The sequence below is a fragment of the Pagrus pagrus genome, assembly GCF_965226575.1.
Source record: "Pagrus pagrus genome assembly, chromosome: 12".
Taxonomy (NCBI): domain Eukaryota; kingdom Metazoa; phylum Chordata; class Actinopteri; order Spariformes; family Sparidae; genus Pagrus; species Pagrus pagrus.
Window position 1 is genome coordinate 11,776,762 of NC_140196.1, and position 107,067 is coordinate 11,883,828.

The window sequence follows — 107,067 nt, forward strand, 5'->3', positions numbered from 1 at the left end:
TTTCAGCTGATACCGATGACTGATAATTTCACATTTTTTTATATTTTAAAAAGAAGCTCCTAACCTGTAGTTTATGCAGAACTGAGTGTAAGAAAGGATAACATATAGAGAGCAAAGATAGATGTAAAAATACAATTTCTTGTGTGTTTTTCCCTCCTCTCAGAACCTTTAAGGAGCTTTTATTGCAAACTGCATTTGTGTTGTCGTCCTCTGAAACTGTAAAAATACGTTCAGAGCCAATGTAGCACATATTTATTTCCTAAATGTAATATAAATATAAACTATCCACTATAGAGATGCATTCGATGTTTTTCAAACCAACTTTGTAACAGTTTTATAACATTTCCATCATTCAAAAAATATAAAGAAATAAATATAAAGAAAAGAACAGCAGTTAAACAAAGATCTGTCGGAAAGTGAATTATTTTTTTCATTCACAAAAGATTTACTGAAATAATTTATTCCATGACGTCATCTTCCCAAAGCTGCAACAACAGCAAGTGAACGCATCTTTGCGTGACCTCCTCTGTGAACATATGCGAGTAAACCTGCCGTTTCTCTCTCTCTCTCTCTCCTTTGTTTTCCTCCTCTCGTATCAAAACTTTAACATTTTGCAGCCGAAGCACGCTGACGCAAGTGAAGAGATTCCGCATTACGTCATCGCAAAGGCCACATACAGGAGGCGAACGCTGCCTTGTGAGCTCTGCTCGGCTCGGCTCGGCTCGGCTCAGCCAGTACGCTGCCCGAAAAATTTCCACTACACGAGCTTTGCGGGAGAGCGGCGGCGGCGGCGGCGGCACCAACGACGGCCGCTTCGTGCAGTGATGCAGCAGCCTACACCAAAGAAACCCTGATCGCACCGCGGGACACGACCGGCTGTCGGCTTCCTGGATGGAAAACAGTGATGTTGCATGACATGCCTCGAAATAAACACTGGTAAGTCTCGTGCAAGTGCTGCAGCTGCTGGAGGAGCGACCTTAACCTACTTTGTCACTCTGGGTGAGATGAGTTTGTCGATCAACTTTGCAGCGATAGACAAACAAAAAAAAAGGAGGATGTGCGAGGAGAGAAACATCAGAAATGCAGTCGCATGTGCAGGGAGACATTTGTGTAACAATGAGACCTTTTGTCTCTCGGACACACAGGTGTCTCTGGTGTGACAGGTGATGCCTGAGCTGAGTGTTTACCATAAGGAGCCTGTTGCCTTTTCTTTCAGCCCCTTTTTCCTGCCTTGTACAATATTCCTGTGGTGGAATTTTTGTCTTTCTTCATATCTTGAACTCAATTCAAGCTTGTGATTGAAATGCAAAATCTGTGTTGGCTATGACATCACACATTTACACAGGCAAACACACTGTACTATTGTGAGCAAAGAACTCCAGAACAGCACCAGCACCAGCAAAGCCGTAAATGTGTAGCTGCGCTCTCAGGGTCCCCAAAGTTTTGGCCTTTTTGTAGCTGAAACCATGGTGATCATCAGCACAGGGACCAGAGAGCAGACATCACCGGCTGGTACTAGAGAGGAAGGGGAAAACTGTTAAAGCACAACATCTCTGGCTACGCCGAGCTCCTGCTGATTAACCTTAAGTCAGCGCCGCAGCGTTTTTTTTTTTATCCGTCAGGGGATGGGACTTGGATGCCAGTGTAGTTTATAGTCCGTGATGTAAAAATAACTCTGGCCAATCAGTGGTAACAGCTGCGATGTACTGTACTGAGCCGGCCAAACACAGATTGCTCTCCAACTTCAAGTTAGTGCTTGTGTTTGGAAATGTTGCATGATAATCTGTTCCAAGTACATCAAGCAGGACATGAATTTACAGCACAGTCCGCTCTGTTTTATGGAGCTGCTACAGAAATAGCCTAATAATGTAAATAATTGACTAATAAGGCTTTTCTTTTTTGTTGCTGGCCTGACATGCACTTGAACGCTCGGCCAACAGAAGCCCGTGCAGCATTCAAAGACAGAGTGAGTCATTACCGCGAGACCCTTATTTTGCTTTTGGCAGTGCCTAGCCCCACCAGTCTCTCTGTAATGTTAATGGCATACGATGATTTTCTCTTTTAAGAGCAGTTATTTTCTCATGTGACAGTGCCACAGAGGAAGAGTGATGTTTGCTGGGCACATGCCAGGAATGAGGTTTGGGGTCTGCAACTAGAGAGCCAGTAAAGCTGGACAAGAATGTGAAGCCTTCTCATTTGTAGTTAAAGATAGAGGCAGCACACGCTGTATCCTAGCTGACAGTTTCTAATTTCAGATATGTTCAGTGTGCCCCGTACATTTGGGCTGCTTTTGTTGTAATGTTTCCGTGTTAGAGGGGAGTTTGTGTTTCTTGAACTTGGCTTTGTAATCACTCATCTCAGGCGAGTGTAAGGAGTACGACCATGGTGCTTTATGAGAGGTATGTTGATCATCTTGTTGCCTTCACCGTCCTACAGCCTGTATTTGGCTGTGCTGGTTTAATATCAGCTCTCGCAATAGATTGTATCAATCTCAGTTATTTCTGAGGCTGGAAACAGACCGCAGAAGGTCACGTCGCTGGGACTCAGGATGTGTTTACTTGCAATGTGGAAAGGATATCAATGTTAATCTATAAAATGGTGTATATTTGTACACTTCTACATTTATTCACTCTGTAAGTGATGAATGGGCTTGCATATCCATTACTATGAAGAGGACATTGGGACTACTGGCTGCCTGACACTGCTGTATACATCCATACCTGCTGTTTACTGCTGGTGCATTCATCATCGCCTTATAACTGGTGAAATACTCATTTATTATATTTGTTTTTACAGGCTTCTCATTTATAAAGGTGCATTTTGTCGATTGGGGAGGAAATTGTAATCAGAGGAGAATGCCTAAACAAACTATACAAACAAACTCTTAGTTTTCATAGAACAGAAACAAATAAACTGAGCTTAAAGGACAACACAGTTTCATACTGTTTTACTTTGGCGGACCCTGCCACCTTCAGAAAGTGTTCTGGGGACAAGGAACAGCATGTTTTATTACATTTAGGAAATATTAAATATTTCTATGTTTACATTATTGACTCATTAATACTGTAAATATTGAATTTCAGAGTTTGAATTTCTTCTCCAAAACTGCATAGTGCCCCTTTAAAACCTGTGAAGATGACTGAATGTTCTGTCTAGTCATGAAAATATATAAGCAGTTTTTTATATATATATATATTGCTCATACTGCTCTGCTGTGAGGTAATTTTCTCAAATACTCCACGATTGATTCTGTAATTCCAGGTTAATTTATTAGCTTAATCTAAAATCCCTCTTAAACTGGATTTCAAAGATTCCTAGAGCTCCATAATCGACCAGCCTGTGCCGACTGGAAATCAGAGCAGCAGGAAGGAGAGCAAAAAGAGGGAAACGTATGCCATTGTTTGCTTTTAAACACTAGGTGAATTCTAATTTCCACACCGTGGGTCTCGACAGCGTAACATTTGGGTCTCCCAATTACTGTCAAAGTAATTTGAAATACCATGCCTGAATGACCGTCTCTTGCAGAAAAAGTGTTTTTGAACCACTCGCCCAAGAAGTGCCACCGTGCTCTCAGCTATCATCCCATCCAGCGATATATCACAAAAGATATTAACTCGTGAGAAAAAGTTTTTCTCGACAAACTTTGCCCGTCTGCAGTGGGAGGTGTAGTGTGTGAGTGTGTGTGTGTGTGTGTGTGTGTGTGTGTGTTGGGGGGTGACTAGCACTATGTTTTTACGAACCGAGCGGCTGGGATCTTTGCTGCCATGGCAACAAACCACATGACTAGGTGTATTAGATTGCCTCGGACAGAGTGCAGTGAGGCATGGTGTGAGCATTCTCTCTGCTGCTCTGCCCCTTTGAAAGTCTTGTCCTTGTCTTACTTAAGTTTTTCTGTACCCCCCCTCACATTTCTGATAAGTACTGTAGTGTGCTACATTCAATTTGCAAATGTATTAGAAAGAACTGAAAAAGTGAGGTCAGTGTGTATTTACCAGGGCCGGAGGAACCTGCTATGGGGCCCCGGGGGTAAAATGAGCTGTGGTCTCCCCCCCCCCCACCACCACCACCAATATTAGTATTTAATAATTATGTTTTGGTAAGTTAATCAAGCACACATTGATTGAGGGAATGCACACGACAAGCTCAATATGACGTGAAATAATAAAGGTCTTACCATTTCAAGATAAATTTGAACTGAAGGCCCCTCTATGAGACGGATACTAATTCCTGTGTTGCCCTTAGGCCCCCTATAATTTCTGTCTACACTGTGCTTCATTTATTGACTGTTCGCTAGACCCCCTCTCCCAAACAGCGATTGTCCGATCACAGCTTTGCAACCATAACTCGGCACAGCTGGCCTGTCAAGCTCTGGATTCCTCCACATGTTGAAGTGGTGTGCACAGGGCTGCAATAAGAACATTTTATGTTTTAGTTTGAAGGGTGGGGTCCTAAATTTAGCCTTTCCAAAACCACAAAATCCCAACAGCAGAAGTGAATGCATTAATTAGTGTGTTTATCTGCTCTGTCTTGAACTGCAATCGTTAGCATTTCCCCGCGATCTCGCCTACATAAAGTTGTATCAGTCATACTTCCAAAGCCAGAGCATATCATTAGCTGGCTCCATTCATTTGTTCAATTATAAGTAACATTAAAAAAAGCGGCTTTCACAACTAGAACATCTAGTTTATAGCATGTCTTAGTTGTGTTGATGCTGCTCCTGGATGCTATCAGAGTTCAAGCTAACGTTAGCAGCTCTGTCCCGCTCTTTAGGTAGGTTCACACTCCAGCAACTTCAGGCTGAGGATGCTTACTCTTTGCCTGGATCATGCAGCGTTAGCTTCAGTCTCTTAGCACAATATAATGTTTGTCACCATCAAGTAGATATTTTAAGGTGCAATATGTAAGAATTTTAGTTTCAAACATTGAAAAATCAACTAAAACGATCGACAGACTGTGAAGAAATATCAGTTTTGATGTTATGATCAGGCACCTGCCTGGAGACCTCCTCCTGGCAGTCCAAAGCTCCTTCTCTAAGGGTTTAAACCAAACCAACACTCCCCCAGCGCTTTGAACTTCCAGTCTGGACCGCTAGCTGCACGGCTAACTGAGCTAACAGCAGCTACAGTTGATACCAGTTAGCGTTTATCCTGGTGATATGCTGCCCCCTTTTTGTTTAGAGCATGTATTTGACAGGCTGCCAATTCTCACATATTGCATCTTTAAGACCCTCATTTATAGCGCTGTCATTCTCAGAATAGTTAGCTTGAGACTTTAAAAAGTCAGTCAGAGTTTTCAGATAACTCATGGAGCTCACGTTAGCTTAATTAATTAGCTACAACTGATAAAAATCTGCCAGCTGTCACATCAGCCAAAAAAATTAGACATGGGGAGCTGATTTTGTCTGCTTCTTACTGAAATCATGAACCCATTATTTAAAAAATTCCAATAAATCTTGAGGGATAAATCTGCCGCTGGTATTGTAAAATGCATACAGCTAAGGAGGATCAGTGCCCAGTCAATCGCCACACAGTGAACCTGGAAGCTTTGCGTGGTTGGAAATCTGGCATCAGTAATTGCCTCTAGAACATCATGTACTGTAATTATAAACTGAACATTATATACTGTAATGGTCAAGATTATTTAAAGTGAAATTAACACACGTTATTGTAATGTAATGTAATTATTACACAAGTGGTGATTGTTTTAAAGACTCATTATGCACAGTAGTTTAATAAATGCTTCTAAAAACTCACTTCAATAGGAATAGGAAGGAATCGGAAGAGCACGGTGATTAAACAACACCTTAATCTGAACTGTGTCTGTTAAAAGCAGGGATACGCAGCCTCTGACATTGCTTTCTCTCCTCTTGATCAGAATGATTGAAGACTACGGGCAGAGCGGTGACAACATGGCAGATAGAAGGCAACTGTTTGTCGAGATGAGTAAGTGCTCGTAGCCTCAGCCCATCGTGATCTATGTCAGACTGTTCTACTCACTGACCATAAAAATGGCAAATTCTTCTCTGCAACTTTCATGTAAATCAAATATCATGAAGATCAAGTGTACCCGCTAGTGTCACCCAGACTGATTACTCGAGAGACACCAGTGTGACCTCATTTTTTTTTTTTACACCATGTGGAGGCACACATCTATGGAGATGCAAAGTACACAACATAATATAACCTTGAATTTTTTAGATAGTACAATTCTTTTTAAGATTCAGTGCTTTTCATCGTAATTCTTCTTCAGTGTAGTTCATTTTTATTTTAAAATATCCTTTGTATATAGTCTGTTTTTATTGCACATCACCATGTTTCCGAGTGACTATTTTATTTCACAATGCCAAGGCTTAACCTGTGTCAAAGGTCCATACAACATATGAATTTAAAGCAGGTTATAATCATTTCTTGTGCTTATACTAAGTGAAATAATGATTAAGGTCAACAGTCCCCTTTATCTGCATGAAATTGTGCACACTCATAGATACCAGCCACCTAAATACGTCAGATATTTTTCATCGAGATCCATGCATTATTAGTCGTCCCTGAGAAATTTGTGAGACAATGTTATAGAAAGTGAGAAAAAATGTCTCATTATCCGGATCAGCCAATAAATTGTATTAAAAAGAACTCATAATGTTGACCTGAGTTATAGATTTATGTGGTTATTTCACAAAATGATGTTCATAGTGATCGTATGATGTCTTATTTCATAGTGTCATTTGCTATTCTAATGTTGTACACTTCACCCTCCAGACTTCCACATTATCTGTGAACTAGCAGTGACATTTCCAGTGTGATTTGATTATGAGTAACTCTTCCTCAGGGGCTCAAGAGTTGGATTCCATACGATTATCGACATACAGAACAGCCTGCAAACTCAGATTTGTGCAGAAGAAATGCAATCGTGAGTATGATGCAGTGTACATTTAACTACATCACTACGCTCATAGCAGTTGTTTATATTCAGTCTTCCTCTTTGCTCTCCAGTGCATTTGGTTGACATTTGGAATGTCATCGAGGCTTTCCGAGAGAACGGCATCAACACCATGGACCTCAACGCTGACCTCTCTGTGGCTCGTCTAGAAGTGGTGCTGTCCACCATTTTTTACCAGCTGAACAAGCGCATGCCCACCACCCACCAGATCATCGTGGAGCACTCCATCAGCCTGCTGCTCAACTTCCTGCTGGCAGCCTATGACCCGTGAGTAACACGTCACATGACAGGCGGCGGCCGCTTGGGCGCTTTCACGTCTTGGGTTCTGACGTGAGCTAATGTGGTGTGAAATGTGACTCGGAAGTGTCTGCCAAAATGGAGTGAAAATACAGACTATTTACCTTCGTCGTGTCACAACATGTTCGTGAAGAGTGCGAGAGGTGCTAAAAGCCAAGCTAAACATTTTTTAAGACCATGATCACTGTGATTCAAGTTTGCCTTTAAAGGTCGTGCTTTTCTTTTGGCCTTGACAGCTCCTTTTAAAAGAATCTATGACCTTAATGTAACATTTCTATGCTCCTTTTAGGGAGGGCCATGGCAAGATATCTGTCTTTGTTGCGAAGATGGCCCTGGCAACCATGTGTGGAGGGAAAATTCTGGATAAATTAAGATGTAAGCAACACAACAAATCCTTATTTTACTTTTAATTGTGAAAAATGAAATGAAAAACACCCATTTTACCTGTAATAAATCAGCTAATTGTCTCTGTAAAGTTCACACAGTTTCGAGTCTGAGTGCTGCTTCGGAAATTATAATACAAGCTTATTAGTGTCTGTATTATCTATATCTCTGTCTGCTCTTAGTCTATTGTTCCTAAAAGCAGAAGCAGTACTGGCCCAGCTCTTCATGGCTGGAAGAAGTCATTATTCATTATCTGAAGGATAGAGTTTATTACATAATGTACAAAATCCGTGGGAGCAGTTGCAAAGGCTCGTGAAATGGGGGGGGGAGTGCTGGTTTGCTGATGTATTATAACAATTGATTTGAATAACTGCTTCACTTTGATTTGTTTTCACAAATAAGTGGGATAATTGTATTGTGTAAAACTGTAATTAGCTGACTGTGGTGGCAACTGACAATTAGTTTGATTCATTTGTGTAATGTCTGCTCGCGTTGTTCCCAGATATTTTTTCACAGATATCAGATTCTGCTGGAATAATGGCGTACCCGCAGTTTGACCAATTTCTGAGGGAGGTGCTCAAATTACCTATGGCGGTTTTTGAGGGACCTTCTTTTGGTTATACTGAGCAAGCTTCCAGAACGTGCTTTGCGCAGCAGGTGAGGGCTCATTAACCACCGAGTGTAATAATAGTGAATCTGTGAATGGTTTTGCGTCGACGCTGTGGAGGATTGTTTCCTGTTGAATCTCGCCTCTCCTCTGCAGAAAAAGGTCTCCCTCAATACATTCCTGGATACGTTGATGTCAGACCCGCCCCCTCAGTGTCTGGTGTGGTTACCACTCATGCATCGGCTCGCCAACGTGGAGAACGGTAAGACACCACAAGGAATATTTAGAAACGGGAGAGCTAGCAGGGGCCGGGAGGATGTAAAGTTCAGCCTTGCATCGTAATCTTGACTCACCATGCGCACAAGCAGCCAAGCAGACATGTACAAGGAAACACACACACACACACACACCTCCAGTGATGATGACCCATGGGGACCTTACACCCTGCGTATGAGTGTGTGTGCTTGTGCGTATTTGTGATGCAGTCATCATCACAAGTCACCTCCAAGTGAGCAGGAGAAACACATCCACAGCACGCTGGAGTGGTGCTGCTTTGCGCTGTTGAAATGAGATGAATGTCGCTGTCAGAGTGGACTCGATCGCACATCTGTCCTTAAATTAATTGGAAATTAATCCTCTGCTAGTTGTTATGTGCAAAATATCTGGTTTTACTATCACATCTGTCTGTGTGCATGTGTTTGTCCATCTGCGTGCCTGTGTGTGTCTGACCCCTTCTCCTCTCCTGCCTGCAGTCTTTCACCCGGTCGAGTGCTCCTACTGCCATACTGAGAGTATGATGGGCTTCCGCTACCGCTGCCAGCAATGTCATAATTACCAGCTCTGTCAGGACTGCTTCTGGAGGGGGCATGCCAGCGGTTCCCATAGCAACCAGCACCAAATGAAGGAGTATACGTCATGGGTAAGGAGAGGAGAGGGGAGGAGGAGGAGGAGGAGAGGGGCGGGCTGAGGGAGGTGTGTCTGCACTAGACCAGTCGTAGCGGCTATTTTTTGCTTCGCTTCACCACAATGTGAGGATGCTGAATGCTCGATGCAGGTGGTGGTGTTGCTACAATGATGAAAAGAAATGAGTGTCCACACGTCCTCAGAATTGGCCCCTCGCTCCTTTGTTTCTCTCCAGAAATCCCCTGCTAAGAAGTTATCCCATGCCCTCAGTAAGTCACTGAGCTGTGCATCGAGCAGAGAGCCTCTTCACCCCATGTTTCCTGAAATGCCAGAGAAACCTCTCAACCTAGCTCATATTGTGTAAGTTCATCTTCTTGCTTTTTTTTTCTTTATAACACTGAAACAATCCAGTTCTGTATTCCTGCAGTCAGAGAGCTGTGTTTATTTCAGAGCCTCCTGCTCCACGTTTTAAAATGTTTGAGTCCATCCCTCAGCTGATAATTATCTTGTTGCTGCCTCGAAGTCTGAAGTGATTCCAGTCAATCTCCTGGGTCAACTGATCAATGAGGCTTAATTATAGCCTTGGGAATGATTGTAATCTGCAACACTGCAGCTACCTTTTCCTCGACTTGACTGATGGTTGTGTTGTTTAATGAATAATGAAACAAAACCACAGACTTTGTAGCAAGCTGAGGCTCCTTATTAAGGCTAAATCAGATATAGGAACACAAGGCTGCTTCAGGTGCAAAATATAGTTTGTTCTTTTACCTTCAAATCAAAGGTAAAAATTGAAATTCTTCCCTTTACGTGTTTTATAACCCTTAAAAAAGCAAATTATTCCAATTAAGGCAGCCAGTTTTGTCAGACTACAACTGAATGTTGATTGTAGAGACTGAACAATACTGGATTTTTGAAGTCCATGATGATATCAGTATTTAAGGATTAAAACATCTGCTGATACGTATCAGTCTATGTAGTTTTTTTTGCATAAACAGAAACAATTGTTGATAAGGATCCATTAAAAGATTTAGAATTAAAGGTCCTATATTGTAGAAAGTGAGATATTTGATAATGAATCAGGTCTAACTATTTCATACAAAAATACTGTTAGAGTATCAAAACGCTCCATCCACAAAAAAATGCAAACATATTCAGAATTCCTGTAAGTTTGTGATGTCACAGTTATACAGTCAGTGTCCGAAGCCTCAACCCAGCATGGCCGTGTTTTGCGAAAACACTGGCAGAGCTGATGCAGAAACACAGTGAGCAACGTCTGCTCAGACTTGTGAGAACTGACCAATCAGCGCAAACTAGGCTTTTTGGGAGGGGCGCCTTAAAGAGACAGGTGCTATAATGGAGCATTCAGACAGAGGGTGGATAGAGGTGCTGCAGTAATGGACAATATGTGAATAGATAACCAAAAGAAATGTACCTTTCTGTAAACCACAGATATTGTTGATACTTTAGATTTTTTGTTTGTTGGAGCGCATCTGAATCATGTGGCCGATACATTAATTATTTTTCAATTTCGTTGACGTCGCTAGATAGTGAATTTGGTCTTGGCATAATAAATACCATCTTAAAGTCCAGATGATGGTAAATGGAAGTAAAGTTCAAAAATTACAAAACGTAATTATAAGAAACTGTAGAAATATAATGACTTTATACTAGAATCCACATTTGCAGGTACCCGTAATCCACATGTAGTTTGCTAAGCTTCATACAGAAAGTAGTCGTTAACACTCAGAACTGTGGTTTCATGGTAAAACTGGTACAATTGTAACATCATCACAATAGTAATAAAGCTTTTCTCAAACTAAGGTCTGGCTATTGAAATGTAAATACACACATATCATGCAACTATACTCCAAATGTGAACTGTCTGCAATAAACTACACTCAATGTTTGTCAGACTACGTCAATTGTTTGTTACTTATTGGCTGATACCAAAATCTGTTATAAGATGATATCTTGTTTTTTTTCTTCTTAAAATGACATTTAGTGTAGTCTTTGCTGGGCTGATTGTAATAAATTATTTTCATTCCTTTTCTTGTTCTGTATATTCCTCAAGAGATACGTGGTGAGTTTAACTTTGATTATTTAACACATCTCAAAATGTGTCTTTGTACACTTTTGTTAATGTAGGTTTGAATCCTTTGTACTGTCCTAATCATATACAGTGTTGTCAAGTCCTATCCACCCTAGTTACTGACAGTCACTATTGTTCATTTCTTTTGAAACACTTGCTGTGTTTGTCGATCATTCCCTCCCCCTCATTGCATGTTTTCATTGTGTACCACACCCTACGCGACTAATTATATCTGACTTTGTTGCAACATCCTACATCAGTTCATCTACAGTAATTACCGAAATTCAGAGATTATAAATTTGGAGGAAAACCGGAAAGATTGAAAGAATGAAAGACGAACAAAGAAGAAAAGAATATGTGCCGTCTCTGTAGCATAAAGAAACAGATTAAAAAACAAACTTTTGTTTCCCATCCAGGCCACCAAGACCAGTGAACATCACCAATGACTACTCACTCTCCCACTCCATGCCGACATCAGGGAACCCTTACTCCACCAAAAAGTGAGTGCAACAGCTGAACAATGGATGTCCTGGATTTTACTGCAGATCCTTTCAGTTTGCCATGCTCCCTAAAGGCCCCTTGCCCTGTAGACTCTGTGACCCACACTGTCTTTATTTTCTTCTCCTTTATTTCCCAAACTGTGGTGTGTATGTGTGTGTGGGTGTGTGTGTATGTGTGCGTGAACATTTGTGTGTCACCGTGGTTCTTCTTTTCTTTGTGGTTTCTTCTGCTGAATGTAAATAGCTTGCCTTACAGCAAGAGTAATGATGTTGAGCAAAGAAAGCCCTTGACTGGGCCTGCTCCACATCTGTTGAAAGGGAGAGGGTAAGTGACACAGGTGTGCGTATGAGAATGCCTTTGTAGCTCAAATGCATGTGTGATCTAATATAGATAATAATCATGGGGCATAAACCGGTGTGCTTATCGTCCTAAGGAAACTAATAGAGAACCAGTTTTCTTATGGAGGGGTTTACATTGTTGTACTCGAGGGGCTATTTCCGAGACGCTACATGAAGCATGCATCATAAAGATCATTGGCAATTATTTTCGAGGGTGTCTATTACAATCTTTTTCATTCACATAGAAATGGGAAATACTGTTTCTAATGTGAGCAGCTTTGAATGATACTCTCAATCGCCTCTTTGTTGAAGCTGTAGCAGTTAAATTGTAGACATTCCCAGGCTCATTGTTTATGATTTATGTGAACAAGTTCAGATGAAATGGGATTAACTTTTTTTTTTAATTCGCTATACGTATTTGCCGTACAGTTTGATCCTGATTTCTTTAGTAAAAGGCTGCTGAGCTCCTATGCACCTGCGCTTGCAGAAGAAGGTGCTTCTTTAGGGAACACTACTCCCTTTCATAGGTCGGGCTGAGTGACAACCTTCTTTAGGTTGTTCTTGATGTTCATATAGCATTCATAGCACCTGACTGGTTATTGTTCAAACAGGCTGAAACACCATATAATACAGTGCTTTGACTGAGGTTGACTGAATGACTTTTGCCCTGATTTTGTTACCAACCAGCTGGAATATACACTTAAAGGCAATGGCTGTAGTGATGGGTTGGTATTGCACTTTCATAAAGACATATATCCTCATCCTTAGTCCTTTATGTTATTCAAGCTACCCGACATTTCTCATGATGCAACACAATAAACTTCCTGGTAAATGGCCACCTCTTTCAAATGTCATACCCCCAGGTTGTAATGCAAGCTGCACTTACCAATATTTTTATATTGACAATGGATTTAATGACTGTGTGTAATGTGAAAGGGGGTTGCTCATAGAGGCAGATTATTATTGGTAGGTCCCCTCAGCTCAGCTAATTGTTTCGGTTTTATGGCCCACGACTTGATTGTTCTATTACTTTTCTCACGCAGCAAAAACCTCTGATAAACTATTATCCGCCCAGCACCAAATACCTGTACTATAATACCAGATCTAGTGCCTCCTGTGCAAGAGCTTTTTGCAGCATTGAGGAGAAAGGCAATGTACGCCTAAGAGATGATGACTATCCTACTGTAACAATATGCCTATAGAGACGCAAGCTACTAGCTATCCATTAGCTTAAGTTGCTCACAACCAGCTTAATCTTTTCTGTGTTGTATTATTTCTGCTAATTCACCCATCAGTCCACAGTTGCTACGTTAGCGTAGCAAGGACTGCCATTTCAACAATGATGCACCGAATTTCTTTTATATTCTAGTTATTTTGAACATTTAACTACCACTAGTTAAAACTGCATACGCTACTGACCTTGTAATGTTGTTGTTAACGTGTTAACAACAAGCAAATACGGTTTAGCGAATCCATTTTTGTGTTTCTCTGCTAAACATTAGCTTGTGGCTAGCGTGCATTGTAGCCATCATTATGAGGTCAGCATGCAGTAGCTGGTGGTTTTTGTAGCTCCTTTGCTAAATTAGCTTGGTGGTTTCTGAGCTAATGAATGTAACCAGCGAACCAAGTCAGCCTGCTGGTTAAAAAAACAAAATGCCAGTTCTTCAGGTTCACCGACTCACTTATTTCTTTTACCTTTTAAATGACTTTCTTATTGGATTGACGGTGTGTTTCTTTGTTGTTGCTTTTGTGAGACATTTCTGCATCGCCCCTCCATAGCAGTAGGTTGCTATAGGGGCTTGTGATGCAGGTGGTTAGCCTCCATAAATAAAGGAGCTGTACATCAAAAAGACTGCATGCTTGACATGTCTTGAGGGTAGATTTTTTGACTCAAAAATAATGACTTTCAATAGTTTTAATAATAGAGCACTGAGTGATTGATGCTTGTAGAATGTAAACAGTGCACGTAGCTTTTAGAGTCTTCCTTTTTTTTTTCTGGGCATGTCCTTAATCGTGCTCCTAGCCTTCATCAGTGTCTCTCCCAAACATAATATGGCCTTGTGTCTCTCTAGTCACCCATGAATGGCTGCTTTTCAGCCTCTCTCCTCCTCTTCTCTTTTGTTGCTTTCTTTCCTTCTCTCCCCCGGCCTCCTCCCCTCTCTCACCCCCTGTCCCTCTATTGTCACCTGTGTAATGTAATGTTTTATGCTTTGTGAAACCCTGCACTGTTCCAGGTTGAACTACAACCTCGATGTTGCCGATAGACTTGCTGACGAACATGCTCTGATAGGCCTCTATGTGAATCTGCTCCAAAACAACCCCAAAACATGGTTAGTTGGTGTGGTGCTGTGTTTGCCAAACACCGGTGGAAACTATTTGCTCTGCTGAACTGCCACCTCGCAATCCTTCCCCTAATCTAACCTTATTCTGAGTGTGTTACAGCCCTAACGCTGCATGCTGTCAGTTTTACAGACTAGTCTTCTCAGCTTTAGTGTTTTAGTCAGCAGCAATAGTTGTTCCTGCCTGGTTTATGCTCAAAATGGTGCCAGAGTTTATTTCTACCGAGACAGAGGTATAAATTAGATGTGATTCTTTGCTCATCTTTCATATTTGAGTTCTTAAAGGCCCAGTGTGTAGGATTTAGAAATAATGCTCCTTATTATGTTTTCATTAGTGTATAATCACCTGAAACCAAGAATCGTTCTGTTTCTGTAAATTAGAATCAGCCTTGCGGGTTATTATGGATCCCACCAGTTTTCTTGGAAGACCCTCTCTTCTCTGATTGATACAGTGGTTTGTGAACGCTAGTTTCCCCGGTAAATACACTGACCTCTTCAGCTGTTGTAGCTGCAGTGTCGTCGGCAGCCCACCGTGCAGTCACCTGGCCTGTCCACTCTGCTTAGCCCAGAGACACACTGGGAGCAAAGAGCTGCTCCAGAGGATGAGTGTCTCCGAGAGGAGCTGCAGAAGACTGGGAAGAATGCCAAGGTCGAGAGGTCAGTTTGTTTACCGGGGAAGCTACAGCTCATAAACCACTGTATCGATCTCCGTCTCTTCTCTCTTGTTGTCCTGCAGACAACCAGCCAAGAAAATCTCCGTCAGAAACTTGTTGGATGTGTTTAGCACAGAGTACGAGGAGTACGGAGCTGTCAAGGCTAGTTACTTATATAGGTAAATCAGAAATACTTTATTGATCTCCGAGGGTAAATTGGCAAATAGTTTCATATTTGTCATGTTAAAACTCTTATTTTCCAAATGCTTAGTGCAGATTAGTTCAATAATTGGTACCTAAAACTTGAAAACCACTTTTAGGTAGTGTTTTCCTGAGACTTGACTGCGTCCTTATAAGGTAATAACTCAAATGAGTTTGGTGTGTTTGGTCCAGTAACTCTCATGTAAATTTTTGAAAAGCAAAACTGATGTGTACGCTGACTGGTTTTTATTGTATAACTGGGAATATGGCTTATTCTCTCCTCATCCCATGAATATTGGGATGCCTGTATTTTACTGTGTGTGTGAGTGCACTAAAATGCTTGTGTGTGTGTGTGTGTGTGTGTGTGTGTCATTTGTGCTGGTTGCTATATCATCCATCATTCTGTCTCTCTGTATTATATTAGCAGCTCTGTAGATCCCCTCCATGTCCATCTGTTTGAGTGGATTTGAGTGCTTTTACTGTATGTGTGCTTGCAAGTACATAAACATGTTTTTTCATCAGACTGTACAATAACCCCTCTGGTCTTTAAATACAAGTGAACAATTACTCCCCCCCCCCTTTTATATAATAACCCAACTTCATTTCTGCTTTTGTGGTTTTACATAAGTAGCTTAGCATGATTACGCGAGCCTCTGTTGTAAAACTTATGAAGCTTTCCTGCCAAAGAACTAATCTGACTCTTTAATAGCTAAACTTTCTTGGATTTTTTTTCCCTTGCATTTCTTTCCTGAATCTGCTGTAGCTTGTAGTAACCGTTTCATGTTGTGACCTCCATCTCTATTTTCCTCTTGGTCAGTTTGCTGGAGAGCAGTAACCATCAAGATGAAGAGCACAGTCTCATCGCCCGCTATGCTGCTAGACTGGCTGCTGATGCTGCGGTGAGATACTGTGTATATGTGATATTTATTGCGCACAATACCATCTGTGTCCCCTGCCAAAGACCTGTCATTGATGAGAAGAAAGTACCTTTGGGATTTCAGGCCTTCTTATTGTTAACATGATGAAGGGATTTACAGGTGGTGATCATTTCAAACCTGACTCGTGTGCCTGTTTATGCTCTGATCAGGTCTCGATGGATGGCTGGTGACTTGACTGTTTTGTTCCCCCTTCCCTGTGAGATATGAGATAAGGTAGTGGATGACATCATCCAGAGGTAAAGCCAGCTCACGTGACTGTCTCTTGCTTGGTTTCACCGACAGGCTCAACAGCAGAGGGTCCCCACAGACCTGCCCTGCTCTCTGGATGCCAACAAACAGCAGCGGCAGCTCATCGCCGAGCTCGAGAGCAAAAACAGGTTAGGGATGACTGCCTCAGTGAGACTGTTCAGATCTCTTCTGTTTGTCTCTTCTCTTCTTTTTTCACCTCCGCAATAAGAAATTCACCTGGAGAATAAAGGGAGTCCTAGTCTGACACAACAAACGCATTGATCACTGAAAGCTGCCATTGTTAAGATTATGAGCTTTCATTATTAGCCAAGGTATGATATTTCTTTACTGGATATTAACATTTTTAAAAAGGGGAACTAACTTTTTATATGCTGTATAAGATATATGTCATGCAAGGCAAGTAAAGGCAATTTATTTCTAGAGCTTATTTCATACAAAGGCAAATTCAAATTTAGGCTCCATACCATACCTGTGCTTTTCTTACGATGACACGTCACAAATACCTGTTGTGAAGGCCCATAGTGTCTTTCACCTCATGCTTTGGGGTTTTCTGCATGTAACTTTACAGTTTTAGTCCACTCCCACCACTTTCATACTTGCCCTTCCAGCACCAAATGGAGGTTATTGACTAGCTGGTTACCAAAATGGAGCATTTATCGGTGCGTCTGCAGGTCCTAAAAAAATCTAAAATTGTGTTAAATTCATATTTTTCAAACGTTTTTGGGTTGTCCGTCCATGTCCATCTGTTTAATTCTCGTGAATGTGATATCTCAAGAATGCCTTCAGGGAATTTCTTCAAATTTGGCACAAATGTCCGCTTGGACCCAAACGATGAACTGATTAGTTTTTGGCGGTCAAAGGTGAAAGATCGAAGTCACTGTGTCCTCACAAAAAACATTTTTAGCCAGTACTCAACCATTCATGTGATCATTATGACAAGATTTTACAATAATGTCTTATCATATGAAATGATGACATTTTATATCCAAAAGGTCTCACCTCACTGGTGCGTAGACGCATACAACCATGAGGCAGTATTTCATTTTGTAAGTCAATGAGTCGAGCTTTTCTGCGTTAAAGTCCATATTTCAGATGTGACAAATCTTTAAACCTACCACTGAGCCGAATACTGTCCTCTTGCTTTATACTTGCTCTTATCCGTTGGCAAAATGTAGATTAACTCAACTCCCTCTGATAATAATGTTCCTACATACAAACAACTCCCCACAGGAGCAAATATGTATATACTACATACCTTTATACTTAACTGCAATTCATGAATAAGAAAAAATGATGATTCGTCAAAAAAAAACTGTCTTAAATGTGGTTGAAAATGATCTTTAAAAGGTCCTAAAAAGCCTTACAGTGTCTGATACCTGCAGACATGATGATTTAGCAGCTAAAGAGTCAAATATTTCCCTCAGGAGTTGGTAGAGACCAAAAACAGCTGAAAGAGAGTGAATATTTGACTTACATTTATCAAACTAATGTTGCTCCATTTCTGCTTGTCGTGTAAATAACAGAGGTGATGAATGTTCACAGTTTGTTTCTGCTGCCCCCAAGTGGACAAAAAAAATCAGTCATTGCAGGTTTAAGTTGAGATGTAAACATGGTCAGATTTGGACAGTGCTTACATACACTATATATACACGTATATGCCGTTTCCACATATTCTCTTTTGACTTAAGATCTTACAGACAAACCAATGTCTGCAATGTAACCTGGTTTTGTAATTTTATACATTCGTGCCTGTCACAGAGAAATCCTGCAGGAAATCCAGCGGCTGCGCCTTCAGCATGAGGAGGCCTCCCAGCCTCCACCTGACAGGGGTCAGCAGAACCCCACTCTGCTGGCCGAGCTACGACTTCTCAGGTAACTCCTTGTGTTTATAACAGACGTTTTTGCTTTGGCTGCAATTCGGCATACATGTTGTAACTGCTTACCTTTTTTTCCTTGACAAATTGAACAGCATATGTTAGAGTCTACAAATGCTCGTACACTGTTTTTTTTACCGACATTGCCGTTGACGTGACATTCTGGTATCATGACATTGTACAACTTGTTTCCTCTGTTAGGCAACGCAAAGATGAGCTTGAACAAAGAATGTCTACTCTGCAGGAGAGTCGCAGGGAACTCATGGTGCAGCTGGAGCAGCTAATGATGCTTCTCAAGGTACCACAGACGAGCCTTTCATCTCTCTGACTTCGCAGTGCTCGAATGCAGCGTACGGTTAGGATTGCCTTCATGATTACTGAACGAGCCCATTCTGTTTCCTGTGGGTAACAGTGAGGCTGTGCGTCTGTTTCAAGTTTGCTCCTTAGACAGGATCAGTTCTGTCGCAGCTGTATATTGTATTCATTCATTCAAACATTCATTCATACTCAAGAGATCATTGAGGGGACACCCTCATTCACAGTAGCTGTGGTTCCATTGACAATGTTTGCTGGATCTGATCAGTCTCATCTGATTAAGGTGGTTACATGAGGCATTTTAATTCTGATTGGACTATTAGGGTCCATGTAAACACAGCTAATGACATCGAGTCAATTACAGGAACAAGAAAGTGAAAAAACAAAGCAACAATGAAGAGAAACAGTAACAGAGAAAGGCAATACCATTATCAAAATCATTTTAAAAAAGCATTAAAAACCATTCGATCAGTGAAAATAATTTAATAGATGAAAATACAATTATGTAAAAAGTGGTACAATTTTGCAATTAGGTTAGATAATTGTTTTGGTGAATTAATACATTTAAAATATTGATCGAAGTTGGGAGGTTTAAGATCTTTAAGGATTTCTTAAATGTCCAAAAGGTATAAGTAAGTACATTGATTTTTTTAGGAGGTGCTGTATTTTGTTCCAGGAATCAGGTAAATTAAAAGCAGCTTTTCCAAATTTAAGCCAAACTCATGAAGAAACATGAAGGAAGAGCCAGTCAGCAAAGCATGTCTGATAAAACCCATCTGAGTGGCAAAGCAGTTCCGAAAGGTAATATGGTAATTTTCCAGTAAGGGTTTTATAGATTAAAAGAAACCAGTGAGTATTCAGTCTCTCCTGAAGAGAAGACCACCCAGCCTTATCATATAAAATAAAGTAATTGTGTACTATAAACGTCATTGGTAATAAATCTTGAGGCAGGTGAAAGACAGAGTCCAGAAGATTTGAAGAGGACGCGTGAACGTAAATCACATCAGCGTAGTAAAGACTGACATGAAAACTTGTGGTTTTTGTGTCGGTGGTAAGCAATATGGCCGGATGATGAATTCCCCTTTTGTTGCAATTCCTCCCAGCTGTGGGTGATCACTCCAGCTAATGTAAAGCGAATACTGCACTCTGCAGAGAAGGGAACATATGAGAAATGACCCAACATTTCCATTAGAGGGCGCACATCTTTAATAGTCAAAAACTGCTGAGGCCTAATTTGTAATTCTTTAACTTTAAAAATTACAGGATATTCACATATATTTTGAGTTATAGATGAAATATCTGCTTTTGTGTGTTTCTCTTCTGACCAAATATAACACGTATGATGTAAACACACCTTTAACGGCATTTTACAAAAAGTATTATCAAGTTGTTAGTCCTGTTCAAAGACCTGCCAGTGGATTTTTAGGTGACACCTTGCTCAATTGCCGTGTCAAAAGGATAAGTCCGTACAAAATTGAACATTCAGTCATTATCTACTCACGTCTGGTGAAGACATTTCTGTAGCATTCTCTGAAAGTAGATGGGGACTTGTTTTGAAACGTAAAAAAACAAACAAACATGAAATGGCTCCATACAGCTCTCCTGATGTAATCCAAGTCTTCGGAAGCCCTAAGAGCTCAAACAGATTTGAAAGGACATTATTTACACCCTCTTTTTAAACCAAAATCGTCACTGTAGCGTTAGCACGCAGCTCGTTGGAAACGGGTGCACGTATGCCCTTCACTAGCCATGTAAAGGTATTTCAAGCTGCCAGACAACAACACCAGACAGACAAGTTAAGAACAGGATATTGAGTCTGGGATTATGCTCCATCACACTTTACAAGCCAACGTGTCTTCCCCCCCGTCGAAGAAGGCTAACCTTTGGTGTGAGGATCTTTTCTGCAGCCAACAGGACAGGAGTTCCTCAAAGCCTGCTTAAACTGCTTACCGCACTGGCTTAAGTGGGCAGGATATCAATCTAATTAGCCTGAAAGGATCAATGTTAATCCATTAAACTTGCATGAGGAAGCCACATGATTGTCGCCTCCTGGAGGAAATACTGATTGGTATTTTTTTTATTTTATTTTTTTTGTAGAAGTACTCAATGCAGTGTGGTTGTTGTTTCATGAGCCATGAAATATTGTTTTTCAGCTGGAGGAGGAACGGAAACAAGCTGTAAGTGTGAAAACTGTGAAGCAAAAAGAGACTGAAGCTACACTTGGATTCAGATTTACTGCATGTTTGGAATAAATACTCAGCTGTTGTTGAGTGAAAACTTTTGTCTCTCCACTGCTCTGTGATTCTTCATTTTAATCTGAAATGTGGAGACACATGGTGTTCACCAGACAGCATGAACTTGTTTGGTTTGGTCTGTGGGAATAATTAGAACGGCTCTTTCGAGAGAAAAAAAACAGTTTTAACAGCATGTCGACTAAACGCAGCTTAATGACCCCACATACCATACATTTCTAGCATGTGTGTAATGTTTGATACTCATGAATCTATTAGGACAAATGAGCTTCCCTGCTGACCCAAAAAACTGTTGACCTCATTTGTTTGGAACTGCTTTTTTAAAGGGACAGTTCACCCCCAAAAAAAATCAAAATACACATTTTTCCTCTTACCTGTAGTGCTATTTATTTATCTGGATTATTTTGGTGTGATATGTTGCTCATAGAGATGTCTGCCTTCTCTCTAATATAATGGAACTGGACGGCACATAATCCAAAAAATCATATTTATCTTCCCTCTACCAAGCTACACCAGCCAAACCATTATCGCGCAGAAGGAAACGTGCATCTCCTCATGGATGAGAAGCTTGGATGTAAACATTAATGCCATCCTCCTCGGCTGAGCTGTAATGTTGGCTAGCCTTTCGTCAATGAGTAGATGATGCATGCTTCCCTCTGCACAGTGATGCAGTTGACAGGTGACTTGCATCAAAAGAGTCTAGATGGATATGTCTAATATGTTTTTGATTTTGGGGTGAACAGTCACCTTTGCTGTGATTTGAGCGCTGAAAGTGACAAGTTAGTTGTTGCATTACTCATAAAGGTTTTCTATATTATATTCTTCTTACAGTCGTGCCATAACAGCATGTATTTCCCTCTTTAAAATGCCAACAGTGTCACTAGTTGCAGTGATGGAATGCATCTAAGTACATTTACTGTGGTTAGGTACCAATTTGAGGTACAACTACAGTACTTTTCCTGAGTATTTCCATTTTTTTTGCTAATTTATACTTCTACTCCACTACATTTTGGAGGCAAATATTGCACTTTTTACTCCTCGACATGTGTTTGATAACTTCAGTTACTAGTTACAGTACATTGCAGATTACAGGCTTTATGATCGCCAAAGTAGCATTTTAATATTAATTTATTTTATTAAAAATCGCATACAAGCATACAGTGTATATACATACATGTAAATATATGTATAATTTATTTTTACTCGTACTTTTTGATTGACTTGACTTCACTGTACTTTTACATTCATTGCCAGAAAATTACCTTTGATACAAGTAGATATAATATCATCAAAATATCATTGGTATGGGTGACTTTTCACTTTTACCAAAGTAATATTTTAACACGATATCTGTACTTTTACTCAACTATTAACTAGTTTAAACAACAATGACTAGTTGACACTGAAATCACCTGTATGTGTTGCAGACTCAGGGTCCTGGCTCTCCACGCTCTTCCCCCAGCCACACCATCAGCCGGCCGATCCCCACACCGATCCACTCGGACTCTGCCGGCACGACCCCGACTCACACACCTCAGGACTCACTCATGGGCGTGGGAGGGGATGTTCAGGAGGCCTTCGCTCAGGGTAACACAGAAGCATTCGTTTGTGGATATGATGTCCAAAGTGTGGTTAGAAGCTGTGTCTGATCCCATTTTAAAACTATTTCAAAGGTCCAAGGAGAAATTTGAGAAATGACCTACTCATTGCTGCTGACTCCATCACCAACACAATGTCATCGCTGGTTAAAGAACTCAATTCAGGTAAAAATAAGTCAATAAAAAGCTACTTTTTTGCTTTTTTTATACATACAGCAGCTGAAAAAAAATGGTTTTTTTCCCCACAGAGGGTGGAAGTGAGACTGAGAGCACTGTGGATTCAGACTTTGGACGTGGTGACCTATTGGCCTCTTCAGACCCCTTATTCACATATAAACCAAGGTACATACTCTTCCACAGCTTATCGATTACTGCAGCTTAACCCGGCAAACTTCTTTGGCTGTGTCCTACCGACAGTTGATTTGCTTTTCAGGTTTATTTCAGATCTTGTGTCTTGTTTTCTGTCAAAGGAGTTCCAGCGCTGCAGAGGAGGAGAGCTTTGAGAACGATCTGGAGCAGCAGCTGGAGGACGAGCTCAAGTTAGAGGAGCTAATGAAGCACAGGCAGGAACCAGACAAGACATGCATGGTGAGACTGGGATGGAAGGAGAAGGAGGCATATTGTGTGTTTTGAATTATTAAATTAATCCTTGTTGATACTTGTCCTAACCTGCTGTGTGTGTTTTGGCGATGTGCTGTATGTGTTGGTTCAGGTGACGCTGCAGCAGTGACCGTGTTAGTTCAGGTGACTGGTGAGTATCCAAAAGTGTCAGTCTTTGACTTTTTACATGAACACTTATACTAACACTAATATGAAGCATACAAAAATCAAACTGTAATAGCACCAGTTGTGTATATACAGTCCATTTATGACTACATACACAAACAGTGCTCATGCTCAGCTGCACTTTGCATTTAGCACTAATTAGCTAATCTTAATGTAAATGTTGGTGACTAGCATTGTGTCTTAATGAGGAAGCCCAAGCGAGGATAACTTTGGAAGCGATCTCTGTTCATTCTGTCCCATGGTGTAGTGCATTAAAACCCAGAAGACATACTCTGGAAAATAGGTGAATAAAAAAAACCCTTTCGGTCAATTATGATAATAAACTCAAGCTCCTACACAAATTAAATGAAACAGGAATATGTTAGCTACTACACAATAAGATTAGGCTAGAAAGCAAACTTATAAATGTAACTGCAGGGCAAAACACAGATATGTCTAAAAACGATGTTGCTTACCTCTCGCTTTGAGTACAATAGCAAAAGGGGAGAGGCAAAGGCGGGAGACATCATATGTAAGGGGACCCACAAAAGTCAAAGTCTCACACCTTCCACATCAATCAGTAGCCCACATTACAGAGAGCAGTTAGAAAATATTAAATATTATAATAAATTGCTTACATGCCACAGTATTACGGTTTCTACCTATTTTGGTTTCTCAAACCAGGATAAAGCTGAAACAGAGATATGATACTCAGAGCTGTCAAAATCCATTGTTGTGTACACATCGGCCAACAAAGCCGATTCTGAATCCGATATGTTCTTTGCTTTATACGTTGAGCATTTCCATTTCATCGAGCTGTTCGTAACTTGTTCCGTATTCTTTACAGGTGAGCAATATGAAAAGCAACAATAGTAGACGACACTGGACGAGACAACACTGGGCCGACACTACAGAGCACTGAAGATATGAAGAATTTAAGTTGAAGAAATGGCTGAATCCAACCATAGAATACATTTATGTAAAGATATATTTTTTAACCAACCACATATTTAAGGTAAAACTGTGAGCTGATGTAAAGAGATTAATTAGTGAGCTGTCTATGATACCACAGGTGCCATAAAAAACACATGACTTTTGGGGAATTATTGCTTAATTTGTATCGTTTTTATATGATTTGTCAAACAAATGTACAACAACACTGTTAGTACAGGGTGGCAAACGCGATTCTTTCAAATTCTCATGTTTCTGAAAAACAGTCAACCAGGTTTAAGTGTTTGTTTGTCATCTGATTTAAAATATAAACTCGAAATTAGGTCAGAGTTGCAGTTATGGATGATAACAGTTTGCAATATTTTGTAAATGTATAACTCCGACAGGTTTTACCACTATTCCATAGATTTCTTACTGTTGCTGTCGAGTGGCTTTTGTATTGTTTTTGTTTTTGGAGCAGGCCAATCAGATATGTTTATTTTATTTGATACATGAGTTATAATAATGCACACTGCCTTAGCTGATTGGATGACCTCTCAGAGGAGCTCATTCAAACTGTCAACGCAGCATGTAGCTAACAACAAAACAGACATGTTCAGCAGCAACGCTAGCTGGACAAATGAGGCTAAACTCATTAAATCTGATGCTGGGATGTGATTTTGTCTACTGAGGGACTTAGTTTGCAAATATGTACACTGTCTACATATAAATTGTCAGTTAAATATAAGATATAGGAGGATTGGTTCTAGTATCTTGGTTTAAAATACACTGAAAAAGATGTAACATAGAGACTTCCAAATCACTCAAATTCAAAGGTTTACACTGGCAAGGGCATTGAACAAATTGTGTTTACTACCAATGGTTTATGAGTTAAGGTTCGACCATAGATCATTCGCCATTGTTTCATTTATTAGCTCTCACACACAAATCTCTCTGTGTGACTTGCACCCCGACATACACACTCCTGATGTATTTCCTGAGCGTGCGTGAAACTTAACTCAGTCACTTTGGGAAAAAGGTGGCAAGCCAATCTAAAATCATAAATGTGTGAAATATGTCTAGTTTGATTTTTGAGCAAGTTCATAGCAGTGATTTTGCATGGTGGTGATGCATAATAAAGTGTTGACACAATATCACAATTTTTGCCTATGAACTCCTTTTTCTCTTTCTTTTTCCATTCCAGAACGGCACACTTCAATTGGCTTGGTTTGGCAGTGCACATTTATTATCTGTCATAAATGCACTGTTGGCTGCCCTCAACCTATTGTCTATAATTCATCACATAGAGCCACCATCTGAGGTAACATAAAAGCAGCCATCCAGCACTGAACCTCATTCATGTGAAAATTAGGACGGAGAATCTTGCTCTCAAGCTCATGCAATATTACCAGCGTATGAATTAACTCATATTAGTCTTTATTAGTAGTATTACTATTAGTACTCCATAGAAACATGAACACAGGCCCTTGCGTTCACTGCTCAAGGACAGTGTTTACAGCATCCATAATGATAGATAATTATCACAATCTAGTCAAATTAAGTGTTCATGCAATTTGTCTTTTCTGTATCTTGTCTTTATTGTGATTACTCTATCAGCTTAGTTAGCAACGCGGCTATAATAACCAAGCAATTTCAGGATATCTTTTGTCTTGTCTCGATACATGACTGCACCCTGGTGTTAAAACATGGGGAATGCAGTTGTGTCAGCGGCTAGACGTCTGATTTACTGAGTCACGTATGCAAACGTTGTCTCCTGTATTCCCCTCTGTGAAAAATAGTGTTAGATATATAATTTGGTGAGTAGAAATATTAATAAAAAACATTATTTCTCAATGAATCTTAATGTTAAAGGCTCAGCAGGGTGATTGAGATTCATTTTTTCACATAGAAAAATGAAGAATAACATTTACTATTAATTCCATTAAGGATTTAGTATAGGAAATGCCCATGAATGAATAAATAATAGTGTGAATGGTGATCACAAATTGACAACAGCCCAAGATGACCTCTTCAAATGTCTCCTTGTTGTCCGACCAATAGTCCAAAAATGTCTTTTTTATTTGATTCAATGGTTCTAATAGCTCTAGAACATTGCAACTCACAATATAGTGTTGTCTAATATCATGTACTAAAAAGAATAATGGCAGGTATTCAGAATTATTATCTTTTATTTTATTATGATTTAGGCTATTATGTGCCTATGTACTCAGTACAGTATTTGTTTTTAATAATAGCTCTACATGTGATATTTTATTAATTTTAGATGATGGTGGATTGAGTCAACGTTGCGTTGAATTAATATTTATTAGATTTGGACAAATTATTGCGTTTCTCTGTGGGAAAGCTGATGTGACACAGAGCGACAGGACGGAAAGCTGTCTGCTGTTCTGAATTATCAACGCATCAAAACGCGATTGGCCAAAATCACGACAGATGCCACTGGCGGACCAATCCGCTGCAACACCGATGACGCGCCGTCCAATCAGCTTCCCTCTTTCAACTCCTCGTTTACTAGGCGTTTTGAGGGTGGGGTGACTCAGCCGGAAAACAGCAAATTTTAACACCTTGTAACCTGCGGATTGGAGTTCACTGGTGAGTCACATTTGCTTTGCCGGACAATTCCCGGTCTGTTATTTGGTTTTAAACGTACAGTATGGTGTGTAAGCGAGAAAAACCGGATCGTTTTGACGTGTTTCGGCGGCTCGTACGGTGATGTTACCCCGGGGTCAGCGCATATGTCTGCTGTCACTATTCTGACAAAGTGTCGGCAGGAACAAAATTAGCTTACTGTAACTCGGCGGTTAGCTGAACAACATGTACTATCGTCACCATAAGTAACGTCTGGCTTCATAAAACACTCTTTCTTTGCTTTGGCATAGTTTGACAGTGTAGTAGCTTGCTTACCATTTAGCTGTCATTTCTAACACGACGCCGAGTTAGCTTCATCAACGAGATTTACTAGCTAGCTGCTTCGTTGCGGACTTGCTTTAAAAAATCGCAGATTTAGCAAGACTGCGTCGTGTTATCCCCCTCATCAGTTACGACAGCTATTTCTGATCAGTGATGTGCACCGGGGACAGACGAGAAGAAGAAGAAGGGACCTCTTTTGTCCTGGCCGCCAAATTTCCCCTGTCAAGTCGCAAATGAGAGCTTTTCTTCCCACACATGTGATATCTAAAGGGATGTCTTAAAAGATACTCATTTAGGATGTGAGGCTAGCAGCGCTCCCTCCTCTCTGGTCCTGGCCCTCCATGCTCTCATTTTGGTTAAATATGAGGTTCCCCTCAAAGTGTTTGCTACTTAAAAAAACCCCTCCTCTTTGCCATTGTGCAACCTCAAATAACTAGCAAACCCTTTAAGCTATCCCACATGCAATCCAGATAAGGATGACCTCCTTGCTATTTTTTGAATATGGAGGGCTGGGTCTGTTGGGTGGAGCCGCCACCCCTCACCCACCCACTTGATCACCCAGCTTGGTGAGATATGGATGGAGAGAGCAAGCACAGCTCTTACACACAAGAGCACAGTGATTGATTGTAGCCTGCATATAGCATTAACAGAGACTGCTTCCCCAAGCTGTGCATTACCAACATCTTACTCCACCCTCACAAAATGGAAAGCAACATGTACATAAAAGCAGCTGGTTAGAGCTAGATGATCTTGCTTGCATGCTGTGTGTCTGGATAGCTACTAAACCCACTCAGTGCCAACAAATACATAATTAAAATACAAAACATAACATTTGTGGTCATTGTTTCCCAAACATACAACACTGAACTTGATACATAATTTGACTGCAGTCTCATTTTTTTCCATTCTTAACCCCTTTTAAGTAGGCCTACTGCATATTTTATATCTAACTCACCAGTCTTGGCATATTTTGAGAAGAAGAAGGAGAATCATAATCACATACAATCACACAATGTACAATGAGTTAAACTCGTTCTCTGCATTTAACCCATCCCGAGGGAGCAGTGGGCAGCCAACATACAGCACCCGGCGGGAACCAAATCCAGATTCTAAGCCAGACTGGAGAATTAACCCAATGTGCATGTTAAGATGGTGGTGGAGACCGGAGTATCTGAGGGAAAACCCACGCAAGCGCAGGGAGGACATGCAAACTCCACACAGAGAGGCCCTAACCCCAGCGGGATTCAAACCCTGGAGCTTTTTGCTGTGATTTTTTTTTTACTGCATTTAAAATGTAAAAGAAAAAAGCAGCACCCTGATTCCTTTCAGATGCAGAGGTTGTCCGGCAAGAAAAGTTGAACCCCAGTCAACACAGGGCAGCATTTTCTGGCAATGCACTGCACTGGCCAATGAAACTACAGGTCGACCGACAGTGTATTTTTAAAGGCCGATATACTATCATAATTTCAAGCAGGAAAAAGCTGATAACAGAAATATCTGCTGATATTATCAGTGGTTAATCACATGCACATGGCCCTCAAATGATCAATTATGGCCATTGCTCCTATGGCTGTAGCCAATGACCATTGCTTGCTAGCGAAACAGGGACAGCATGCTTTTGGCAGAGCAGCAGCAATCTTTAGTCTAATGTATTAAAAATACCATTCTATAACCAAAAACCTTTATCACGCTCAAAATGTATAAATAAAGCTGTCTTATATTAAGATAACTTTGTTTTAGACATAAATGATCTCAGGCACACAATGACATTACTTGGACTTTGAGAGGCTCAGTGTAAAACGGTTTTGTAAATCCCTGCGTGAGTGGTGAAGCCAAATTCAGCCAGTAATTATAGTTTGTTAAACGTCCTTGTAGTGCTGATTAATTGGTCGACCTTTAGTTTAAACTTGTCTCACCGGTACCTGACACTATAACACTATGCTGTTTTTTGTTTGAAAGCCTAGTAATACATTGACAGACTGCTTTCTCACATCAGTCTTTCTTTTCAAAATGTTGTTGAGGAGATGCTCAAACTTCTGTGCTTTTGTTGCAATGTAACTGCAGCTATGTCTTTGATTTTTCATTTTTTGGACATAAATGCTAGCCTTTTGTCAGGAGCACCAAGGAGGACAACGCCTCTACAGGTGATGGCGTAAGCAAAAAACGACCCAAAGGGCACTCGTCTCTTTTCTTATGGCCTAATATTCATGTATTTAATTCTCAAGCTTCACAGTTGAATCATTTATTTTAGAGAGGACATGCATGCTTCACCTGTGTGGTGACACTGTAAGGCCTGTCAGACTGGGAAGTGACAAGTTCATTTCAATGACAGCCTGGTGATAGCTTTGCCACCCAAGCGGCACATTATGGGGGGTGCTATTGCTGTCCATGTCAACGAGCACATCCCGCATCACCCTGAAGTTTCACCATGGAGCACTTTTGCCTCTGTGCTCGATGTCATGATTGTGATGAGACGAATATGCTGCACTTTCCAGTCTGAGAGGGCCTTAGCATTTCTGTAGTAGAAATGTAGCATTGCATGCTTTTTGTTCCTGGTAGAGACATTTTTAGTGTCCACAGTTCGGTCATTTAATGGCATTAGTGCTTGGTTATGCCTTGTGCTTGGCTCTGCAGGAATTTGTGTAAAGACTAGAGAGTACTTTTGACCTAGTAGAGGCTGAATATTTATCCTTTAAGAACACACTAGAGATGGATATCCTGCCTTAATGTCACTGCCTTGATTTATTTCTAATATTTTCACAACGTTGAAAAGAATGGCTTTAATGCACTTTCAGTACAATTGTGAATTATTGCAGTCAAATGTGGAATCCGTAGCACATACATCCGCTTTGCTGACATGTGACTTTTTAAAGCACCAGCATGATTAGTTTAAGCTGAATGAATGAGAGTGAGGACGTAAAATATGGCCACAATTTCACAGTGAAACACAGATGGAATTGGGAACATGTGTTGTAACGTCTTCAAAGCATAGCTTTACTGGAAATCCTGTATCATTTAACAGAAGGCAACCTCATCTAGCTGTTGCTGTGCATACAGAGAATGAAAATCCTGTTCAGTAACCATGAGTGTTGTGAAAATTGGATTAACTTACATAACAAGATAAAACTCAAAATGGAGGTCAATACTGTTGGGTAAAATTAATCAGACTTCATGTCTTTATGTCTGTGAGATTTATCAGAGATCTATTTAATAGACCTCAACTTTCGCCTGATGGTGGCACTAGAGGAACAATTTTAAGTGAGCACACAGATCAAGTGTGAGTATTTCACATGCCTTACCCAATTTCAAAGCATTGAATGACAGTTCAATATATTTCTTTGCCATTTTGACAGCAAAAGGGATTGCTAGTTCTGCAGCTGGAGGTAGAAAGGTACACTGGAAGATTAAATTTCTGTTGAAAAGTCGTGTTAAGGGCTAATAAAAGATGCTTCTATGGTCGGGCTTCAATGAGCTTTTACCAGAAGAGGCACAAAAGGTGTGTTGGACAAAACATTGTGCCTTGTGACCTGGCTGACATTTACAAAACTACCTGTTGAACTCGTCTTGACTTCAGAAACGATAGTGTTGACTCACAAAAAAGCTGACCTTTGGACTCATGGTGGAGCTGGATGGATTATTGTATTGATCTCAAAATCTCTATGACTGACTGAAAAACTAAAGAGACTGCCGAAAGGGAAAATGTGGCCTTTTTTAAAAAAAAATTAAGCAAGACAAGGTGAAGGCAACTCGCACACCACTTGCTTTGGGGATTAAATCCTCCCAAAATCAATTCTAGCTATAAAAGAAACAAATTCCTGCACACACTTTTCACCACTGCATTGATTAATATATTAAAAAAAGGTTGATGCGTTAGTCACAGAGACCTTTTGTCTTGTGGAAGTGTGTGCAGGAATTTACTCTTTTTTGCTGGAATGAGACTTTTTAAATGAAGCAACAAAACAACGACACAAATAAGTACATTTTTGGTATAATAATAAAACTGCAGGAAAAAAATCAAGGCAGTAAAACAGCTTTACAGCTTCATAGAAGTGCTGTATGTTTGCCCTGAGGCCTTTGCTGTCAGGGTCCTGACAGCAAAGGTTAAGCTCCATTAGTAGAGTTAGAAGCCGTATTAATGGCTGGGCTTCTTGCATAAAATTCCTGCATAAAACATTGTAGCTGTGTTGTATTAGCTTGTGGTGCAGCGCTTTGTCAGTTTCCCATCATGCCTGTTATACCTGCTGGTCCACATACAGTAGCTATATATCACTGATTACTAACCATGCTCGTAAAAGGCTGGACTGAGTTGGCGTAATGATTCACTGGACATGTGGATATGTTGTCATTCCCACAATTTGGCAAATTTAGATTTCGGCAAAAAGAAGTTTTAGTTGCCAATGTATCTTTTTTTAATGTAGTAATAGACTTCAATGGATCAGTGTAGTTTCCTCTGACCCATTCAGTGCGGTTTGTTCAGCCGAATATACAACACAAAACAACAGATGTGGAAACACAAACAAGAGATAGTTCAGCAACCACAGGACTGCATTGTTCAGATTTTTAAAAAAACATTTGTACTAAATTAAGATCCTTGTAAGAATAAGGCTTATTGTTACCCCCAAACTGGATATTTGTAAATTCATACATACACATTGTGGAGCTAAAGGATTAGTTGAATGATTTATTAGATGAGTGTTCCTGCATGCTTTAGCTATTCCCCTGCAACAACACACCTGATAAAAATAATCAGCTCATCATCAAGCTCTGCTGAAGCCTGACATCGACTCATTCATTTGAATCAGGTGTGTTGGGGCAGGGAAACTTCAATGAGCTGGTCGACAGAAAATTATGGTTTCAGCTTCTCAAATATAATTATTAGCTGGCTTTCAAAATAATCTGTGATGGTAAATTGCATTAGGGCTAAGTGATCTGGCTTTAAAATAATATAATATTTTTAGGCTATATTGCGATAAATGATCTACTGGTATATCTTAATATTATGAAAGCTCCTCGAAAAGCACATTATAAATGCTAGAACTGAGTGACAAAAGCAAATTTGATATTGTTGACCACATATCTCGGTGTCAATATTGTGACATGACTATTGGTAATTTCATTAAAGATTACCAATAATAGATTTTTGATAATCAGTTATGTGGATATAATGATTAAGTGGCGTAAAGATAAGTATTAGCTGAGGTAGAAGAGTCTGGTAAGCTCAGAAAACTACATCCTTTTACTGTAATACAGCTTTTAAAACCAGGAAAAAAACACTTATGCCACGTCACGATATCACGATATCCAAAACGATATCATAAGTATACTATAGCAATATATTACCCAGCCCTTAATTGAATATATTTGAGTTTTGTAATGTTGGTGAGACCATACAAGAAGTGTGCATGATATTTTATAATTTAAAAAACAATATGTAGATAAAAATAAGGATTACTTTCATCATCTATTAGTCTACCTGTTATTTTCTTAAAATAAAAATAAAAAATCCCAAGCACTCAGAGCTTAAGGTGATGTATTTAAATGTTGCTCTGTAAACTTAACTTTAAGAATTATAAATCACCCCAAGCAGCTTTTTCTGCATTATTCCCTGTAAAACCAAAAAGTTTAAAATAAGCTGATATCGGATAACACTGATACCAATTTTCGGTAATAGGCCAATATTGGCGGATAATATCGGCCAGCCACTATATCGGTCGGGCCCAGCAAACGAAAAGTACTCACATTTGAAAGGCTTGAATCAGAGAATTTGTGCTTAGAAAGACTTCGCATAATTAATGGGTTATCAGAATGGTTGCTGATGAAATTTCTGTCAATTTGCCTAATTGATCAATCAACAAATCGTTCTGCAACTATTATTTAAATGACAGTACAGCTGGAGCAGTTTAAGTGAAGTAGTTTAATACTTTGATTGATTCAAATGGTTAGTAATCAAAACATTTTACTACCTCATACCATTATGCTACCATCATTGTCACCACTTTGATCTATTAGGATCTGCTTGCTTTTTCCTTCGTCTTTTGCACCCACATCTGTTGGATGTCGTAGTGCTGAGAAACAAATAATAATGTTCAGATGTGAAGGTGAAACTGGGTGGGCTGCATTTTCCTTTCAGTCAAATCAGTACTTTCCAGTTGATTGGGTATTGTCTCTGGTCATTTTGACGAGTGCCATTAAGTCGATCTGCACCTCAAAAGCGACAGGCATAAAGCATTGATCTGACCAATAATGGTGCTTTTTAGCACAAGTGATCAATGTAATTTGGTGGACTGAAATAGCCCACCATAAGGAACAGGCAGCCAGCCCCATCAGTCACGTGGTACACGGTGCAGCAACGTCATTAGGGCAGAGATTTGTGAAGAATAAGCAGACAGAGGGAAAGAGCCCCGGAGGTGCGGCACTTTCTTAGCATTTGCATCGTTCCTGTTGTTTTCTTTTCCCGACCAGAGAGAGAACAGAGTATCTGTTCAACATTTTAGAGACCCAAATGCCCGGTCCCACCCAAGCCCTTTCCCCAAATGGAGAGAATAACAACGACATCGTCCCGGACAACGGATCCAACATCATTCCTTACAGGAAAAATACAGTGCGGGGAGAGCGCGCCTACAGGTAAATCAGTGTAACGTCGCATTTGCTTTGATGTACGAAAAAAAAAAAAGCCCATATAAAAGACAAAACACTGCTGCAGACAAGAAACCTGCACTGGCCTTGGTCCTCCTCCTCGTCGTGTGCTGGTTTTGCTTTGCACCCATCCGCTCCTCTTCTCCCTGTTGTCTCTCCTGTCATGTTAGCTCTCTGTACGTGTCTCACACCATGGCGTAAATCGCTCCCAAGTTAGCTTAAAGCCTCGCTCCTGCTGGTGTGCAACCACCCACGATTTATTGCCAGCACTCGGATACATGCTGTCATGTTTCGGTGTGCAGTAGTGTAAAGGATTTCATGTGGAGGAGCGGATCTAAAAAAAGGGGGTCCAGCTTTTTAAATGACAGGCAGACAGCCGCCCCTGCTCCCGCCGCTCCTGCTGCTAGAATATTCCTATCGTGACATGACACTTCGCAGCTACCTTGTAATCCCTAAAATCAGGATGTGTGCTGTGTTTGGGTTGATGTTTTCTTGTGTGGGTCACCTCACGAGCTGCTACACGAGTCCGATTCCCACCCACCCACCCCCCTGTTTGAAATCAGCCCAGCCCTGGTGTCGGCTGGCCGGCTTGCTGGCTAATATCCCTGCCCGGCTAACAAAGCATGCTAGCAGCTCATACATCCGCTTTGTTGACATGAGATCGGCTGGCCCAGTTTCCTTCCTCCTTCCCAGAGAATCAGTCAACCGAGGCTCTGTCCTGCAGTGATGTGATAGTCCAACTTTAATGCTGAAGGGTTATTATTATCCTGCATACCCTGGTGTCGGTTAGCTGGGTGATAGTGATGGTGGTGATGATTTAGCATGGTTTTAATAGCATATCAGAGGCTGCTATAACAGGGCTGTATCAATGCAGATGTCCTGGTCTCTATCAATGAAGTAGGCTCAAATGTTTATGCTGCAGGACTGCACATGTTATAATTATACAAATATAAGTAAGTATTACTGTGTTACTCATCTCAATGTTAGGACTAGGGATTGACTGACATGCCTTTTTCAGGGCTGGTAAGAACACTGATTATTAGTAATCAAGGAGACTGATGAAAATATTGTGAACTGATGTAGTAAAAGTAAAAATCTCAGAGTCAGAATTTAGAATAACCAGTGAGGAAATGTACCTGACAACTACTGTACTTAGGTTCAATTTTGAGATGTTTTACTTGAGCATTTCCGTTTTCTGCTACTTTATACTTCGTCTCCACGACATTTATTTGATGACTTAAGCCACTAGAAGCTTGTGATGAAGGGCTATTATGATGTGTAACCAGTCAGATAGTGTTGTGGGTGTGGTGTTGAGTACGACCACAGAGAGCTAACTACAGATAGAAGAAGGATGCTGCATCAGAGCCAAAGTATTGCATTTGTAAAATAATTTACTTTATTGGCAATCAGACACAAAAACAAAGATACTGATGGTCAGAAATGCTGAATATCGGCCCTGATAATCGGCCAAGCAGATAATCAGTCGATCCCTAATTTTAAACTCTATAGTATCTAATCAGTTACTGAGCAAACATACCCTTTTTTTGACTGGCAGTTAAAAAACACGACACACATGTTGACAGGCAACCTGGAGACAAGATGTTGCGTTTGTAGAACTGATAGTAAGATTTCTCTCTGCATGATCAATTGAATTGTTTTGTTGCAAGAAAGGGTTTAAATGTACTTGGGCAGGCTTGAATATACTTGTCCTGGCTGTTCAGGTATATCCAGTGTGTGGGAAAACACTGTGAACGAAGCTGCTTAAGAGTTAACAAATAAAATTGTAAGCATTTATTAATTGTGTTGTGGCTGTGCTGTGTAACTGCTTAATCTGTAGTTTGAAAAAGGTTGAGTTCTTGATGCATTTTTATGGCACTTGATACGCTTTTGGTTTGGTATACTGTAGACCTGAATATCCTCAGTACAAATCGGGCAGGTGCTCTGGGGCCTCTGTTTTGCAAGCAGGTAAAATAACAACATCTTTCTAATTCAACCATGCAGCAGCTTCTGTTTACCATACAGGTAAAATCAAATCAAAGAAAGGCCCACAAGGCCTTCTTCAACCAAGATATTAATATAGCATAGGTGTACTGCTATAAGGTCTGTACTGTATGTTGTATACTACATTCTTTGCTCCTCAAGCAAAGCAGATTTGTGGTATGAAGTGCAAAGATATTTTGATATTTGATATACCAGAGAATTTGGGCCCTGGTTTCAACTTTTTGAATGTGAATATTTGCTTTACTAAGTGACTATCTTTGAGTTTTTGAGTTTTAGCTACTACAAAATTAACATCACAAATCAGCATTCACACACTGGTGGCGGAGGCTGCCATGCAAGGCACCACCTGCTCATCAGGAGCAACAAGCATTCATACACACCAAGAGCAATTTGGGGCTCAGTGTTTTGCTCAAATATACTTCGACATGTAGACTGCAGGGGCTGGGAAAATCGAACCACCAACCTTCACGTTATTGGACAATCCGCTCTACCGCTTGAGCTACTGCCGCCCAGTCAATGAAATTGTGTTATTTATGGAGCCATCACTACTTTGAGTCATCAGTCTAACCTTGTATGACAGAGGGCGCACTGTATTCAGGGGTCACACATTCACACATCAAAGAAGATGAGGTTAATTCACAGTGTAGAGGGAGCACGAGTACCGGTGGCATGCAGCGGCAGGGGGTCGGCTGTTGTTAATGGGCATTTGTAGATTTTTGTGCTTCTTTGGGGGTCAATCTAGCCATGTGGATACATGCTGAAGATCACATTATGATAAATAGTAAATACTGGTGCAGTCTTTGTAAGCCTGATGTGTGTTTACTGAATGTAATATTACCTGATTTGTTGCTGTTACTTAATAAACATCAGAACAATACGAATGGTCTGGTCGAACTGTTCCAATCGTTATTAATTGGTCTTTTGAGAGGATACGTATGTGTTACATTTATGTCTTTTATTTTATGAGTGCTTTTATGGGCTTGTTCTAAAATGCACATGAAATGGCTGCTATATTCGTTCATCATGTTTTGAAATCCGAAACTGACGCATGAGGAAACGGCACCTTTTCACTCTGGATGCATTGCTTTTGTTTTGAAGTGTTGTTGTTTTTCTGTTGCAGTTGGGGGATGGCGGTCAACGTATATTCTACCTCAATAACCCAGGAGACTATGAGCAGGCATGACATCACTGCCTGGGTTAACGATATCCTCTGCCTAAACTATACGAAAGTGGAGCAGCTCTCCTCAGGTGAGAACAGAATGAAAAACTTTGTCCCTCTATTCACCTTGTCCTCTTCCTTCTGCTCTCGTTAAAGAAGAAGTTTGAGACTACACCTTCACCGGTAAAGCACAGGGTTCAAATCATTTTCTTTGTAAGCTAGCAGTTAAAGCAACCTGTGGAAATGTCCTCACCTCTCCCTGGCCGAGAGTCGTCTGTCTAAAAATAAACGTATAGCCTCCCACGTTCTCCTGCTGTGACCAAGTAATCCAATTTCAGTCACTCTACTCTACAGTCACGCCTACAGAAACACCCTCCACCCCCCTTTTCTTAAGGTGTAGGCTGCTTGTTTGATGTAGATTACTACTTAGGTGCTCTGTAGTTGGGTTTATGCGAGTTTTATCTAATACCTGACCTACTGCCAGGCTCTGCTAGTGCCCTGTTTTTCAATTGGATAAAGGTCTAAGTTAATATTAGCCATGTTTCTGAGAATGTGCATTAATAGTTTTCTTTTTAAGGAAACGGGGGCAGTGATCTGGGTACAGACAAAGCTCCCAAACCCTTTAAAAAAGAAATTCTATCAGGCTTGATAAATCTCAGCTTGTATTTTTATTGTAGCCTTCTCATTTTTGAGCAGTGGCGTGCATACTCAACTAACATTTTATTCTGTCTTCAGGAGCTGCCTATTGCCAGTTCATGGATCTGCTCTTCCCTGGCTGCATCAGTCTTAAAAAGGTCAAGTTTCAAGCTAAGCTGGAGCACGAGTACATTCACAATTTCAAACTGTTACAAGCGTCCTTCAAAAGGATGAATGTGGACAAGGTGTGTTTTCTTATTTTATACTTTGCACTGTATGTACTTGAAAGAAAAAACTGTGCGTTTTTACATTTTGATTCTCTCTCCCTCCTCTTCCTTGATTCAGATAATTCCTGTGGAGAAACTGGTCAAAGGCAGATTTCAGGACAATCTTGATTTCATCCAGTGGTTTAAGAAATTCTTTGATGCCAATTATGACGGTAAAGAGTATGACCCGGTGGCAGCCAGACAGGGTCAGGATGCCATTCCCCCACCTGACCCTGGTGAGCAGATCTTCAACCTGCCAAAGAAGTCCCACCATGCAGCCAGCTCCCCTACTGCAGGTAAGCATCATCTGTTCTTTTGATATCCAAGTGTAGGTGAAGTGTTTGCAGTCACTGGCATGTTTTCATATTTATATACCTGGCCTTATGTACCTGTTCTCTGTTTATTATACAGTAATTTCCAAACACAGAGGACTTGTGAAATTTCCTGTGAGAGAGAAACTGAGTTATAATTACTTTGTCAGTCATCCATCCCTGAGTAATAAACCCTTTTTCTGGCTGCAGGAGCGTCAAGGTCGAGCTCAACAACCCCCAAGTCCTCAACACCAACATCTAGACCCTCGTCAGCCAAAAAGATCCCTGTACCATTGGCTCCTGCCAAAGGAGAGAAAGAACTGGAAGCACAGGTCACACAACTTACCGAGCAGGTGTGTGCATGCAAATTCTGGTGTCTGCACGTCAAATTTGACTGTTATTCTGAAACCAACTGTCAATAATGAGACATTCAGTTTAATATGCAGGACAAAGAGAAGTTTCAAATTCTCACTTTTGAGAAGCTGGAACCAGGGAATATTTTGCTTGAAAAATGAGACAATTACTTGATTATAGGAGTTGTTGTCAATTACTTTTCTGCTGACTGATTGCTCTAGATGGCAGTGATACTGTAGAGAGGCAGTGTGCTTTTACAGAAGAGACTAGAGAAGTGCTAGAATCAGAGCTGGTGTGTAACACAAACCATCAAATGGTGCTACTTGTTAATATATTATTAATCTTTCTGTAGCCAGTTTATTAATCTCCTATACTAAAAACTACTTCCTCTTTATAAGCTACCCCTTCACTAAAACGACAAGCTTGACCCACATACAACAGTAGCTGGTCTAAAAAATATGGTACAGTTTGGCTTTTTTTTGACGGGATTAATGATGTGTTGCCTGATCTTGACCTAATTCAGTATACCGTATATCCACATTAGACGGCTTTATCAAACATGGAACCCTTCCATACTTGGCATCTTTAAAGCACCACAGCTGATCATCAGGAGCACAGCTGGTGCAGAGACAGACAACAACCCACATCCATTAACTAACTGTTTGGTGTTTTCTGTGACTGCTGTTCTTTAAACAGTGGAAGAAATGCAATGTAAATATGTCATCTGCCCGTCAGAAATGGTGCATTGGCACCATCTTTGCTCAGACTATATCATCTTGATAGTGTTCATGTCCTACAGACCTCAATCCTATTTTGAATTTGTGGCAAAACCTAAATACTCAGTCACTCATGGTTTTAAAAGAGCTCGAGCAGGTTGGGGAAAAAAATAATGGTGGAAAAGAAAGACGTGGAATCAAGGTTGCTCAAACGCATCGAGGGAGATTGCTGCAGAGACGATTTTCATTAGGTTGTGTGTCTCTGCTTTGGATAGATGACTTGTCATGGCAGTTTTAATTTAGGTCTGAGGGCTGAACCTTTCCTCTGTGGCCACACTGCAGACTGGAATTACCAGCAACACTCAAACCAGAGTTTTGAAGTTGGGGAACATTTGTCAAAATGATGGACGGCCTTCAGATTTTTCCATTGTGTTGGAAAATAGTCCTAACATTTGTGAAGCAGCAACCTGCAAGTGTATGGTAGTTTTACTTGACAAATGTCAAAACGGATCAGTAGATTATTTTAGCAATAGTAAGATAGAGACTGAATGTTAGTCCATAGAATAATCAATTAGGCAGCTCACTCTGGACCTCTCTGATTACAGGAGATCTGTGCACTTTAGACTACTTCTCAGATAATCAATTGTCTTTAACCAGGATCCACATTGTTTTGTGTGTTGATATGGATGGTAAAAATAATGTTGTGGATTCTTCTTTTGTAGGTGAACACACTAAAGTTGGCACTGGAAGGAGTGGAGAAGGAGCGGGACTACTACTTCAGCAAGCTGCGAGAGGTGGAGCTGCTGTGCCAGGAGCAGGGTGAAGAAAACGCCCCTTTTGTTGATCGGCTAATGGAGGTCCTTTACGCCTCAGACGAACAGGTCAGCGACCTCAGATTGATCTAAACTGGGTTCAGGACAGTCAGACGCTGTTTTTATCCTGAGTTAGATCCGTTTTTGAAGCAGTGAACACTAGTGAAATGTCTTTGTGCCATTTTTCCTGGTGGTGAAGTCATGTGAAAGCTATAGTGCGGTTATAACAGATAAGAACAGCAGTCTGTGTGTCATCACATGTTTGCCTCGGAGCAAAATGCAGTAGCATTTTTATTAAGCTGTTTCTGCCCCCTGTTTTTAGGAAGGAGCGGAGCTGGCTGAGGGCGATGGACAGGAAGCAGACCAGCAAGGCCACGAGGAGGCAACAGATGATCAGCAGGAGGAGCAGGATGAATACTGACTGCCTTCATCCTTCACCGCAGTCACACCCTTCTTTTTAATATGTGAGAACTGTTAAAGGATTTTTATTTTTCCTCATGGTTTAATTTTTTTGTCCTCTCCAAGACTGAGCACATGAAGCAACCTCCTGAATAGAAGCACCATCACAGTTTTTTATTTTTTGTATCCCTCCGCTCACTGTTCGATGTTTTTTGTGACTTTTGGTGAACTGCTGTGGCAGACGAGCTCAGACCATCACAGAAGTTTTCCGAGGACTGTGTGGGTGGAAAAATCAATTCAAAAGCTACAGTAGATGTGATGAAATGCTGAAGTTTAGACAGGTCACTGTTATCTGTCAGTGCAAGTGTTAACTTCCCGGCTTCTGTCCTTTTTTATTTTCATTTTATTTTTTTTGTTTTATTTTGCATATCAACAATATTAACCACAAGAATGCAATAAGCAAAGCCCTGAAAGGGCTCGTAGTAGCTCTTATTTAACCTCCTTCCATATGTTGCACTGACATTTGACTCTGTACTGGACAATCTGTCCATAGACCCTCACCATATTTATTATTATTATTAAGCCTTAGAAATAGTGCGAGATTCTGCATTGCATCCTCGTGAAGGAGGACGATACATTCAGTGAATTGTGAATAAAAATGTAGTATAATGCCAATTTATGACTGTTTGACATCCTCACAAATTACAAGATTTCAGATAATCAGTGTGCTCAACAATGTGTTACTCACGCCATACAAGGTGCTTTGGTGATATAGTTTACTTGGTATACCATTATCATAGGGAAGGAAGAGACATTATTGTGAACTAGTCTTATTATGATGCAGCGTTTTAAGTTTTAAACCTCAGCTGGAACTTGTGGTCTGTTCAGATTTCAGAGTTTTTTTGTTTTTTAAACCACAGGTGTTAGGGAGACGAGTCAGTTCACTGAGTAATTTGCCATGCTATATTCCAGTAAGTACATTGTATACCCTTTCTTAATATTGCATTTACTAATATTGAACCGGGCAGTGCACCATAATGCTTTAGTCATATATAATTGTGTAAATGAAAAGGAATGTAAACATGTACTGTCAATAATTAATGAATGGTAAATGTTTTTTTTTCATGTCCCACTCATGATGCATTCCCCAAAAAACGTGTTGCATGTTTGCATTTTATTTGTGAATAACTTGACCTGCTTTTTACATATTTAATAAAAAACAAGTATGTTAAGTGAGCTTTTTGTATGGTTAACCTGCAATTTGAAAGTTGTTGAGATTCGGATGGATTTGCTGTAATAAAAATGCGTTTTGAGTCCACGGGAGTGTTGTCCTGTCACTCCAGCAGCAGCAACTAGACCTGGTCATAGTTAAGAAATTAAGTTATCTGCTGTAACTATCAAATATATATAAATTGTTGTGTTTTAGTATTTCAATAGATGATCATTTACCATACCTGTTTTTGTATGCTGATGATAGTCCATACAAGCAAGCAGTGTTTGAAGAGGTACCCCTTTTTACTTGGCTAAACCAACAGTTTTCACCCAAGAAAGACACAACAGAGCTGCACAAAATTGAAATAATTTCCAAATCGCAGGAGCTGCAATTTTTTGATAAAGGTCAACTGTAGACAAAACAGCATTATAATGAAGTGCTGTTGAGATGCATCTTGATTTTAACTTTTTTTTTGGTGAAAATGGAAAGAGTGCAGCAAAACTAATCCCTCCTACTAATCGTGAATCATATCGCAACCGCAATAAATGACAAAAATAATCGCAATGTCACCTTTTTGACTCGTGCAGCCTTAGTACAAAATTATTAAAATAGACTTCTGTGAGCAGCATTTTAATGTTGTGCTTGGAGGTGGAGCTGACATGAAGTAGTTTATATATTGCCTACTATTGACATATATTTTCTCATTTGTTTTAAGTGTAACATTTTAATCTGAAAGGTACAAATAACTATAATGGGAACATTTACTCGAGCCAGGATGATATATTGGCCTATCACAGATATATCTGTATCGGTGTTTATGTTGTAGATCTTTTTTTAGAGATTACACTACTCAAAATTAGTTTGGGATATTTTAGTGTTTAACTTAAACTTTTTTATTATTCTGTGACATATCAGAACTTTTATTTTGTGTTTTGTGAATATATTTGGTCCCCAAAAATAATGCAACACATTGCATTTGACTTTTATTGCATATGCACATGCACATATGCAACTGTATCCCAATGTCCCTAAATCTGAGTAGTGTATACTGCATTTATTCATTTATTTATCATGTCAAGCAAAGTACAGGTAACTCAAACTTCTACCTGATTAAACAGTACTTGACTAACATGTTACTTTCAGTCATTGTGAGCAGGCCATCGTGTTGCAGAGAGGCTGACAGGCTGGCTGCCTCCGGTCCACGCTGTTGAGTAATCAAACACACCCCTCCTGTGGTTAAGCAACAGTCAAGTCACTTAGCGTTAGCTTCGTCTGCACACTGGAGAGGTAGTTAGCAGCCACCGGCAAACTTCAACTGCACCACGATGGGTTAATGAAAAAGACTTCATCAGACAACGTTTTGTGGACACGCAGATAAACTACCACAGTGGCGTAAACGTGTTTTATTTTGTCGCCATGTCTTTCAGAAAGGTAAGAAACCTGCTACCTTGCTGGCTAGCTAACTTGCTATCCACTTTGAGCTAACTTTAAGCTAGCTGGGTTGTCTGCCTCGGCCCGCCCACAGCTCAGTGAGTTGAACTGTCAACTCGTGTTTTAACTTGTTTAGATTTTTTTTACTGTCACAACTAACACACAGCTGCTCTTTATTTAAGCTAAACCCAGGTAAAAAAAAAGAAAAGAAAACGAGACTCAACGAGAAGCAGGGCTGAATGAGCTGTCGAACCAGTTGTTTCATTAAGTGATGTAAAACGTGTTTGACCACCGTTTGTCCCTTTGTTCATGTTGTGCAGCGTAAAAGACACTACAAGGACATAAAGTGTGTTTTCTTTCCGGATGATGTGGAAAATGGTGTCCAAAAAGTGGGCAGAGAGCCAGCATCACTTTCATCTGCGTCTTCTGCCAAGAGCTGGAAGAAGTGTGGGGACAGTTTTCTGGACAGTCCAGTGATGAAGGTTGATAAAGACATGATTGATATAATACTCACAACTTAACCCCAAACCACAGCTCTATGTTTTTAACATTGTTGATGCCTTTGTTGTTTTTGTTGCAGAACCTGAAGTCATCTGGAAGGAAACTGTCAGCCATCAGAAAGTTGGCACAGTCACCTGCTTTAGGTAATTTGTACTTCAGTCTAATTAAACTGCCTAACACACAAAGTGCCTGTGCAATATATTGATGTTTTATCACAGCTGCAATCACTTTGTAGACCTTCTCACTAGCCTCATTTAAGATCTACATCTACATTTTTATTTACATTATATCAAACCTAATGTTTGTTTTAATAAAAATGTCCCACAGTTGATCACAAAATAGTAAAGTTGTTTTCCTATTCTTCAATCTGACCTTAAAGGACCAACACACTTTCATGCTGTTTTACTTTGTATTTATGTGGCGGACCCTGCCACCTTTCTAGCTTCAAACAGTGTTCTGGGGACCGCCCAAAAATATTTATCTCTTCCATAACTGAATAAACAAGCTGTTTAATAAACAAGCTGTTTATTCAGTTATGGAAGAGATAAATATTTTTGGGCTATATTTTTAAACCACGCAGTGCCTATTTAACAGTCAATTATTGGTTAACCATTAATAATATAAAAAAATATGTTGGATGTTTCTTCCACCAGAAAACTGTTTTAACCACTGACTTTATCCATGTTCTAGGAGTTAAAAGAACAGATCAAGTAATAGCGAAGTTATTTGAATGATAATGATTTAAAATTGACCAAATAATTACTTCATTTTAATTGCGAGCTCCTGTCTGACGCTATTTAACATCTGGCCTGATAAAATTCAACCCATGTTGAGGCTGCTGAATGGCTTAAATGTAAGAATATCTGTTTGTATGTGGTGTGTTTTTGTATTTTTTTAACTTACAAATAAGTTGTATTTTAATAAAATAAATTTACTTCATTTGACACCCACCGCCATTTTCTTCTCTTAATGTAGACAGTAGAGAGGACTTGGTGAACATTGCGTGGAGCTCCAGCGGCAGTGAACAGTCTGATAATGAGACCCAGGAGCAACATCTGTCCAGAGGTGTGGTTCAGCAGCAACAACGTCCTCGGAGACCGTCGAGACCCACAGCTCCCATCCAGTCTTACACAAGAGCGCTGCGCATGCTCAGAACTGATAAAGGTGAATGAATGTTGTGAGCCGCTGAGTCAGAGCTGGGAAATATGACATTGTTCTTAATGGATAGTTCAGCTTTTCAAGAGCCGACCTTTGTTAATTACTGAGTTTTAGGTAGGCTAGTAGGTTAACTCCTTGACCACTGGACAGAGCCAGCTTGGCTGTTTTCCTTGTTTCCAGTCTTTGTGCTAAGCTAAACTAAGCTAAGCTGCCATCTGACTTGTGGCAAGACAGTGAATACGCGTATTTTCCAAAATGTCAAACCTTTCATTTAACTCAGTCCACTTGCTAGTTTTTTTCCAGAGTTTTCTCAGTTGTCATGGCGTTGACTCAGTTGTCATCCTGTGACCTAGGTAAGAGGTTTTAGTCACTTGATGAGATCTGAGCATCCTCCAGAAAAACCTTGTAAACAGACCTTGAATTAGATTATTTTGTGAAAAATGTGTGTGTGTAAAAGTGTGTTGTTTTTTCCCCTTCTTTCTTTTAGATGATCTTCCTGTTATTGACACAGACAGTGATGTGGATGAGTCCGAGGAAGATGTTGAAAAGGACAGTGGGCAACAAATCTCTGACTGCGAGTCAGAGTCCTTTGATGAAAAACCGGAAGACTTGCCTCTTAAATCTACAAATGTGAGTACTTACAACCATTAATGCACTTCTCATGAACTGCATTAGAGTGTGAATCAGGTGCATTAGACAGGTACAATAACTATGTTTACATGCAAACTGATGATCCATGATTATTCTAAATATGACAATTATCAGAATTTTATATGGGTCATATAAACAGCATTTTATCCAGGTTTTAAGACCAATCCTTTGTGGGTATTTACCGTAGCTTGCAAAACACAACCTCATGCCTGTTTCAACTCTGTGCTTGCCAAGCCAACAGCTTTCAGGGTTCAGAGAGATCTGATCAGATGGAGGGACACACCTACTTTTACACATTACGAAAGACTTTGATATCAACAGGTTTTTGGATATGCACAGATATTGCAATGTCGTTTTCTAAAATTTTGTTTGCGGGAATGAAAAGACAGAGGCTATGTTTGTTAGCTGTAATATGCATGGCTGCTTGTAACAGGGCTATTAGGGGGAATATTCATTTTCATTATCCATGTAAACGGCTCAGTAGGAACATTGTCTTTTTTGTAATTAGGGCAAAAACTGGAATATTTTGTGTACGTAAACGTCGACACTGATGGACTGTGGTTTGCTCTTTTCTCAAGGGTGTTATGTGCTTTAATGAACACTAGGTGGGGCCACACAACCTCTAAAATTCTATATAGCTGTTTGAGTCCAGTGTATGTTTCTAATTTAAAAGTATCGGCTCACTTCCAGTGTATGCAGTGTTCCTAGAAGTAGTAACACGAGTGTCAGTACTTTTCCTAAAGTACAGAGACTCCAGATGTGTTTCTGATCACTGTGTGTGTGTAAAACCTGATGGCATGGACGCAAATTTGACAGTGTAACGTAAAATAACACTAATGATATGGTGTTTTATTTTAAGTCTTTATGTTTTATAGCTGTTTTGATTTTTTTTTTTTGGTTTTATGTTTTAGTTATCACACTAGCAGGTGGAGTATTGCAGTCAACATGTCCTTAAAGGGCCTCACAGGCTTTAACCAACATTTCATGATGAACCTTCTAGATTCAGGGTTTGCTCCAAAGTGTCAAAGTTCACGGGCTGAGGTAGCAATAAAACACTGACAGAGTGTGGAGGGAAAGCTGCCAGATAATCATTGATCCAAAGCTGATATTAACAGTTAGTAGTACACTATGAACTTTTCCATGTTAAGAAAAACATTAGTTGCTCCCTCTGAAATGCTGATATGTAAAGAAATAAATGGGTTTTATTAGTGTTATTTTCTGTAAATCAACTCACTGTAGAGCTACAACGCAGTGTATGAATCGATTGACAGAAAATGTTTGGGCTTTTATTGACTACTGTGTCATTTTTCCATCAAAAATGCTAAATTTTTGATGGTTCCAGCTTCTTAAATGTGGAGATTTACTGTTTTTTGTGTAATATTACCGTAAATCAAAGTTTTTTATGTTTTCAAGACACAGCAAGTCATTCGATGATGTCAACGTCAATGAGTAATTGCGGTGGGTATTTCAGTGTTCTCTGAAATTGTAGACTAAATAATCAGCAGATCAATCGAAAATGAAAATAACCGCTAAAATATGATGCATGCACAGAACACACTTCTCTTGCCACTTCATATGACAAATATCTGCGTTATCACTGAAGTCAATCTTTTGTGTGCCCTCCTGTATGCCGTGGAGACTTGGATTGACTGTTCCTTCTCTGAAGTTATTCAGACACAGTGTTTGTCCAAGGCAGGGCTGGCGTAGAGAGAATGTATAAGGAGTGGTGAAGGTTGAGCACTTGGGTTCAAGACCAGACACACAGCGTTTAATCATGGCAGAACACATTACAACATGCAATTGATCAGCTAGCTGTGTCCAACTTATGAGGCGATGCGGTCATCTTGATAGCGGTTTTATGAAGATGTCCTTGAACAAGCAATCAACTGAGTCAGCACGGTGCTGTACAGTGCCGTGCCCACTAATTAAACATATTCATACTGCAAAACACATGGTGAATTCAAGCAACCAGGGTGTCGTGATGACGCTCCAAGTTTGCAGGCTGTGTGCTGAGAGGAAGCCTGTACACAGATTAACATCACTGCCGCAGACCCAGCTACTTCCTCTTGTCACACTTTAATTTGCTGCTATCAGCTCTCTGGGGTCAAACAAGATTTAAGATCACCTAAAAGGAGGCTTGTGGTCAGAGCTCTATAAGGGTCCTAGTTTTCATATACGGTCGCACTGAAGTGTATGCACAGTTTGATTGTTCAGCGCTCAATGCATATTCAGTATTGGTAATAGCATTTTGGTATTGAACACATATTATAGTAGTTCTGCTTTATACATCTGTAAACATGCACTCAATTTTCATTTAATTAGAACAGCAAGATGTAACCTAGTCTGAATTTTTGTGCTGCCCGGAAAGCATGCTTGCATACAGCCAATTGTAAATCAAACTGGATCTAACAGGATACAGTGGAGACGATCCCAGACCCAGTCAAAGTTTATTACTCCAGATAAATGTACGGCTGACTCACTTGCAGAACATCTGCCAGATTTCTGTGTTATTGTACTAGCGCTGTAAGTGGACAGGCGGAGCTGTGAGGGTCGACTCCGCGTTTCAAGGCCAAAGAGGACGGCCACTTCCCAGATGAAGCGTGTTCGCTCCCTCACTCGAAGGGGTCAACGACCTCCACTGCATCAGGGCAACGCTAGATCAGGGCCGTGTCAACAGAGCAGGACTATAAACATCTTTTTTACTACTGTTTGTTCAGGAAAACATGCGAGTGAATCAGGCTGCTCAGAGCTGTGTACTTACAATGCTTTCAGTGCCGGGTGAAAACATTTTTGAGCTGGGGCCAGGAACATAGTGTTCCTTATTCTCTGTAGCTGGTTAGAGTGTGACGTCTGCTGGCACTCGGCCTAGCAGGGTCAAGTTGATTCAAATAAGAGAGCTCGTTGGCTGACGGGGCCTGGTATGCTGGTCTTGTCTGCACATGACAGGAACTCAGGTTTCTTCTGGATTTTTCCATGAGAACTGATTCCCTCAGGTGTAGTGAGCGGTGAGACAGCAAAAAAGATTGTTTTGTTACCTTATCTCGTGAATAAATCAGCCTGACAGTATATCAGTGTACCATATCCACCCACTTTATTACTGAGGTTATTGATATTTTTTTGATCTTTAATAACTTGTGATTAATTTAATGAAGGCCTTTATAAATACCTAATATCCCCCTGACATAAAGTGGTATTTTATCTGTGATGTAACATTTATTAAAGTTCATTCAAACATGACACATTTCAAAATCAGGGAAAGTATACACTTTTTAAAAAAAATTAATCAGTCATTATCATTTTATCCACAGATGACAGAGCTAGAAATCTCAGGCTATGTATCTGACGGCGAGAGTATTGGCCACACGATGACGTCGAGCAGGCTGGACTCTGAGAGCTGTCCTCTCCAAACTGGTGAGGGCAGCAAAAGGTCAGTCAGTGACTGGGTCAGATCTGCTCAGGCGATGCTGCAGACGCCTCAGAAATCGTTCACCAGGCAGTCCAAGACCCCTGAAGACTCTGCCAAAAAGAGAAGGAAATTTCAAAGGTTTGAAATACTGTTCTTGTGTTCAAAAGTCACATTAAGGAAGCAACAATTCAGCTTTTTCTCAATGCCTGAACACAGATCATTACAATGTAGAAACTATACTTATTAGGGCTGCAACTAATGATTGTTTTCATGGTTGAATAGTCGATGAATCTGTTGATTATTTTCTCAATTAAACGTTACGTTGTTTGGTCTATAAAATATTAGACAATGGTGAATATTGTCGATGAGTGTTTCCCAAAAGCCGAAGATGACGTCCTCAAATGTCTTGTTTTATCCACAACCCAAATAGATTCAGGATTTCAGGAAGTCAGTCATATTTATGAACCTGGAATCAAAGAATTTTGACTTTGACTTTCTTTTTTTATTTCTCAAGTTGATTAATCGATTATCAAAATAGTTGACTCATCAGTGCAGCTTTAGTGTATATTGTGTTGCTGACAACTGATCTTAATAAGGTCAGTACTGGCCCAATACACATCTGGTATATCTATTGCCTCATAAGGAGAGCAAACAAAGCAACCAGGCATGTTTCTTGCTGCCAGATGACACTCAAACTTTGGCGGCAATGTTTCCACGGCAGAACTGATGATGAAAGGGACACCTGGTGTCATGATGTGGGTGCTAAATGTCATCGCCATCTCCAAGCCCACCAAATCTGACAGATGGCTATCTGAAGTCTTTGACAGCTTGTTTTGTTGCATCAGAAAATCTTTGAAATACACATTTTTGCACGTGTTTTTGTTCAAGTGTGCGTGTGCTTTGTGAATTTATCAAGTAACATCATCTATTTATCATCTATCATCTGTGTCTGTGTGCACAGCGGAGGTCTTGCTGAGAGGCTGAATCGACTCCAGAGCAGACAAAGGTCAGCTGTTAGCTTCTGGAGGCACCAGTCCATCTCTGACGCCTCAACGGCAACAGGTGATCCACACAAACCCACACTATTATCCACAGCAATACTAATGATGTTGCTCTCATTCACACTCTTAATCATCTATCACGTTAAACAATGTACTTTGATTTTGTGAGTGGGATGAAGTCAGTCTGTGAGCAGGCGTGATTGTACGTAGAGGCCACGCTGAGGAAGCGCCGGCTGTACGTTGATCACCGTGGCTCTGAACTGTGAACTCAATATGTAGGTTACAGGAAACTGCTTGCCTAGGTTTGTTTTTTTTTTCTTGTCTTTTTTCCTTTCCGTGGTGAACCAAACCACTTATGCTCTCTCGTTAAGTATCTCCTTGTAATAGGACAGTGACTGTAAGGTGGCAGTTGATTGTGGAAAAGCACCCACCTGATCCAACTTTGAGATCAGTCAAGGGTTTGATTAGAGTGATGTGTAAAGGGTTAAATTCAGGGTTAAATTGTGGAGGTTTGGTATTTTTAAAGTCAAATCAATATGTGCTGTTTCTCTTTTGAAGACACCTGCTTCTGTTTATTCGAAATCAGATGGTCCTCATCAGGTTTTTCTTAAACATTAACACATGTTTAATTATTTCCCAATTAGAAGTTATTTGTTGCCGGGCAAATTGTGAACATTAAAAACACTGTTACCGGACTCGATCGCGCTGTTATATGACACCTGTTTATCATTGTTGAAGTCATTTTGTGTGTTATGTAAATGTGCACGTACATGCACGTGTGACCGTGACTTGTTTCCTGACATAATACGACTTATCAGATCGTTTTAGGTCAGGAGGAAGAATCAAGTACAATCTGAGTTTTGGCTTGCGGTGGTTATTCTGATGATTTTGTAATCTGAGACGTGAATCCACACGTGATGCACCTAGCAGAAAAAAGTAACTCTCACTTAGAATAAACACTAACTGGCTGTGTAGACAGTCTACAGTTTTCTATGGATTATGTTGTCAGCGTGTAGCAGGGTTTTATGTACATCTTGCACATTTGCCATGCATGTCTGTGTGTGTGTGCGTTTGCTAGGCCGCGCCCTGTACTGTTCCCACATTCCTTGCACGTGAATGAGAGAAGTCGTGACACAGCACATCCTTAAAACACAGTTCTATTCATTTTTAGTTGGCTATTGATTTTTTTTTTTTTTGATGCTGCTGTGACTGTTTGTAGCTCTGAAAGACCCAGCCCAGGCCCAATATCATCGGGGGAGGAAACCGTTCCACCTGTCTCCTGGTCATAAGATGCCTTATCCGCAGTTTTTTATCTGCTAATGTTTTTTCTAATGGTAGGCAGTTTGAGGAGAGGAAGAAGGAGTTAGACGGTGCCAGTGCACGGACGGGAGAGGCAACCCGTAACTGGATTGCCATAGTTTATAAAAGGTAATAAGTCAGAAGAGAGGGGCTGGGCTTAGAAAGTTTTTCTGTGGCTCCCTGATAGCTGACCTGGTTGAGCATGCACCATATGTACAGAGGCTGAGTCCTTGATACCAAACTGTGGCCCTTTGCTGCATGTCTTCCCATCTCTCACCCCCCTTTCCTGTCTGACTCTCCGAGCTGACCTATCAAAGAAATACAGGCTAAAAACCCAAGAAATAATCTTAAAACAAAAATGTCCCTAGTGTAGAGCCAGCTCTATAGTGTATACTTTTAACATTAAGTCTAAACTTCTATATCAATTCATGTTTTTTGATAATGCCCCGATAATAAACATCAGCACTGTGTAACTTGTAACACTGAGTAACCTGTGTAACTAAACCATTGAGGTTATTGCAATTTCTTGTTGCATGTGCTATGATCTAAATGAACAAAAATATTTCTCTGCACCTTTATTCCTGTTTACCATCAATAAAATGTAGTGTGACAAAATAAAAAATGTATTATTTAGTGCAACCAGTGTGAAAAGTAAGTCTGCATCCCTACTTAACATTCATGTTTGGACAAATGCATGTGCAGATGCAAGCTCTCTAGCGATCCCTTTGATATGATTTACTATAATCATATTAAAATCCTCCCTCTGGCCACCTTCAGGCATCGTTAACTACACAGACACTGAGCTGCACTAACTGTGTGCACTCATTCTGCATTTTTCACAATGCAGTGCAATCAACTTTACACACAGAATCCACATGCAGCCAAGTTGCTCTCTTATCTCAGCGTGATTTATAGCTCCGGGGCATTGTCTTGATTTGCTCTTCATAATCATCTCTTGACTTTATTGTTCAGGCCAAGAGCACAGTCAGTGCTGTGGTAAAATTCCAAACATTTGCACACTCACCCAGTGGGATTGACTGTGTTTCATGTCCAACTCAGCCTGAGTCAGTAACAGCTTTTACAGTTATGCAGTGCGAATTGTTCTGATGCTACAAGTGAATTGCTCTCATAACACATAATGAGTCCCAAAGAAAGCGAGAGTCCGTGAGAGCGTGTGTGTGCTGTGTGTGCATAAACACAGAGGCACGCACACTGAAACATACACACACACACGACAACACACTCAACATCTGTGTTGTTGTTGCTGTGCTCCCCAGTGGACAGGCCTGGCGTACTGGTGCTGGAGGTGCTGGAGGTTCAGGAGGAGTGCAGCATGCAACTGGCGCTCTGCGAGCACCAATGGCCCCCCGGAGAGGGTCACCACCACGAGAGCCCTGTCTCTGAGGAGAGAGGTCGCATGCTGGTGTTATTCAACAGAGAGACTGCAGCCCAGCTGCTCCCTGCACCCAGAGATATCATCCACATATACCCACCATGGTGAGAGGATGCAATACATAACGCACTTTAAAGTTCCCATCTGATTATTGTTACTTCACCATGACGTTTGACCTCCACTGTGCAGAGTGATGAATGTGCAGAGTCTGACACTGGAAGACTGGTTTCACTTTAATCTGCTAAAGGAGGAAAGCTTTTTTGTGCAGACCTTGAAGTTTAATACATGAACATAAGCGCATAATTCTGTGACATCACAACTAGTTTGGAAGACAATCCCGCTCCAGTACGCAGCTTACACAGGTGTGACGTAGAGACTTGAAACCTTCAGTGCACATACACAAAATAGACTTTATACAGTGATATATCAGATTTGACATTATGGCAAAGACATCTGGTATTGTGTTTTAGAGATATACACTAAAGTTAGCCCCTGCCCATCCTGTCTCATAATACCACACCGAGCTCCCTGTCTAGGCTGCTAGCTGCACGGCTAAATTAGCCAACTGATTTAACTAGCTAAAGGCACCTACAGTGAGCAGCCGTAAATGATTACTCTGGTGATATGCTGCCTGCTGACTAATCAATTAATTGTTTCAGGTGTAATAAGCATAAATGCACTTCTTGTTACAACACGTCTACAGCTATCTCTAATAGCACTGATGGTTGCACCTTTCTGTAAAAGATGAATGTGGTACTATTCAGTGAAACATTTTCTTGCATTTCCCTGCAATTTATAGCTAAACTGTGTCCTGGCAGGTGATCAAAAAAACTACCAAAAGCAAAAGGACTGTTAACAGGCAGTTACACAATACAAGACTGACTCAGTAGCTGCAGAACAGAAGAGTAACAGGATCTCACAAAATAATGCTGAGGAGGCATACTGAAAGACGGAATACTACACGTGAAGACTTTAAGTATTAAACATATAAAAATGTATGATTAAGTTTAATAACATATGCATGATTCAATACAATTATTTGGGAATTTAGTGTAAAATGTTCTCTTCTCAGCTCATAATAGTAAGCAGCAAAGACCCAGATGTGAGGAAAAGTCCCTCTCATGCAGGGCAGAGAGGATAGGAGGAGGTGGGGGCGTGTGTTTTTCGGGATTGTTTTGGAGCTGGAGCGAGGCAGCAGTTGACTCCAGCTGTTGGGAGTTTGGGTCGAGTGTGCTCTGGAATATCCAAGCTGGCGGAAGCGCAGGGGCCTCCTCAGCGCTCTGACGTCACGAACAGCTCCAGGGAATGCTTCACATTCCTCTTCCTGGCAGTGGTTAGGTCATTTCCAGCAAGCCGGGGGAAAAAACACAGTAGGATTATTTTCTGGAGCATTTGGGAGCAGAGAGTGGAGGGAGCCAAAGGACTGAGATTGAAAACACATGGCGGTTTGAGAGTATCTCTGGCTTTAGCACCTCTCCTTCCCCTGTTGATTTCTATTCCTGAAATCACAAGTAGATGAGTAGAGCTCCCCCACCAGCACCAAACACACACCCATTTACTCTTTCAAAGAATTGCTTTTTTATCCTTAAATCCTCTTTTGTTTGTGTAAATTACTTTCAGCAGCTTCAGCATTTGGTCTGTATTTTAATTTAACCAGCATGATAACTCAATAAAAAAGATTTCATATATATATGACATCAGCTCATATTCTCTCAAGAAATATTCATATTCAGCCAACTCTACAGCTCAAAGGATGGGCCATAGTGGAAAAACCCGGAATTCAGAGCACTTGTCAGACAGTTTCCGGTGTGACACTTCCAGGAGTTAGCCTCCCCCGCGATTCCTGCTGTGAGTAGGTTGGCTCCTCCCTCCCCTCACCTCCCACGCCTGAGCGGAAATACCTGCAGCTATTATTCACTTAGGAGCTGTGACGCGAGCAGCAGGGGCCACTCCTTAACCTGGCTACCTGTGTGATGATGACAGCTGCCCACTCACCTGTTCACAATGGGGCCACACTTCCTGTTTGGCTCACGTACCTGTTCTCGTGAAAAGAACGTTCTGCTCCACTAACATAACAGTAATGCTTACTTTGATTACTGATCTCTGATCAGAAGTTTGGCGTGATTACACATGCTATGAGCAAGAAAGGTGAAGGAAGTACTCGCACCAGATACTACTACTACTGTTTGAATGAGTAAGCAGCAATGATAAGCACTATGATATGACCAAACTTCAAGTAAAAGTCTTGCATTCAATGAGAACAGCATAATGAAGCAAGACTGCAATTAAAAATAGAAACATAAGATAAGATAGTGGAAGAATAGAGAATACTATATTATTGAATAGTAATGATAATATAATAATGTTAAGTTATTCATACAAAATGATGCATCAACATGCAACTCTATTGGTTAAAGAGTAGCTTATTGTCAGTGATTTACATCCCGCAAGGTAATTTAATTTATATAATAGCATCATGTGTTTTAAATTGAATATTGATCTGCAACTAATAACTAAAGCTATACTGCCACTGTCAACTATATTGTCAGATAAATGTGGAGCACGTTAGGATTAAGTGTCATGAAATGGAAATATACCTCAAAATTGTAATGTATTGTACACTACCTAAATGTACTTAAAGTGGAAACACACGACCCCCCCCCCATTTCTTCCTTTGTTTCTTTTTTTACATTCTTTTTTTTTTGTTACAACAATAAGGGCAGTATCTTGTCTTTTGCCGTCCACAGATTTTTACAATATATAGGAACTTTGTACATTTAAGGAGAGGTTAAGTGTGCACACAAAAGTAATGCAAAGGGTGTGGTGTGCAATGGGAGGTTGAAAAAGACAATAAAAATCGGTATGTCTTGCTTGAGAGGAAAAAGAGGGGAAATAAAGGGAAAACATTACAGGGTCATTCATTTAACACCTCCAGAATATCTGGTTGTAAGGACTATGCTTATCTGACATGATTTCGCCCTAGCATTTCTAAGTGGCTCCATAGTTTTCTTCTACCAGCAACATGGGACAAAACATGAGTTTATTAACTTGTTAAGTCTATAATGGAGATGTGAAAATAAGACAAAACGGTGCCGGATCGCTAGTTAGCCGTCATTTTCATAGCATAATGAAAGAGAGGTTTATAGGGAACCAATCAAAATGCTGATAACGATAAGATAATGCAAAAAACTTGTCTGTTGCCATTTAATGTAAAGACAATTTACTTTACCGCTGAAGAAGATTTAAGCGCTTTTCAAAGTGTAACCAGCAAATGTACAGCATGTCTACTTGATAAATGACTGAGATTGATGACTGTCACGGTGCAAGTGGATTAATATTCAGTTGATTGACTCATGGATGAATCATGAAAGTGTCTGATCCACCATGATAAGGCAAACAGTACGGTGCCAGGAACTGTATGTACTGTAAAATACAATTGAGGACAGTAACCTTGCAATAAAAACTGCTGCTGCAAAGATTACAATTCTCAATTTATTGCCTCAGGTGTTGATTTCACTTGACTGTGTTAGTGTTACAGATCAAGATTTACAGATGTTTGTGTAATTATGTCAGGACCTCTTTCTACTTTGTTTGCTGTTAATTTTGAATAACTTATCTCACTTTTAAATATATAATAATGTCCATAGCTAATTATTATTAATAATGCTTCAGCATCAGTCAGAATAATACTTCCCAAATGACCATATTATTGAATAAATACCACTTTTAACCCAAACTGAACTTTATAACCGTCACAGAGGTCACATTAAGCTGCGTTTAGGTTTACCTTAAACTGACATCTGAGTGTATATAATAATTTGGTCCCTGAATACTGATCTCTCCCCTTTTTGTTTTCACTGCATGTCTAAACAAATGGCTCCCTCCACTTTATCTTTGTGTTTGATTTCTCTGGTTCAGCTTTCATCACAGGTCTGAGACGAGCTGTGACATGTACTGAAGTTCCAGTCACAGAGTGCACTTGGCTCTGAGTCAGTGATAAGCCATCACCACTCTATCACCACTATTATGTGTCACATGAATTAAGTCGTAACTCAAACTTAACACAAACAACATGCCATGTAATTATTTGGCTGTTATTTACTTATTTCCATCACAGGCTCGGTCCCATTCAGGTACATGTGTCATTAAATGATCCGAAGCACACGACCTGAAATGCTTTCCTTAAGATCTTATAGAGAAGAAGCATCTCTGACTTGGCACACACTGATGAAGGTGAAATTGAAACCGGTTTAAAATTAAGCTCCAACACAGGAGTACTTCAGGTCACACATATGTAGTCTTTTCATTTGATTTGGTGTAGCTCACCAACGAGCTCTCTCACCAGTCTGTTTGATTGTGACGAGCGATGAAGTACTTTTTTCCACAGATGATGTCACATTTGGAAAGCGTTTTAATGAAGCTGTGCAGCGCTGCGTGGTGTAGCCTTTTAAGAACCTCAATTACATGGAAAAAGCATCTTTTACCTCAGTTAAAGAGGACAAATGCATCCAGTGTGTATTTATACTTCCAGGAGTTTAACTTATTTGAACTTGTACTCTGTGCAGGGTGGGTGCTACCTACTGAACAGACCTGCGGAGGTGGTTGTTACCTTATCTGACATGACATTCAGTCTCGAGTTCTCGCCCCCCTACGTTTGTGCAATAATGTATAACATTTAATGTGCTGTAAAATCTGAGTTTTTGCGTGTGCTATCTACACAATCACAAGCATTGCCCAACACCCTAAAGTGTGTTGAATTTCAGGTCCTAAATTCAGAAAGACTGCACAATCCAAGTAAAGAATGCAACTAAAAAAAAAGAACTGTACCCTGAATCTAAAACAAATTAACTTTATCTCTTTGCAGGCAAAGTCTTTCCATCGAGGGATTCAGCTGTGATATTATTCTGAACACACACTTCAGCCAGAAAGTCTACTCTGCTTCAAAGCTAGCCAACATGTCCACTCCCAGAGGCCTGTTCTCAGCAGAGAGGTGCAGTCCGTATTCTCTGTGTCAGACATTTGGACTGGAGGACGTATGTAGGACCACAGAGGAGAACGATGCCAAACAGGTGTGTATGCTTTGATTTCATTAGAAACAAGTGCATTACAAATGTACTGTATTTCACGCTGTTGTTATTGTATATTATATGTCATATAGGGCATTAAACAAACTTCTTTTAAACCCTCAATCACTTTCCATGCACGCTCAGTTACTGAAAAATGTCATTAGTCCACGAAATCAGCATATTAACACAGCTGGTGGTGGTAGCTACAGTACAATATCTCGTGTGAAGGACAGTGTTAGCCATCAGGTCGCTGTTCTCCTCATGTTTAGTTGTTTATGTGCAAAAGATAAAACAAAAGTCCAATATCACAAATTAGGAGACTCGTGTCAGTATTCATAAAATGAATATGACTTAAGCCCTCATGATTTATTTTCTTTTGAATTCATATTAAATCACAGGTGCAAGTGTGAAACATCAGTTTCACTTCTCAGTGTTTTTTGTACAAAGAATAATAAATAGTCTCGTTGGAGCGCTCAACCCACATCAGTCAGCCACAGGTGCATTCACTCTGTACAGTGAGAATACCATGAGGGGTTGGCTTACATGCATGTTTGATTTCCTCTGAATCTCCGTTGCTTTGTGCAAATACTAATAAATTAACCAATACATCGCCTGGAGACTGGGTAATGTCTGAGAAACAACACACCCTCCTTTGAAAGGAGAGCACGGCGTAAAGAAAAGTTGATCCTTATCGGAATGACTGTTCATACCCATGATTTGTACTGACAAACAACAAGCAAGTACTGTGTGATGGCATAAACAGTAGGTGAAATAACTACTGTGTTTTGTATGTTGCACAATTGTGGCTATTGACTCAAAAAAATTGGGAGAACAGGAGGAAAACCAACTGTGTCATGTTATTTTACACTGCAACTAACTAATTAATCATACTTGAGAGGTTGAAGCCAGCATTTTTTTGCTCAAGGGGGACATATTATGCTCATTTCCGGTTCATAATTTTGTTTTGGATTACTACTAGAATAGGTTTGAGCTCCGTTTTAACTCCTGTCTCTTTAACAACTCCCTTTCTAAATACCCAGTATTCTCTGATTGGTCAGCTCACACACGCCTGACCCAGCACTGGTAACAACAACAGAGCAGCTGTGCAAAATCAAGTCTTAGATGCCAAACTAGCCACTAGGCATAAATTATGCAAATGTGTGACATAATGACGTAGTGTGATGTCACAAAGTCACAGAATTAAAGGCGGGACTACTGACGAGGCGTTTCAGGAGCAGTGTTTTCTGTGGGATAAAGGAGCTTCTGTTGGTTTCAAGATCTTTTGCATGCACAGGAACCTATAAAAAATGCCAAAGGAAAGGGAAAACGCATAATAGGTCTCCTTTAAAAATTGATGAATCGCTTATCAAAATACTTGCAAATTAATTTTATGCTGATGAACTAGTTGATTAATTGACTAAATGTTTGAATGTGTAATACAAAAGCTAAGATTATGTAATTTTATTTTCCTCTCTTTTTCCATTTCAGGTTGCTGCCTTAGATGCTCTGTGCAGTTTCGGAGGTTCAGGAGGTTTGACCAGACACTGCCTCTCCCTCCTGGAAGCTATCGAGGGGCTGGGCCAGGCTGGCTCTGTGGGGCAGGACGTGGAGGTGGTGGTCCAGAGAGTTTACACCATCCCAGTGCCTGACTGTTCTCCCATGACCATCCTTAAGCCCAGAGTTCCCTCCAGGTCTTCCACAACTCCTCTGCCGGCAGAAAAAGGCAAAACCAGGTACTGTGAGACTAGCTTATAATGAGCAGCCCAGTGAGACATTTGGTTTGTCACTTGATGCCAAAAGACAATGAATCATATTTGAGCTGCTGTGAATGTTTCTCTCCCACAACATGAATTATTCTTTCTGGAAAAAAAACAAACATGCATGCTGGTCTTCTTGGTCTCAGGCCTTGCATGCTTCTCCTTGGTGGCACAATGTGAGTCTCAGTGGTGGAGCTATTGTTCACAGCGCAGCAAGCCCCCACAAAGTGCTCACGCTGTCTCCAGCCATATGGCATTGTTTGACAAAGGACACAAACATTTCTAATTGAATCCAGCCGCTCAGTGAGCGATTCAGGCCAATTCTCAGGGAAGACAACACGATGTTTTCAGTATGTCGTGCACCAGCAAGCCAGAGTTGAATCGATGCCCACTTGTACACCACTGGGTGGAACAGGTTTGCAACAGCTTTTATTACCTTAATGCTCAGAAGTAAACCACAAGTATATACGGCACTGTTTAAGTGGGTGTTAAAATGTCATTATGTCTCATTCTCAGCATTTCAAAACTGTACAGTTGGAATGGGGTCAGATTTGTTGCAGCTTTGGTTACTTTATCATAAGCTGAAACCCAAACATTGTATTAATATTCATTATAAAAGAATAACATTTATTAGAGGTGAAGTAAGTAATTGATTAGTTGAACTTCTTCGTCATACATGAAAGTAAGCTAAATATGTTTCGGCTTTTGACTGTTGGTCGACAAAACAGGACATTTTAAGATGTCACCTTGTGCTGTGGGAAATGTAGGGTTAGAGTATTTTTCACTTTATAAATTGTTATGGTGACAGTGTTGGCCTGTTTGTCAGTGTAGTCATTCAATCAGTATTCAGTATTGATTTGAGTCACTGGGTAGCTGGAAGCTATTGAAAGAATTATTTTCGTTTAAAGTATGTATGTAAAATAAATGAATCGCATATTAGCAACCAAAGTAGGTGTGCTACATGTGCTACATTTTAGACCCCTGTAGACTTTACCAATACAAGCCAATCACATAACAGGAGGATGGGACGAGGCAAAAGTTTCTTGAGGTAAAAATGACCAAAGTTGTGGACTGTAAAGCCAAAATAATGAGCTACAAGACACTAAAAAATGCAGCAGAGCTGACTGGGAACTGCATAGTCGGGTGATAATACTCTGTGGGTTTGTCACAATCACAAGACTATGCTGATGTTGTAAATTAGACCGCGACTTGTTTATGGTCACGTAAAACCAATACTTGTTGTAAATGAACTTTTTGACGTGGAGAGGAGGGAGGTGATTGCTGACCGCAAAACAAACAGGAAGTTAGCTGAAACGACGACAACACCTACAGCAGCATTTAGCCTTGCCCCGTCTTCTTCTTCTGTTGAGTTTTATGGCGGTAGGCATCCACAAGTGTCGCATTACCGTCACATGTTGGACTGTCCCTTGTTCCATTTATTCTGGCATCGCTGTGGCATGTGTGAAACAGCGAAAAGCACTAGCTGTGCCAGAAAGATTATCCCAGTAATTTACCGACAACTATGTGTGAAAGAGGCTTATGAGTGATCGATTTCAAGTCATTGTTTTTCCCATTGTTGATACAAGAATATTGACTGGTGCTTCTGTTAAATTGTCCAATCATTAGTCTTATTTCGATAAAAATAATGATAAAATGAGCATATTTTGATCCGGTGTCGTGTAGTCTGAGTCATATCAATAGTTAACTGTTGTTAGAAGACTTGCAGTGTGAGCTGTTCAGAGCTTCCTGTGTCATTGAAACGTCTCACAAGTTTACTCGAGTGGTCTTATGAAAGTTAATGAATCAGTGAATGTTCTACTTTAAGCAAATCCAGCAAGCCTGACCTTTAGTTGCCTGGCCCTCCCCAGGGCTCGTTGTTTTTGTGCTTTGCTGACTAATAAAAGAAATGTATTGGTTCCTCTGAGCGGAGCGGTCCGAGGGGCGCTCTGTGGTAAAGGGAGGAGAGCCCCGGTCAGCTGACAAGCTAACTGACTAAACGAGCAGCATCGAGTGTAATATGACACTTGTTCTTGCCATGCTGCCTCTCCTGCTGGTAAACAAACGCCGCCCTCTGACCGGAAACACTCCTGCCCTTCCCTCCGGTTCTCTAGAACTCAACCAGATTCAGCAGGCTGGGCTGGTAGTGAAAGGATGGAGGTGGGGTGGAGGTTAGGAGGTTATCAGGAGGACTTGAGTTCAGAATATCTGGGTGACCCTGATCGCTTGTTGAGAGACTTTGAACATTGGAAAGTTTTATTTTTAGTCTAAATCCTAAATTTGAATTATTTGTCCAGAATATAATAAGATACTAAAGTGCCCAACGCTTCTGTCACTTTTCAGCCTTTTTATGAGAGGTTGTGGTGTGAATTGCCGCACAGGAATAACAACTTATCGCACCATGTGTCTCTTATAGTACTTTTCCAGGATGCATGCCTGCTCGGTGGAGAGGAGGGTAGTTTACTTGGCAGCTCACTGGCCCCATTCTGAATAAAGACAAGGACAGTTTGTACCTCTCATGTTGTGTCCCCAGCCTCTATGACTCACTCCACTGGTCAGCATGCTTATTTGATCCTTTTGTTGTTTAGCCTCTGCGTTAACACACACATACACACACCCACGGGAGAAGGGCCAGTATGATATTTACGCCTGAAGAAGATGTTAAGTTCCCGTAAATTCAGAATAGAATAAACAAGAAGATTAACTGTTTGCAGGAAGTGAGGAGAGGCTAGTTGTTTTTTTTTTTTCTTCCCTCAGTGGAGAGGGAACACAATGTGCTACGAGGATCCAGTTACAACCGTGTTTATCACTCTGCCTGCACTGATTGGTGGACAACACATAGGAAGGAATCCCGCCTGTCCGCCCCCCACCAATGAGGCCTCTCTGCTGTATTCTTAATGTGTGGGTCACTTACTTAGTGTGTTGCCAAGTAATGTGCATGTGCGTGGGCTAGCATGCGCACACAGTGTGACTGTAAGTGTGTGTGTGGAGCAGCTTGTGTGTGTGTTTGCACAGGCTCAGTGGATCGTAGTTCCTGGAAGAAAACCTGAGTTGCTGAGAATTTTGTGATGGCTCACAATAACAAATTCCTGAAAGCGGCCTGTGACTGAAAGCAGCCAATGGTTGGGTTTTTTTGGGAGTAAGGGGTCGCAGTTTGAGGAAGTGGGGCTCTGAACGGCTGAAAAGAGGAACTAAGCGGGGGGAGCTGGTTGTTTATGTCAAGCTGGTACCACCAAGTCTCTCCTCTCCCTTTTCTTCTCTGTCTGTCAAGTGGCGTATCAAATTTCACTCCAGTTTTATCAAGTTCAGACAAGCTCCACTAAGTGTATATTTATCTCACCTAATGTGAGTCTTGCAGCTTTATATTGTAGGCAAATATTTATTTATTTATTTATTTAGCCCTGTAAAATCTTATAAAACGTAAGAGTCGTTATTTTAAACTCCTGGTTTCAAACATAAAGAATAACTACAGATTACAGTATGTAACAGAATTTTTTTTTTTTTGTGTATGTAATAAATAAATAATGTAAAAATAATGTAAATACTCACTAGAGCACCAAATGTATATTAATCTGCATCTATTTCCCCTGTTTGCTCCAGAGGAAGCCACATGTTATCTGATAAATTGCCTCCAGTGATGTCACTCAGTGGCTTCCATTGTGGGTAATGTAGGCACCATGTTTTGAAAAGCAATCAGCACACCTAGCATTGCACTATAACACTGTTGGAATCATTACAGTCAGTTTAAAATCCAATTATTATTGTTATGCCACGTGTTTTTCTTTCTTTTTCAAAACCTGGTGCCTACATTACCCACAATGCAACTTAGCAGCTGAGTGACATCACTCGAGGCAGGTTATCAGATTACATGTGGCTTCCTCTGGAGCCACAAAAGGTTTTACTTTACTGTTTCAAATATGCAGTAGTTGTCCCCAAGACCTGTAAACATATTTTAATGTGTAAAATTGTTGGAGTTACCCTTTAACCATTTCCTTTGGTTATACCCAGGGTGAACATTTGCGTTAATCATAATCTTGACAGACTGTAGTATCTAAAAAAAACTACGTTATATGTAAATAGCTTCTTGGTGGCTTGAAAGGATTAGTTGAAGTTGGTTGAGTCAATCATCTGAAGTTCCCAACAATTTTGACATTCAATTATTTGTTAATCATTCATCAAACACAAACATGCCAATGTGGTTATAGTGCTTAAATGTGTAAATTAGCTGCTTTTCTCTGTTTAACATCACTCTAAATTTAATGTCTGTGGGTTTTGGACTGTCGGTCAAAGTAGATAAACATTTTCCACCTTTTTTGATGTTATATAGACATCTAAAATAAGACATCTAAAATAACTGTTGAGCTGTTTTTACAGCAGGGTTCATCGTAGGACAGAAGCCTGTTACTATGATTTGTGTGTGGAAAGGAAATGGAAGTGTTTGCCAGTTAGGAATGACATTTTCCGAGGGGCATTTTCTTGTCTTACTTGACAAAGTGTTCAATGTGACCTTGCTCTGATCAATAAATAGCTTTGTCCTGAGGTCTGTTCTTTTTGCAGTCTGAACTTTGTGTTTCTATCCATAAACAACTTTTCTGTTCATAACCATGATTTATAACCATAAACACAAAGCCCACAGAAAACATTTGTCTCACCTCTGTATGTTCAACATGTTGTTTTAACAAGATATAGTTCAGGTCTGATTTTGGATTGCAAATAAAGCAAACAACTGAGAATAATCTTGGTTGAAAAGTTGGCCTTCACCACCAAAAGTCATGTCAGGAATGTTATTTAGATATCTATTTCCAGGTCTCTGAGAACAAACACAGACAGACCCCATGTTTACCAACAGAGGACATTTATAGGCCCAGTCAGGTGGTTGAAAACAGTCTCCAAACTTTCCCAATGTCTGGGATGTGCGCATGCATGCACATGCATGATGGGCAGGCTGACAGTCCTCCTCCCTCACCCCTGTTTTTCCTCCTCCTCCTCCTCCTCCTCTTCCTCCCTGGCCGTTGCTTGTCTAACCAGGGGATATGAACTCCACTGTTTACTCTCAGGGCTGGTACGGGGCTGTGTCTGGGCTTGACTTACTCAGATACTGGAGCCTATAGCAGTTCCTCCTTCTTGCTCACTGGGAGCAGCAGAGTGCAGGAATACACAGACGTTCACTGCCTTATAACTTTGTAGGTCAAAGGGCTTTGCTGTCAGCAGCAGCCGGTCAAACCAGCCAGCAGCGGCAACACTTCCAAATGTCAGCACTGAGCCTTAACTGTGTATTGTTATTGTCACACTGGGAGCAGAGGTGTTTCATTACTTAATTGTATAAATGACATGTTATTTTCTAAAAACAAAACAACAAAAAAAGGATTGAATGATATGATTAGAAAAGATTGAGAAGAAAATCTGATTATTACAGTCGTACTTTCTACGAAAAAACTTGTAGTTCAGCCATTTATTTATTACTTACTGATCTATTTAAAGTTACTCGTGAGGGTGTCTGTTATAAATAGAGACATTTGTATATTGTGCACATTCAGCCCCAGCAGGCTACACGTACAGCCAGGACAAAAGCAGCATACAAGGACAAGGAGATCAGTTTTGGCACACCAAGAATCCCCCCCAAAATGTATGAAGTAACTGACAAAAACAGCCTAATGCTCAGTTACGAAAAATCTGCAGATGTTTAAAGTTTCCATTATTTACTTTTAGTACCTCTTGTCCATATCTGTTTTCTTAAGTGAACACCGGACATTGTCCAAAGTTCCCCTTTCACACATGTAGCACACAACAAGAGATTATGCTTATCAGACACATTTTCAGCCACTGGAAATATTCTGTTTGGTTTAGATGAAGGGTGGTGCTCGGGTGGAGCACACAGGAGACGGTGGACTCATCGGTATTGATGACTCTTATTGCGTCCGTCTCGGTACTACACATATACGGTTGTATCCGCAAAGTCACAAAAGAGTCAGAAGCAAGATACAGGCAAGCGGAAAAGAATTCGAAGCAGCTACACACAGTCATCAAAGCCATCAATACACCCACTCCCTCAATCACCTCCTCTAATGACACAGTCTCAGTGAACTTAGACATTAAAAAGGGCGACGTGCCTTATAGAAATTTAAAGTCACAATGAAAGAGAAGTTGAAGTGCATTTTGCTGCGGTTATGTGATATGTTTTAACAAGGGCGGGGTTGTTGTTGTTTAAGGTGCATTTTTTATTTAAAACATTCAAAAACATAAAAGGAAATAACAGTTCTGATGTTACATCAATGTCTATGTATAGCATGCAGAGTTAGCATCCTTATCAGCTAGCCTTGGGCCTGAAAGCTTCTTTCTCCTGTGCTAGCGATGTAAACACCAACGATCCCAAGGTAGTCCGGCTAGCTGCATGGCTAGCTGAGCACAACAAGCTAAAAGTTGCTATAGGCATGGATTGATAAACAGAATACAGTTAGCAATGGTTAGCAGTTACTCTGGTGATATGCTGAACTTATTCGTTGGGAGTATGAATTGTTACATAGCTGCTGCTCTGCAAATGTAGCATAACATGGAGCCTTATGCACCTTACTCCTGCTATACCTTTTATTGCTATTTGCATTCTGTTACTGTTCTTTTGTTTTATCGCTTCAAACATTTTATTGCTTTAAGACCTTCAACTGCTGTTCAAATCTCTTCATATCTTTATTACTTATATATACTTATTTACTATGTTCTATAGTAGAGCCTCACAGCCAAAGAATTTCATACAAATGTACTTTTACAACTGGAGGGACAATAAACATCTTCAGTCTTGAATCTAAACCCCATGTTGAGGAGGAGGAGAAGGTTGAGGAGGATGTCACTTTGGCTGCTGTGACTCACATGTTTACGATCAAGTATGGTCTCCCCAGATCACAATTGATTGGAAAAGTTTATGTAACTGCCCCCCAGTTCAAGATGAGTCATTGAAAATAAACATTTCAGAGAAAAGTGAAGGATTTTGACATGTGAGCCCTTTTTGTTATTTATTTCACAAAACAGGAGTGAATAGTTTTTTGTTTCAGTCTGTCTTTAACCTAAATGAAATGTTTTGTTTTTGTGTTTTTTTCCCAGACTCTGCGTGCTTGTCCAGGACAGCTACGGGATGTTCAGCGTGGTCCAGCTCCATCTCCTGTCCCACAAGGACGACCTCCACCAGTACTGCCGCATGTGGCAGGGGAGGACATGTGTGCTGAGAGGCATTAAAGTGGTGCAGCGGGTCACTCGAGAGAGGTGAGAGCCACACACGCTCTTCTGTATGCATGTACCCATGCCTACGAGTCTGGTTAGCTTTGTACCTGAATATCAGATCACAGCCATGAGTAAACTTCAACCTGTGACCATTACTAATTTGTGATATGGATTTCTGCTCTATGAGAGGTTATCTTATCTCACTCTTTAGCCATCTGGGACGACAGCCCTGAGTAAATGCCTGTGACGGACGCGTCCTGATATGAAATGCTAGTAATAAACCCTTAGGGCCGTGTGCTATAGAGGCACTGAGCCTCAAGCTAAACCACAAAATATTTGCATATCGGCGTTAAGCGCTGTCAGTGTGAATCTCCATCATATTTTTATATGCAGCTTATATTTTATCTTCGAATGCCCTTCTTACACACTGACACCCACAAAAACAATACAATAAGAATTTAAAGTCTCCGCTCATATGCACCTGATTATGCTGTGCTGCCAGCAGTGCAACTGTGTTTACATGTAAAGTGATACCGAGCTGCACACTCTGTGTCCCTTGTGAGTTTCCATAGTCAGGATCCCAGATTAGAAGCAGTTAGAAGAACTGACATGGGAACATTTAGAGACTGGCTGGGGGTATGTTTACATCTTTGGTATTTTCAATGCCACCGCAGCCTATAATGTCTCTGGAGGTTGTCTGTGGTCGCACTGTGATGGATGGCCTATCTTCAGTGCTCGCACATGGGCTATCCTATTAGCGCGAGTGGAAAAACACGTGGCTCTGGCTGGGATAAATTAGGCATTCATTTTTTTTCCACAGTTTTTTTTTTAACCAGTAAATATTGGACTTCTAAGTGTGTCATAATGATCCATATTTTAAAGGAATAGTTTGACAGTTATACGCTTATTTGCGTGTTTGCTGAGAATTAGCTGAGAAGATTGATACAACACTCAAGCTACAGCCAGGAGACTGTTCGCTCAGTTCAACAGCTGGCCTGGCTCTGTCCAGAGGTTAGATAAATGTATATCCAGCTCCTCTAAAGCTCACTAATTAACATAACTGTAATGACAAAACTCCAGGAAGTGAGTCTGCCAAGAAATAGTTTGACATTAACCCCCCCTCCCCTATGCTAACTTTCCCCTGACTGCAGCTCTGTATTTAATGGACAGATATAGAAGGGGGGGACGTATTTCATCAAAAAGGTATTTTTCAATTGGGTTTCGGGTTTATTGCAGTTTATGATACTTACATGTTTTGTTCAGCGACACACATATTTCACTAGAAGTGGATAAATCTGCAAGTTGAAAAGTTTGACGTAAGTAAAGTCCTCAAAGTGGACAAGATGAGTAGTTTCTGTGTTTGACGTAAGGATATTTGTGCACTATGTAAGAATTGGCCTTCTGTCTGATTCATACTCAAAACAAATAGGGGGCAGCATTTCACCAGAGTTAACGCTGACTGCTGCTAACTGTAGCTGCCGTTAGCTTTTTAGTTGAGTTAGCAGTGCAGCCATCGGTCCAGACTGGGAGCTCAGAGCACCAGGGGTTGCTGGTTAGCATGCTAGCTTCGGTAGATATTTCTCCAACACAATAAATATACGCCATAACCTCAAAACTGATATTACTTCACATTCTTCTAGTTAGTTTTTGAATGTTGTCCCCTAAAATTCTTACATATTGCACATTTAATGTCCCAGATAGCCTCTGTAGTCTCATTTAGCCACTTAGCAACTGCCTTTTTAAAGACTCCCAAAAGCTTAAAAGTTCACGAGCGTGGTATTTACTGAAGTATTCTATGTCATAGGACGGGACTTGAAAATCCTTTTCAGGTTTTTTTTTTTCTAACCACAGACCTTAGGCATCTAACCAAAAACCCATTCAAATAACCCTTTGACTTCTAGTGGAGAGAACCAGAAGTACAAAAATGCTAACTAATTTCCGGGTTCTAGGGTTCATTCCTGCAGCACTCTCTAAGAGTGAAAGCAAATAATTGAATTTCCTGAAGTCCAACTGTTTCTTGAGCAGTATCAGTCTTTGAGGGGTGTGGGATTTCTAAACAAATACTCAGAAGCCACCCTGGCACCTGTGTGAATAGTGTGTCCTATCAGTATTGGCTTGAAAGGAGCTAGGGGACTAGTTTCATCGGAAAGTTTCCGCCTCTTGGAAGTATGCCAACTAAAGAGAAAATGAAAACTTGTGTTTTAAATTATTGATCAACACCTCAGCTCTGAATTTTAGTGACTACAAACTACAGCTGCACCTTAGAGCATCTAAAAAGCTGCATTAACATGTGCTCAACACGTGTATAATCTCAGTATCACAGTCACAATGAGTTCAATGAGTCCTGTTAGTGTTGTCGTTGCTCATCTGTGAGCAGCCCTCACTGGACCTGACTGGGCTGCAGAACTGGTTCCACACAAAGAAACCCTGTGATTACAGGCTGACTAACAGGTTGTTAACCACTGGCTGATAGGACAGCACGTACATGGATGAATAAGTAACATTTACCAGCCACTCTGAACTCAACAAGCGCTTCTTAGAAGAGAGACAATGAATCAAGAGATTGACATGTCCTGTCGGAGCTGCTACTTAATCATTTAATTATTTAATCTATACTTCCAGTCTCTGTTTGACCAGAATGAATCACCATAATAGCACATAGTACAAGCTAATTTCAATCTGTCATTACTGAGATTAAGAAGTTGGTGAGAGACTGTGCCATTAGAACTGTGGCCGTTAAAGTCATTTCTCAACCCTGTTTTTTTTGCGCTACAATGATATTGTGATTAAACATAGGGTGTGAACTGTTTCCCACCATTCAGTATCTCAAAACCTGCTTGTTTTTTGTGCGTGTCTGCTCTGCCAGCCCGAGCATGCTCTCTGTTACAGTAATGTTCAGTGACGTTAAAACAAGCTCTGTCTGAACAGATTCATATTTCACTGGTAGTGAAACTGGCTGTAAAAACTCTCTATCTTCCCAGTCAAGTCCTTTTACTCACAAGTTTCTTCTCCTTTCCCCCCTTTTCAGTGCCCCCCTTCCTTACTTGTTTTTTTCTCCCTTTTTTTGTTTCGCTCTCAGGCGCACCAGGCTTTTCAGCTTGATAGACAGTCTGTGGCCCCCAGTGATGCCTGTTAAAGATCATGGAAACGCACCCTGTATGTCCAGTGTAAGTTTTTGACACAGCAGGAATCCTGCATCTTTTGGGAATGTGTTCTCATTTTCACAGAAGGATCTGAAGCTGCAAATAATGATTCTTTTCATTATTTAGTTATCTGCTAACTCTTTTCCTGAGTGATTATTTGCCATTTAAAATATCAGGAAATTGTAAAAGAATTGTCCTGTTATAAGTTCTGAAAGCCAGAAGTAATGATATCAAACAACATGTTTTGTGAAACTATGTTTGGTATATTTGCACAAAAAGTGACTTTGTAAATTGAGATGCTGATTAGTTTTCAATCTACTTATTGACCGATCCTTTCAGCTCAAGTGCCTAAAAATAAGCATTCTTTCTAATGGCCAGCGGGGGGCATCTCGGCTGGTTGCAAACAGGAGTCTGATTGTATGTAAGCTTATGAGAAAATTACCCCACTTTTCACTTGATTTATTACCTCAGTAAACCGTTTCCTGATGTGTTTATGGTCTCAGTCGCTAGTTTCAAGTCTTCGTCAATACAGCACAATGTTCATTTTGTAAATTTTAAGCGTAAAATAGACAAAAAACCTGGATGTGTTTTTAGGTGTGGCGACCTTGTGGTGGACGTGGCTACCACTGCTTGTCCTCGGGTTGTCAGTGAGATCCAATAAGGATGTCCTTGACCCCTCAGTCTAATAATGGTCACTTCTGGCTCAAAACAAACAAAAGAACAGACGTCGTCATGATGTCTCACCACCACATCTCCATAAATAGCTTAACAAATATGAGATATGGGCAGGGATTCAGTCTGGAAAACAGGCTAACATTGTGTCAATCTGTAGATGCTTTAAAGTCCTCTAGCAACACTATGGAGTGATTTGTATTTCATTTATTTATTTTGTCTCAAACATATGCATGCACACGTGGCTGATGCAATAAACAGTCCCACCAGTGTTTTCAAACATGACAATCTGCAGAATTCAATTTTTTTTTTTGGGAAACAGGCTTTGCAGATGTTTTATGTTGAGTGAACAAACATCAAAGAAACACGTTTGTTAGACATTAAGGATGCACAAAATGTGTTTTGTTTTTTACAACAAAAATCCACAGGGCACCTTTAAGTTTCAGCTTTTTTTTGCAATCAAACCAAAATGTACCATTTCTACAGTCATAACAGGGATGAGCCGAGTGTGAAAGAAAGTATTTATTTATATAAGAGCTGGAAAGTATGGTGGCCCTGAGAGCACAATAAACCGCAACTTCCACAACACATGCAGATAAACAAAAAAACAATACGATTAAGAAAACATTTGACTCATTCGAGAAAAGTCTGGATTGAAATAAAACATGGGCAAACTGACAAATTCACTGAATTGACAACACATATTGATGCAAATTCAGAAAAAAACATCTAAATGTGTCTTCTTGAAGGGCCAATGTAGAAAAGTACGTCAGTTATGACCTCAGGAGAAAGAATAGCTCAGTCTGCAATTTTCCCTCTTTGACAAGAGGGTTGGATTCAAATTTAGTAATCAATATGTATTGGTGTTGCAGGAAAGTAGATCTGCAGGCCCAGCTCCGAGTTTCTGCTACCTTCTGTCTGGTCAGGAGAACTCGGTTGAACCCGTTGAGGGCCATACTGTGTCCCCGCTTTACCTTCCACCAACAACACAAACGTTACGAGACATACTGCAGGTGAACGGCTTCTCTCACACACACAAAATGTCAAAAAGAAATCTGCAGATTGTGATATCTTATCTCCAGCAGGTCGATCTCAGACATGTTTTTTTCCTTTTTATTAGAGTGAGCTTAAAAGCTGTCGCTGCAGTTTTATTGCCACTGTCATATACAAGAGAATATTGCAGGTGAGTTTGTCTTTTTCACTCATCCCCATAAAACTGATTTAATTTGACTCTAGTCAGAAGAACATAATAAACGCTGCATCCTTTAGAGCTCCTCAGTCGTCTTTTTGTGATCATTTGAGCCAACAAACTGATAAGATTGAGCTCTGACGTAGAGAGCAGCGTTCGTATCGCTGTGTGTATGACAGTCGGGCGTTCTTCACCATTGATTGGTGAGACCTTTAAACTTTGACCAAGATGAGATAGCAGCTCAGAACAAAGTGGTGGACTTTGCCACACACTCACACCACTGAAACACAGATGCAGCTTATACTGTTGAACTAGTAACCACCATTGTGTGTCACTTGTGAATGAATAATCTCATCAAAGCAGGTGATTCTTAAACATAAAAGGAGACTTGTGTCTAGTTTGTGCTAATTTTAAGCTTTTGTTATGTAATATTTCCTTTAAGTTGCCTCTTTCTAGGTCACTCTGGTTGCATGTTTCTAAGAAATTCTCTTCCTTTGTGTCTTCGTTGCTATTTCAGAGCAATGATGTAGGACAGGGTGAGGTTTGCTTGGTGCTGACAGACCCCAGTCTTCAGGAGGAGCAACCAGAGAGGCCTTGCAGGCGAACAGTGGCCCTGTGTGTGAACACTTCCTGTGTGCTCACTTCCTCTGTCCTCGAAGCACTAAAATCCCCCGCCACTTGTCGCATGTTATTCAGAGATGCCATCAAAGAACATGGTAGAGCTTAACTATGACCTGACGTGCCATTCAACCACTATCTCTTCAGGTTTTTAATCTTTTAGGACTGTGTGTACATGCCATCCTAACAGGGGTGGAAAGTAAATAAGAACATTTACTCATGAACAAGTCTGATGTACTTGTACTCTACTTGAGTATTCCCATTATTTGTTACTTTATACTTCTACTTTAATACATTTAAAAAGGAAAATATTGTAATTTTTAAACCACTGAATTAATCTGAAAGCTATAGTTGTTAGTTAGCAGTGCTGCTAAAAGTACTCAAATCTTTCGCCTAAATAAAATGGCCTGTGTCTGATATATTATTATGCATCACATTATTAGATTGTTTAAGCCGCTATAATTGCTTTTTTTCAATATAATAACAATGCAGTTAAATGACGATGTGAAATGGTCGCTTGTAGTGATGAACGTGCAGAGAATGGGGCTTTATGGTGAGTTTAAGCTCATTGTTTAGCTGTTCGCCCACGACTTTTTTGTTCCGGTTCACTCTCACCGCTCTCTTAGCCTTGTTTGAAGCAGCAGCGAGGAGCTGTTGTCAGCAAAATAAATTCTCTACCTGCTCAGCACCAAAAGCAGACAGACACAGAGACTAGCTGGTGGACAGAGTGGAGCATTTAGTAGCTAAACAGCTGAATATTTTCAGCTGGAGACCAAAAACCGAGCTAAAAGAGAGTGAATTTTGGACTTGAACTAAAATGTCTCTGCACAACTGCTTCTGTGTGTGTTCATGAACTTTCAAGCCATAACGTGGAAACAACATGGACACAACAAAGACATCAGTGCATTTAAACAACTTGTTGATAGCTGTTTGAAGTTTGAAGCTTTAGCTTACAAAATGATTTTGTCCCAGAGTCATTGCTGCACTAGTGCATTCCCCCAAAACACAAAAATATTGCTTTACCTGACTTGCTATCAGGGTTAATGCTAATAAATAACTATTCTAACTAATTGAGGATTTTGAATGAAGAAATTGTACTTGTAATTAAATATTTCTACATTGTTGTACTGGTACTTTTACTTAAGTTAAGGATCTGAGTACTTCCCCCACCACTGCACCCAAACTAGTCTGCTAGCTTGGGGATAAACTCAATCACTATCAGATTTTTAATGAACATTTCCTTTGTAATACCATTTCAATTTTAAATGTCCAAATCTAGGTGTCATTCTGTGTGTGGAGCAGTCGGTTGTCGAGGTTTGCTCCGTGGATCCTGAAGGCAACTCCTCAGCCAGGCCAAACTCACATTCACAGTCACTATCTGAGCCCGAGGCAAAGACCCCGCCCCAACCTGTGAGACTGGATCCTGTGAGTCCTGAGATAACGCCCAACTCCCTCTGCTCTCTCACAGGTCAGTCCCCCCCCCTTCACAGAGTCCTGCGGTTTCCCTGTAACTCGCCTCATCTGAAGTGATTCCTGCAGAACATGCTCGATGTGTTGTTCTGTAAGGGGGGAGGAAAACCACTTGTTTTTTCATACACAAGTTTACAGCTCAGCAAGAGGCCTTGATGTGGCTTCAAGGCTTCACTTTCTGCTGTTTGTTATTCAGTGTATTCCAGCTGTCATTGTTTGGGACTATGAAATACAAACACATGAAAATTTGTTGGATTTTTGTCAATTCCCATGTCAGTTTGAATTGAGATGAATGTGCCTGCTCCCCATACGGCTTTACATTTCAGATGAGGGTGCAGCAACATTGTAAAAAGAAGTTTAAAGTAACATAGCAGTCAGATTGCATGCTTCTGTGCATTTGTAAGCTTTATTGCCACAGGTATGCGTATATTTAAAAAACCTAACTTTGCAAGTATAGAAGAACTGCTGCTGCTTTTGATCAACCTCATTTCCTTAAAGTATCTGTTTTGTATTTCTTTGCTTTCTTCGATTCCTTTTCTGTTATGTGAACGTGGTGCAGAAAGGAGCGACCTAGATCAGATAATAATCTGCATCTGTCGACTTTGTGTCACAGTTGAGGGCAAAGATCACACTGTGAACCCTCATGTTTCAGGCCCCTCTGGCCTTACATGTTTGGTCAGGTGGCTGAAAAAATAAAACAAACTTATTATCTCTTGCACTCGTGCGCAAATACTATCTTCTGGAAATTACCAGTGGAAAAAAGGCCCAGAGCGGAATGTACAAGATCGATTTATCAGTGTTAAACTCAGTATCTTATTTAAGGTTCGTGTTCATGTTTGTTAGGCAGCAGCTCTGGTTGTTAAGTGAGATGGTGTTTAGGCAGGGAGTACTGTGTTGCATTTATCACTGCAATCTCAGATAAAAATGAAAAGGGATGTGTTTATCTCTCACACCCTGTCACAAAAGTACACACACTTTGAATCCTGTGCGTAGATGATTTGACAGCGTTCCTTCTAGTTAGGCGTCAATCCTCTCGAAAATATCTAAAAATATGAATGAATAATAAAAAATAAGCTTGTCCGAAAGAGTTGACGTGAACCATGTAGAAAAGTACAACGTGCATGGATGTTTTCCAAAGATGATTTTGTGAGATAATTTTAAATAGTTTTGTTTCTGTCTGCAGGAGTGATAGTTGGTGTGGATGAAAACACTGCTTACTCCTGGCCCGCCTGCAACCACTGTGGGAGCGACAACTTAGAGATGTTATCTGAAAGAGTGTAAGTTCTCAAGTTTAATCAAAATGGCCCCAATGTGAAACCAATGTGAAACCAATGTGAGACCAATGTGAAAATCATAACTTTACTTTTTGTTTTCTTTCCACAGTGAAAAGTTTCTCTGTGTTTCTTGCAAGTCGGTGGTTGACGAACCGAAGACGAGGATCCAACTGGAAGTGTTCCTGAGTTCTTCGTTAACTAATTGCACTTTAAAAGTTAAGGTGAGAACAGTCTTTACATGCATTTCAGAACCAATATTTTGATGCCCACTGTGTGGTGAGTCAAGCTTAATGAATCAGAATGTTTCAGTATTGTCTTACAATGTGTAAAGTGCAGGTTTTTAAAGGAACAGTTCAACATTTTTAGAAAAGCCCTTTGCGCATTAGATGAGAAGATTGATACCAATCTCATGTCTGGAAAGTATATATGAGGCTACTACCAGTAGCTAGTTAGCTTAGCTTAGCAAAATGACTGGAAACAAGGGGAAACAGCCAGAAGAAAAACCAACGGTGCCTTTAAAGTCCACTTGTTAACATGTTATATCTCTTTTGTTTAATCTCTAGAAAAGCCAGAGCATGAGAGTGACGATTTTCGGGGGTCATGTGTCAGACTATTTCTTGGTTGGGAACAGTAACTTCTTTGAGTCTCCAGTGACTTCCTGGCAACTTCTCCCATACTTCAGAGGTGTTAACAGTTGGATTTGGTTACCTTTGGACAGAGCCAGGCTATCTGTTTCCCTCTGTTATTAGCCGGTTGTAGTGTAGGCCAAGTCAACATACTGATTATTACATTGTTATGATGATATGAGACTATATATCGTCTGAAGGCCGATTTATAGTTGCACGTAGGCTGTGCCATAACCTACACAGGTGGCCTATGCCGTTGTGAGCATTTATACATGTGCGGTTGGTATGTTTACTAGGGAGACAACAGGTCGTTATCCGCTGTTTTAGCACTGCCGCTAAGCATTGTGATGTCATATTGGCCTTTACCCACTTAGTCATTATATCCACATTTTGTGAAAGTACAAATAGTCATACCTACAATATTGATATTGAAGTTTTAAGTAAAATAATATAATGATATTTGATTTTGTCAGCATGTCCGGGCATTTATAAAGTTCTTTTGAGGAGATTTTTAAATATGGAGATTTATGGCCATATCACTCAGCTCTGGTTGAAGCAGTGATCAGAGAAGCTTGTCTTCAGAGTGAGTGGGCTGCTTCAAACCTTCTGACATACAAACCTCTGTCTAGACTCATAACGATAGAAAATGTATTTTCACATCAAAAGGTCCAGGAAGTAAAATTCTTCACTCTATGTGCATCTGCATGACGCCATTTTTTATTACATAAAACCTGTCTCGACTTTATCAGAAAACAAAGTGAGCCAAAGTGATAAAACTGTCAGTGTTCTTCTTATCAGCCGATTTGTAATTTAACCCATTCTATCAGACTGTGACTCACCAGCGAGCACAGTATGTTAGCGCTGCATTTGTATTTACAACATCAAGACGATGATTAAAAGGACATTAACGGGCCGCCACCTTCTTTATCTCTCCGACAGCTGCAGCAAAAGACGATCATGTCCATCCTGAACACTGCAGCGCTGGAGGGCACTGAGGTAGGTTAGCGTTTTACAAACGGTTACATAACGCCGGGGCTGAACTGCACGGTGCATTGATCTTCCGTCAATATGTTCCTGAAAGCACAGTCATCTGTACATGTCAGCCTTTTCTGTGCTGAACAATAGAAATCCCAGAGTCATGCTGGTCATTGACAGTTGAAGGAATTTGCTGCCAAAATAATGACATAATCTTCCGCCGCCTCCTGTGTTTAGTGATGTTTTTAAGTTTGCATGAAGATGGTGGAGTTGTTCTAAATCTTTATGTAAGCGTTAATGCTCTTTAACTGGGGAACTGATGAGTGCAGAATAAACAAGAAATACCGCTGATCAATGTGCAAAGGTCAGGCCCTTGAGTGCACTCAAATAATCTTGCAGCATAATCAGATTAAAAATCTTGCAAGTGGTTTTTTTTTTCCGTGTGTGTGCAGGTAGTGGAAGAAGGTTTTAGGGACCCACAACAGTCTCAAAACGTGGCGTGTTTTAAAGTTGTATGTTTCAGTTCCCAGGTTACGATGTGGAGAATGTCCTGGGAAAAGAGGTAGGTCCCCTCGCCGTGTACGTCCGAGTCGTCACCAGGAAACCTGCCCTCTGGATCGGCCTGGAAGAGATCAGCCTGTGAGGCTGTCAGGGCGATGATATCAATCCTCAGGCTTCAGCTGGCTCCAAGGATCTGCACACTAGGACTTGTTGGTCTGAGCCAGTTCAGCCTCCCTCTCCCCCCCCTCTGAAGGCCTCCCTGACAGCTTCAGGCTGTGCTGGGCTGCAAGAAGACAAGGTCTTGTTTGTGTTAATGATATGTGAGCCTGTGGACCAGGAGTTGACAGCCCAAGGGTAGACCAGTGGCATGCAGTGTGTCAAAGCAGCCCACGTGGTTCATCAGATGGGGTTGTGACTTTTTGACTGTAAACAGATTTTGGAAGCGGAAAGAAACTTATTTTTCAACTCATCTCCCTCTGTATTTAAGAGTACTGACAATATGTGTCAATAAAAGCTGTATTTTTGCTGACTTAACTTTCTATTTCCTGTTGCACTTCTTGTGAGAGCGCACTCCCCTCGACACAACTTAACCTCTCTATGCAAAAGAGCACTCACAGACCGGGCGATTTCTGCACATTTTCAGCAATTTTTATTATAGATTCCATAACAAATATTTTCAAGGTTTCATACAAACTATATAAAAGATCATGCTCTGGCTCTTATACAAAGTTTTGAATTATAAAACATGTACCATATCAGGTATAACATCATGTAAATGCAGTGGTAAAATAATTTAATACAGAGAAATAAAATCCCACAAAAATATGGCAGCAACATCATATATTTTCCAGTGCCATTATGGTAAGCTTAAAATACATCTGGTACAGATGGTAAAAAACAAGAAGTCTGTTGAGGTATGTCTCCTAAAACTCAGTTCATAGGATTAATGAGTCTGTCACCGGCTCTCTGCATTAGAGGAGCCCGCAAAGGAGGAGTTGGGCATCTGCTTGAAGAAATCTCTGAGCCCGGTGAGCTCTCTGGTTAGCTGCTCGATGGTTTTATGAAGCCTGTCGTTCTCTGAGCTCAGTTCAAGCAACTTCTGCTGCATCTCCAAGTTGCGCATCTTGGCTTTGTCCCTGCTTTTCCTCACTGCAATGTTATTCCTCTCTCGCCTCTGTCGGTACTCCATGCTGAACCTGTCCACCGACTTCTTCGACTTCTCCCTCCCCATCTTCCGCGGGGAGGACTTGGCCGAGCTCACGTTGGAGGAGACGGGCTCCGGGGTGGTGGGGGGAGTCGGCTGCCCCGTGGGCAGGCTGACGGAGGTCTGGGCGCAGGTCTCGATCTGTGACGGCAGGGACGAGGACATGTCGCTGTCGCTCCAGTCGGACTCCTGCTTGATGGGCGCGTTGAACGCCCCCTTCTCCATCATGCCGTCCGCTCGCCTCTCTGCTGTGTAGGCGGCTGACAGCTGCTGCATGCCGCCGGGCTGCACGGAGCTCTGCATGGTGTAGAAATCCACCTTCTCCTGCTTCACAGTGTTGAACAGGTCGAGGAAGAGCTCGTCGTTGCACAGCTCCAGGTTCGGCACGGCTGTCATGGACTCGATGTACTGGCTGAAGTCGATGGCGCTCTCGTCGTCGTACATGGCAGGGGCGGTGCTCAGCTCCACCATGGTGCCGTCCTCGGCCGCGCCGTCGCCCCTGCCGCCCGGCTTGCAGCCCCCCTGCTGCGGGCCGCCCAGCTTGGTGCTCTCGTAGAAGTTAGCAGGCTCCATCGCCCAACTCATGTTGCATCGTGGAGACACGCAGTGAGAGTCCAGGCTGTATATGTCACACATGAATCCACGTGGTGAAGGAAGGAAATAAAGGTGTGAAAAAGTGAACCCACAAGTGTGACAGCACAACAACAACTTCACTCTCTCTGCACGCGCCTCTCTGCCTTTTCTTTTTTTTAAAAAAGTTTTGTTTTGTTTTGTTGTTTTTTTTATCCCTGGGTGTTGACTGTCAGGCTCCTGTCATTGAAAACACTCACACACTTCTCTGAGGCATCTCTACTTTCGCGGAGTGTTTTGTATCGTTTGCCCGCTGACGTCACACGTGCCGCCCTCTCACGAGCCAGTCAAGGCAAAACGGAGGTCACGTGGTGTGCCTTAACTTCCCATTTGAGGAGAGAGGGGCGTGCTGCTCCTGACACCCACTTCTTACTACGACTGTATGAATGGCTCACAGTTGTTTACATACTGCAGCCGCTGGGTGTCTTGGATTAGGATTAATTTTCTCTATGATGTCTGCCTCAAACAGTCCTGGGAGATCATTCACTTAAATAAAAGTAGCAATATTACCCTGTGAAAGTACTCCATTACACATGGGAGCACAGGTGTTGTTAAAAGTACTTGAGTAATCTTGTGATCTTGAGTGATCGTCATTGACTGATTTACTTGAGTCCTAAACAAACAGAATAAACAAACTGACCTTAAAGGACAACACTATTTCATACTGTTTTACTTTGTTTATATGTGGCGGACCCTGCCACCTTTCTAGCTTCAAACAGTGTTCAGGGGGGCCTTATTTACCTCTGAGAACAGCTTGTTTATTCAGTTATGGCAAAAAAAAGGAGTATTATTACCTCATTAATATTTGAAATATCATAATTCTGAGTTTGAATTTCTTCTCCAAAGTATCAGAAATATAACTAAAAGTAAATCATAAATATATTTTGCATATAGCCTGTTTACTAGGGGTCTAGATGATTTAGGATCCCATATTCAGCATGACTCCGAATCACAGTATCAGTCATGTTTTGTTTTTTAAATCGAATTGTAGATAAAATAATTACATTTCAAAATGTACTTCTTTGGCTCTGATGCAGAATGCGATCTGCAAAATAACTAGTAATTAAAGCTACAAATAAGTGTAGTGAAGTAAAAGGTGCAATACTTGACTCCAAAATGTGGAGTGGTGGAAGTAAAAAGTAGCGGAAAATGTAAATACTCAAGTACAAGTACCTCAAAATTGTAGGCCTACTTAAGAACAGTATTTAAGTAAATGTACTTAGTTACGTTCCATCACTGTTGTTATTGACGCATTAACATGAAATCATAAAGTACAGAATGTTTTTAAGCATCAACAGTTAAAGAATGTTTCCTGTGTTATTATCATATTAATGAATCATTATTACTTAGCGTTGTGAAAGTACTCAAAAGTTACACTTGATTAAAAGTAAAGATATTGTGTTAAAGTATTACTTTGAGAAAAGTGAAAGTCACCAATACGAACAGTACTTAAAAATCTTAAAGTATCTGATATTAAACATATTTAAGTATCAAAAGTAAGTTAATGGCTTTAAATGTGCTTAAGTATCAGAAGTACAAGTAAAAGTGAATTATATATTAATGTACATGTATGTATATACTGTATACTATTAAATGTAATGCAGCATGCAATCTGCAAAGTAACTAGTTATGAAAGTTTTCAAATAAATGTGGAGTAAAAAGTAAAATATTTGCCTCCAACATGAACTGGAGTTGAAGTATAAAGTAGCAGAAAATGGTAATGCTCAAGTAAAGTACAAGTACCTTAAAAATTGTAATTCAATTGTAAGTGCAGTACTTGTATTACATCATTGTTATTACTGACACATTAACATGTGAGTGCTACTTTACTTTTGTGGCTGGTCATAGTGAAGCTCATTGACACTACTTTATATACTCTTGTTTAATATGTCTTAAGTACTCTATAAAGTAGCAGAAAAGGAAATACTCAAGTACAAGTATCACAGTTGTACTTAAGTACAGTCCTTGAGTTATTGTACTATCCACCACTGGTTTCAAAAGTGGTCAGATATCTTAAATAATATGTGACGAAAATGTTGCAGTGGACGGAAAACCACCGAAACAAAAAAAACACACTCCTTCAGACATGTATTCAAATGTATTTTTGGCCTCTCACCACATTTATAACTTAAGTTGGCAGGTGTTATCGTACCTGGTGTACTTAATGACTTAATGCAGGCATCATGAGGACGCCGCTGATTTGTGTGTGTGTGTGTAATGTGTGACACAGCTTCTGAATCAATTTTAAAAGTGAGTATTTTGACAGTAGAGCAATTATTTAATTTGTCGTCTGGCGGCTGTTTCGATAGACCAGTCAAATAATCAGTCGATCAGGTTTTTGTGCCAGACATTTGTTGGCGCCTCCCTGTCTGCTTAATGACTACTTTTCTTTGTCATATTGGGATTTGGAGCAATGGTTTTATTACCTATGACCCCGGTTAACATGTGCAAAGTTGACAAATCTGCTTAGTAGCTCTTGATTTGAGGCACAATTAACCAGAGATTACAAGCTTTAATAAACTTAAACATACAGTTTAGCTGGACAACAATCTATCTACACACGTCGAATTGTTTCTGTGTACTGAACATACATGAAGGAATAAACACTGTGTGGATAACAAGTAACTCTTTATACACAGGTGGTTTATTATTGATATATGTTGAGAGTATACAGTATAAACAGTGTGTTTATTAATGTATGACGTTGAAGAGTCTGTATAATGTAGTCTATTGAGTTAACTTACCCTGTAATCAAAAGTTATTAACATCATTCCACTTAATAATAAAATACAATGAGCCCCCCCTGAAGGGACACATGTGCTGACACTTCTCGGAAATGCTCCTGTGTTTTCCCCCTGAGGAAGTCTGCTGTACTTTTCCTCTACCAAAGCCCCTTTTGAAATGGAGACTGCGCCACCTGGTGGCCAATGAACGCACCTGCAGGATAAAGTCAAATTTCATCAAATAAAACTATTTTGTAAAAACCTCATTCATTTTTAAGAAATGCATCAGTAGGTTAGATGAGTGTTATTAAATAACATTTAAGTCAACATTTCCTCACACACCTCTCTCTATTCTTTTTTCTTTTTTTTGAAATATATACATCTGTTTGCTTATAAAATAAATTAATTTAAAAACTCTACTTTGGATCTCATACAGCATGCAGTCTTCAAAGTAAGTAGAAGCCTAACTAAATTGATCAAATAAATGTAGTGGCGTAAAAAGTACAATATTTGACTCCAAGATTTAATGGAGTTAAAGTATAAAGTAAATATTAAAGTATAAATTAAAATACAAGTACATCAAAATTCTACTTAAGTACAACACTTGAGTAAATGTACTTAGTTACATTCCATTAAGCTTGAGTTTATGTATGTTATATTATTTTTATTTTTTCATTCACTTACTGATTTGTATGTTAGGTCTCTGTTACGATTGCATTTTATTATTTTATTATTTTTTTCTCGCGCGTTCTTTGCTACGGTTCATTTTATTTTACTATATTTTATTTTATTTGTCTGTTTTGGCTGTTTCAATAAAGATAAACCAGGGAAAAAAAGTATTTACTGTTGGACCAAACCAAATCAGCTCAGGGTATTCATGAACAAAAGACCACGCGTACGAAACGCAAAATGTATTTTAAATATAATATAAAGTAAAACGTGTAGTGTGAGTTACACATTGAACTATTTTATGTGATTTATTAGATATTTCATCATGTTGAATTTGACTAATACCGCTTGAAACTCCACACGAACCCCCCTCTGCGGTGGAAGAATCTACCGGAAAGAACTCGACGAGCTTGGCTTTCTATTGGTCCAAAGTTCCCCGCGAAAATCACGTCACCAGCAGTTTCGCGCCAGATCTGCAGCACTCGGACTTACACACAAGAGCAGGTGAGAATGCTCTCGATTTCCTCAACTTATTTCTTATTATCTCACTGATTATAGTGATTGATTCAAAGTTTGTGTTGTTGCAGATGTTTGTGTGATTGTGCATCGAGTTATTATTTTTATTTACGTGCTCACTTTACGTGCTAAATCAGGTCAGACAGTGCAGCAGTAAGTTTCAGCTTATTGTTTCCTCTGCAGCCACATGTCAGATGGTGGAGGAGTTATTGTTAGCTGACCGAAAGTCATCAATAAAAGCAGCAAAACACGATGTATGTGTGATAAAATAGTACGTTAGCACATAAGGTAGTAGCAGTAAAGTGTGTTAAAGTTGAAATGATGTTAGTTAACTTCATGTTTTAGTCTGAACTGTGAACCAGGAGGCCTGTATTCACTCTGATGACTCGCTTAGTGATGCTGGATAAACCTGAGAAATACTTTTTGGAGTGTATTTTGTTGCTGTAAATACATTTCCACTTCATTGTGTGCTTGGCATGTAAACTGTTAACCCGCAGAGTGACTTTAGGAGCCATTCAAATGTGTTGGTTAAAACTAGTAGACAAAATGCAAATATTCATAGCATCAAATAAATGATGATAAACAGCTGTTTTGCATTTAGATAACACAACACTTTAAAGGACACACTTCAGCTAAATATCGGGGCCTTTAAACTTGACAGGTGAATTAAAGTCAAGTGTTAAACCATACATCTGATCTCATCTAAAGAAGTAAACGTGGAATAATAAAAGCATTGTGGCCAGAAAAGACAGGTCAGTTGGGGCAAACAAAAAGTCCATATAGATAGTTTTTTTTATCTAACACTGAGCAGACTGATCTAAACAAAACAATAACCCAGCAAATAAAGAAACTTGGAGGGCAGGGCAACAGTTTTAAGACTCACCACTAAGTCCAAACACACTTTTATACACATGTAATAAATCAGTATATTTACCTGCAACAATCAGGCTTTTCAAACGTGTAGCTGCACAAAACCCAAACCCCCTCGGAAGTTAAGGTGTTAAAATGTGTTTTAACGCAATCCTATGGACCAAATTTGACTTGAGGGTCCAGGTATGATGAAGGCACTTACACCCTCTCCTAATAGAATAGAATAGAATTACTTTATTGATCCCAGACTGGGAAATTCTTTTGTCACAGCAGCAATGGGAAAGAAAAACAAAAACACTCTGTACACAACATAAATAGAAAGCAAGATGTATACAATGTATGTACACAGTGCAAACTATACTATAAACAAATCGGACAAAGGAGAAGATGATTGCAGAGGTATTTTGTAAAATGAGAAATATTTACTTAAAGCAGAGGGCACGAGAAATTGAATATCTAATTGGTTGATAAAACTAAAATCTTTGCTGTACTCTGTAGAGTTAGGCTGCTAACACCGTGTTAAACACCCTTAAATCTGTTTGCTTTTTAGACTTCTCAGCAACAATGTCTTCCCCAACCTCGACTCCGGGACGCAAGCGTGGAAGGGATGGCAACCCGGCCACACGTGAGTTTTTCTCAACGATTCCTTATGATTTCAAAAGCAATGTGTAGATTGTAGAGTCTGCTGTTATTAACTTGTCTTTGTGTCTTGTGTGTCCTCAGCCAGCAGTGAGGGCCCCATATCCCCTCCCTCTCAGCGACGCAGAGGCCAGGACTCCTCCAACGGGGACCTGATGCCGATGCCCACATCCCCGGCCACCGACATGCTCAGTCCAGCAGCGCCCCAGGACGCTTCTCTGTTCTCCAGCCCACGTGCCTCAGGTATCCACACCATTTTGGTTTGTTTTAGCCTCATCCACTGGAAACATACAAAGTTTTTTAATCGTTTAGTTTTGCTTTGATACACTTGAGTTAACTCCAGTGTGATTAAAAATGTCTCTTTTTAACAGTTCTGCCCAATGAAGTGGACATGAGCTCCCCACTGATGTATGGGACCCCCAGCTCCAGGGTTGAGGGAACCCCTCGCAGCAGTGTGCGTGGCACTCCTGCCAGACAGCGTCCTGATCTGGGATCAGTCAGGAAGGCTCCACAAGTCGATCTTCACTCTGAGCCGGTCAGTGGAGGGGTCCAGAATATTCAGAGAATTACTGAGACGGTTTATTGTAATACACTAAAGTTAATAAGAATGACTAACTAAAAACCACAGCATTTAACACTTTCTCTGTGTTTTTGCAGCCCAGTACTGATGGTGCTGTGGCCAGTGAGCCAAACGCAGGCCAGAGACTGGTGATCTGGGGGACTGACGTCAATGTCGGGGTCTGCAAGGAGAAGTTCCAGGTATGAAATCTTGCATTTCAGCTCTTAAGAGAAATTGTAGACACTCTGTACATGAGAGTTAACTGTTTGCATGCTGTGGGCCACTTTACTTTCAGAGGTTCCTGCAGAGGTTCATTGACCCGACCGCCAATGAAGACGAGAACGCTGGTCTGGACCTGAACGAGCCTTTATACATGCAGAAGCTGGAAGAGGTAAAGTGCTTATTCATCTTCATTTATTTACTTCTGGTATGTTGTGTTAACTAGTACTGTTCAGGCTGATATGTAGTTTGCTTTAAGTCAGACTCGCACTAGATGAGATCTGTTTTGATCTCATGTAAATTCAGGTATTTTTTACCTCCTATTCTACAGGAAATGAGGGGATATCAAGGGAGAACACACCACAAAATCACATTCTATTAATAATCCTCTCTTTGTCTCACAGATCAGCGTTGTTGGTGATCCAGTGCTGAATGTGAACTGTCTGCAAGTGCAGTCCTTTGATGCAGAGCTTTACAGGCAGCTCATCTGCTACCCACAGGTAATGTCCCATATTTCATAATCAGCTATTTTTACTATCTCATGTGTGTTGCAAAGTCTGCTTCTGGATAAATATTGTTCTCTTTTGAATTGTTGTTTTTTTAGTTATCAAACGAAGAGAATAATCAACTTTCATTCTGGTCCATATGTTAAAATGGATGATGAAATCTGGACCAGTGCTTAAACAGCCACATAATAAATCACTGTTTTAAAAAAGATATTATACTTGTGGAGCCATTGCTTATTATGCTACACTGTCCTGAACGAAGTAGGAAATGACTGTTTAGAAAGAATCAGTTTTAGATTATACCACACATGTGATACACAAGTATTTCAAAAGTATTTTTTTCTTGGTCAAGTCACTTCTCTTCCCTCAAAATACCGGTCAGACCTGCAATATGCAGTCTTTACAAAGAGAAATGACAAGGTATTAGTAGCTGTCTAATTATATTATTGGCCAATTTATTTAGCCCGTTCAAAAAGTATGAGATGAACTGAGTTATAGATATTAAATGAAATGAATGCAATCAAACAAAAACACATTTATTTATTACAGCTTATTTATTTCTTGATTTATTCTTAATAAAGAAAATTTTCCACATTTTTCCACATTTGAAAACAGGTTATTTGAGTCAAGTCACAAGTCTTTAAATTCCAAGTCGAGTCTCAAGTCTTATACTCCCTGTCAAGTTGCAAGTCAAAGCAGTGACTCGAGTCCACACCTCCGATGTATATGTTGTCTGTGGTGGCAGTTTGACAGCATATTTATGATATAAAGTGAATACTTTGTTCCCTGTGCAGGAAGTCATCCCAACCTTCGACATGGCAGTCAATGAGCTTTTCTTTGAGCGCTTTCCAGACTCCATCCTGGAGTACCAGATCCAAGTCCGCCCCTACAACGCCCTGAAAACCCGAAACATGAGGAGCCTGAACCCAGAAGGTGTGTGGATTCATTAATCCAGTGATGCCGGATGAGAACAAAGCGAAATCACACTTATTAAGTCAACCATATTGAGACACCCCTCTCCCATATTTAGAGTGGGATTTTTGTGAATATTGTGAAATGTGAGGTTCTGGCTTTGGGCTAAAGCTTCTGTCTGCTGCATGTGTTCCCCCTCACAGACATCGATCAGCTGATCACCATCAGCGGCATGGTGATCCGCACCTCGCAGCTCATCCCCGAGATGCAGGAGGCTTTCTTCCAGTGCCAGGTGTGCGCCTACAGCACCCGTGTGGAGATAGATCGCGGCCGCATCGCTGAGCCGGCTGTGTGTCGCCACTGCAACAACACCCACAGCCTGGCGCTCGTTCACAATCGCTCAGCCTTTTCTGACAAACAGATGGTGAGAGTCGGTGGGGTCGAGGGGTAGCTAACCAGGCAGATTGCTTACAGTGAACAACACCTAATCTCATGATCTGTTGAGTGGTAATTAGTGATGAGGTCATGACATCTGTTCATTTTTTTTACTTGTTTGATAACAGATCAAAATTCAAGAGTCTCCAGAGGACATGCCAGCCGGTCAGACGCCTCACACAACTATTGTCTACGCTCATAACGACCTGGTTGATAAAGTGCAGCCAGGAGACCGCATCAACATCACAGGTAAGAATTCAGAAACCTGCTCGGGCCGCAACTAATGACTGTTTACATTATCCATTAATCTGCCTGTTATTTATTTTGTCAGTAAAATGCTATAAAATATTCAAAAGAGGCGAAGAAGACGTCCTCATATTGGTTTTTTTTGTTGACTAGGTGCTGCAACAATGACTCGATTAATTGCTTAGTCGGTCGAAAGAAAAGTAGTTTCGAACTATTTTGATCGTTTAAGCCATTTTTCAAGTAAAGATGTCAAACATTGGCTGGTTCCAGCTTCTTCAGTGGAAGGATTTGCTGCTTTTTTTTCTTATTTATGATAGTAAATAAAAAATATAATATAATGATAATAATAATATAAAGAATAACTAAAGAATATTTCTATTTTTTGCTTTAAATGTGCTTTTAAGTGGTTGCATATCAACTTTTCTGCAATAGACTTGTTTCAGCTCAAATATAGTCTATAAAATTGTAACAATTATTGAATCCCAAGATGACATTTACTATGACATCAAAACATAGAAAAGCAGCAATTCCTCACATTTAAGAAGCAGGAGTCAACAAGTGTTAATCTGTTAATTAATGATGAATCAGTTGTTCACAATCAGTTTATTTTTTCCAACACTCATTGCGTCTCTCTAGAGCTCGTATTAATCAGCCCATGTTTCCACTTATAATTCAACATCCTTACATCAGCTTCTCTAATGTCCTTGCAGGTATCTACAGAGCGGTCCCCATGCGCGTGAGCCCCATCCAGAGCAGCGTGAAGTCCGTGTACAAGACTCACATCGACGCCATTCACTTCCGTAAGACGGACGAGAAGCGCCTGCACGGCTTGGACGAGGATGCGGAACAGAAGCTGTTCACCGAAGACAGAGTGCAGACCCTGAAGGAACTGGCAGCCAAGCCAGACGTCTACGAACGCCTCTCCTCTGCCCTCGCACCCAGTATCTATGAGCACGAGGACATTAAAAAGGTGTGTGTGTGTGAGGATGAATGGATGCACGCCAATATATGAGTGTTCGCCTGTATAAGATCCCAGTCACACAAGGATGATATGCATGATTTGTCAGTAACATTCTGGTCATCTGCATTTATTGGCCAACAGAAACCGAATCACTTCTGTGGCCTTCTGTGACAGTAGACATTTTGAGATGAACCCAATCACCTGTGAGAATGTCTAAGACTAAAAGAAGTAGTGTAGAATTGGTGTTTGACAGCTTCTAATGCAGATTTATTTCCCTCTCCGATGGTTCCAGGGCATTTTGCTGCAGCTGTTCGGCGGCACCCGTAAGGACTTCAGCCAGACCGGCCGCGGCAACTTCCGCGCTGAGGTCAACATCCTGCTCTGCGGAGACCCCGGCACCAGTAAGTCCCAGCTGCTGCAGTACGTCTTCAACCTGGTGCCCCGCGGCCAGTACACGTCGGGGAAGGGCTCCAGCGCTGTGGGTCTCACCGCCTACGTGATGAAGGACCCGGAGACCAGGCAGCTTGTCCTGCAGACCGGAGCTCTGGTGCTCAGCGACAACGGCATCTGCTGCATCGACGAGTTCGACAAGATGAGCGACAGCACGCGCTCCGTGCTGCACGAGGTCATGGAGCAGCAGACGCTCTCCATCGCCAAGGTGTGTTTTTGACGAATTTTCAACATGTTTTCAACGTGTTTTTATTTAGTTCGAAAATAAAGTTAGTTGATTCTCACCTGTTTTTTTCTTTCTATGTTCACAGGCTGGAATTATTTGCCAGCTGAACGCCCGCACTGCTGTGTTGGCTGCTGCTAACCCTGTTGAGTCTCAGTGGAATCCCAAAAAGACCACGATCGAGAACATTCAGCTGCCTCACACGCTGCTGTCCAGGTGAATACCGCCAGTCACTGAAGCACCTCATTCTCACTCTCTGGATCACAGTTAAAATCTTGCTGAAAAGGTTGGCAGTTTTGCAAAATTGGCAGCGTTTATCAGCTATAAAACAGGTCTGGCAGTCGGCTCTCTGGCAGAGAGTTAGATTTTAAAGCAGCGTGAGCTCCTTAGAGGACAAAGCGAGTGAATCAGTAAGAACATGCATAAGTAAATGAGGAAAAAGTCTTAAAACTTGTCATGTCTGCTCTTAAATGCATCCCTTTTGATCCAGCATTTTTCACATAGGCTCTAAAGTCATTACATCTAATGGAGTGCCAGATCCTTTACTAATGAGCCTCTGCACACTTTAATCAAAGGAGAACTTAAGTTGCGCTCAGAAATGCTTTCTTTCCTTTCCCCTCATTACAGCGATGAAATACTACTCGCATATCAGAGGAGAAGTAGTCCCATCTGTTCAAAATCTGTCGCGTTAACTTTTAATACGTACATTTAGAGAAGATTAAAAGAAAAGCTCCTTAGTCTGTTTCATTTAATTTAAGGATATTCTTTATTGCCAATGTTGGGTAGCGTTACCTGTGAAAGAGTTAACATTACTAAACTATGTTTTTAGTCGCAACAAAAGGAAAAAAAACTATAAACCTAAACAAAACTGATTACTTCAATTGCGTAAAAATAATAATCCCAGTACTCTTTACGCATTACAAACTTCATTACACAAGGAATGGATGCAGGAAGGGATCATTTAGGTGTCAATCATGGTAGACGAACATGATGAATAAAACAAAACACCAGGGGAGGACGGCGTGCATTTACAAATCTAGAGGATGTTATTAATTCATACCAATACATGAAAGGAGGTGCAGACTAATTGTTCTGCTTGCGTTCTTGTTATTGGAGAGAATTGGTCTTCATGTAACCTCACTGATTAAATGTCATGCAGATGCGTCCTTTGAGTGAGCAACACTTGAATCATTCGTCCATTTTTAGATGAACTGCTCAATGAAAACATGCTTACAGCAAGCTCAGGTGAACGGCGCAGATAAAAAGGGGACCGCAGGTCACAGATCTTAATTCAAATGCCACTAATTGACATCCAACCTAATGTCCTCTTCTTTCCATCGTGTCTCTGTGGCTTAGTTTCTCCTTTGGTTACTGGTTTTTAACAATGCACTATGTTCTCCATCCAGATTCGACCTCATCTTCCTGATGCTGGATCCCCAGGACGAGGCTTACGACCGCAGGCTGGCACACCACCTGGTGTCGCTGTACTACCAGAGCGAGGAGCAGATCGAGGAAGAGTTCCTCGACATGGCTGTGCTGCGGGACTACATCGCATACGCACGGACATACATTAACCCAAGGCTGAGCGAGGAAGCCAGCCAGGCTCTCATTGAGGTTCGTTTTATCTGAGATTTTACTCAATTTTTCTTCACATTATATTGACGATTTGCAGCCCTGATGACACGCTCACTGTTCTTTAAGTGTCACGCAACATTAATGACCAATCTCGTGCTCGTTGCTCCTCCAGGCTTACGTGGATATGAGGAAGATCGGGAGTGGACGTGGGATGGTGTCCGCCTACCCACGACAGCTGGAGTCCCTGATCCGCCTGGCAGAGGCCCACGCCAAGGTGCGCTTCTCTGAGAAGGTGGAGACCATCGACGTGGAGGAGGCCAAGCGGCTGCACCGAGAGGCCCTCAAACAGTCGGCAACCGACCCCAGAACAGGATTCGTCGACATCTCTATTCTGACAACAGGTATGTAACGCGTCTAACTAATAACTAGTTATGCAGGAAATATGAGACGCACTCGGTCCAAAATCTTGCTATTATAAAATTCTAAATGGTCGTTTTGTGACAAACAAAAGCAGCTGATTGTGCAAACAACAATTAGAAGCGCAGTATATTAAAACTATTAAACACTGGCTGCTTTTCCTCATCTTCAGTGCTAGAAAAGTCTCTGTCTTTGGTCGACCAAAACAAGCACACTGCAGACGGTTGACAATGAAATAATCAGTAGTCGCAGGCTGATGGTGTTTCTGAGTGTGTTCATTTGTGATTGCAGGTATGAGTGCGACCGCCCGCAAGCGCAAGGAGGAGGTCGCCCAAGCCCTGAAGAAACTGATCCAGGCCAAGGGGAAGACACCTGCCATGAAATACCAGCAGCTGCTCGATGACCTCAGAGGACAGTCTGACACTGTAAGTATTTTATTTAGCCTTTCATTGTACTTCCTTTTTAAATCATTTTTTTTTTTACGGTCTTGACATTTGTTAAAAAAAAAAAAAATTTGCTTGAAGTTACGCCACTTCTTCCCGTCATGACTTCCTTCTGACTCTTCCAGGCGATCACGAAGGAGCTGTTCGACGAGGCGCTCCGATCCCTGGCTGACGAGGATTACTTGACGGTCACTGGCAAGACTGTTCGTCTCCTGGCCTGAGGCACACCCTGCAATTATGTACAGTCCTTAATTTTAAATCCTATCCTGTGTCGACCTGTTTTGGTTTTTTTTTTTGCTGTAAAATATTTTTGTATAATTGATCCACCATGTGTTTTCTGGGTGTATTAGATGTTTGAATATCCTCCAGATTTCGAGACCTGAGTCAGAATAAACCACATGAAAAGAAAAAAAGAAGCGAAGAAAAAAACATTATGGCAGTTAATGGAGCAAATATTTAAAAGTGCTTGTATTGTTTGTTTACCTGTTTTCAAGTAAATGCTCTTGCAGTTTTGTGCTCTGTTACAGTAAAAAGCTCTTTTCTTACATCTTGTACATTGTAATCAAGCCAGTGACTTATTGTTGAGTTGTCCTTGTAGTTAACATTAACTGCTTGTTAATAGAGGAGAAAATAAAATGTTGTTCACTGAACATGCTTGGAAGGTTTCTGTTTTCCAGTGGTTGCGTGTCTTGGTTGAATGAAATTCTAGTTTTGCCATTAAAGCAACAAAATGCAACTTTCTGAAGAGAAATGGGTCGAAATGCTTCGGGTTGGTGACGGACCTGTTGCAGCTTCAGTGACCTGTGGATGAGACTTAACATTCATCTGTCTTTCCTCAGAAAGTTGTGGTGCTTTAAAAGTTGTTAAAATAAAAAAATCATGTTTCGCGATATGATTCACGATTGGTTAAAATGATCATTTTATCCATCACAGTTCTTACTTTCACTGAAAAAACATGATGTAACAGTTGTTGGTGTCTGTATTGCACAAACATGCTTTCCTTCATCTGGAGGACAAGATTTGTAGGGCGGGGCGTCTCTACACCACCACAGCACTTCATCATAATGCATCAGAAAAGGCAACGTCTTTCGATTTAGATTTGCACTTGGCCATACTGCTATATGGATTATTTGTGCAGCCCCTAGTTGAAATCAAATGAATCTGTGCTCTTGGGCAGTGTTTTTTATATATATATAAACACACACACAGTATAACTGCCTGCCATTGCAGCAACACATATCACACATGAATAACTTCATTGTCAGACCAGCATATTTGGGCTTGTCCAAAACGTTTCAGCTTGTTGGCCACAAGTGAAGCATTTCTTCCTGTTATGCAATGTGTTTGACAGCTACGCTGCACATTCTGAGCAATAACTTTTAAGGTGCACTCTGCAGTTAACAAGAACAACATTGTTTATGCCTGTAACAAACTAAATAAACAAACTCTTCTTTTTCTGTGACTGGAAAAACTGAATAAAAAACAAACCGACCTTAAAGGGCAAACACAATTTCATACTGTGTTACTTTGTTTATATTTGGCGGACCCTGCCACCTTTCAGTTTTCAGGGGACCCTATTTTCCTCTGAGAACATCATACTTAAATATTTCTGAGTTTATATTATTACCTATTTAAATATACGAATATTAAAATCCTTAGTGCCCCTTTAAGTTTGCACATGTAGATTTTTTGCTTCTTATTCATTTTCACAACACCATTGGTCTGACTATTTTTTACGATATCTTTTTCTGCAAAAATCACTTTCATTGAATTTACAGTCAGTAGCTCCTGTCTTCAGCATTTACTGTGTCCACTGTATAGTTGTGCATCTGAGTGAAGACCCTTGAGAACATATCCAGGATAAAAGGACTTATGTCTCGGCAGGATTTGGAAAAACTTGTCCGTGCATTTATCTTTGGTGTCTTTGCAGGACTCTACAAAAATCTATCAGACAGCTGCAGCTGACTCACAGCGCTGCTGCTCGAGTCCCAACAAGAACCAGAAAAAGCAGATCACATCACTCCAATTGTTAAAATCTCGACACTGGCTTCCTGTCAGTCAGAGAATAGATTTCAAAATCCTGCTGTTGTTTTTGTAAGGCACCGAATGGTTTAGGGCCACAACACATTTCTGATCTGCTGCTACGTTATGAGAGAAAGAGCATTCAGATATTATAAATATAGATATATTAACTCTCACTTCTTTTAAATCAAGGCTGAAGACCTTTCTGTTTGCCACAGCCTTTCATTGAAGCAATTTCAAGGCTTTGAACTTCACTGTGACTTTTATTATTTTAAACCTTTTCTATTTTAGCTCATTTTCCTATTTCTGAACTCATTTTAATGTTTTATTTTCTTGATGTCCTCCTACTTGTCATTTTAAATGCACTTTTTAAAGTCTTTTAATGTAATTGCATGCCCCACGTAAAGCACTTGGAGCTGCCTTGTGTCTGGATTGTGTTATACAAATAAAGTTGCCTTGAAGAAGAGTCTCCCTGCAGAAAGGGCAAAGACAGAAGAGTTGTGTACTTTTGATGTAAAAAGAAGATGGTGAACTGGATTAGCACTAAAAATACAACTTAAATTGTCGACTGTGAAGCTGCAGAAGTGGAAAACATCAGGGTTTAAGATACCAGGGGTGTAATTGCTGTCTTTGAGACTCTGCTGACAGCAAACTGTGGAGAGGGGGCAGCTTGCAGTGCGCTGACCCGCCGGTGTGGTGTTGCTGTCGGTCTCACCCGCTGTGATGTCACAGCTCTGTGTGCTTCTGGACTCGGCTGAAGAAGATGGCGGCCTCCTCAGGTTCGTGTGCCTTCAAACTAACATTTACAGCAACGCGGACTGGAGGCGAAGGCGGGGTCGCGGTGCCCGCTTAGCCAGATAACGCGGCCAAATGCTCTCTTGAAATTGTTACGAAATTGCCTCCAAATTGTAATTTACCCGTTAATATCTCCTCTCGGTGTTGGCAATGGTCTTCAACGGGGGCCATCTATCTCATGGAGCGACTGGGGTTGGCTAACCTAGCTTAAGCGGGCGAATAGCCTGCCCCGTGAGTTAGCTGAAATGGCACAAGGGTTTCTGAAATAAGCGTCAGTATCGCTAGTAACGACTTTGTGTCACAAAGAAAGGCGTATAGCTTTAATGAGATAATGTGAAAGTTTAATGAGGTGTGTGAGTTGCCGTTTATTTGAGGATTGTAAACAACCGCAGACGGTACTACAGTAAACTAGCTAGCTTAGCTAACTTGGGCACTAGAATATTCTAACACCGCGCGGTTGCAAGTGTCGCTCCCGTTATGTCCCGCTAGCTAGCTAGCTAGCCACTTGGTCGCCATAAACATACTCTAATTGTACGAACTGCCCTGGCATAATTCTTTCATGTGCCTTAATATCCACGAAGCTTTAACAATTTAAAGGTGGAGAACATAATATGGGTTTCTAGATTGTGCCTCTGAAACGCCGCACAATGGTAACGGTTGTGCTTAATGTGTTGCCGTCCCATTAGCCTCGCCTCTTGCTAACGTTATTGTCAAATTTTAACAGGATCTCTACCCGTAAATCTAAAAATAGGTGCAGGAAAATAATTCACAGTCTTCACGTGTGGCACATGTTTGGCCCCTGCAGGGTGTGGGGAGTGCAGAAGCGCACCAGATTGACAAAACGTTGACGTTATACTGTAGTGGGCACGCTTTGTTTCAGCAAGTAGTCGGAGCCCGTGGCTGCGTTAGCGCTCAGCAGGAAGCGTGGGTTTTCAAACTTGCCAAGTAAATTGTGAATTATTGAAAAACAGAACAATATTGGGAAGATAACAAGTCTCGGATGGTTTAAGTTATTTTGTTCGTCGTCAGTTTTTATAGCACACATTACGGGGACGTTATTGCAAAGCGGAGAAACAGGGAAGTAACTTCATAATCGAAACTATCATAGGAGCAAGTTGCCGCGACCTGCTGATTCATTTTAACCTCGCCAGGATTAGATTACTAGTCAGTGCCATAGATGGCATGAGTCGTAAAGGACGAGCCCCAAAGGCCATAAAAACACTCCGACCTATTCAAATGTAGTGAAGTGTTTAGATTTAAGAGTAAAGTGAATCACTGAGGATCACTTCAGTTCAGATTGTCACTGCAGTTGATTGTAAGATAATACTTTGTTTCCTCATGAGCTTCATTTTACACATGTTTCAAATTCTCATGGGATCTTATCTTATCAGTAACAATATGGAGGACCCAATGAGAACAGACGAGCCTTCGACAAACACAGACAATAGAGGGAAATAAAAATGAAACTATGCAGTAATGGATATACATGAGTGGCTCAAACTGTGGCTGATCCTGAACACACTGAGTTATTGTGTCTGTCATCATGCGGGACCATAGTCGTACTCTACTAAGCATGTTCGCACCAACATTAAGACTAGATCAGCAGTTTGTCTCTGTGAGGTATTCATTTCCTTGAAATGTGCAGCTACTTGGCTTACACACTTACATTGTACTCTTCTTTTAAGGTTTAAAAAACTCTGGTAACAACATATAATATGGGCCAGAATTTGCTTTTAAACAAACAAAGCAAAATGTAACTTCCTGGAGAAAGGTGGTTGACTGATTGTCTTTCTCTAGTAGGTTACATTTTATTGCTTTGAATTTGTTTTTTAAAGACGTGACCAAGAACATTTTTAAAGCGTGGCTAAAGGCAAATATAATGGACATAGCATTTTTACCCTTACTAGAAAAGTACCACCAAATATCAATCACTTAAGTCATTTTTCAAGAAAAACTGCAAAACATTTGATGCTCCAGCTTCTTGAAAGTGAGCATTTGCTGCTTTTTGTTTGTCTCGCATCACAGTAAACTGATTATCTTTGGTTTTTGGATTATTTGTCAGACAAAATAAAGTCATTTGATGATGTTATTTTGACCTTTTTATAGGCCGCTTGATCGGTTGATTAAATGAGAAACTAATCTTGATAACGTTGGTAACTGTTAGTTGCAGCCCTATTATCATATACTATTCAAAATGAATAAGGGATATTTTAGTGTTTTACTTGATTGTTTATTCTGACATCTGAATTATTATTTTGTGTTTTGTTATGCTACACATTTCATTTGACTTTTATTGCATATCCATGCACATGCACCCATATCCTAATATCCCTAACTAATTATGAGTATCTTAAATATTTTTGTGCTGCAGTTTCTCATTACGTAGCAGCTAACATATGTTTGGATACCAGTAACACTGTGGTGAGCTAAAATTAGCCGGTAGCATTCCTCACAAGTGTTTGTATGTTGATAAAGGACTGAACGTCTTGTGAGCAAATGCCTTTTGAGAAAATGGAGGAGACACTTAAGAGTCGATCCTTCATCGCAGCGACGGTGCACCAGATGTGAAATATTGATTTTAAAAGGTGATCCGTGAAGACTGACTGTGATGAACGTTGTTTGAGATTAGAGGGGCTGAAATGAACGACCCATTGACAGGGGACCATTTGAATGTTTTTCTCCGTGTCTCTTGTCTCAGTCACCCAGCCTTTTTAAATGCTCTTTTCACTTCCCTTTCTGTGAATCTGTCTTCAGGATCATAATTATGAATAGCAGTAGTTTTACTTAAGTGCTGTCCCCTCAACCTCCACCACTCCTCCAGTCATGAGCTGTAAGTGGTTCATCATTTGCACCTCTGTAAGCGCCTGTCAGGCTGCGTGTAACGCCAGCCTCTGAACTGAGAACATGTTCCCAGTAGCCGAATACTTTGATTGACGAGTTCTGAATGATATCAAGTCAGCTGTTACAACACCAGTCATAAGATGACTGGATGTTGCCCTGTTAATCATTTGTTAACAGTCAGCAGTATAGGCCCATGTGCTCCAAATCTCATGACTGTTTCCAAATGATTGTCAAGAGTGCAGTTTATATCGAGCTTCTTGAATGTCTTCACAAACGTGAACAAGGCATCACATTAGATGTGCAGAAGGTACATCAGAGTGTGCTTTGCCACGTGCATGTAGCCGTCAGTCGTTTGAGAAATGTCCCGTCTTGATGAGTCACGTCCAGCACTAATTTAACAGTAACTCATTTGCATGCATTATGTTTCTATGATTAGAAAGATGAGCGTGTCTCTACAGATGGAGCAGCAACAGTGACAAAACACTTTGATAATGATGTCGTAGTTATTTTTTAGAAGAAAACCGTAAAAGGGTAAAAGTTATTTACAGTTATGGCTGTTTTTTCTATTTATTGATTAAGCATTATGTGTTTAACACGTCAATGAACACATTTAAGAAGCGGGAACACGCTGCTGACCTTTTTGCTTGAAAAACTACTAAAACGATTTATCTATTACTAAAATAGTTGGCAACAAATTTTCATTCGATCCACTGGCAGAAAGAGAAAATCCTGACGTCTCAGAATCAGGAACCAGAGAATATTTGTCATTATTTCTTCTTAATTGAATCAGACAAAGCCGGCACTGCAGTCTAGTGTCATCTTTTCAATATCAACCACTCACAGCGCACTTTCTTCAGAAATATCCTCCTCTGGTTGATAATCTGATGGTCAACTAATGGTTTCAGCCCATTTGCTATATTGATTAATCTGCCAGTTGTTTTGTTGATAAATCAATAACCCTTTGGGTCTGTAAAACATCAGAAAATAGCGATAACTCCCCATCACAGTTTTCTTAAGTGAATTTTCAAATTGCTTGTTTTGTCCAAAACCCGAAGATATTCAGTTTGCTACAGTGTACGACAAGATAAAGCATCAAATCCTCACATTTGAATTTAATCCAGACCAGTTGGCTTTAAATGTGTTGATTATGAAATTCTCTTTATGTAGATATTACTTTTTTTATTTACCCCAAATCCCATGAAAAGACCAAAACCAATAATGTGTTCATTCATCTTACAGTACTTTCCGACTTCTCAACCCTGGCTGGCTCTCAGCCTCAAGTTTATTGATTTCCTACTGAAGATGTAAATCTTTAAAAAACGGTTTACAAATATATACTTTCTCTTTTTTTTAAGCGTCTCATTGCTTTCATGAAACAGCCGGGAGCTGTAGATTTTTAGCAAAAGTTATTCAAAGAGGAGGAAATGGTGCATTTGCTGAGAGCTTTGCTTTTCAGCTGCGGATTATACACATTCGGTCCTCTTGTGTGACTATTTACAGCAGCACAGCATGGACGGTGCGCAGGGGATTGACTCAAAATAAATTACAATGCTCATGAACATCATGATGAAGGAACATGTCACACAGTGCAACCACGCGGCTGATTGATGTGGTTTTTTATGTAGTTTACGGGCAGCAATGGAGGCGTACGGAATCAGTGTTGATCTTTTACTGGAAGTATTAAACAGTGATGATCAATAAAGAATATCAGAAGTATCATTTAAATACCTGTAAATTCTGTTTTTGTCGTCTTAGGAGTTAAAGTCCCACGCAATTTTCGTTTGTTGGAGGAGCTTGAAGAGGGGCAGAAAGGCGAAGGCGACGGCACAGTCAGCTGGGGCCTCGAGGATGACGAAGACATGACTCTCACACGGTGGACAGGCATGATCATCGGACCAGCAAGAGTGAGCAGAGCAAACGCGGCATATGGATTTTCATTTTCCAACACAGACCGAACATCTGATGTTAATGTTTGTTTCTGTTTCTCTGTGTTGTTTTTCAGACCAATTATGAGAACAGGATATACAGTCTGAAAGTGGAGTGTGGATCCAGATACCCAGAGGCGGCCCCGACTGTTAGATTTGTAACAAAAATTAACATGAATGGGATAAATAATTCCAACGGGACGGTGAGTGTCATCACAAATCTGACACGGTTATATACGAGTGTTGCTCTGCGTCGTATCGTGTTGTTGAACTTGGAAATTGTTTTGCGCTGCAGTTTCATGACGCTTAGACGTGATGGTTGCAATAACTCACTGTCAGCGCTCCTGTCACAATGACTGATTGGTTGTTTCTTTTCTTTTTCTTTTTTCTTCTTGTCTCACAGGTGGATTCACGTAGCATACCAATATTATCAAAATGGCAGAATTCTTATAGCATTAAAATTGTTCTTCAAGAGTTAAGGCGTCTAATGATGGCCAAAGAAAATATGAAGCTTCCACAACCACCAGAAGGACAGACCTTCAGCACTTAATCGTAATGGATTGTTTCGACCCTCTGTCTTAAACCTTACTCTCTTAGAAATATTGTGTAAAATCATCAAGAGGCTCACTTCGCACATCAACAATATCGTCTGCAAGAGCAAGATTGGACTTTCTTATTACATAGCTCATTCGAAAAAAGAAAATGTCCCTGCAGTTAAGCACTGAAATAGATAGTTAAGACTACAAGACCACAGTTATCCGCCTTTTAATAAAGTTACTTTGACAATGACTTTTATGTTCGACGTGTTCCAGCTTGAGTGGGCTTGAAGAGGGAAGCATGACGCCACGCAGAGGCTGTACCAGAGTCCCAATAGTTTTTTGTTCAAATGACTGATCACTGAAGTAAAAACAGCAAGATGTGTGTATGAAGGCATGTTCTGTAACTAATACCTAGTCGAGGAGAAGCCACATTTGAGTTGTTAGTCAAATTTAGCAGGTTTCATTGAAATATCATGCAGATTGCTGAATATTAAACTGTGGCTGTAGTCTAAAAGTAGTGTCACAAGGTAAGAAAGATTTTTTTTTTTTATAAATATATATATATATCTGTATTTGACACGATACCAATATGTTTCTGTTCTGCAGCTCTTTGACATGTAACAGACGTTGAAGCCTGTTCTGTTCTGAAACCCTTGCATTTAACTTCTAGTGAAAATGGCAGGTGTATGAACTTGTGATTTTCTGAAATTAAAATCACTGTCTGCGAAAAAAAAACCCCCAACACATCCCACGGTTCAAGTTTATTTGACTCTCCAGCTGCACGTACTGTTGCCACTTCTCCCACAAGGGGGCCTTAGCTGACAAGTTGACTCCTGTTGGCAACTGCGAGCGCTAGTCATGCATTATGTTGTGAGTAAGCTCTCGCTGTCCCTGTCGGGCCAGTGTAATGGAAACCAGGTTAATGAAACTGCTGGGTGACACCACACTAGTGCAGATACTTGATATGTGACTCGTGCTCATTAGAATGATATAATCAAAATGCCATTTATTATACACTGCAGTTCTCATTTAGTGGCTTGTTAATTAGATGAACAAGCCTGTTTCTTAATTGACAGTCCCTCCAAACCTTGTTATGTTGTCTTGTTTTAGCCTGTGAACACTGCACAGTATTTGTCAGCAGATATCCAGTGTGGCAGTGAGAAGCAGGGCTACTGTTCCCTCTGAGAGTGTGACCTTTTGTTGCTTTTCAGCTGTTTGATTATTCATAAAGTTTAATTAACCAGATGGGCATTTTAAAGGGGAATCACTGCAGATGGCGTAATCTTTTACCGTTAGAGCACCCGGTTTTAAAATAATTGTTCGTTGCTAAACAGTGAGTTGAAGCATCTATTTTTAAACACTATTTACCAGGAAAAATTGAGCTCCACAACATTCTTCTGCAGTGATGGCCTGGCCTGCGAGGCAGGGTTAATAGTGCATTTTTTGGGGAGATTTCTGGCAATTTACATTCCCATTATCCACTGGCACCAGACTCTTTTTGGAAGGATTCATATTTGACAGTCAAATCATTCAATTTTCCAATCATTTTTTTCCCCTCTTGTGACATTGACCCAATGTTATGAACACCATAATGATGGATGTTTAATTTTGAAAGCTGCAGGCTCCTCTTTGTAAGCATTTACAACTCCTTGATAAATCTGTGTCCTCAAAAGCATCCAAGGCTTTCAAGACGGCGCGTCTGCGTGTGACATCTAAAAATGATGAACTGTGGTGGCTTCCACATTCGACCTGAGTGACCTCCTGGCCATATATCTACCCCCAGCCGCAGCAGAGCCTGACTCCCGGCAGCTTGTCTCTGGGTCTGTGGATGAGCACACGTCTGTCCGCCACGTTAAACCACATTAACACTGTCGAGAGATCTGGGTTGGTGATGATTCAAAAAAATATTCCCCTAAAAAAACATGATTTCACTGAGGTCACATACTGTATCTGTGTGTAATCCCAAGACAGCTGACTTGCATTAAGATAAAAAGAGCCACAAAGGCATCTTGTGTCAGTATGTTTTACTTCACATGAATATAAATGAGACATTTGCATGCGCACGAATGATAAAGCAACATATAAACACAGGAAGGAAACACTTGGATTGTGAATAGTTGGAATAAATCAACACTTTGCGCCTCATTTGCATATCAAAAGTCACATTTGTTCTAACTATTTCTATTTTCAATGCTGCATTTGCATAGGGCGAGCTTTGATGTGTTGCACTTTAATCGCTTTTCACGTCCAATCAACTCGGAGCTCTGTCCCCTAGAGGGCGCTCTGCACTCATGTATGTCCTTGACAGGGCTGTGTGAAGGGGCCTCTGTTTAGAGGACATGACTTGTCTGAAAAGGCAAGCGCCACTGTGATGCTTCCAGGCTCCATTTGTGCACGCTGTCATTATTCTTTAGAAAAGTGACGTGTTTTGCAGTTTTGCTGCAGGGAAGTACAACCCGCCTTGTTTGTAGGCTACTGTCACAAAGGCTTTCTGCCGGTGTCCCTTTGTGTTGTCATGGGGCTATTGAGGTTGTGCACATTGATAAATAACTAAGGTTTGTACTATGAAGCCATTAGATCTCTGAACGCAAGCGAGATTTCTTATTTCAATTTGTGTGTCTGTGTGTGGGTGTGAGATGAGTCAGTGCCTGCTGCGGAGGATGACCTCGCTCTTCCTCAGTCTGAGCAAGATGAGATTTGACTTTCTGGATGTGACAGTTAGTATATGGGCCTAGCTTCCATCATCTATACTCTCCTCGCTTGTTGTTTTGTGTATTTTTCCCTCCACTCCTCTCGGAAGTCATGAATATGAAATAAGAAGCGGCTTGTGTTGCAGCCAGTTCACTCAGCAGCACAGTCATCCCCAGATATAAAAGACATAGCCCCGGGTTACACTGGCTTATTCCTTTATTCACCACATGTATTTCCAGAGTAGACTTCTCTGAACCACACTTCTTTGGAGAATCTCTTTTTGAATGAAATCCTTACCTATTTAACCTCCAGCCCCATCAGACTAATCTGAATTTCAAACTCAAGCACCTGCACTAAAGCACCAGCTGAGGCCGCACTGGAAGTTCACAGAGCTTACTGCACTTGTACCTCCCAGTTTATTTTGGTTTCTTTATAAGGTGCCATCCGGGCTAAAATAAAGAGTTATATTGCTTTGGGCTGGAAGGGACTGAAGGCAGAAAGCCGAGGGAGAGCTGCTCAGTGATCTAAGATGGGAAGGAATGTGGTGAGGAGGACATACGTCTCGTCTGCCGGCAGACTGCTGGAACCAGGCCTCTGCTCCCAGAGCTCTCACCTTTTGCCCTGAGGGGCCAAAAGGTCACGTCTTGCGTCTGTTGATACTGTAAAAGGCTTTGTCTTCTTTACGGCCACTGAAGGGAGAATGCGTCTGTCTTCCTGAGAAACTCCATTTGTTACCATGCTTTACATCTTTGCCATAACTCACACTTGGAGTTTGACAGAGAAAGGAGCTTGTATAATCTGAAGCTTCAGATTAGAACAAAAAATAGAAAAAATTCAGTTTACAAAAATGTAAAGGATGACGATACATTTCAAGACTTTCCATTGTGGTACTTGATGAAAGAGTTGGAGTGACAAGGTGATATCTTACCAACACACCACACCTACAAGTACATTATTGTCTAACTAGAATGGTAATGGAAATGAGGAAAAATACGCAAATCAAAGAAAAATTCCTGGATCTGCACCAAAAGCTAATGTGGTCTATTCTGGGCTGAGACCCATCCTCCAGCCAAGTTTCCTGGAAATTGGTTTGATTGTTTTTGTGTAATCATGCTGACAAACCAACAAACAAACGGACACCGCCAAAAACATAACCTCATAACCTACAAACATCCCAAAATAAATGATAAAATGTACATAAAAAAACTATAACTCGGATGATAATTTACACATCAAAGTTTCCTATACACCAGAGTTTAAAATCATTAGTTTTTTATAGTTTTTAGATATGCAAAGGTAACCACAGATCCTAAAGGAACAGGTGCCCATATTGGTATTAAAGGTGCAATATGTAAGAATTGGCCTCTCAAATTCATGCAAATAGGGGGCAGCATATCATCTGAGAAACCGCTAACTGCTGCTAACTGGAGATGCTGTCAGCTAGTTAGCTCAATTAGCCACACAGCTAGTGGTCTGGACTGGGAGGAGTGGTATTATGAAAAGGGATAGGCTGGGGCTAGCTGATTAGCATGCTAACTTCAGAGGATATCACTGCAAGACGATACATAAACGTCTTGTTAAGAAGTGTTTATAATTTGAGTTACTTTTTAATGTTTTAAAACTAAATTTCTTACATATTGCACATTTAAATCCTCACTAGCACATATCTGTAATGCTAGCGCTTGAGTCTGGGAATGAGTTTCCTCAACCTTACAAGAAGCTTGGTCCTGAGACACTCACTGGCTCTGTTTATAAATATTATGTATTGCACTGAGTTGTAATTCTACAGCTCCGTCCTTCAATCGAAGCCAACTGTGCTGTTGGTATTGCAGTTTGCCAGCATGTGCGGGAGTCTTTAGCTACTACAGTAAATGTTCTGTTATGTCAAAGTCCGTTTAGGCAAGTCTTACCACTTGGAAGCCATCTTGGCAATGCCCTTGGCCAGATATTTCAGGCTAACAAGACCAGGCCCCTATCAAAATGAATGGGGAGAGAGCCATAACTTAACTTGGGACATTAAACTGCATAAGCATTGGTCAAATCTGATTAAAAAAAAATTAAAAAAAACCCTTAAAAAGTGGTGACTTTGTTCCAAAATCAGTTTTAAGATGCTTTTTTCCCCTCATGTCATACAACTCCCAATCCAGAGTGACATGATGTGACACTGTCAGCTCATCCCACCAGAACACATCAATGAATACAAAGGTTAAATGTCTGATGTTTGAATGACCTCATCTTTCTTAGTTGAAACTGTTGTGCATCTCAACCGCGCAACATCACAACCAGTTAATGTATTTCCAGGTTCGGTTGTGATAAAGCAGACAATTGGCTTTCAGGGCGAAGGGGCGGGACATGTGTCACACCATCTAACGCGTTCTGACCTTCATAATCAAAATGCTTTAAGTGGTGTGTGACCTCTCTCATAACATCTCTGTAATGTTCACCATCGCTATGTGGGTTTATTAAAGCTCTTTCTACTGTGACCTACTTTTTCTGTGGCTTCATCACAGTGGGTGACCTCATGCACATTACATGTTGTTCTTTGATCGAATGTTAATATAATAAAGTAATAAAAAGATGTTGCTCAGTGTAGCTTTAAGTGTTTTTCCCTGACCTTCAAACCGTGAACAGGTTGAGTCATCAAAGCAACTTGAAAGAGGAAAATTGGGCGGCGGGCTTAAACTTTCAATAAATTAGATTAGTTGTTCACCTTCTCCAGGGTCTTTACAGCCCCGCTCGCTTCTTACCCGATTACTGTCAAACGTGCATCCAAAATGAACTAATAGTGGATTTGATATAAACAGATCTGACCATGTATAACAGCACTGGTGCAATCAGAACGTGTTGTATTAGCAGAGTATGCAGGTATACAAAGAAAGTGTAAGTGCCTTACAGACAATTGTGACAATTTTGAAATGGGATATTGAAGTTTTAATGCAGTGCAATGCAGAAAGAAGTGAGATGTGCAACCAATAATTAAATGGGAACAAAAGTGGAGGTGCAATCTAATGTACAATATCATACCCAGGTAGATGACATATGCCAAAGTGACAGGTGCATGTGTTAGATAATGGATGTGCAACCAATAACACGGTAATTTAACATTGGAGGTGTAATGTAATGTGCAGTGGAGTCCGTTATGTTAACATCTTCACTAGAACTTAAAGGAGCAGTTCACCTGAAAATTTAAAATTCAGTCTTTATCGACTCACCAACGATGGAGTCGGGTAAACTTTTGCAGTCCACAAAACATTTCTAGTGCTTCACAGCAAAACGGCGTTCAGCATTATTCCAAACAACTGAAGCTCATACAGCTTGTCCAACATAATCCTCAAAAACGGAAGCACCAAGATCCCAAATTGACTCGAAAAGACGTCACTGAGACCTTTTTTAAAGGCAAGATCCTGACTGTAGCCTCTAAGCTAAAAGTGTTAGCTCCTAAACAACTGAAATAGGTGGGGACTTATTTTAAAATGTAATAAAACAAAACAAAAACAACATAAAATTGCAGACGGGGCACATGCTAACACTTTTAGCTTAGCAGCTACAGTGAGAATTTCTGCTTAAAACATGGTGAAAATAATGTCTTTTCGAAATCAATTTGGGATGTCTGAGCTTCCGGATGAGCTGCATGGAGCCAATTTATGTTTTGTTTTTTTTGTTTTTTTACATTCACGAGTCCCCATATTCTTTTGTTGTTTAGGAAAACACTGTTTTGCTGAATGATGACTGAATTTTCTTTTCTTTCTTTTTTTTTGGTGAACTAATCCTTTAACTAGCTTAGATTTCGAACCACATATTGCATATATATATAACTTTCAGCAGCTCAAAATGTGTGCAGAGAATGTATTATTTAAAAAAAAGTAACAATGACACTGTAAGCTTAAGTTAATTCCCTACATGAACAATTTTTTCTGGAAAACAGTGTGTCTGCTGAGTGTTTAAGTGCTGTATTTACAGTGAGATAAATGAATGGCCTTGTCTCTCGCTGTGAGAAAAGAGACCGATTGGAAACACATGTCTGCTGCAGCGCCGGCTCTCTGGGCTATTGACATGCACTTCACAGAGCCATCCGCATTCGGATACGCCGCTGCAGCTCGGGGTCATTTTTATGCTCACTGACGTTCGACTATAAGGCTCTGAGAATATGACAGTCTCAAGTTATTGGGCGGCTTTGATTTGAATGTGCTGTCAGCGTATGATACATGGATCACGCTATCTTGAACATGAATTTGAGAAAGTCAGCGTGTCGCTTGTAACTGCGCAACCTCACATCGGGTCAAAGTGACACAGAACAGGGCTTCTTACAAAATGTTGCAAAAGGCAGGAAGAAGAAAAAAAAGAGACCAAATCGTGTGTCTGTGTACTCACTGCATTCCAGGTTATTTATACAGAGTGAAAAAACTGTGTAGACTTCATGTCTCTACTTGGTGAGAACTATTAAATTACTGGTGGATGTTTTTAATTACTTCACATAAATGTTGGAACACAACACTTCTCCAGTGTTTGGAGGAGGAGGAGGGGGGTCTGTAATGTCTCACATGTTTAGGGAAGCACTGGCTTGCACTTAATCATGGTGGTCCCTGTGTGATTCTGGCGTTGGAAATGTGGCTTTGTGAGAGAAAAGTGAGCATTCCTTCTGCTGGCGCAAGGGAGAGGAAATGGGTAATAAAACCAGGGGAAAAAAAAAAAGCCTCGGCGGCGTGCTGGAGCCAGTGATTCTGGGATCCACTTAATTGCTCTTAAATGAAAAAGATTTTTGGCTTCCCATTTGCTGTGTTTAAAGAAAAGTCAAGTCAAATCCCACATGTATACCAGCCAAGCGGTGACTTCTCATTCAGCAGTATGAGCACTAATCCCTCTCTTTCAGTGGTGCCATCGGTAATATTATTATTAATATTGAGAAAGCTGCTGTTCACAGTCGGTGAACGCCAGAGGAGGCAGAAATTCAGCTCTTTTGCTCATTTACCGAGGCCAGAGAAGTCACTGGGGAGAGAGGATATAAATACTAGTTTGCTGAATGTTTTATCTCTGTGTGGCTCTTCAAACTTCTTCCCCGCAAACACGGTGACAAATAACTAACTTTGCTTTGAAATTATTGATTGCAAGCCTGT

At 40.5% G+C, this 107,067-nt stretch overlaps 6 protein-coding genes across 15 annotated transcripts; 5 read left to right on the plus strand and 1 right to left on the minus strand.

The window, feature by feature from the left end:
- The first annotated feature begins 525 nt into the window (after positions 1 to 525).
- dtna (dystrobrevin, alpha) lies at positions 526 to 25,329 on the plus strand. Of its 6 annotated transcripts, none has more exons than XM_084370023.1 (23): positions 526 to 936; positions 5,875 to 5,942; positions 6,826 to 6,906; positions 6,990 to 7,203; positions 7,523 to 7,608; positions 8,120 to 8,274; positions 8,381 to 8,486; positions 8,977 to 9,143; positions 9,363 to 9,487; positions 11,633 to 11,716; positions 11,961 to 12,041; positions 14,290 to 14,385; positions 16,066 to 16,147; positions 16,469 to 16,563; positions 18,194 to 18,307; positions 18,511 to 18,607; positions 20,778 to 20,801; positions 22,304 to 22,463; positions 22,550 to 22,639; positions 22,723 to 22,816; positions 22,945 to 23,062; positions 23,187 to 23,225; positions 24,087 to 25,329. In XM_084370023.1, the coding sequence occupies exons 2-22, from the start codon at positions 5,876 to 5,878 to the stop codon at positions 23,202 to 23,204; spliced, it is 2,154 nt and encodes a 717-aa protein (XP_084226149.1). In that variant the 5' UTR covers positions 526 to 936; position 5,875; the 3' UTR covers positions 23,205 to 23,225; positions 24,087 to 25,329. The 6 variants fall into 6 exon arrangements, with proteins under 6 accessions (XP_084226149.1, XP_084226148.1, XP_084226150.1 ...); XM_084370022.1 differs by lacking the exon at positions 526 to 936 and adding an exon at positions 2,255 to 2,399; XM_084370024.1 differs by lacking the exons at positions 526 to 936; positions 20,778 to 20,801 and adding an exon at positions 2,255 to 2,399.
- A 1,376-nt stretch (positions 25,330 to 26,705) lies between these two features.
- On the plus strand, positions 26,706 to 41,708 carry mapre2 (microtubule-associated protein, RP/EB family, member 2). 5 transcript variants are annotated; one of them, XM_084368756.1, is made up of 9 exons: positions 26,742 to 26,782; positions 29,205 to 29,244; positions 33,563 to 33,724; positions 36,858 to 36,985; positions 37,632 to 37,777; positions 37,878 to 38,094; positions 38,320 to 38,462; positions 39,902 to 40,060; positions 40,314 to 41,708. In XM_084368756.1, the coding sequence occupies exons 3-9, from the start codon at positions 33,603 to 33,605 to the stop codon at positions 40,410 to 40,412; spliced, it is 1,014 nt and encodes a 337-aa protein (XP_084224882.1). In that variant the 5' UTR covers positions 26,742 to 26,782; positions 29,205 to 29,244; positions 33,563 to 33,602; the 3' UTR covers positions 40,413 to 41,708. The 5 variants fall into 5 exon arrangements, with proteins under 5 accessions (XP_084224885.1, XP_084224882.1, XP_084224881.1 ...); XM_084368755.1 differs by having other exon boundaries at positions 26,747 to 26,782; positions 29,205 to 29,252; XM_084368758.1 differs by having other exon boundaries at positions 26,747 to 26,782; positions 33,595 to 33,724.
- Positions 41,709 to 42,799: 1,091 nt separating this feature from the next.
- On the plus strand, positions 42,800 to 77,477 carry spidr (scaffold protein involved in DNA repair). Its single transcript, XM_084369113.1, has 20 exons — positions 42,800 to 43,034; positions 43,355 to 43,516; positions 43,615 to 43,678; positions 44,511 to 44,699; positions 45,181 to 45,323; positions 48,653 to 48,888; positions 49,712 to 49,812; positions 52,328 to 52,547; positions 57,308 to 57,512; positions 58,998 to 59,242; positions 66,359 to 66,517; positions 69,555 to 69,642; positions 71,163 to 71,303; positions 71,411 to 71,473; positions 71,997 to 72,195; positions 73,377 to 73,565; positions 74,751 to 74,844; positions 74,951 to 75,062; positions 76,407 to 76,463; positions 76,966 to 77,477. The coding sequence occupies exons 1-20, from the start codon at positions 43,020 to 43,022 to the stop codon at positions 77,083 to 77,085; spliced, it is 2,802 nt and encodes a 933-aa protein (XP_084225239.1). The 5' UTR covers positions 42,800 to 43,019; the 3' UTR covers positions 77,086 to 77,477.
- Positions 77,478 to 77,569: 92 nt separating this feature from the next.
- On the minus strand, positions 77,570 to 78,993 carry cebpd (CCAAT enhancer binding protein delta). Its single transcript, XM_084368932.1, has one exon. The coding sequence runs from the start codon at positions 78,781 to 78,783 to the stop codon at positions 77,899 to 77,901; it is 885 nt and encodes a 294-aa protein (XP_084225058.1). The 5' UTR covers positions 78,784 to 78,993; the 3' UTR covers positions 77,570 to 77,898.
- Positions 78,994 to 82,565: 3,572 nt separating this feature from the next.
- mcm4 (minichromosome maintenance complex component 4) lies at positions 82,566 to 91,790 on the plus strand. The gene is made up of 17 exons (XM_084368670.1): positions 82,566 to 82,673; positions 84,106 to 84,180; positions 84,279 to 84,437; positions 84,566 to 84,729; positions 84,852 to 84,953; positions 85,049 to 85,144; positions 85,377 to 85,472; positions 86,273 to 86,411; positions 86,594 to 86,814; positions 86,954 to 87,074; positions 87,782 to 88,041; positions 88,325 to 88,690; positions 88,794 to 88,921; positions 90,112 to 90,319; positions 90,453 to 90,681; positions 90,989 to 91,122; positions 91,266 to 91,790. The coding sequence occupies exons 2-17, from the start codon at positions 84,120 to 84,122 to the stop codon at positions 91,359 to 91,361; spliced, it is 2,580 nt and encodes an 859-aa protein (XP_084224796.1). The 5' UTR covers positions 82,566 to 82,673; positions 84,106 to 84,119; the 3' UTR covers positions 91,362 to 91,790.
- A 2,038-nt stretch (positions 91,791 to 93,828) lies between these two features.
- On the plus strand, positions 93,829 to 100,008 carry ube2v2 (ubiquitin-conjugating enzyme E2 variant 2). The gene is made up of 4 exons (XM_084370086.1): positions 93,829 to 93,941; positions 98,554 to 98,702; positions 98,801 to 98,926; positions 99,127 to 100,008. The coding sequence occupies exons 1-4, from the start codon at positions 93,926 to 93,928 to the stop codon at positions 99,271 to 99,273; spliced, it is 438 nt and encodes a 145-aa protein (XP_084226212.1). The 5' UTR covers positions 93,829 to 93,925; the 3' UTR covers positions 99,274 to 100,008.
- The last annotated feature ends 7,059 nt before the right edge of the window (positions 100,009 to 107,067 follow it).

Bases quoted from the DNA above. Each gene is read 5' to 3' on its own strand.
- dtna (XM_084370022.1), top strand. The intron at 16,564-18,193 runs GTTAGGGATGAC...TGCCTGTCACAG, and splicing joins GAGCTCGAGAGCAAAAACAG to AGAAATCCTGCAGGAAATCC. The intron at 20,802-22,303 runs GTAAGTGTGAAA...TATGTGTTGCAG, and splicing joins AGGAGGAACGGAAACAAGCT to ACTCAGGGTCCTGGCTCTCC.
- mapre2 (XM_084368755.1), top strand. The intron at 37,778-37,877 runs GTGTGTTTTCTT...TCCTTGATTCAG, and splicing joins AAAGGATGAATGTGGACAAG to ATAATTCCTGTGGAGAAACT. The intron at 40,061-40,313 runs GTCAGCGACCTC...CCCTGTTTTTAG, and splicing joins TTTACGCCTCAGACGAACAG to GAAGGAGCGGAGCTGGCTGA.
- spidr (XM_084369113.1), top strand. The intron at 43,517-43,614 runs GTTGATAAAGAC...TTTTTGTTGCAG, and splicing joins TGGACAGTCCAGTGATGAAG to AACCTGAAGTCATCTGGAAG. The intron at 66,518-69,554 runs GTGAGAGCCACA...TTTCGCTCTCAG, and splicing joins CAGCGGGTCACTCGAGAGAG to GCGCACCAGGCTTTTCAGCT.
- cebpd (XM_084368932.1), bottom strand. From the start codon at position 78,783: ATGTGTGACATATACAGCCTGGACTCTCACTGCGTGTCTCCACGATGC.
- mcm4 (XM_084368670.1), top strand. From the start codon at position 84,120: ATGTCTTCCCCAACCTCGACTCCGGGACGCAAGCGTGGAAGGGATGGC. The intron at 84,181-84,278 runs GTGAGTTTTTCT...GTGTGTCCTCAG, and splicing joins GGATGGCAACCCGGCCACAC to CCAGCAGTGAGGGCCCCATA. The intron at 85,145-85,376 runs GTAAAGTGCTTA...TTTGTCTCACAG, and splicing joins ACATGCAGAAGCTGGAAGAG to ATCAGCGTTGTTGGTGATCC.
- ube2v2 (XM_084370086.1), top strand. The intron at 98,703-98,800 runs GTGAGCAGAGCA...GTTGTTTTTCAG, and splicing joins TGATCATCGGACCAGCAAGA to ACCAATTATGAGAACAGGAT. The intron at 98,927-99,126 runs GTGAGTGTCATC...CTTGTCTCACAG, and splicing joins TAAATAATTCCAACGGGACG to GTGGATTCACGTAGCATACC.